At 49.4% G+C, this 110,982-nt stretch overlaps 1 protein-coding gene and 1 long non-coding RNA gene across 2 annotated transcripts; both read right to left on the bottom strand.

Moving 5' to 3' along the window:
* Window positions 1–17,554: 17,554 nt before the first annotated feature.
* Window positions 17,555–24,472, bottom strand: LOC309978887. Its single transcript, XR_014327151.1, has 4 exons — window positions 24,440–24,472; window positions 21,542–21,582; window positions 18,929–18,952; window positions 17,555–17,808 (listed from the first exon to the last, which is right to left on the bottom strand). It is a non-coding gene; the product is annotated as an uncharacterized lncRNA (long non-coding RNA).
* An 8,638-nt stretch (window positions 24,473–33,110) lies between these two features.
* LOC309978870 (CD99 antigen-like) lies at window positions 33,111–67,593 on the bottom strand. The gene is made up of 10 exons (XM_082865518.1): window positions 67,497–67,593; window positions 52,757–52,789; window positions 51,439–51,477; window positions 50,133–50,174; window positions 49,427–49,495; window positions 48,098–48,142; window positions 44,911–44,955; window positions 42,795–42,908; window positions 36,354–36,410; window positions 33,111–35,068 (listed from the first exon to the last, which is right to left on the bottom strand). Exons 1-10 carry the CDS (start codon window positions 67,561–67,563, stop codon window positions 35,043–35,045), a joined length of 537 nt encoding a protein of 178 aa, XP_082721644.1. The 5' UTR covers window positions 67,564–67,593; the 3' UTR covers window positions 33,111–35,042.
* Window positions 67,594–110,982: the final 43,389 nt, after the last annotated feature.

Raw genomic sequence — 110,982 nt, 5'->3', positions numbered from 1 at the left:
GCATGCCAGTGTGAGAAGGGGTGGCCACGATGCGGAGGGAGATAGCGGCAAGGCACAGATGTGCACTGCATTTATATTTGGAACTGCGGGGGACATGCCTCCATTAGGAAGATGGGACTCGGGCAGAGGCCAACCCACATCACCGAAGCCCTTTAGTGTCAGGAACCAGAATAGTACGTGGTGGGAAACCAGACGAGCTAATTCTAATCCCTTATGGGTCTGACCTGCAAATAAGGGTTCACAGGATGGGGCTGGCCCATGAACGCCTTGACCCTCTTTCTTTCTTTCCCAGGAAATCTCACGAGCCTTTCACCAACAGGCTCAGACAGAAGCTGTGTTAGAAGACGTTGGATTTCTAAAGAAAGCAGAATAGGCAGGGAATAACCCCACCAAGACTAACATTTACATTAAAAACACCATAGCAGATGGTGACCTTTTCCATGGGACATCCACTGGGAGTCTCTGATTCCCTAGTGTGCATGGGCTATAGCAATGTGCAAGGTATTGATGATTACCCATTTATTTTTAACCGTGATTTTTAAAAGTGTTAAACTAATTTTAAAGCCATTTCACAAATTTACAATGGCTCGACAAGTAATTGAGCACTCTGGGGGAGACTTCTTTTGTAAATCTCCTGAATTCTATAGTTACTACTTTGACCCTGGAGGGTGCACGGTGGGGACTACAATACACTATACCTGCCCCGTCAACCTTGGAACTAGTTATACCTTTACTAACAATTTACTGTCAACGACACCCATGTGTATGTGTACATGTGTAAAATATTTAATGTATCTTAAAAGTCTGGTTTTTTTTCATGTCTTCCTACTAAAATAGAACATATGTATATGTCATTGACGTTACTATTACTCAAACTGGTACTTGGTGTTTCTAATCAGAACATCAGTTATTTTGTTCACTTTCTAGATTGTTACTCTTTGATAGATTAAACATTGGCTTGATGATCTAATAAATCATTCTCTGTCTGCCAAATTGAAAATGTTTATTTCTTTCAATTGATTTATTTTTAAAAATGGTATATAATTAAGGTTTTTGTGTCATTTCTTCTTTTTTTAATATTCTTTTTCATACTTTTTTCCATGATGGTTTATCACAGGATATTGAATATAGTTCCCTGTGCTCTGCAGTAGGACCTTGCTGTTTATCCATTCTCTATATATAACAGTTTGCTTCTGCTCATCCCAAACTCCCAATCCTTCCCTCCCCCATCCCCCCTCCCCCTTGGCAACCACAAGTCTGTTCTCTATGTCTGTGAGTCTCTTTCTGTTTCATAGTTAAGTTCATTTGTGTCATAGAAAATGTTTATTTGTAAAAATAAACAAAATGGAACTCGGTTTAACTGAATTAATTAATATAAAATGACTATGGGCTTTCGCAGTGTCAGGAGACTCTAATTTTATAAGATTCTTGGGGATATATGAATTGGAGGACCGCCACTGTTTTGGGAAATTTTCATTAGTAAATTTAGTGAAAACTAATATCCAATACTTCCTCTTTTGTTTACTGAATTTTGAAATTGTTGTGCAGGTTGTTTTAAAAGATTTGTAAGACTATAGACCTAAGAATAATATATTGGAAAAAAAATGAAATTTCTGCAGCTCTAAGGCTTAACTCCCTTTAAGTAAAACATATTTCTAGTTTTAGAGAATACATATACACATCTTCTCCCTTTACAGAAAAGTCATTAGAATCACAAGACAACACATGGAATTCTGCATCTCATTAATTCTTTTCTCCTGGGGTCCAAGGTCCCGTCTGCATGGAAAAGTTATCACATGGAATAAAATCCATGCACCATACAGTATCCCTTCTGCACAGAACAAAGCCCTGAACACTTTCAGGGGGCCGCCCGGGCAAAATGTGAAACGTAATTCTCTCATGGGCCGGAAGACAGCAGCCTCTGATGGGCTCAAAAAGCAATCATCACCTAGACCCAAATCCTCGCAAAGCTGCAGAACCTCTCACTTTACCCGTCTGCAGGGTAACTACCCACCCTGTGTTTTGAACCAGGAGACCAAGAGATGGGAAAGGGGCCATTTCTGCATGAGCTCTGAGTAGATGCACTGTCGGTGTGTCGGGGTCACCTACACAACAGGCAGAGAACAGATCTCCGGACAACAACCGGACCTGGATTCGTGGATGGTCCCTCCACAGAATTCCTAACCACGGGAGTTTGGAAGACCCCAAGAAGCAACAAAACCATTTCCTGGGAATAAAACAGGCAAAGTGCTGAAAAAGTCATTTGCAGAGATAATAATACTTTTAAAGTACTGAGACAGGCTGGGACCCGGGACCCTTTGCTGCAGGGCTTGTGCCCGGACAGAGATCTCTTAGAGCAGCAACACACAGAGAACATGTACGGGACTAAAAATAACCGCGTGCATGCGCAGTTGGGGCAAATGATGAACAATAAGATACAAAGAGACCAAAAAGCCCACCTGCCACTTCTGAAGAGCCCGGAGCGAAAGCAGGGTCCTGCGCATGCCCCCTGCACTCAACACCACCTAAGGGGTGGGCAGCCCACCTAAGCCTCCCCTCCAGCCCGACCCCTGGACCCACCCGTACCCTCACCCCGTGTAAGGAGCCAGCTCACCGCCCTCGCGCTCGCCCTGCTGCAGCAGGGGCCCCAATAAAGCCTGGCATGAATTTCTTGTCTGGCCTCTGATCAATTTCTATTGCTTAAGGAGGCCAAGAACCCTAACTGCTAACAGTACCACCTGCTTTGGGGGCCAAGGTGAAAGCTGCCAGGGTTAGAGATGTGATGGACGCCAAGGGTGTGTCCCCAAAATGTGAAGATTCAAGAAATACATTGTTAACATAGAAGGCGGCTCTCCAAAGAAAAGTTTGCCCCATCAGAATGGTGGGTTTCAGGAACCACAAGGGCTTTCAGTCTGCCTGGTTTCAGCCTCATCGTCATCGTAAGAAACAGGATCAGAAGACAGCTTTGTGCTCTTTCTACCAAAGAGGCAGCTTTCCAGAACTAATGTCCCCTCGTGAGTTTACGAGTGAAAAGAGGAATCATTTTCTCGGAAACGGTGGCTGAACCGTCGGTTTTTTAAGGCTGGTGACTAGCTTCTGATGACTTGCTTTACTATGGTTCTCGCTATCTGAGTGGGCTTAATTGGAAAAAAAAAAAAATTCAAGCCCCCTGTGAACATGGATTAACGTGTCCTGAAAAGGTTGATGGGTTCAGAGCAGGAATTCGAGGAGAGAATTACATGGTTGGTTACTGCTATTAGAACTTGCGTTCTGAAAAGCTATTGAAAACCAGCAGAACTCATCTGCACCTGCCCCAGGCTCGCAGTTTTACAGATGGGGATCCGAAATCTGTCACCTGCGTCACGAGACATTTCAACGTGACACTTGTCAATGAATGAAAAGGAAGATCGGTGAGATATAAGAATGACCATCTCAGGTTAACACAGCCAGAAAAGTAACAGAGGGTTTGGATGAATGTGTCCACCTTTGGGGGAGCGTAAATCTGCTTTCGTAAGAAACCAGAGGGTGCAAAGAAAGAGTGAATTCAATAAACAAACAAAATGTTAGAAACCATTTGCTGAAGGTAGAAATGATTCTACTACAGATGATGCCTCCTTGCATTTGAAATGCGTGAGATGTTGGAGACCTTCTCGAACGCGAATCACAAGGAGTTTCGAAGAGACTGATGGATGAGCTCAGATAAAGGAGTCGTCCAAATGTCTGCAAGAAAAAGCCACCAAATCTACACTAAATTATCTGAAAGAAGATAAAAGAACAGATGCACACGCAGATCCTATGAAACGGTCTCAGAAATGAACAAGCTTCGCCGCCGTCGGGAGTAAACATCATTTGAAAGTCAGATTCTATGACGTCAGTAGAAACATATGGTCACTGAGTGAGCTGCACTCCCCCAGATACATATATGTGTGTAGAAAATGAACTATCACAGAATATCAAATTTATAGTGAATGTGCCATGGAAAGAAAGAAGAAAATCTTGCCAAGGCCACTGAAATGATCATCTGTGCATGTGGAGTGCTGGATGCCTACGGAATCCAAGCATAAAACGCTTCGGGAAGAAAATGTCAGAAAGAGCTTTTTTCCCCCCCAGCTTCATTGAGATAATAATTGACACGTAGCATTGCGGAAGTTTAAGGTGTACATTGTGATATATACAATATATATACAATAAAGTGTACATTGTGTATACACTGCAATAGGATTTCCATCCCAGCCTTAGCTAACACCTCCATCCTGTCACATAATTACCATTTCTTTTTGTGGTTAGAATACTTAAAGTCTACTCTCTTAAAAACTTTCACGTATAGAATACAGTATTGTTAGCTAGAGTCACCATGCTGGACATTCGATCCCCAGAACTTAAAGCCTTAAAGAGAGGCTTCCCGAGAGAGCCTTATTCACATACTTTAATTTAAACGACATTGAACACTAACCGTATCTTCCTCTTGTCGTCAGGGTGATGTTTATTCCGCTGTTCTCCAACTGTATGTTTCTTTATGTGTTCATAATCCATCTTCTTCCACAGGGTACTGAGGACACCATTTCTTCCTTTGGAAGGTGACAGATGCCCCTCTGGTTCTCAAACAACTGCTGGGTCCATCGGAGCTGGGGGCGGGGTGGGGGGGCGACCATCTCAGCCATAAGCCTCCAAGGCCATGCGCCCAAAGGATGCACAACGGAGTAGAAAGGGCTTTCCTGGATACATGCAAAGCTACGTAGCTTCATGACTTTTTGACCCTTTCACCGCTGTCTCATGGTTATACGTGCAAAATATAGAAAAGAGAACACAACCAACAAGGCCGATTTTTTTTTTCTCTTACATGTATTTTAAATGATGAAAAGTTGCCCATGACAGTTACAGAAAAGGGATGGAGTTACCTTTCAAAATGCTTGACTTCCATTTATGTACATCTGTGTGTAAATCTGTGTGTGTACATACACACACTTTTGAACAAGAGTTAAATTATGTTTAGCGGGCATGTTTAGCAGGCATCCTCACTTATGGGGAAGCTTAACAAGATTTGGGAAGAGTCCTAGGACCTGCATCGTAAAATAGGAAATACAGTCTTCAAATGGCTCAAATCTTTGTAAATCCAGGAAGGGAAGGCATGCAATTCTGAGCCGTCTCATCAGGACCTTTAGTTTTAAGTTCTTTTCCATTTTGGGGAAGCTCTTGCAAACGCCTTCTGCTTTCAACTTCTCTTTGCAGACCCAGCTCTCAATCCTGAAGGGTGAGCTCAAGGCATAAATATTTGGAATGTTAACGTGTCCTCTTTATGAGATCCAGACTCTAGCGGGCTGGCTTCCTCTTTGGTTCTAATATTTAAACTCTAAAATTCTATCAGCATTAATCTCAGTTGAATCAAACTCTACTAATCTGCCCAAACCATCCTTTTCCCTCTCCCCTAAAGCATTACTAAAATAGAACCAAACAGCTAGTATGCGTTTTAGATATTTGAGGATAGAAGATCATCTAGTCCAGTAAAAAGAAAAGTATAAACCAAGGAAGGCACTGCCGTCGCCTTAAGAACTGGTACCCACGGAGGATCAAAGACCAAAACTAATACGAAAAGCCACAACATCTGCAAATCTCTATTTCTACCCCACGTTCTCCAAAAAAATGTAGAAACTGGACTATTTCACAGGAAAAAAGCATCCCATGATCACTTCCCCGAGACGGTTTCCACATCAGCGATTTTGCACTTAAATTTCCCAAATCCAGCCTCATCCTCTGCAGGTGACAATACTCTTGGGAGCTGACATAACGTTCAAATTCTGCCGTTAGTGTCGGGAATCACTCATTCCCGATTCACAGGCGGTGGTGAACAGGTCTGGATTCCTGACATAACTAAGGAACTTACAGCATCAGTCAATCTTCTCACCCCAGCTTGCTGGAAACCCAAACAGCAGTCTGTCTGCATCTTTTAGAAGCCGATGGCATTCCCGCCCAAGACCCCGGTGCTATCCTGCTGCCCCTGTGCTCTGTGACCATGTCGATGGCCTGAGGTCACACCAGGAGGTAGTTTCGGAGTTCATTCCAGAGCTGGACTCTCTGTCTGGATTCACGATGGAACCAACAGATCAAGCAGTCATTTTACAACCCAAGGTCCAGCTGTCTACCTTATGATGATCGATGTGTCTGAGGAATTAGGAATTCTTGGTTAGGTAGCACGTCTATTGCAAACAGGAGGGAAAACCCTTCAGGGCAGCTGCTTAAGCCCAGAAGGAAAGGAACATGGCACGGGAGTGATGAGGGTGGTTCTTGTCTGGGTGGAGCCTTTATCTCAAAGCAAAGGGTGGATTTTGAAGGCCTCGGATGTTTTCTGGTTCTGTAAGGAAAGATTGGATGCAAGATGTCATAGCCAGGAAAAAAAGAAAAAAACCTCTACGGATTGATCTCAAAGCCCTGCTATCTTTTCTGCTGCTTTCTATCTGTTCAGGGTTTAGAACATTTTAAGTGAATCGAGTAACTCTATCTTTTGGGTGACCACTCCTAGTTGTAGAAATCCCCCTTTGGGGGATGTGGCCGAATTAGTCTTCATAACCTCTAAACGGGGAGTTACTATTACGTCCATCTGATGAAATAAAGGCAAAGTGTGAGGCTCACACGGTCCCCTTGAGCGCATGGACCTCTGTCGCCATGTGAGAGGCCCCCATCCCCATCACTGTCCCTGCAACACGCACAAGCTCCCGGACTGGGCTGCATACAGACGCACAGGTCGTGCGTTGCTCCTAACCCCTGCAGAGCTGGCCAACGTACGTGCCCGCCATCCTTCGGGAGAGAGTGGGCATTCCCTGGCCACATGGTGGGCATCAACACCGGACCATAGAGGGAAGGTCAAGCTGCCATATTTCTTAGACGGTTTACGGGTTTTGCACCCAGCAGGGATCGGTCCTGCACACTGTGGGAGGGGTCCCCGAATGATGTCACAGCATGTCTTGACTCTCTGAGCTCGCTAACTTTCACAGAACCGCAGCCAAATTCGGTCCTTTCGTGGACCTGGTGAAGTTATCATTAAACGATAATTGAGGAAGCAGACAGAATTTTCTTCTTTGGAGTGTAGTTGCTTTATAATGTGTTGTATTAGTCTCTACTGTACAGCAAAGTAAATCAGCTGGACGTGTATTTTATCTAGTCCCGAAAAAGGCAGGAGAGAGCTTCAAGACAGGACACTGCTTTAACCAGAAAGGGCCTCCGCCTCATATAGACGGGAAGGGTATGAACCAAAAAGAACAAAAGCTGCCCCTGCTGCAGAAATTCAAATAGGGGGAGGTGAGTGGCCGCGAAGTTCTAGCAGGTGCCAAAGAACCCAGGATACGTTGTAATACTTGAATGCAGTGTTTTTTTTAAAAAAAATCATAATGAAAGCCCAGAAAAGCCCACCGTGAGCATAGTATCAAAACGTGAAATAAACGTGGGCTCCAGTCTTGCCTCTCTTGCCTCTCGCTGCAGTAAAACTTTACTGACATAAACAGGCAGCAAGCCGGCAGGCTGTAGTTTGCCATTTTGTTATTTATTTTTTTAAAATATGGCACTAAAATAGTATTGATCTTGGTGACTTCGCTCGTTGGGGCTCCCTCCACCCCCTTACGTTTGCGCCTGAGACGATGCCTCACTTTCCTTGCCCATTTTCAGCCCTGAGCTCCCGGGGTCACAAGTGCTTACAGAGTTTGGCCGAAGATGCAAGCGAAATTAATGCACAGTGTCTCTGTAATGATAAGGCATGTTGCCCGGAAAGTAACGTTGTTCTTCATAATCTGTTTCCCCACCCGCCCCGCAAACTTTCAGTGTCCGGGGTTACGTACACCAAGGCTCGCCCCGGCCAGGGGGTTGCTCAGTACCACCGACCCACCAGCAGAGGGAGGCCAAGGGCAGGTTTTGGGATTTTGAATTCGCCCAAATCCTTAAAAAAATACTCCTGGAACAGGCTTTTGTTTCATAGCTTCCTTCCTGGAGGTGGAGGCCCCCTGGCAAAACACAGACAGATTCAGACATGGTTGGTCTCAGGACCAAACCTTGGGAGACCCCGAGTTAACATCTGAGCTGCTGTTTCTGCAATAAAGCATTCCCCTCTCCACCCACCCCCCGCCCATCTTCCCTTTAGCGATGTCTTTAGGGCTTTCCTGATTCAGCAGACAGGATCTCTGCTCCCAAGGACGGCTACCCACCCGTCCTTGGGCGTGTAATTCTTCAAACCCGGAAGCCTGGACCCAAAGGTGAAACAGAAAGTCCCAGCACGCCCCCAGCCCTGGCCCCAACCCATTTCCCTGGGGTCTGTGCACCTTTCCACAGAAAGGTTTGCAATTTAGTCCTTCTGTGGTTTTCTTTTGGGAGAAGGGTCCAAACACTGCAGACTCCACCCAAATATCTTTGCCGACTCCCTTGTGATTGAAAGTTCACTGAAAACAAAAGCAAGTTACTTATGTAAGGTCTGTGGCAGTGAAACCAAATCTTACAGATGAGAAAACCTTTTCAAAAGCATCTCTCAAGTCCCCCGTGGGTCCGTAATAAAGGCCCAGCTTTAACATCCCTTCATTATGCAAGGGGTTCTACACTGGACTGTATTAGAAATAACATTACCAGCGAAGGACCCCAGAAAGTATTTTTTAATTCAAAATATGTTATCACTTATTGAGTGTGACACTTGAACACAGCTCACACAGGTGCATCGCGGGTGACTGCTTTCAACTCTATTTGCAATATATATATATATATATATTTTTTTTTTGCGGTACGCGGGCCTCTCACCGCTGTGGCCTCTCCCGTTGCGGAGCACAGGCTCCGGACGCGCAGGCTCAGCGGCCATGGCTCACGGGCCCAGCCGCTCCGCGGCATGTGGGATCTTCCCGGACCGGGGCACGAACCCGCGTCCCCTGCATCGGCAGGCGGACTCCCAACCACTGCGCCACCAGGGTAGCCCCTATTTGCAATATTTTTAAACACATTGCCTTGTTAAACAAAAGCAGACACAAAACCTTTTACTCACGAAATCAAAGTATGCATTTTGCATGAACTTTTTTGATAGATTGTATTCAAAAGGATTTAGCCTTTCATTACCTAAGTTAAATTAAGTGACGCATATTTGTCAAAGAATTTTATAACATAATATAGCCAATATTCCGTAATACCTGTAAATGGAGTATAACTCTTAAAACTTGTGAAACACTATATTGTACACCTGTAACATATAATATTGTACAGCAAATATACTTCAATTAAAAAAATGTATAACAAGAAGAGATCTTAAAAGCCATTATTTAGGTGTGGTTTCAAATCAGCTCTAAAGGCCTATATTAAAAAAACAAAACAAAACGACTTCAAGGACTTTTTGAAAAGTAATAAATTCTAAATAAAATGAAACATTTTTCATCTTAAGAACAAATTTCCTAGATACAGATGATTCGTGGGAAGACGTGTCAGTGTGTCTATTGGACCTAAGTTGTTTTGGTTGTTATTTTATTAAAGTAATTTTTTAAGTGAAATATAGTCGATGTACAATATTCTATTAGTTTCATGCATGCAACAGAGCGACTCAACATTTTTATAGATTGTATTCCATTAAAGTTATTATAAAATATTGGCTCTATTCCCTATGCTGTACAACATATCCTTGTTGCTTATTTATTCTATACACAGCAGTTTGTATCTCTTAATCTCTTTGCCCCATCTTGCCCCTCCCCCCTTCCCTCTCCCCACTGGGACCCGCTAGTTTGCTCTCTGTATCTGTGAGTCTGCTTCTGTTTTGTTACATTTATTCATATACTTATCAGGCTTTACACTTAGGGAAGATAAAATTGGGAGGGAAACTTGCCATTCGTCCTGCAACAATTCCACCTCCTGTTGTACTGGAAATAGCGGGCCCGTTGCCCCCACCAGGGTCACCAGCACCCCGCACAGGATAGGAGACACGATTTTTGCTATCTTGTTGCCTGCAGGAACCCAGAAAAGTAAGATGGTCTGTGAAAAACACAGCCAGCCGGAACTCCGCTGGTTGTAAATAACTCTGCAATCACATCCCCGGCCCTCCCCACCCTCCTATTCACACAAGAAGCCCGAGGAAGTGATTCTGCTTTCAGGAGAGCTTACCAACCAGTCTTACCGGACTGGGGCATCCAACAGTTTTGCGCAGAAGATAGGCTTGATATGTTTTTTCATGTATTTGTGAATTTGGATGAATCTGTAGCTTTGGGGACATAGAATGTTCACTCATGCAAAAAATTTTTTTTAACCAAAAAGTGCCTGATAGCCCGATCCTCAAATCACGCTGGGGCTCTGAACACAACCATAGAGCAAACATCAATGCTTTAAGGGAAGCTTAGGTATTCCTGCACAAAATCCAAGGTATGGAAGCTTGATGGGACAAAAATCAACACTTCCCCAGAAGAACAAATCGTTGCTTCCATCTAAAATAACCACCCATGTCCTACACCAGATCCAGGCAAGTGCCCGGCGTGTCGTAGGGGACAGATGAGTGGCCATGCCGTGGATGTGGCTCCCGTGATGCTGGGAAGAGCGTTACCACGGCGCCCAGGGATCTATCCCTCCCTTGTGCTGCTGTCTCACCCTGTCCCCTGCTGGATCCCGCTCTCCAGGGCTCCCCACCCCCCATGCACACCCTCTACCATGTGACTTGGTGGCATGGGAGGTGGGGGGGGTCCAGGTCATCATCCTCAGAATTGGGTCTTCAGCCAGTAGAACCGGCAGACGTGAAGCTGTGATGCTCCTCTTTATTCTCTGGTACCGTGTCTGGCTGCCTTGTGGCCCAGCCTGGCCTGGCCTCTTGGATGGATGTGGGCTGGTTTTAGCCCAATTGCGACTCACATAATCATAATCAATGGTGGTTGTTTAAAATCACTGTTTGGGGCTCTTTTGTTACATAGCACCGCTAACTGATACACCTCTTTCCTCTCTGCCATCCCATACAAAACAACCACGTGATATCAATGGTGACTACCAAACGGTCCTCCAGGCTGACCTCTTATCCCCATGTCCACTGTCTTTACAACATCTTCTTTAGTCTGGGAACTAAGTGGGTCTTAACACTGATCTCCCTGACCATCACTGGCCCTCTGATCCATGCGTCACATAGGCTTAAATAGGGGCAGGCTTTTTCCCATGGAGCATGTAGAAAGTGCAGACGTGCCCATGGGGTCGCCTGGCCAGTCCCAAGTGTTGCCCCCTGCCCATCACACTCCACACCCTGGCCCCATACACCACAGTTGTTCCCGGGGTGTACCCAGCCCGACCTAGCACAGCACCTACCTCTCCTGTCCTGGCTGCCTCCCACCCATCCTTTAGACCCGGCCTTGGAGATGGGCCCCTCCATTCTGCCCCAGGCTAGGATGAGTCCCTCTGTCCTGCCGTGGACCCCGTCAAACCACGTGTCAGACCTGGATCCTTGCCCTGAGATGCACCCCTCCTGCCCACGAGGAGAGACGCATCCACGGACCTCCCCAGAATGTCCCTACACCCAGCAAAGAGCAGCACTGACTCCGCATGGGGATGGGGTCTGAAGGTTGGAGAGACACCTCAATACCTTTCTTCTTCCCAAAGCCTTGGGGTCAGCTGGGCAGATTCACTGTCACCCTCCACCCAAATGCCAGATGACCAAGAGACTGGACCCCATCCTCCCAGGGACACACAACAACAGCCCCCATTTCTGGACCTGTGATGGGGCTGGCAGTGCCCTCTGGGGGCTCTCCAAGGCTGAATGCCATGACTTCCCCTCTCCTCTCCATGTTGGCTACCGGTCAGTAGTGGTCAATGAAAGGGACGCCATTCGTGGCCCAGTGGCAAGTCCATGAGCCCCAGTCCTGCTCTCGGAGCTCCGAGGCATCTTGCAGCCTGAGGACTGTCCTCGCCCTCCTTCTCTGACCCCCACAGGATGGACCCCTCCTTGAAGGACAGACATGTGTGTTCAGGAGCTTCCAGACGAGCATGGGAACAGTAGGTGCTCCCTGAACACCCTCAGGTTGAAATCATTACACGTCTACCCCACTTCATCCCACAGCGATGTGGCGAGCTCGCTCCTGGAAAGGTGGGCTGCCCCGCCCCTGTGTGTTACCTTGTGGGTTGCCGTAGGAGGGGTAGCCGTCTCCACCTAGAAGGGGACAAGCACACGGTCATTCATTTATTCGGAAGAGCTGGTCGGGCTGCCTTCTGCTGCCAGCGCCATGAAATTGATAGGGACACGGCCACGAGCAGAGCAGACCAAACCTCTGCTCTCACGGAGCTGGCCTCCCGGCGGGCAGGTGGGGACAGACAGAGCTAGGAAGGGGAGATGCAGGCGTCACAGCTGGGGGCGAGCGGGACCAGTGGAGGTGGAGGGGGCGTGGCTCTCACCGGGCCGGGCCTGGATCCCAACCTGCTACTTCCACCCCTAGCCTCAAGCAAGATTTATATAGAGGATGCAGACAGGACACTGTGATTTTCATCAGAAATATACGTATTTGGTTTTCCTCCCTAATCCAAGCACAGAGCCCCTTGGAATTTCCTAAACGATAGGAATGATAAAGGGGTCTTTTGTGAAGTGACAAAAGAGATAAAGGTGTCTTTTGTTATTCAGAACCACACTGGAGTTTATGTGCATGAGGTGACTTTTGGAAACAGGGCAACCAGCCAGCGATGGGAGGGTGGGGGCTTTCAGCCTCACCCCTGTCCTGTGGCCAAGGAGTTCATCAGGCTCACGGGACAGAGCCTCTGCAAAAGCCCAGGAGACGGGGTTTGGAGAGCTTCCGAGTGAGTGAATTTATCTACACGGTGGAAGGCAGTGCACCCCAACTCCAGAAGCTCCTAACTTGGGACCCCCTCGCCCTGTGTCTCTTCATCTGCCCGTTCACCTGTGTCGTTTATCATATCCTTTATGTGAAATAAAATTCAGGTTTCATGGCAGGGCAAGAAACATTTAAACCTAAGAAATTTTCTCTTCCCTTTGGCCTCCTGTCTCCACCCCTCGCTGTGCCTCGTGTACCTGCCTTAGGCGTTGGTCGGACCTCCCCCATCGGCAGGAATATCTGCTCAACCGTAAACGGCCGCATTCTCCCAGCGCCAGCAAGACGGCTCCTAACAAGGTAACCTTCCTTCTCCATCTTGTAAGGGGCCACAGTGACGCTTAGATTGTGTAACCTGTCACTAGTACACGCTGCGAGGTCCAGCCCTCTGTCTCAAAAAACTTAACAGAAGTGGGCCTTGACTTCCAAACGGGGCGGAAGAGCTCTCAGACTTTTCTGAGATGCTCTACCTGGGTGATCACCTTCAAATCTGGCCCGGATACAATTTTCCATGAGATCCCACGTGACGCGTGGCCAATAATAATTAATAATAATAATGATAAAAGGGTGTCTCCTGAAACATCTTGGAACAGAGAACAGCTTTGAGAGAACCCCTTAGGAACATCCTGCTGGACGCTGTCCGTCAAAGAGCACAGCCTTTTGGAGGCGGGGCTGTTAGACCTTTCAAGTCAACAACAGTGGAGGGTATTTGTGTCCTGATGAAGGCGTTTAGGGGTGAGCCCTCCGTCGCCGAAGTTAGCTAAGGCATTGCTCATGCAACCGATCTTTACAGGACCTACTGTGTGCCACGTCTGGCTTCTGGCTCTGGGGATGCATCAGTGGAGGAAAGGCAAAAATCCCTGCGTGCGTGCGTGCGTGCGTGCGTGCGTGTGTGTGTACTTTTCATTCTGACTCAAGGAAATAAATTAACCACAATTGCATGGCATTGCACGTTACAAAGTATAACATGATCTCCTGCTGCAGCGCAAAGGGATGCAGAGAAAGGATCACAGCTTAGGATCTAGAGGTCAGGTCTTGGAGACAGACATGCCCCCCACCCCAAGCTGAAACCTGCAGGGGAGAAATGATGCCTGGATCTCTCTGAAGGCTGTCTGGCTGGGCGTAAGCAACGGTGTTTTGCACCCTAGGAATTCAACGTTCGAATAATATCTCAAGAGAATCGGAAACAGGGGAACTCCCCATCACCCAACCAGCTGGAAATGAGGATGCCCGTAGAGCTGAGCTTTGCCCAGCACCCACCCGTCGGCACACGTGTCTGGCCAAGCCGTGGAATTCTTGCGATTCTCCCACCGCCATGAGCCAGCATCCCTTCCCGAGCGGTCCTCCCCCAGGTGCATGGATTCCCAACACGTCACTCGATCTATGGTGGGAACTCAGGCCACGTGGCCCCAAACGGCTCTTGACAGGGGAAGCAAAACTCAACGGAACACCCAAAACAGGGCAACCAAGGACACAGAGAATCCCCTTCCTCCATAGTGACGTGAGATGTCTTTGGGGCGCGTTGCATTCTTTCAGCCCCAAACAAAACAAAACAAAACGCATCCTCCGTCAACAGAGAGATTGGTAACAGCAGGTGGACTCCTTGTTAAAGAACCTCTGCGTATTTCAAACGCGCCCGAGGACAGAATTCCAAGATGGTCCATTGCATCCCTCCCAACGCTTCCGGAAGGCGTCTCAGTACTCACCTGCACCGTTGTCAGAGCTGCCAGGCTGGGGACGTGGCAGTGGCTTTGGCCTTGGATAGATATCTGTTGGAAAACACCAAGGTGATGTTAGGAAAAGAATGACATCTTCCCACAACGAACCGTTCACACAATACAGAAGGCCGAAATACAACATGACATTCCGGCTTGTTTATATTTGCTGTTTCTCGCCTTCACAGAGCCTCTGGTACTCAACATCTCCAAAGCTTTAAACACCGTGTTGACCTTGGCGCCCAGAACCTCCTCCTTTGGTTCTGAAAGCAAGAAGTTCACAGATTCCTGAAAAGAATCTGGCAGACGCCGCCCTGTGAATGTTCCGATGTTTAGCGTTATCGCAGACGTCACGTTGTTTGCAAAAGCCCGTCATCAATACCAGGACAGAAGCATCTCACGTTTTTGATGACGTGTTACCCTTCCTGCTGTGCGTGTGTACGTTCCCTCACTGGAGTTAATCTTAACTTTTGTCACAAATGCCTTTAATCTGCCCTTCAAACTTAGCCCAAGCTTCCTGCCCCAGAGCCTTGGCACAAAACGCTGTCTCTGCCAGGATCTCCCATTCCACCTGCAGAGCCTTTCTTGCACAGCAGAATGTTCCAGAACACCCTGTATTCAAGGGACTGCTCACCACTGCCTTCAATGACTCACCTTTCTTCTCAAGAGACACACACAGGACCTGGGTGAGCCAGAGGGCAAGCGTGAAATTTAAGGAGAGCTTCTACTCCTGTGTCGCTGTTTCCACACTTAAGTTCTAATCAAGTTCTTTCCCCTCTTCGTTTGCTGTCTGTGTTGCGTTTGCTGCGTCCCTGTTTCTACACGTTTTATCATTTCATTATGAATCGTTCCAAACGGGTTAGGCAGAAAGTATACTCACTGAGTCTCATCAGTGTTCCAAAACCCCTTAATCAAGACGTGTTCCCCAATACACAATAAACCATCAGCAGAACTAGCTTCTAAGGGACAGTCAGGCTGATACCAAAAGCCATATAACTCGTATCAAATATAAATTCGTTATTTGGGGGTACCATTGTAAAGGCATCTCCCCACTGGGTTTTAGCAGAGCTTGAAAACAAAGGCCAGAAAGCAACCTTCCTCTCATTTGGAATGTGTCAGCTGCTGGAACCCTGAGTCACAGAGGGACCCCTCCCAAGCATGAGGCTTGCTACCCACGCCCTGGGGTGGGTGAGTCACCCTGGTCCGGGTGACTCATCTTACAGGATGGCCAGCATCCAACATTCTCTGGACCCCGTAGGAGGGAAGCCCATGGGAATACATTTAACCCGAGATCCCCAAATAGCCTGTAGCAAGAAACGCTCCCCAGGAGGGATTTCCATGGCACCTTGTAGAACAACAGCGCTCCACTGGACAACAGTTTGTTGAAAAGGCTGGGAGGGATTTTTACAAGAAAGGAATCGATGGAGCTGGGATGTTAAAATTGGAGGGGGAAAAAAAAAACGAAAGGGGATGAAACCGAGCAGGGCCCTGTGGAGCTCCTGGGCACAAAAGCCTTCCTGTGTCCCCCGTTTCTTGATTACAGGAAATAGGCCTCCTTCAGCCCCCATGACCTTCCCTGAGTTCCAACAGGGCAGATTCAAGTAGTTGCCAGTCAGGGAAGGGAGGGGATGCAGAGACCAGGGAGAAGCAGTGAAGACACAATAGTGCAGCCTGGGGGCAGGTCCTGGTTTCCCCTCAAGGGATACACGTGACAATACTGTTGGTCAGATACTGAAAACCCCAACAAATGGACGATGTTAACTACTCGATAAGGCGTTCTTCATTCCAAAGAGAAGGCCACAGTTTGACAACCTCTGAGAAGCACAGAAGCCCATCAGGAGACCCCCTGAGCCCAGGTGATGTCTAGACTGAAGGAGTACAGGCCCTGCAGGCACCCTGGTCCTTCTCAGCAGCCCCACCCTTTGAACCATTGCTATAAAACTCCTCACCGAATCCCACCCCAGGTAGGGACACTTTTTTTTTTTGCGGTACGCGGGCCTCTCACTGTTGTGGCCTCTCCCGTTGCGGAGCACAGGCTCCGGACGCGCAGGCTCAGCGGCCATGGCCCACGGGCCCAGCCTCTCCGCGGCATGTGGGATCCTCCCGGACCGGGGCACGAACCCGCGTCCCCTGCATCGGCAGGCGGACTCTCAACCAGTGCGCCACCAGGGAAGCCCAGGGACACAGTTATGAGGGCAGGAGCCCACTGTGTCCCCCTTTGCCGGGCAAAGCAACGAAGCTATTCTTTTCTACTTCACCTGAAACTCTGTCTCTGAGATTCAATTTGGCACCGCTGTACAGAGGCCAAGTTTCGGTATCAAGGATGACAAAGTAGTGACGTAAGCGTCCATTAACGAACGCAGTTAGTGGCCTGGGCTGCTTTGCAATTAGGTAACACCTTCGTAGAACCTTACGTCTTACTTTTCATGACATCTCCCTCACCATGGCCATCACCACCGCCGAGGAGATGAATTTCCACCCATCCCAAGGCCACACCAAGCTTCCAGGAAGCTTCCGCAAGCTCTCAACTTGGCCAGTGTCACTGGTCACCTCTGCCTGGTCAGCTTTTAGGTCTTTAGGGTTTTTGAATTGCTGAGGACTTTATGGGCTATTGGCTAATATTACCCCCCTCCCGCCCCCCCCCCTTTTTTTAAAAAGTGATCTATAGGCGCAGTGTCTGCCAAGCTTTTAAAACAAAGGAGAAACTGAAGATAAATGACCTAAAACACACACTGCAAGGGAACTTATTAGGAACCACGGAAACAGCCAGAAGAAGACTCGTCCTCCAGCCTGATTAAAATTGCAGCACAGGGCTTCCCTGGTGGCGCAGTGGTTGGGAGTCCGCCTGCCGATGCAGGGGACGCGGGTTCGTGCCCCGGTCCGGGAGGATCCCGCGTGCCGCGGAGCGGCTGGGCCCGTGAGCCATGGCCGCTGGGCCTGCGCGTCCGGAGCCTGTGCTCCGCGGCGGGAGAGGCCACGACAGTGAGAGGCCCACGTACCAAAAAAAAAAAAAAAAAAAAAAAAAATTGCAGCACAATAATGCACGACGTCCCCAAATGCTCAGCATTCTCCAAGTGTCTGAGCAACGAGGAAATAAAATGGTGCAAACTGCCCCCCCCCCATAAAAGCTGAGTTGGTTCCTACTTCAGAAGCAGTCAGATGAAAACTCACAGTTAAAAAGAAAAAAAAAAAGAGGCACCTTTCATCAAACTTGCTTTGAAATGAATGAACTTTCTTACTTCCACTGTTGTCGGGATTTCCGGGCTGTGGCTGGTGGGGAGGCGTGGGCTTTGGGTCGATATCTGGGGGGAAGACAACACTGCCTGTTCAGAAGAGAAGAATGTCCTTCCGTCGGTAGCAGCCTATAAAATAAGAACTAGATCTTGTATTTGAGTCACAGTTGCTGCTCACAGATCACCACCGAGCCGCTAAAAATCACTTAGCCACTAGATGGAAAACCTCGGAACGTAGAACTTAAAGAGAAAACTGCACACACACAGTTACAAAAGGAACTGTTTAGCCTTTACATTGTACGCAAAAAAAAAACCCAACAAAAAAACCCAAAAAACTGTTTACTCCTTGAAGATTATCTTGTGCGACATTTGCTACGTGATGCCACTTCCCTCCGGTATCTGCCTCCAACTCTTTACGCAAACATTTACTTTCACTTTGTTTAATAGCATATAACAGATTTAAAAGTGCTTTAAGCCCTGTCTTTTAACATAGTCATTAAATCATTTTACATCTACAGTAATTAATGTTACGTTATTCCTACTATTTTATTTTTTTTCCTTTCTTTTCTTTTTTCAAATTTCTGGACCTCTACTTAGTTAATCAAGTTTGCTTTATTCTTCATTCAATCAAGTTTATTTTATTCTTCATTTAATCAAGCTGATTCTTCATTTTTCTCTATTTAGTTAATCAAGTTTATTCTTCATTCAATCAACTTTATCCTTCTTTTCATCAACTTTATTCTTAATTTTTCTCTCCTGGACTAACGTAGGAATTATACACGATCAACCTAAGTGTGCGTGTTTCTGTTGAAATCCTTGTTTTCAGTTCATTTGGGTCTATACCCAGGAGTAGAACTGTTGCGTCATAGGGAAATTCTATACGTAGCTTTCTGAGCAGCTGCCAGACTGTTTTCCGCTGAGGCTGCACCGTTGTCTATCCCCACCAGCAACGCACGAAGGCTCCAATGTCTCCACACCCTCAGCGACACTTGGTATCGCCCATATTTTGATTCTAGCAGTCCTAGTAGGAATGATGTCTCACTGTGATTTTGATTTCCAGTTCCCCAAGGACTAGGCTTTGCTTTAAACACCTGCCCCTCTTTCACACACTCCACGTCCCTAGAAACACCTGCAAAAACCTCATCTCAGGGGCGCAGCCTCATTTCTGTGCAGCCAGGGAGTCCCTCACCTGAGCTCGGCTTCTTGGTGGGCTCTGTGGAGAGAGAGGACATACATTCAGTACGCTTCGAGGATTTACGTGCGGCTCCAAGAAAGAATCGTTAATGCCCTAATAAACAATGAGAATTTCAAGGCGCTAACACAGACATGATATGAACACAAATTCCACTCTGTATTCGGGGGTGGGGGGGGGGGAGAATAAAAGCATCTTTAAAACCCACGCCCACCAGTCTCCACGGGAGCTATGCAGGGGTCCCGCTGGGGGAGCAAAGCTTTCCTGGGGTGGTCGGCTAAGCTCCTTAGGAAGTAAGTTTCATCCGAGCCTTGCAGGAGGTGAGGTAGCGAGATTTGGGACGCCAGCAGGAGGACAGACTTAGCAAAGAGCATCCCGGGCAGGGGGCGCAGAGCTGGTGCCCCACAAACGTGCCTGCGGAGCAGAGGTAGGGCGGCTGAAGGCAGATCTGGAGAGAAGCTTCCCCCAGTTCCAGGACGATGCTTCTCTCACTTTCTTGCACGTGTTTCTTCACGTGACAGAAGTTTGCGGAGGGCCTGTTGTTGCCGGGGGTGTGTAAACGCGGTGGTCCACAGCTTCCCAGGTGGTTTCAGTTCCCTGAGGTCAGCACTCGTGGACGGGGCATCAGCTGCAGAGTACCTGTCGGCCAGGCTCAGTGAGTCTGGGGGGTGCAGTGTGGGTGGGCAGACAGGGGCAGGAGGAAGAGGTTGGGGGAAGGTGCTTGGAGGGGTGGCACCTGACAAGGGTGAGGGAGGTTGGAACTGCCGGGTGCACAGTGGACAGGGTCCTTCCTCTCTGCAGAAAGCCCTCTCTCACTGAGCATCGTGGGTTCAAGGTCCATCCACGTGGTAGCCTGGGTCAGAGCTTCACTCCTTTTCATCGCTGAGTCACATTCCACTGTGTGCCTGGACCCCAGGCTGTTTCTCCATCCATCCGTCCATGGACATTTGGGTAGCTTCTGCCTTTTGGCGATGATGAGTTACGCCGCTGTAAACACGTATGCGTCTGAGTCTCTCCTTTCAATCCTTCCCTTTCTTCCTAGGAAGGGAATTGCCAGTTCACAGGTTGATGACGTTTTTTAATTGATAAAACGCCTCCGATGATTCTGCACCACAGCCCTCAGCTGCGTGTGCCCTACCCTGGGCGTGCTCCTTCTTTATCCATCCCAGACCCTGTGCCAACCGCCCAGGCTGAATGTGGGGCAGTACCTCCCAATGCCCCGCAGTGTGGCTGCAACCCCTGGCCCTCCTATAACCCTGACCTTGCAGCCCATCCACTCTGGGAAGGACTGAGCCCTTCACCATTGCAGTCAGACGGGGGAAGCAGCGTGTCAGCTTTGATCTGCACTAAGCTTGTCTGGTGCTCTGACAATAATCTCATATCTGCTCTGTCACGGTTACCACTAGCAAAAGCCTCAGTCAGTGGGGAAAATTGGGGAGGGAGCAGGTCTTGCCTCCATTATTTTGTTCTTTCTATTTCTTACATGTCTGCAATTTTTTCTGATTACAAAATAATATGTAGTAAAAATTCCAACATATCAGAAATGTAAAAACTTAGATAATGAATATCTTTCAAAATGCCATTCTCTACAGAAGAAATATTGTTAAAATTCTATGATTCCTAAGGTGTGTTTTCATTTTAAAAAGCAGCCCCTTTGAGAGTACAGAAGTGCTGAGTGTCGCTCCCCGGCTCGTAAGTGGAGAAGTGATGACGGGCTGCTATTGGAGGCCACCCTGTCCCCTGGTTCTCAAGCTTCTTTTTTTTTTGCGGTACGCGGGCCTCTCACTGCTGTGGCCTCTCCCGTCGCAGAGCACAGGCTCCGGACGCGCGGGCTCAGCGGCCGTGGCTCACGGGCCCAGCCGCTCCGCGGCATGTGGGATCTTCCCGGACCGGGGCACGAACCCGCGTCCCCTGCATCGGCAGGTGGGCTCTCAACCACTGCGCCACCAGGGAAGCCCTGGTTGTCATCCTTTTAAGTTGAGTGGGTCTGGTGATCACGTCCCTTCTTTACTTCTCGGAAAATCCACCGTAATTGATGTGCGATGAGGGACCGGGGGTTCTCCTGATGACAGGAGAAGCTGATTTTTCTAAGTAGACAAGCACTGATGTTTCTTCCCACTGTGCCTACAGGTCACAACCTTTCCTTCCTCCCCAAGCTCCCAGGTCTGAAGGCTCCTGCCACCCAGCTTGACTGTGGGCCTTAATCCAGACCTTCCTCCCGGGCCCAGGAGATGTACAGTCAGCCTTTCTGCTGGCAAGAAGGTCCAGCTGACCTCAAGGGTAGTGGCCACACACAGGTGGGGTGTAGGGGGGGTCTTCCAAGTCGTAGATGCTCCGCGAATAGAGGTGAACCACATTTAAGAGAAGGAAAACCCTCCAGGGTATGCGCGGACCCCTGGCTTGGGGAGCCCAGACCTACCAAGACCTAAGACCGAGCCCCACAGCTAAGGCCGGATGTGAAGGTCCATTTCCCGGGGCTTGTGTCTTAGGTGAAAAACAGAGCTCTCACTGCCTGGAATTCGGAATCCCCGCCACCCCCAGCCCCGAGGCAGCACAGAGCTGACACAGACCGCGAAGCACAGCATCTCCTAGAGGAAGACGGGCACTTACCGGGGTCATCGAGAGCATCGGCAAATCAAAGTCACCTTGACCTGTGGGGGGACAGGGCGCTAGGCCACACCGCGACGGCACCGCCGGGGCCCCTGACACCTGTCTCCACCCCCTTGGCCCCACCTGCCCAGACATGCCCCCTGGTGCAAAGGTCAAGCCCAGCACCCACCGTGAGGTCAGCGGAAGACCAAAGTCCCCCCTCTCTCTCCACTTCCCCTGTGGTGTGTTTGTCAACCCAACATCTTGGCTCTCCTGGCAGGCTGCGCCCCTCACCAAAGACGCCTCCGAAGGAAGATGACGGCACCCCGTCTTTTTTATTTTACTATTATTGAAGTATAGTTAAGCTACAATATAGTGTTAGTTTCTGCTGTACGCGAAAGTGATTCGGTTATACATATATATATCTTTTCAGATTCTTTTCCCTTATAGGTTATTACAAGATATTGAATGCAGTTCCCTGTGCTGTACAGTAGGTCCTTGCTAATTATCTATTTTATATACAATAGTTGACATCTGCTAATTCCAAACTCCTAATTGATTCTCCCCCCCCCCCCACCGCTTTCCCCTTTGGTAACCATAGGTTTGTTTGCTATGTCTGTGAGTCTGTTTCTGTTGTGTAAATAAGTTCATCTGTATTATTTTTTACATTCCAAGTATAAGTGATACCGTATGGTATTTGTCTTTCTCTCTCTGACTTATTTCACTTAGTATGATCATTTCTAGATCCATCCATGTTGCTGCCAATGGCATCCCCATCTTTTTTTTTAATTAAAAATAATTTTTTTAGGGGCTTCCCTGGTGGCGCAGTGGTTGAGAGTCCACCTGCCGATGCAGGGGACACGGGTTCGTGCCCCGGTCCGGGAGGATCCCACATGCCACGGAGCGGCTGGACCCGTGAGCCATGGCCGCTGGGCCTGCGTGTCCAGAGCCTGTGCTCCGCAACGGGAGAGGCCACGACAGTGAGAAGCCCGCGTACCGCAAAAAAAAAAAAAGGAAAAAAAAGATTTTTTTTAAAATTATTTTTTGGGCTGTGCCGGGTCTTTGTTGTTGCGTGCGGACTTTTCTCTAGCTGCAGCGAGCGGGGGCTACTCTTTGCTGCGGTGCGTGGGCTTCTCATTGCAGTGGCTTCTCTTGTTGCGGAGCATGGGCTCTAGGCACGCGGGCTCAGTAGTTGTGGCTCGCGGGCTCTGGAGCGCAGGCTCAGTAGTTGTGGCGCATGGGCTTCATTGCTCCGCGGCATGTGGGATCTTCCCGGACCAGGGCTCGAACCCGTGTCCCCGGCATTGGCAGGAGGATTCTTAACCACTGCGCCACCAGGGAAGTTCCTGGTATCCCCGTCTTAAACAGGAGGGAGATGCTCCTGGGATCTCAGCTGCCTCGAGCAAAACACACAGACGTCTTGGAAAGCCAAAGCACCCGTGCATTCTGCAAACATTTACGAACTGCGACTCTGATCGAGGCACACTGTCACCCAATGGGGACGGGACCTTCCATGACACTAGCCCTGCTTCCTGGTTCTTTAGGGGAGAGAGACCCGTGAATATCCCTAAAGGTGGGGACAGGGTGTAGCGGGGACCACAAGGCAGCGGGGGCAATTGCACGTCTTGTGTGAGCCGACCTGGAGGTCTGCCTGGAGGAGGTGACACGTGAGCCGTGTGAAAGATAGTGGTTTACGCACCGGGAGACACTCTGGCCCCAGTTTACACCTCAGGGGATGCCTTCGGGAAATGCAGTACGGTGGCGGCTCTGTGGCTGGAACTATGGATATCTTCCTTTATGGCTAAGACACAATGCATCTTGGACTGAGGCCCAGAATCGCGCTGCCCTGGCCTCTCCGTGACACCCCCGCAAGCATTTCCCAAACATTTCAACCCCGGCTCCCTCCCAGTGTTCAGGGGCCCAGATATTTTGTTGGCATGCCAGTTTCAGACTTGCTAAAAATACTATGAGGAAGTCTAGGGTCTGGAGAGAAGCGGAGGCTGGATTTCAGTTTTCTTACAAGCTCAACTCGGAGAAACTTGGGTGGATAACAAGTGAGTCGGGGGGACTGGCACCGACTGCTCACGGGTACGGGGTTCCTTATGGGGGTGATAAGAACATTCTGGCATTCCATGGTGGTGATGGTCGCACAACATTGTGAACATGCTGAACAAAAACGTCTGCACTATTCACTTTCAAAGCGTTCACAGGGTGACTCTGATGCCTGTGAATTTTATCTCAAAAACACACACAAAACCTTTCTAACGAGCTGAGTGTTCCTTTCCTGCCAGCTTAAGGGCTTCTTCCCACACACATCCCACCCATCACTTTCACTGCCTCTAAAACTAGGGAAGCCCAATCAGAAAACCTCTGAGCTCCTGACCAACTTGTATCTCATCTTTGGCTGATAAAAAAGAGCTTTTGAAAAGAGCTCTGTTGAGACAGAATCCATAGATTATACAATTCAATATAATTGAAACTGGACGGCAGAGGAGCTGAGGTCAGAGGGCATCCGCCGGCAGCCTCACGGTCCGGACTGGAGGCCGGGGCTCAGTGCGTTTAGACACCAAACCCCGGAGAGCCGCCTCTAACACAGGGAGGTCCCGCGTCTGTCCTCAGCGCCCCTCTCTTTGGCCAGGGTCTGTGTCCCTCCAGCTTCTGCCAGGTCCTCTTTTGGGGACAAGCTGGCCACTCTCTGCTTTGGGTCATTGTGCAGGGGCCGGGTGACAGGAATCAGCGTCAGCCTTGGGGACTCTGAAGACACATGCCTTCCAGGGCTGCCAGTGGGGCTGTGGCTGACCCTCCCTGCAGTTTGAAAGGACAGATACCGGTGCAGGGCCCCCAGTGCCCCTCAGCTACAAGGGCAGCTCCGGAATTTGCATTCTAATCGCCAGTTGGCAGTTTACAGGTAACTCTCACCAGGCTCTTCCCAGGAGTTCCAGGCGTCCCGTGAAGAAGCACCTACACAGTGTCCTCCAACCTGAGATGATCAAAGCCTCTGTGATCTGTCTCCTCCCGGCCTCTCCCGAATCCATCGCACAACCAACGGGGCTGGGCGGGAGCTGTTTTCCAAAAGGGCCTTGGGTCGTCTCTGGGGATGTGGTAGCCTTGCCGGCTGGCCTTCTCACGGCCGGAAGCCAGGGAGCGCCGTCTGGGGCTCTGAGAACAGCCAAGTCCCTCCGCCCTGCCCTAACCCCATTCTGTGTCCCCTTCTCTTTCCAGCAGCCTCCTTCCGTGTGGAGATGCTTCTGACGAGGAGAGGTCGTGGAGGAAGCCGTCCCTAGCTGTGGCGCTGCTGGGAGGCCCGTGGGCATGACTCATGCACAGAGCTGGCGGGCTGCACCCAGTATGAGGCGCTCCCCTACCCTGGGCTTGGCGACGATCCAGTCCCGCAGGCCAGTGGTTTAGCCCCAGAGGGGCTGCAGCCCAGACCCTCCCCACGTGCTTCAAATCGTAGCCCCACCGGGTGCAGCCCTGCCAGGGACATCACTCAGGTGGACGCTGCTGATTCAGAGGTTCAACCTCGGTGGAGCTGGGGGGCAGGGGGGATGCAGCTCCCCAGGGCAACTACTTCCACTATCTTTTTTTTTTTTTTTCCACTCGGAGCCTAAGACGGGGCTGGGAACATAAGACGTGTTTCTGATCTGCTTAGTTTAGCTGGCTCGGCCGTTGCTAATCGATCCCACATGTTCTGGGCTCTGTAAACACCGAGGGGAAAGGAGCCGCGTGGGGTCTGCGATCATAAGGCTGGTCACCCATTGCTGACGTCCTGGAGATGGGCGTTGAAAAGGACTCGTGCTGCGGGGTGGGAGGTCTTAGCGCCATACCCAAGAACCCCTACCCTCCAAAAGCAAAGCTATTTAGGAGGGATTTTGAGATGAAACCACCTGAGTGGCACTTGGAGGCATTCTCTCGTTATCTCTAGTAACCCATCCCCTCCCTCCCCAGTCAAATTCTACCCCAGCAAGATTCTAAGATGCTTTGTATCAGAGTTTGCTTCCCTGAACTTCTCAGACCCACAAGCCTACAGGACAAGGGGAATTTTTGCAAAGGGCAGAGCTGTTGGAATAATCATGACACAGTGCTGAGGAGGACACCATGCACTAGAAAAAACCCACCCCGCCTCCACGGCGGAGGCGACCACGATAGAGGTACATGTCCCAGTTCCCACTAACTAACCCCTGAATTATTCCCTCCGAAGGAGAAAAACAGCCCCAGGCTAGCTCTGAGAAGAGGGGGGAAAGCTGATTACTATCTAAAACCCTTATTACAGCCGTTAGCAACAGCATTTATAGGTGCTGAATTTAATTACCTTTGAGTGGGTCCATCAGGGGATAAGAATCCCACCCCCCACAGGCAGGCAGGATCTTAGATTTTATTATTCCGGCCAGTGTCGGAACCGCTGCCTTTCAAGACAATCGCTTTCCATTCCTTACATAGGAATTTACAGGCTTCATCTGAAGCGTGGGTTAATTGAAGCCAGTCCTTCCGGAACCAGCGGCCACAGGTTAAGCCACTTTGCACGCCATACATGGGTAGGACGTTCTTGTCCTTGAGGGATTTCACCCAGCTGAAGCAGGACTCCCAGGGAACAAAGCCCGACTTCCTTCAGGCAAATTTAAGGTGCCCCTTTTGACTCTGGCTCAATTGTCTTTAAAAATACTCTATTTCAGGGGACTTCCCTGGTGGTCCAGTGGTAAAGCATCCGCCTTCCAATGCAGGGGACGTGGGTTCGATCCCTGGCCTGGCATCTAAGATCCCGGTGCCGCGAGGCAGCTAAGCCCACGCGCTGCAACTAGCGAGCCCGCACGCCTCAACTAGAGCCTGCGTGCCGCAAACTACGGAGCCTGTGCTCTAGGGCCCTCGACCCACAACTACTGAAGGCTGCGCACCTAGAGCCCGTGCTCTGCAGGAAGAGAAGCCACTGCAATGAGAAGCCCGTGCACCGCAATGAAGAGCAGCCCCTGCTCGCCGCAACTAGAGAAAGCCCGCGCGCAGCAATGAAGACCCAACGCAGCCAAAACTAAATAAATTTATAAAAATTAAAAATAATAAAGTCTACGGGAGGAAGTGCGTGGGTTATATGCAAATATGACATTATTTTATATAAGGGACTTGAGCTTCCATTGATTTTGGTGTCCCGGGGGTCCTGGAACTAATCCCCCTCAAATACCAAGGGATGCCGGTACGTTTTTAGTCTGTAGGTAGAAAAGGAGCTCTGTTTAAGCACACACAGATGTTTAGTCTTGTCTGATAAGAGAAGAAGATACAATACATGTAGAAGGGGATTTCAGAGCCACTGTATAATATAGATACAGGAAAATGGTAATGTATACCCAGGATACAATAGATATACAGGAAAAAGGGGAATATAAGGAAATATATATATATATGTATATGTATATACAAAATCTAGAGTTATACCTGTATTATAGCTAGCTAGCTAGATGACAGATAGATAGTTGATAGATGTTAGCGAGCTAGTTGATAGATAGATGATAGGTAGATAGATAGTTGATAGATGTTAGATAGTTGATAGGTAGATGATAGGTAGGTAGGTAGGTTGATAGATATTAGATAGTTGATAGATAGATACATAGACAGAAGATAGATAGGTAGGTAGATAGATAGGTGGGTAGATAGAAAGGTAGATAGATAGATTTTTTCCTCAACAAACCAAACACGACAAGCAGCCCCTGGCGTTTCCATTTCTGCTTCTATCAGCTTTTCGAAGACCTGTCTTGGTCTCATGGTCCTTCAAGTGCACCCAGGTTTGATAGCGAAAGGTAATTCAATACACTGGAAATCTGACACCGCCGCATTGTAAACCCCTATGCCTCAGGACTGTAATCAAATTCTTCTTTTATTTTATACACACAGTTTAGTCGTTATAAGAACGGTTAAGTGACGTTCACCATAGCGATAGTCTGCTTTTCCGGAGCCTAGGTAACAAGCAGCTTGACAGCCTTGCAGGAAGTGTTTGGGGACCTCGTGAACTCGCTCACGCCGACAGCTGCTGGTGGTTTGGGGTGTGAGGGGGTGGTCCATGCATTTAACAAACTATCCAGGACTCGGGCCAGCTGCACAACATCTTCACACCGACGCACCCTGATCCAGACCTCACTACCTTTCCCGTCCCTCCTCGCACCTCTCCTGCCTGTGCATGTTCCCAGCAATGGGACCTCAGACAAATGATGGAACACCTCTGTGCCTCCGTGTACCCATCTATAAGAGGGCATCAAAAAAAAAGGGCATCAAGGGACTCCCCTGGCAGTCCAGTGGTTAAGACTGCGCTTCCAATGCAGGGATGCAGGGGACAGGGGTTCGATCCCTGGTCAGGGAACTAAGATCCCACATGCTGTGCGGCATGGCCAAAAATAAAATAAAATAATATCATCTTCAGAAAGAAAAAAAAAAGTTCCGTGTTCGATCAAAACAGGAAACATATTTAAAAAGAAAGAAAGAAAAAGTGCACCACGCCTGGCAGCCCCAGCCCAAGGCTGTGTGAGAATGAACTCGATTAACACCCGCGGAGCCTGTCGCAAGTCACGCCCTCATCAAAAGAACGTAACGGAGCACTCAGCTAACGTCAGCCAGGGCCGGCTCCTGCATTGTTTTCTCTTCTGAAGAACAGCGGTTAAATCCACAACACGTTTCCCCAGCACATACGTGATGCGCTGAAGGAATCTGGCATCCCATTATCCCCAAAGGAGCAACCCGACCGTGCCTGGGAGGAGGCAGAGCTGCCTGAGCCCGCAGGTGAACCCACAGTTCCTACCGTGTGCACAGCAGCAGGAATAAACGCTCAGACAGGTTTTGCTGGCTCGGCTTCTGGGCGGGTCTGTGTAGAATCAGAGCTCTGCTCTCTTGCTCTTCTCAGCCCTGGTGTCAGTTCAGGGACTAACGTCTCCCTGCAAACAGAAGCGCCTGGACTGCGTTTCTGCGTGACCCACGTGCCGGGGGGGCACGATGTGCAGACAGCAAGGATTCCTGCAAGGGTCTCGGGGAAGATCCTGGGCTCTGGGTGCCAGGATGTCTCACAAAACCACATCTGCCCCTCAACAACCATCCTCAAACAGGATAAACAGGAAATGTCACAAGACTGCCATCCAAATGAAATCCTTTCAATTCCTAACCTACAACACTTCTCACTCTTAAATCCTGCCTGGGCCTCCACCTCTTAAAATTCAAATGAGGACCAAAGGAGCTTATCCAATTGCGGTTAAATCCTCCATGTCATGGGTAAATTATAGTTCCCAAACTAGGTCCCTCCCCACCTCTGCTCCCCGACAAACCAAAATCCTGGCATCACCAGAAGAACCTGTATTGAAGTTTGGGGCGTCAACAATTCAGATGCTTTTAATTTGCCAACAGGAGGGGTGACATTGGTGAGAAATGTGTCACTAAAAACCTGAACGGAGGCTGCCCTTCCAGCAAACCCAATCTTGGGTGATCAGTCCCACAGAACCAAGCTGGGTCTCAGTTCCATTGTCCCCATCCAGAAACGCAGCACTGATTATTTTAAATCGAAAACAAGGAACTGAAAAATCCCAACACGCCCCAGGAACACGGGTCACTTTTTTCCCGTGTGTGACACACAGAGATCAAAAGCAGACCACAAAAACAGTTCGCTTCTAAGTACTGAGTCCGCATCCTACACTTCTGGATCCAATTCCCAGACCCCGAATTGGTACCCGGCCCCTTCTTCTCCCCTCAAAGCCATCATACTTGGTCTGTTTTTTTGTTTTTCTACTATCTGGCACCTTAGAGCCATTTCCTGAGTGGAAGTGGTTTGGGGCGGAGGTTTTTTTTTTTTTTTTAAGCAGCCAGATAGAAATGCACACCCACGCGGCTCTCCCCAGAGCAAACCCTCCCTTACCTCGGACGTGCATCAGAGAACACAGGAACGTGAGGTAGAAGAGCCCCCACCAGGGCTCCATCCTCGGTTTCCGTTCAGGTGAACCTTCAGGGCGCGCGCTGGGCGATCCGGCCACCCCACCCTCGCTGGGCGGATGTGCTGACTTCTGCTTCCCAGTTGGCAAGGGAAACGGGCAATGTCTCCAAGCAGAAAGGATGAACCAAACTTGAGTGCCTCTGCCGGAATCCGAAGGGCTGGGCGTTCCGTCCCAAACGGCACGGCCCGGAGCCCGCGAGGCGTGTGCCTGTATATGCTGAAGGGCGTCCTGGGGAGCCCGCCTCCCTGCGCTACGCTGCCAACCAGCCTCAAGATGCTGGGGAAACAGGTGGCTGCCCCGCACCAATGGGTGTCCTGGGTCTGCTTCCCGCGGGCATGGGAGATGCACCAGCATCAAAGGCGCCAACCCTGGGTGCAGGCAGGACACTCCCTGCCCGGGGTCCTTCCCCAGAAGCCTCCTGCAGGGCGACGCCAACGCCAGACCCAGCAGAACGCCAAGGCAACGATCAGAGTATAGACTCATGTTTAATCTCTGCTTCTACGACTTGAAGACCCTGTACCTTTAGAGTCGCGCTGCATCCGTGGACCTCAGTTTCTTTGTAGGTGGCCGGGACAGTCAGTCTGGCTGGGGATGCTGGGGCCAGAGAAGCGAATTTCACCTGGCCCTCTCTCCGCGTTTTCCACCTGAGCTGTGTAAGAAGTGGTTGGATAGAGGCTTCTAGAAAATAACCCCTCTGTGTGGAGGGAAGCATTTTGTTTCCAATTGCATACACCTGAGTTACACCTTTCAGATAGAAATTATATCATATGCGATATATATATTATTTATATATAAATGTATAAATTTTACATACATCTCGGTATATATATTACAATACAATCTGATGCAAACTATTATATATAGAATGGTTCAACAACAAGGTCCTACTGTACAGCACACAGAACTATAGTCAATACCCTGTGATACACTGTCACAGAAAAGAATATGAAAAAGAATGTATACATGTATAACCGAGTCACTTTCCTGTACAGCAGAAATTAAACACAACATTGTAAATCAATGATACTTCAGTAAAATTTTAAAAAAGAAAAAAAAAGAACTGGTTGGAAGCACCAGAGTTATTTTATTTTTTAAACTTTTATTGGAGTATAGTAGACTTACAATGTTGTGTTAGTTTCAGGTGTACAGCAAAGTTTACCTGTTATACATATACATATATCCACTCTTTTTTTTTTTAAGATTCCTTTCCCATATAGACCATTACAGAGTATTGAGTAGAGTTCCCTGTGCTATACAGTAGGTTCTTTTATTTTTTAATTTTTTTACATCTTTATTGGAGTATAATTGCTTTACAATGGTGTGTTAGTTTCTGCTGTATAACAGAGTGAATCAGCTATACGTATACATATATCCCCATATCCCCTCCCTCTTGCGTCTCCCTCCCACCCTCCCTATCCCACCCCTCTAGGTGGTCACAAAGCCCCAAGCTGATGTCCCTGTGCTATGCAGCAGTGGAAGCACCAGATTTATAAATTCCAGAGTTTCCAGCTCCACAGTGTGGGACATCAGATGAGCTTGTGCATTCATTCAACAAACATTTGACGCACAGCTGTTTTGAGCCAGAGAGGCAGGCTAGATGCCGGCTGTGTGGAGACAGAGAAAGAAGAGTTGTTTACAAAGAGGAGGAGAGAGTTGCAGTGTAATGTTCGGTAATATGGGGGAGCACACCAAGGCTGGGGGGCTCCTGGGAGGTTCTGCACCCAGCTTGTGTCCTAGAGGCTTCTGGGGAGGGTTGTAGCCTCACACTGATTTGATTTGATTTTCTCTTCTCTTATTTTATTTTATTTTATACCAGCATACAGGATCTTATGATCCCAGATCCCAGATCCCAGACCAGGGATTGAACCTGCGCCTCCTGCCCTAACCACTGGACAGCCAGGGAAGTCCTACCTCACACTGAATTTAAAGGCTGGGTAGGAAGGGGAGGGGAGGGATGGAGAGTGGAGGCTGAGGAAGGGGTGGGGCAAAGGCACATGGTAGAAAGGGGGGACCCAGGGCTTCTGTGGGACCACCTCTAGGGGGTGCTGAGCACATCGCCCAGTGGTGTGGGCCAAATGCTTGTGTCCCTCCAACACGTCATCTGTGGAAGCCATAAACCCCAATGCGATGCTGTTAGAGGGTGGTGTCTTTGGGGAGTGATTTGGGTTAGATAAGGCCACGAGGGTGGGGCCCCCATGATGGGATTAGCGTCCTTGTAAGAAGAGACACCAGACAACTCTCCACCAAGTGAGGACCCAGGGAGGAGACGGCCGTCTACATGCCCAGGGGAGAGGCCTCAGGAGGGACCAGCCCTGCCCATACCTGGATCTCAGATTCCAGCCTCCAGGACTCGGAGAGAATATGTGTCTCTTCTTTAAACCACCCAGTTTGTGGTATTTTGTTATGGCAGCAAAATAATTAAAACTCTCCTGTTTTTATTATAGCTGCTCTTTCATATTATAACTGGCCACTGCCTGCTCCACCACTCCTGACCCCTGCAAGACGCAGTTTGAAGTACAGGTATTTTATGTATTCAAGCAGGTGTTACCAACCTTTTTCTGTAAAGGATCCCATAGGACAGAAAAAAATAAAGAAATACTTCCTGCCCTGGGAGGTCCAGAAATTTAGTGGATGATGTAAACTGCATTTCAAATCAGTGGGAAAACATGGATTATTCAATAAATGGTTTGGGAATAATGGGATTATCCCATGGCGGGTTTTTTAAAAACTAAATACCAAGGAGTCTCTTCCTCATTCCCTTTACAGAAACGCATTCCTAGGGGATCAAATATTTTAATGTAAAAAAACCCACAGAAGTGTTAGAAGTATGACAGCAAGCCCAGAAACCATTAACTAACTTCACTGTGCACAAATAATAAAAACGAATGGGGGAAAATATCACTTCAGAGTTAAAAGGTGAAGGATAAAGTGAAAAAGAGTATTTGCTACTTACTTCACAGTCATACCTTTAATATGTAAAGAGTTCCTACAAATCAATAAGGATAGGACCGATAACACATATAAACATAGGCAAAATGCATTCATTTCCCCCAGAAATGGAATGCAAATGGGTCCCCCCTACACAGATTCTCAATCTCACCTGTGTTAAGAGAAATGCAATGTAAACGCAGTTGATTTGATATCATTTTCAACTTACAGATTGGCACCAATCAGAAAGTTTGCACGGCAGTGAGGAAACAGATCTGACATCACTGGGGGGTATCATGAATTTGCACCTCTATGGGGGATGACTGGGCAGTGTCCATAAAAATTAAATATACACATGCTTTTTTTCCTCACAAAGCCAACTTCAGGCACTAATGCAACACACACACTTGCACAGAGCCACAAAAATGTGCTTACAGAGATATCCATTGCAGCATCTTGACAGCAAAAACTTGGTCACAGCTTAAGTGGGTTAATCAAATCTATTATGACCCAGACTTATAACAAATCCTCCACTGGTATTGTCTCCCTTTGGCCCTTAAATAAAATCTTTCTGTTGATTTCAAAATCTGTTGGACTGTGATTTCTTCATATGGGAGCTCCAAAATGATTTTAAAAAGCAATCGTTATGCCAAGTATTTAATGATCCAAGCCACATAATTTAAATTAAATTTTTCAAAAGACAGACCTTTGATAAAATCATGTTTATTTTTATGTGAACATGAAATTAAACCGAGTCTACAACAACGTACATCCACCATCCATAAGAAAAGCCTAGTTGACATATTTCTTAAATGTACACTTATTTATGAATCAGTCATAATTTCATATCCTTAAAGAAATACCCATCCTTTTACTCTTCTCTTCTTTAATGAGGCATTTATGCTTATAGTATGATTGCAATGCTTATAAAAATGCCAATGTTATTCAGAGTTACAAAAAGACTGTATGCGTTTTTTCTTATTATGAAGCAAGTCAGTGTGCACAATCTTGACCTCAAAGGCAACCCGTGATGACTCACTGGGCAGAACATGGACGCTCTCTACCTTTGTACCCAGGTGCTCCGAGCCAGTTAGCGAGGGAACCCAAGCATATTGACCAACCTGGCCCTCAGCTCTTGACAACTGGCCGACCCCATCCATGGATGGATGTCATTTATTTGTGTTCCATCCTGGAGAATCCTGAATGTCATGTTCACCACTGTGCACACCAGGTCATAGGGATTTGTTGAATGCAGCAATGAATGGATAGGATAAATACCCAATCCTTTTTTTTTTTTTTACACCATTTCATATACTCTAAAGTTATCATAGTGTCAGAGACAGAACAAGTTAAAGAGCCAGACGACGGTCTCCAGCAATACCTCGAGAAAGAAACTCCAAACGCTTTTAGATAACGCAGGGAGGAGAGGTCACAGAAAGGATACGGGCGTGGAGAGGGGTTGGGTCCTCAACAGCAGGGGGTGGCGCAGATGCCTACCCCTCAAACTACTGGCAGAGTTTCCGAGCTTCAGAAGGGAGAAAGACCCAGCCTTCATGACTGATATGTCATAGCAGCCCTCTCCCAAGTTAGGTGATTTGTGGAGGCAGCGCACGCAGGTGTGCTTAACGTCATACCTTTGAACCTGGAGAGGCTGATGTGAAACACACAACAGTTCTTTACACCGTCATCCGTGACAAGAGAAAGTCTTCCCAGGAAACCGCCACTGCTCTGGGTTACTATCCTAAGAGCTTTAGACGAGGCAAGCCTGTGCCACTGGAAACTAATATTTCCGCGGAGGGTAGTCTATGGGTGGGGTCCAGCCCGTCTGCAACACCAGGGCTTCTGCACTTCCCGAGATGAACACAAAAGTCCACGCAAAGCCCTTCTGTATAAAAGCAAGCATTCTGGGCGCTGTGCAGTGCGTGCGCGGTCCTAAACGGGGGAAATGCTTCTAAAGGTGGAGAAGTCATCGTTTGTTACCGGGAGAAGAGTAGGCATTCCGTTCATTGCAAGATGTTATAAAGAGCGAGCACTTACCGCGATCGTCTGTCTTACAGCCCCAGAGAAGGGAACAGGGGACCATCCCACTAGTTTCACAACCTTTTTAAAAGTCACCCCATGGCAAAACATTAAGTAAAAAGTACTTGGTTTCTAATTTCTCTTTATTAGTTTGGTGTGGGCAAAAAAAAAAAATCCTAGTAAATGGAAGAACTTTTGAGGAAACTAGCTGAAGGCTTACCTCACTCTATAAAAAGGTCAATGTCGGCAGAGGTTCAGACGCATTCAATTTACAGGCAATTGGTAAACAGCGCGGCGTTTCTGTTTGGGGAACTTCAGTGGGGTTGAATGACGGGGACTTGGTCGGTCAGCCTTTCACAGCACACGGGAAACCCCTCAGGGCCGTGGAGAAGGTGAGTGTAATTGCCCTCTGGAGGCAAAACTCATCCCAAGTCAATCTCACCCACCCAGCACGGTGGTGACGCACCTCAAGATTCAAACCAGGAATCCCAAGTTGAGCAAAGGCAAGGACAAGCCGGGGCTTGTTTCCGGCGGGGCCGCTCTGTCCCTGCAGGCGATCTTTGGAGAGGCTCAGCAGGCCAGCTCGAGACCCTGCTATGAATCACTTGGCGGCCGACCTCCTATTTCTCCAGAAGGGTCTGTTGAACTGCAGAGGACCGAGACACAAGAACAGATTTTAAAAGGCACCCCCAGCGGCCCCGACAAGCACGTGAGTACCTGCAGGTGGAAAATTCCAGAAGCGGGTGACTCTATTTCTACAGAAGATAGAAGTGTGCTCAAAGCTCACTGCTGACAGAAAGCAAAAACTAAATCTAACGGGTTAGAAAAAACAATTCAGTACATTTCATACTACGATGCGACGGTCACTCGTAAAAAACGGACACGTCGGGAAAAGCAGAAAGAAACTAAGAAGAGGCATTTCTCTACTCGCGACTTCCCTGAGACGGTAAGAAATGTCTGTAAACTACAAATTTCAGAATAGATAATTCTGTAAATGAGGGGCCACGGCGTTGGTTCATTTACAGCAATGCAGGGCTAAGATTTTCGGATCAGTTCATTTCTGTTTTGGAGGTCTCTTTCGCATTTTCTTGTCCTTAAAAAAGGGCAGCTCGTGTTGCGCATCCTTCCCTTATTTGAAAGAGCAGCGAGCTAGACACTTTCTAGAAGTCCGTATTTTTAGAATTAAAACTATGTTAACTTTTCACTAAAAACTGACCTCGGGACTTCCCCGGTGGCCCAGTGGTTAAGACTCTGCCTTATAACGCAGAAGGCAGGGGTTCAAATCCCTGTTTGGGGAACTAAGATCCCGCATGCCGTGGGGTGTGGCCAAAAACTTTAAAAAAAAAAACCCCAAACTTATGTCAATTCCACAGGCATCCGATGCAATAAATGTTGCCTTTCTTGGGCAAAGGAGTGGGTCTCCACATATATACACAAATGAAAGAAAGAAACACACACGGGTGTATAGACACATAATTTGTGTTTTCCTGCCGTTTGCAGAAGTGGTTCTAATCACTGAACGTCCCACCTCTGGCCCTGAGAAGTTTCCATAATTTGCACCACCTCCTGTTCTCGGTCCAATTCTCCACCAGGTTGGGAGGATTCTGTAAAAGTGACCGCAGCACGTGAAAATGCTGCAAAGGGTGCATCTCAGAAGATGCAATCTGGCCAGCTGCTGACTCTGGCCATGCGGCAGTGGGGCGACACTTGGAAAACTCTCCTAGCCGACATTTAAAGAGAACTTGAAGCAGACTTAGGTCTCACCGGAAGCCTCAAGCCCCGGAAAGTCTATGTAGCATCTCCCCAGAGAACCCCCTTGAAAACTTCGAGACACAAAGGATCCCATCCAAGAATCTGAGCAGGACAGTGGTGAGAGGAGGTAACACAGACCCGCGGGGGGGCGGGAGGGGGCCACTCGGGACGCTTCTTACCGGGTGGCTCGGCGTTGGTGCCCTGATGGTTCTCCATGTTCATCTCGCCTTGGTCAGCTGCAAGAAGAACAGAACGCCCCAGGAGGGTGAATACCAAGACAACGCGCCCTGATGGTCACTCTCAAGCTGAACTGGCCTCCCACCTCCTGTCTCCATCCGCCGCCCCCAAGCAGAGGACCGCCCTGGTCATCAAGGCACGAAGGGCACCTCGCGGGGTCTGGTTTCTTCGCTCCCATGCTTTTTCAGTCTATCATTTTATTTCCCAATTTCTACTCCAAAAGTTTTCGAACACACATACGTCAACGCAAAGGGGACCCTGCCGCGCCCCGCCGGCCCCCAGAAACGATCTCCCAGCGTACAGTGTGAGGCGACAGAATTCAAAATGCACGGGCGAGCGGGGCGGGGGACAGGACGGGACGACAGGGTGGAGGGCGGGATGGAGTGGGAGATTGGGATGAGCAGATGCAAACGGCTAATGCTGAGGATGGATCCACAAAAAGGCCCTTCTGTAGAGCACAGGGAACTCGATTCGATATCCTGGGAGACGCCATCACGGAAAAGAATATGAAAGCGAACATATATGTGTATAACTGAATCACTGCTGTGCAGCAGAAATTAACACAACATTGTAAACCAACTACACTTCAGTTAGAAACAAACAAAAACGCAGGAGAGATTCCCAGTCAGAACATGTTTATTTCTTTACTGCATGCTTGGGAAGGGACACGGAAGCATGTATGACGTGAAAAGGACTGAAGTAGCTCACGGGACCCAGGACGACCGTTCTCCTATATTCCCGAAGCTTTGATTTTTGCAAAACTGCAGCATCTGGGGTTAGCATCATGCGTGAACACCCAACACCACTTTTAATCCCGGTCCCAGAAACACGCATCCCCCCGTCTGTATGAAATGGATTCCGTGAGCCACCAGCCTTTCCCCCAACCACGAAAGGAGACCCCAGTCAGAGATCAAAATTCTAAGATGACAAAAAAAAGAAAGAGAAACACCCAAAGAGGAGAGAGTTTGAAGAGATCTGTGAAAACACTGCAGGGCGGTCACTGCCAATGTCACGTCTTCTGCTGGCCGGGCAGGAGGCTGGCTCTGAACACACTCACATTGTAGTCAACTATTATGACGATAAATCCTAAATGTGCTTTAATTTCACATGACAAAGAATCTCCCTACCAAAAGAAAAGCAAAGGAAGAAAAAACCCAGTCAAAATATTCTAATGGGTCCGCAGAAACCCTACATCTAGGTATGTTCAAGGAAAAGGAAAAAAGAAATGCCCCTGGGAAATAATAAAGTACAGCCAAACCCAAATCCATGTGGGGCCAAACGTTATTTCCAACAAGTAAAAGACATGTTCAATCCATTAACTGAAGAGACATTTGGGGGGAGGGGGAGGGGATGCCAGCACACCCAGTTTTGATGTTGGTGTCACCAACGCCCAGCATTTGGGGAGAGCCTGAGAGTGGGTGGGTGCTTCGTGGGCGGGGAAAAGGGTCGGCCCGCTGGGATCCGTTTAGCCGGCGCCGTGTGGTCAGGGATGCAGGGCCGGATTCCCCGATGCCAAGCGCCCAACCCAACCCCATGGACCCCTAAGAGGAGACCCGGGCTCCACCAGGTGCATCTTCCCGCTGCAACCTCAACACTTAGAAGGCCAAACACACCCCATCTCAAACTCAAAACCAAAGTAACTCACATGCCTTTCTTTTAAGCCAGGAGCCGCTTGAGCTATGAAGGCAATTGCAGCAATGGCAGCGTTAGGGGTCTCTCTGTGTGCGGGCTGTTTATGTAAACACAGCAGGCACTGGGGGCCAAAAGCAGACCCCAGAGACCACTGACCGGCAGGGTCTCATCTGTAGTTCACACCCAGGACTTCCTTCTTGGGGCACAGAGATTCGATTTAAATGCACCCCTGTGCTAACCGGGACACGGGCTTTATATTTCATCAGAACCAAGAAATCTGCAGACGCTTTCTTCAAAGACCCAGACGGCCGGCAAGGTGACCACTGTCAAGGCCATCAAGGTGACCGGTGGAAGATGACCAGGCCCACGGGAGGGGCACGGAGAGCCTCCGTTGCAGGGTTCTTTTTTTTTTTTTTTTTTTGCGGTACGCGGGCCTCTCACTGTTGTGGAGCACAGGCTCCGGACGCGCAGGCTCAGCGGCCATGGCTCACGGGCCCAGCTGCTCCGCGGCGTGTGGGATTCTCCCGGACCGGGGCACGAACCCGTGTCCCCTGCATCGGCAGGCGGACTCTCAACCACTGCGCCACCAGGGAAGCCCGAGAAGCCAGCACAAGAAGGAGATGGTCTGATGTTAAAAAGAAAAAAAAAAAAATGCAGCGATGACTTCCATGCTTACGGGGATATTCAAGGATGCAAGAATTCTAGGGTGTCAAGATCCCAACACTCACTTCTCCGCTGACCTCAGAAATTTAAAATCGTGAGATTTTTAGGTTTTGCCTAAATATGTGAATTTTTTTTTTCACCCGCTGCGAACTGGGAAATTCACATAATTGGCAAAAACTGATCTGAGAAAGAGTTAGGAAATACTTCATGGAAATGGACCATAAAAATCCAGGGGCTATGGAATCAGAAGGGTAAAAATTCCATCATGAGCGTGAAAGATGAAACCCTATGACCCAGGGCCGGCTTTGCCCCAGGACTCTGAAAACAGGACGGCTCACCCCCTGCAGGAACCACTGGCAAGGATGGGGGATGCTGAGAAACCTGGTTCGTGCATGGAAGCCCCCGCCGGTACCATTTCTTTCTGTTGGATTTTACTTAAAAGGAAATGTCTGCATTTCTCTTCCTTATTCTGAAGCTACCTGGGCCTTAAAATATAGTATCATACGCTTCTGTGCACCGTGAAGGGAGAAAACATACAGGATTCAAGGTATGGCATCTGGTCTGGGAGAAACACATCACGGTGGCAGTTTTACTAATAAGGAAAAGGACAAATGACAAGGTCTGCTTTCGACTCTGCGTCCTGGTAGATAAACACGGATCGGAAAGGATGATCTTGAGGCCCCACCTGGGGTTTTCTGCGCATCCCTAGGTCTCTGACTCATCTGAAACGGAAAGTCAGGAAAGGAAAATGAAAGAGAAACCAACAAACAACGAGAAGTAAACGTCCGAAAGGTTTGCTTCAGGTGCGTGCCCACAGCCCAGGCAGCAGTGAGAGTGGTTAGGAAGATGCCCTCTGGGCTCAGAAGTTGAGGAGACAGGCTGACAGAGCAGAGCATCACAGAGTGGACACCAGAATTAAGTGGGGGAGGGAAGGGGGGCGGGGAGGAAAGGAGGGAAGGCAGGAAGGGAAGGAGGAAGGAAGGAAGGAAAGAAGGGAGGGAGAGGACATGGCAGTAGCTCATTTCACCAAAGCCGCAACAATCTGCTACCATCATGGACAAGGGAAGCAGCTGGCGGATGTGCAGTGAGCAGCGAGAACCAGCTATCGACCGCATCCAGCGACAACAACCAAACACTGTGCCCTGTCCCAGCGGGTCAGTCTCAGCATCACCCATCATTTAAACTGGTGACTTGAGCCCAACCCACGAAAACGCAAAGACACACATCAACCAGGAGCCTGCGTCCCAAAACGGCTTTAAGAGGCCAGCTTGCATCACTTGGAAGAAAACCAGATTAAACTCCTAGAGTCACAACTTCAAACCTTTAGGAATAAAAGACAGAGCTACCGAACTCTGCTGGCCGTGGAGGTTTTCTCACAAAATGTAACACGGAGAAGCTCTTAACTAAGTATATATCAAGACTGACAGTACTAGATGGATGTGTCTCCACGTTGGGAAAACACATCTGCTTCCCCCATAAGTGCTCGAGAGGAAGCTTGGCGCAAATTCAACAGACACTACAAAATTCAATACAACAACGAGGTCCCGGAAAGTCACTCTGCAAACCGCCACGCTCAGAGAATAATGGTTCACCCCAAACCACGCTTCCTCCAAGGACGCGAGCTCACTGTACATGCTGTGGCCACATCCTCCTTACGAAATCTCCAAGCTCACAGCTGCACACCTTAAAATAACCACCCCAGAAATAAAACCTATAAACTAGTCCTGCACGGACCTGAAAAGGTCTAGCATCGTCATGGACCCGATACCTGGCCATCTCTGTTCATAAAAACACATAACTGACAACAAACACTGACTTCATTCTATAAGGCAGGTCTATAAACCGCGATATCTACGCACGTAGTCAGAAAGATGCTCACTGTTTGCGTTAGACTCGGTGCTTATATGAGAAAAGGGACCTAAGTTTCTTTGTGTCACTGCTGGACACTTTACAGCTGGAGACAAAAGTGCTTAATTACTGAAATCAGAAACACCCGCTCCCTTCCCTCATGAAGGTTCACCCCCCCCTTTTTTTTCCTTTTTCTTTGTGCATCTGCATCAGCTCAAGACCACGGACCTGTGAAAACCACAAAGCAAATCAAAAATGTAAAGTCGCACCTAATGTTAATTCAGCCTACGAAGACAGACTGGAGGACATATTCTAGGGGAATGAATGGAGCCAGCCTCTCCGGAAGCAAAAGTTGAATCCTCGCCTGCTCTGAGCCAGTTCTTCGGAAAGTTCGCTTTGGTTTTGAAAATCGTACGTTCAACTCTTTCTACCCGGGAAGCTTTCCGTTTCCATGCCCACCCCTTCCCCCTGCAATGGGGGAACAGTGCTTGAACCCAAGACCAAGACCCCGGGGTGGGGTAGGGTGGGATGCAGAACACTTGGTTTTCCCAATTTCTGAATCCCTTTTCCAAACATGAGATGATGTCAAGTCTATTAAGACTCTTGGGTGTTTCCTCAAATCCCTGTGCCTTGACATACGAACATCCAGAGAGTCATATATCCCATTCACACGGTAACAGAAATGCTTTGTAATTCCAGAGTCCAACTGGGGTTCACCTGAAGATTTTCAGAAAATCTCGGGGCCAGGACTTCCTGTGCCTCTTGCCTAGTGAGTGCCTTCCTCTCCTGGCTGAGCGTCAAGCTCTGAGTTTGAGCATCTTCAGAGAAAGCGGAAAGTGTGATTGAAAAGGAAACAGAAATTCACTTCTATCGAATCCCTAGTCTTTTAAGTCTTTGCTCGTTCTAGGAGAAGCAAAAGAAAAAGGTGTTTTCTTTTGTTCTGTTTCCCCCCACTCGGTTCTAACTGTAGATCTTTTATAAGTATCTCCTGGAACTTGGTCATCTATCCATTTGGGCATTGCTGGACGCCCACCATTCCGCCAGCCAACCACACTTTCCTGAGCGCGGCCAGATGGAAGGCGACCCACTCACACGAGGGAAATAAGATGCACTCAGGCACCCTTACCCTCCACTGCTAGCAGAGGGATATAAAAATGGCCTCTTATTTTAGGTCTCTGAATCCAAACGCTGTGTCAGACTTTTAATTTCAGGCTATAAATAGTGTCTGTGAACCTAGAAATCTGGAATGATGGAAGATGAAGGATAAACTCCATCCCTAGAGGGTAACTTGGCCTCCATCAAGTCTTCTGGGAATTTCCCAAGAACCCTCAGGAGAGGGTCCTTTAGGCAGATGACACCTATGGCCAACGGCAAAGTATGGATAAGGACTTAGGGTCATACACAGAAGGGAAGTTCAGATACCACAAGCCTCCTCCATGGAGGACGGGCAGCCACAGCCACGAACATCGCAACCCAGCCCTCGCTGGTTCTCAAAGCAAGACCTGGACAGAGCCTTCCAGAGATGCACAAACATAAACTGTGCTCAGAACAGCAGAACCCACTGACGTCAGGACGAATCCTAAGTAACTTAGCATTTGAGTACAAAGTCCCAAAATGCCCAGTGATGGAAGTCCGATCTCTGTGCTGGTAACGGTGGTATTCGGCGGTCCGTGTAAATAACAATGAATGAATCGTAAGAACTAACATTTCTTCAACACTCACTCTCTCCCAGGCAACCTGTCAAGACTTTCACACATGACCTTATTGACCTTCACCCACGACCTTACTGACCTTCACCCACGACCTTACTGCCCTTCACCCACGACCTTACTGCCCTTCACCCACGACCTTACTGCCCTTCACGCATGACCTTACTGCCCTTCACGCATGACCTTACTGCCCTTCACACATGACCTTACTGACCTTCACAATGACCTTACTGACCTTCACAAAAACTCTAAAGCGCAGACTCTCATCTCTCCCCGTTACGGGGACGCCCGCCCCCCAAAATGGAATGGTTAGTAAATTGCACCAGCTCACACGGCTAAACGCAGGAGACGCTGGGATTAAAGCCACAAAGTCAGATCCCAGTTTTCTAGCCACTTCAGGACCCCCTCGGCCGCCTTCCACGTGTTTGTGCCAACCTGAGCTCTGCTTTTTAGTTCTTTTTTTATTAAAAGAAAGCACGCTTTTCAAAGCAGCAAGGCCCCACGGAAAGGACGCGGCGGTGAGCGCCTTACCGTTCTCTCTGAAGCACAGCTTCTTCTTCTGGTAGGCGATGAAGCTGGAGATGGCCCCGGCCACGGCCACTGCGACAGCACCGATGATCCCAGGGACCACCCCCGGGGAGTCGGCTGTGGAAGGAAGCACAGGACACCGTGACAGGCAAGCACGTAACCCTCGCGGACAGACCACGGGGCCGGGGGCTGGCGGCCCTGCCCGGAGGAAGAGGGTGGGGCTGAGGCCTGAGAGGCGGGGCCCCCGGTAACCTCGGAGGGCCCGTCACTCCGGAGCCACGTCGGAATGCATTTTACTACGCGAGCTGTTTCCAATCCAAGAACTGGCTCCCAGTGGGGGGCCAAACCCCACCTCTTCCCCACCCCTAGGACCAGCTCAGCTGTCCTCCCAGCTCAGTGAGGAAGGTCTCAGGTGGGTGATAAATCCAGTGGAAGGGGGCCCAGCGGGGACCATTCAGAGGCCGTGTGACCTCAAGCAGCCAGATGGCCGTCTCTTCATGTACCTTCTGAAAAATCAAAGTCGCCCACCTCTTCGTTAGTCTCATGTGCTCTACAGTGACGGGGTTTCCACCCCCCACCAAGAATTCTAAAACTACCTGCATCCATCCCACATCTACAGCTGTTTCTTGACACGGCAGGTGCACAAGACATCCTCCCCCGTGAATAAAAAGGAGGACGGTGTGATGGACGGTTCACCCTATGTGTCAGCTGGACTGGCCAGAGCCTGCTAGGCAGCTGGGAACACTTTATTTCTGGATGTGTCCATGTGGCCGTCTCCAGAAAAAAATAACGTTCGAACCCATTAGCCTGGGTAAATGCCCTCACCAACGTGGACGGGCATCGTTCAATCCACTGAGGGTCTCATTAGATCACAAAGGGACAATTTGCTCTCTGCCTGCACTGGCACGTCTGTCTTCTCCCGCCCTTGGACATCGGTGATCCTGCTTCTTGGGATTTTGGACTCAGACTGGGACCTACGCCATTCGCTGTCCTGGTTGTCGGTGTTTCGCGTGGGGACTGGCTGGCCACTTCCCTGAGTGTCCGGCGTGCAGACAGCAGATCGAGGCCCTTCTCAGCCTCCGTAACTACGTGGGCCAACTCCTTACAGTAAGTGTCTTTCTACTCATGTCTATACATCCTAGCGGTCCCGTTTCTCTGGAGGACTCTGGGTAATATGGGTGGCATTCCTTCTTAGGGCACCTTGGGAGGGCGACTGAACTTAAAATGCAGATCCCGTCGGCAGCAGGTAGACCTCAAGCTAGTGCGCTTCACGGACACTGTGGGTTTTTTTTGTTTGTTTGTTTTTTGGGTTTTTTTTTTGCGGTACATGGGCCTCTCACTGCTGTGGCCTCTCCCGTTGCGGAGCACAGGCTCCGGACGCGCAGGCTCAGCGGCCACGGCTCACGGGCCCAACCGCTCCGCGGCATGTGGGATCTTCCCGGACCGGGGCACGAACCTGTGTCCCCTGCATCGGCAGGCGGACTCTCAACCACTGCGCCACCAGGGAAGCCCTGTTTTTTTTTTTTTTTAACAAATTGAAGGTTTGTGGCCACCCTACGCCAGGCAGGTCTATCAGCGCCATTTTTCCAACAGCATTTGCCCACCTCACGTCTTTGCGTCACATTTTGGTAATTCTTCTAATATTTCAAGTTTTTCATTATGATTCTGTTTGTGACGGTATCCGTAATCTCTGACGTTACTCCTATGACTCGCTGAAGGCTCAGAGGGTGGTGAGCATTCATTAGCAATAAAAAGTTTTATAAATTTAGGCCTGCACGTGGTGTTTGTTCTTGGCCATAATGCCCCTGCACACTGAACAGACTACAGTGTAGTGTGAACATCCCTTTTAGATGCACCGGGGAACCATACAGTTCGTGTGACTTGCTGTATCGCGATATTCGCTTGACTGCGGTGGTCTGGACCTGAATCCCCAGCATCTCCGGGGGTGCCTGTGTTTCCGCTGAGCCCCCTTGGAACGCGTGTCCAGAGAACCATTCTTCATGCCAGTATCTTTCAGATGACGCTGCAAATACTAAAAGTGAGGCTGTGACCACTGGCTCCTGCTTTCCTCGATAGTACACGTGAGGAACCCAGGACATCAGGAACCAGGGGTACGTACCCTGCTCCGCCCCTCCAGGCCTCTGGCTGCCGCCATCACCGCCTCCTGTAAGAGAGGAACGAGGCTTGGTGACAAATGACGCTGGGAAGACGTTCGGTAACCGAAAACTCATACCAAGGACCAGCTCCTCTGACCCTGGGTTGTGAAGGTTCCTTAAGAGAAATGACCGTGGGATTGATGAGGCCGTTAATATCAGGGTGTCCCTTTCCACTGCTGGGAGGGGCTGTCCTCGTTCTGCGGGCGGTATCACCTGTGTTGCTCCCGTGTCCCTGAAATCCAGGCTTGGCACCTGACTCAACCCCCTGGCCCCATGGTGGGCCCCAGGAGACCCACTGAGTCTTCAAAGTCCCCCAGGGATTCGGGGAGAAACCCAGCAAGGGCCTCAGAGCCCACCTGAGAAGTGGGCACAGCTCTACTCCACCCTTGAAGAAAAAAAAAGAGAAAAAAAAAGAGAGGAAAAAAAAGTGGAGAAAAAAAGAAACTGGTATAACCTAAATGCTCGCATGGCTGTGGGGTCATCCCAGGCACATTCCTGTTACCTCTCAGGCCCCCCGTCTCACTAGGGGTGGTTGTCAGCCATGTGCTATCCACGGACCCACCACCTCTGGGTATGGTCTTCCTTCGTGCTTTCCCCGGGGCTAAGGGACACCACCTCACCACCCCCTCTACTTTTTCCACGTTTAATGCCAATGGATACTCGATGCTTTTGTTGCTGTTTGTCTCATTTTGTTTTTTCTTTTTGCCCACACTACTCAGCTGGCGGGTCTTAGCTCCCCGACCAGGGACTGAACCTGCACCCTTGGCAGTGAAAGCGAAGAGTCCTAACCACTGGACCGTCAGGCAATTCCTGATACTTGATGTTAAGCTGATGCTTGTACAATTATTAGTGCACAAACCAGGAATCCACCCAGTGGACTGTACACTTGTGAGGGTGCCTTTGGCTTTGTTTAATGTCAGCCAGTCACTCCCAGTGTGACTTTACAGTATAGTCACACAGGCACTGCATGTTACATGGCTATGGAGCAACGCTGCCTGCTACAAAGGAGGGGCTGCATGTTACGCAGCTACAGAGCCAGCGTACGGCCTGTTACATTCAGTGGGTAAGAGCACATTACACGGGTATCAAACTAGAATCCTGTCTGTTACACTCCTCAAAGTGGGGCGATCTTGTACAGCACCTAGAGATGTAAATTTAAACGGAAAACCAATTAGAAGGTAGACAGCTAGCCACTGTAGACATGACTTTGGGGACCAGGGTAGAAGGGGTTTACTCTGAAAGGTATGTGAGCTCAAGAGGGGAGGTAGGGGCATTCCCGGTAGAAGGCAAACGAGATGATAAAAAAGCATGTCACCGTAAGGGCGTGACTGATAGAAACAGACTTATAACCCTTTGGGGGCTGGTTCATCCATTGATGTCAATCAATGGCACTCCAACAAGCAAGGATTCAAAGCAAAAATGTTTCCAGTAACATTTAAGGCAGACCAGAGAGGAATGAACCCAGCAATCTCTTACATGGTCCTCTTACCAGTGGGACTATCAACGATCCCAGCCATTCTGGAAAGCAATTTAGCAATCCATGAAGGGATGTAAAAGTGGGAACTCCTTTCAGAAACCCTACTTCTTAGAAACCACCTTAAGGGAACCACATGGAGGACATCCAATATCAAAGCGTAAAGATATGTACAAGAAACCGGTTCAGAATCTAAAAATCACAACAAACTAGTGAAAATAACAAAAAAGAAGCAGCCTCACAGATATACAGAACAAACGAGCGGTTCCCAGTGGTTCCCAGTAGGGAGGAGCGGTTCCCAGTCTGTGCCCAGGGGGACGGGCAAAATAGGGGGAGGGGATTAAGAGGTACAAACTACTATATATAAAGTCAATAAGCTACAAGGATAGATTGCACAACACAGGGAATAGAGCCAATATCTGATAATAACTTTAAATGGAGTACAACCTAGAAAAATACTGAATCACTACGTCATACACCTGAAACTTATACAATACTGTACAGCAACGATAAACTCAAAAAAAAGTATTAAGGAGTATCAGGCAGTTAACAAAAAATGTTATTTTTTTATTAAAAAAAAAAAGAAACTGGTATAACCTAAATGCTTAAAAAGAGAAGGGACAATAAACAGATTTTACACGCAGGGGGAAGAACACGGGTCAGGGCGGGAGTGTGGGGAGACATCAGAGCACAAAAGTCCCTCCCCAAGGAGGTCAGAGTCATGGGTCACCTCCTGGGAAATCTTCACGTCATCTTATTATTATTATTCACCGTTTACGCTCCATTCTCCAAGAAACAAACAAGAACCAGAGCTCGATGGCAGAGTTGGAAATAAAAGATTTCCCAAACTGGGGGCTGAAGCCAGGGTTTTCTACCTGGGGGGGAAGCTGGAGTTAAATGCCATGGCAGGAGCTTCCCTCCAGGGGGAGGTCCAGAGACTCTGAGTCTGCAGCCCTCCTAGGAGGCTGTGGGCCAAGAGTGACGCCCAAATTCAAGGCTGACGCACAGTCTTCCCCACCTCCTGAGGGTGGCCCAAAGGAATCCTGGGGGAGAAGATCTTTACCTTGTGTCTGGCTACGCCTTATATATTGCATACACATATACTACACATATACCTGTTTTAGATTACATATGCATAACAGATGAATATAGTACAAATATATTTATATGTAACATACGTATACACGATCACTTATACATACATAAGTACATAAAAATGACTATATATTTCTTCAAGTTATAACTATTCGAAGCATATATGAATTTTATACTTATTTATTTATTATATTTAAATACTGCTTTGCCTCCACATGGACCTAAGATTTTAAAGACAGAAGTGGAAAAAGGACCTACGGTAGAGCACAGGGAACTCTGCTCAATATTCTGTAATAACCTACACAGGAAAAGAATTTGAAAAGGAATAGACACGTGTCCATGTAGAACTGACTCACTTTGCTCTACACCTGAAGCTAACACAACATTCTTCATCACCTCTACTCCAATATAAAATAAAAAACTGAGGGACTTCCCTGGCGGTCCAGTGGTTAACACTCTGCCCTTCCTGGTGTGGGTTCAATCCCTGGTCGGGGAACTAAGATCCCACATGCCGCGCGGCGCAGACAAAAGATTAAAAAAAAAAAAGAGAGAGAAAGACAAAAAAAGAAGGGGAACCCTACCTCCATCTGAAGTACCATCAGTAAGGTCCGAATCCGAAAAGCCATCTAGAAGGAAAAAGACAGCATCATGTCTCACATCAGAACCGTCAGGAGTGTCTTGATGTCTTGGGGTGAAGGGAAACAGAATCAAAAGCAGACATGGGGTGGCAGGGAACCCCATAAACGTACTACTCTATGGAAGGAATCTTTCAAAGATACAATTACTGGACTTTCCCCAGTGGCGCAGCGGTTAAGAATCCACCTGCCAATGTAGGCGACACGGGTTCGAGCCCTGGTCCGGGAAGATCCCACATGCCGCGGAGCAACTAAGCCTGTGCGCCACGACTACCGAGCCCGCGCACCTAGAGCCCGTGAGCCACAACTACGGAGCCCGCGTGCCGCAACTACTAAAGCCCGCGCGCCTAGAGCCCGTGCTCCGCAACAAGCGAAGCCACCGCAATGAGAAGCGCATGCACCGCAACGAAGACCCGACGCAGCCAAAAATAAGTAAATAAATAAAATAATTTATTTATTAAAAAAAAAGAAATAAAACCATAAGAAAGCATATGAAGGTGGCTTCAATTTGCTTTGCAACTCATACTTCTAAAATAGCAGAGAAACATAACATTTTCAAAATTAGGGATTAGTTATGACAGTATATAACTGCCAAGAAAAGTCATATGATAAAAATTATTAAATGACATAAGAAAATGCTTATGGAATACTAATAAGCAAAACATAATGTTATGACACAGTGTGAATAAAAGATTGACAGTTTTACTTAACAGTTGTTTCATTTAAATTGATATGAAATACTAGGGAGAAAAACCATCTTCACTGTGGTAGAGGACGGACAGTATTTCTACTTTTCTGCATTAAAAATTAAACAAATGTATAAACAATCAAAAAAGCCAACTCAAAATCTGAAGTTTCAACAGCCATTCAACTCAGAACACTGATGTTGGTCAAATACTCAGAGAATACTATGGTGTGTCCGAAAAAAGGCGGCAAAAACCTTTAAAAAAAAAAACAAAAACCAAGAGCTTCTCTAAAGGGAAAGAACAAGCTGATACGTTTCTCCATATTGATTCTCTATATTTAAAATCTTACATTTAATGTTTTAAAGTTTCCATTAAAACCTTGGAAGTTAAATCAGCAAACTAAAAATCAACCCCGAACCAAAAATATCTTTTTGAAAACTGTTTTCCACGACTGGAAGATGGGCATTACCTTGAACAGAGAGTTCACAGTAAGATCGTGCTAAATCTGAAATTACCTCCTTTCAGCTGACATGGAAATCGCTGTACTCTGAAAAACACACAAGGACCCACAGGGGCGAGAAGGTCTTACCAGAAGAGCCGGGCTGCTTGGGGTTTGGATTAGGTTTTGGTTTGGATGCTTCGGGTGTCACTGGGTCATCTGTAAAAGAGGAGAAGTGCAATTATGAGCACTTTGCAGTCAAAACAACAAAACGTGCATTTGCACACAGATGGTTCACTAAACAGTTAGAAGCGGAAGCATGTCCTTTGTCACGGCGGGGCAAGTACTTTGTCATGATGGGGATACCCGTACACACAGGCACCTGTGGACTTCCTTCCATCATCATCCAGCTGCAATACTTAAATTCATGTATTTCCAATAGAAAATAAAGCAGACGGCTGGACCAGCTACAGAGTTTGCGGAGCCCGGGGCAAAATGAGAACGCAGGGTCCCTTGCTTAAACTGTACTAAGAAATTCAATATGGCGGCCACAGAGCAGTCCACCAAGGAGGGAAGCCCTTCTGAGTGTGGAGCCCTGTGTGACCCTACGCACCCACGAGGCCAGCCCTGGCAAGGATATTCAGTTTGTCTTATATCACCCCAAAGACTGTAAGAGCTTTAAAATAAAAGCGGGCCTACGGATCAAAGCCAAAAAAACTCAACCACAACAAACAATACATCTATTCCTTAGGTTTTCGTGGTAAAAACGAATTCGACTTATTTAAAAGAGATAAGCCTCTTTGCAATGATAAATAAGCAAGTCAGACACATAGGAGATTTAAGAGGTACCACTTACTGTTCCCTCCACCAAGGGCATCTTCTAAATTGAAGTTATCATCTAAAGGAGAAAAACAGATAGTTAATACTGAAGTTCTGGGTGAAACGAGGAAAAGAAATGACTTCCTTAATAGATGGAGGAAACACTGCATCTCCACATCTCAAAACACTTTCCTGAATATCAGTCTGACCAACGTCTCAACAGAAAAACCAAATTCCTGACCGTATCCACATCATCCTTCTCTCCAAGGAAAGGAATAAAAGGCAAAAACCAAACCAAAACAATGAAAGTAATTTATAAATCAAGTACGCCCCATGGACCGAGTTGAAATTCCAAGTTCCGCCTGCAGACAGTTCTTCCCCGGGGACTGTTCATCCTAGCATCTTCCCCTACCAAGTTGCCAACAACTTCCACAAGGTAGATAGTACGAGATAAGGGGGGAAAGTCTGAGGCCAGATCTGGGCTTGTGCCCACCAAGAAAATGATTCAACTGACCCAGGTGTGCTTGACAAAATGATGTGACAACTCCTGATGGCTTCTGAGGTTGCCTTCTTAGTTTTAAGGACTCTTTGCAAGTCCCAGCAACATCTAGGTGAGCTTGTGTATCCACCCAACACGATGTACTGACCCATCACGAGTCACGACTGGGAAACACCGTTGCTGCCCCAGGGAGCAAAGTTCATTGTTCAATAATGACTGGTCCAGCATCCTCCGCGTGCCTGCACAGGTCGAGGACCTGGCTCTGAACAAGGCTATCTTTTTCCTCATAAGATGCCCTTCTAGATGAGAAGCCCAACATTTGAAGAGAGCTATCACATTTTTAAAAAAATCAGTGATAGGAGCTCTGTAACTCTGGGCATCGATTTTACTGTGGGTGACTAACCACCAGTGAATCTGACCCTTGGTCAGTTCCATGATCGGTCTGATTCCTGACTTTTATTGGAAAGGGTTAGTGACAGCTAGTAGGCTCCTCCTAGAGGCTGAGATCGAAGTTGGCTCATGGGTTATAGGAGGGTCCCAGGGTCCTAAAACTGTTCCTGCCAAGAAATGAGTATCCAAAACCAGGGACAGACACTCAGGAGAAAGGCATCCCGAGATGCCTTCCAGGGGACCCAAACGCATCTCGCCGAAGTGTCAGCGCCCGTTCTCTTACAGCCGCTGTGGACTTGAAAGCACCCGCATCACAGCATAATTCAAATATTAACCAGGCTGGACCCAGAGCCGGTGAATCGCTGACCACGTCTCACCCAGCTCTTGGGAAAACTGGGGCGCACGACAACGATTTCTCGGCTGCATTTGCATGTTGGGCACCTTTGCTTCTTACCGGTGGCTTTTTTTGGTGGGACCGGAGTGGGTTTCTTGTCTAAAGAGAAAAGACATTTCTGTCAGTAAAACTTGCAGCTGGGACACAGAAAGCAACTCCCGACACTGTTCTGTTTTCCTTAAAAAGACTCAGAAAACGTTTGAAGCATCGTTTTTTCCTGGCAGTGGCCAAGCACTGGAGGACCCACGGCAACAGGAACATAGGATGATGTCGACCATGGCTGCCACGGAGACCAAGGACCCCTCCCACCTCATGACGCCAAGTGGGGGGACTGTGAGTGAAAGGGGAACCCAGGAGAACACAGGACACGAGGGAGAGCCCGGGACCTGTGTGGGAGAAGGAGGGACACGGGACCCTCAAAGGCTGTGCACATTCACTGCGTGCAGCACCCCTTTTGCTCCTTGGGACCCCCAGGCAACCCAGGCAGTGTGGGCTGAGGCCACTAGGACCACAGACACCTCCCCGGCATCTCTCCCCACCAGCCAGTGAGGGTTCCATCATCAAGAATAAGACTTAACCCCCGCTGGCTTTTGGGAATGTTACTGCCCTCACGGTTTTGACTCACACCTCTGCATCGGACCCCAGGAGTGAAAAAGATATCTTGGGGCCCTGACATACATACTGTACTATGTATAAGCTAGGTAACTAACGAGGACCTACTGTAGAGCACAGGGAACTCTACTCAGTGCTCTGTGGTGACCTAAGTGGGAAGGACATCCAAAAAAGAGGGGATATATGTATATATGTATGACCGATTCACTTTGCTGTACCGCAGAAACTAACACAACGGTGTAAAGCAACTGTACTCCAATTAAAAAAAAAAAAAAAAAGATGTTTTCGGTTGAATACTGGGCTCCCAAATTCACATCCACTGGGAACCTCAGAACGTGACCTTATTTGGAAACACTGGTTAAGATGTGGTCACAGTGGATTAGCACAGACCCTTATAGACGAGTGCCTTTATCAGAAGGAAATGGGAAAACATAGAGGCACGTGAGGCAGAGGCAGAGACTGGGGTCACGCAGCCACCAGCCAAGGGATGGAATCAGTAAGCACACGGGGGACCAGCCCACAGGGGACCAGCCCACGGGGGACCAGCCCCTTCCCCAAGCGCATGGCAACCCCACGTGGCATTCATTCACCACCACAGAACGTGGAAATTATTCCACCAAAAAAGATTCATTTACCCTGACAAGGGCATCTTGATTTTCCTCGTCCTATGTGAGTCTAGTTATCACAGTAAGACATATTTCAAAAGATTTACTATAGTCCAATAAAATATTCCCTGTAGTTTACAAAATGTTTTAGTGTTACTCACCATCAAGGGCATGCGATAAATCAAAATCTTGGCCTAAAAGAAAGAGTCCATTTAGAAATAAGTCAAATAAAAGTAAATTGGGAAGTTAAGAAGACAATTAAAAAAGGGCATGATTTTGAGATGTCTGGCGGCTTTGAAAATGCATCAGATGCTGTGATTTCTCCTTTGAAATATTCACTCTCATGCGTAAACGTAAGAACATGTCAGCTTAGGTTTTACATTCTGGACAACCTTAGAGTTTAGCAGCAATTAAATTAGTGGGAAACCACGATAATTCTGCACGTGTGTTAGTCTGAAAAAGCAGGGGTTTTGAAATAGGTGAGTAACAATTTCCAATACATGATGGAGAAAAAACATGGAGAGAAAAACATCTCTGTAATTACGTGACCAAAATGTACTTCTCGTAGAAACACCAGACAACCCAGAAAAAGGTACATTTTCTTTTAAATTTCCTGTGATCCCAGAGAAGGGGGGAAACTGCCTTTAATTCCACGGTGCTTCTATCCTGTTGCTACCGCTTTACTGAAGCAATTTCAAAACGATTTCTGTTTCTATCCAATTAATGATGGATTGAAGGAAAGCACAGTTAGGGAATCGGGGAACAGTCCACTTGGACCATCCGGTCAGCGGAAAGGAGGGTGACAGCGGGTCGGAGGATCGTCCTGTAGGGGCAGAAGCAAAGAGCACACGTGTCCCATGTCAGGAAGTGCTGGGCGTGTAACAAGCCACCTTCATCCCCGGGGGCCTCCAGAAGGTTGCAATGTGTTCAGTCCCCCTGAATGTCTCACAGACAGGTGTCAGCCTGTAACTCACTCTCTCTCTCTGTGTCTCTCTCTCTCTCTCGTGTGTGTGTGTGTGTGTGTGTGTGTGTGTGCGCGCGCAGCTATGTGTGTGAGCAACTGGGGGGGTGTGTGTGTGTGTCCGTTTACGGAGTTGTTTGGGATCCACGGGGTTTTGTGTGTAGGTGTGTGGGTGGTTTGTTATGTGTGCACATGTGTGTGTCTAAGTGCAGTTGGCATGTGTGTATTTGTGGTGTGTGTAATGTATGTGTATATGTGGGGTTTTGTATGTGCACGTGTGTAGTTTGGGCGTGTGCCCATGTGTAAGTGTGTCTACGTGCAGTTTGGGAAGTGTATTTGTGTGTGTGTGATTTTCCATGTGTGTATTAAGAACAGGCAGGCAGGTGAAAAAGAATGAAATCAGGCCATTTGCAGCACCGTGGATGGACCTAGAGATTGTCATACTAAGGGAAGAAAGTCAGACAGGGAAAGACAAACACCCTATGATATCACTTATATGTGGAATCTAAACTACGACACAAATGAATCTATCTACAAAGCAGAAACAGACTCACACAGAAAACAAACTTACGGTTACCAAAGGGGAAAGGGAGGGGGGAACAGATAAATTAGGAGTATGGGATTAACAGATACACATGACTATATATACAATAGATAAACAACAAGGACCTACTGTAGAGCACACAGAACTCTATTCAATATCTTGTAATAACTTATATGGGAAAAGAATCTGCTATATATATATATATATATATATATATATAACTGAATCACTTTGCTGTACACCTGAAACTAATATTGTAAATCAACTCTACTTCCAATGAGATGTGCCCCCGAATTAAAAACAAACAAAACAACAGGCAGCAGAAGCAGCAGCATCTGGGAAGGCCCTGCGTCGGACGGACCCCAGCCCTCGCGGGGGGAGGGGCGCTGGTTTCTGGATCTCAGAGCCCGGAAGGGACAGGTGTGGTTTCAGCTGTTCCTGCAGCATGCGGCAGATGTCCACGTGGTAGCCAGGGCGGCTGGGGAGGGTGGGGTTTGTTCAGGCCCGAAGAGCCCCCCGGGCAGGTGCAAAGCCTACACATAACATGCGCGTCTCTGGTCCCGTACGTCTGCCTAGAGACCCACAACCGTTATCACTCCCTCTACGCTCCCTCTGCCGAAGCGACGGCGCTGGGACCTTCCTGAGATATTCAGCGCCCCTGCCATCGGGACGCCTCCACACCTGACGGTGGCGGGGGGAGGCAAGCAACCCCAAACAGAGCGATTCAAGGAGCGGACGATGCTGCGTTTCGGACGGGGATTTGGAAAGAACAAGCAGACAAGGCTCTTTGGAATGTTGAAACCAACAGCAACACACTTGAACGTAAGATGTTGCTACACGTGATGCGTGCGCGTGCATGCTCCTGTGTGGGTGTGTCTGTGTACGGATGTGCACGTGAGTATACTCGTGTGAGCGTGTCTGTGAGCACGTGCACCCGCGGGCGTGCACACTGCATGTGGGTGCACTGCACGCGTGCCCACGTGTACCTGTGCACATGCATGTCCACGTGCACTGGTGCGTGTGCGGTGCAGGTATGTGCTCATGGGCGTGCGCGCGCGCAAATATGCGTCGAGCATGAGTGTTGTGTATGTATGCGTGTCTGTGCCCTGCGTGTGAGCATGCGTGCACGTGTGTGTGCACATGTCTGTCTGTCTGCCTGGTAGCTCCGTGTCCAGGGCCTGGAGCCTCCCCAGCCCACCTGGGCCCCGTGCCCCGCCCCGCTCCCCGTGCATCTGGGCTCCTGAGTACCGTTGACGTGGCCTCGCTTAGAGGAGAGCTCACGGCTCAACTCAGAGCCCTCTGCTGAGCCCCCGGGGTCCCGCACGAAAACCCAGGAACAGCAGACCCAGTGGGGCTGGGGGAGGGGCCGGGCATCCGACGGGGACACCCAGGCATTTCTCTTCCGGCTGCCGTTGCCCAGCCCATCGGAGGCAGCCTGCACTGCCTCTGCAGCTTCCAGGCGGCCCCTCCAACCTCCAGATGCGGAAGGGGACACCTCCAGATGTGAGGCGGCCCCGCCAGACGCAGGGCCTGAGTCATCCCCACAGCACACACACCCCCTGCCGTGCGCCCTCCCCCACCGCCGTGCACCCCCCACCCCCCAGCCATCTGTTTGGTTCCCTCCTCCCGGAGACCGAGGACAAGCCCCAGGACGTCCCCAAGGCCACCCTGGGCGCCGGCTCCTCCGGGGGAGCTGTGCAGCTGCACGTGCCTCACAAACCCGCTGAACCGCGAATCTGAGGTTCCACAAGCATGAGCTGTGCAAGTGACGAGCGCACAGCACGAGGCCCGAATCCGGTTTCCCTTAAATTCCATCAGGGTGGCGCACTGACGTAGACATCACAATGAGGATATAAATCCTGCTGATAATAATTTATAGAGATGATCAGTTACAAAATTTATACACGGAGCTTATAAATTATACAAATGTAAATAGAAGTGAAATAAATACTGGAAGCAAAACTAGAACAGAAACAAAATATAGATCGGGGCTTCCCTGGTGGTGCAGTGGTTAAGAATCCGCCTGCCAATGCAGGCGACATGGGTTTGAGGCCTGGTCCTGGAAGATCCCACATGCCACGCAGCAGCTAAGCCCGAGCACCACAACTACTGAGCCTGCGCTCTAGAGCCCACAAAGCACAACTACTGAGCCCGTGAGCCAAACTACTGAAGCCTGCGAGCCTAGAGCCCGTGCTCCGCAACAAGAGAAGCCACCGCAATGAGAAGCCCGCGCACCACAAAGAAGAGTAGCCGCCGCTCGCCGCAACTACAGAAAGCCCACACGCAGCAACGAAGACCCAACGCAGCCAAAAATAATAAATAAGTAAAAAATTAAGAAAAAAGAAAACCAGAACAGAAAGAAAATATAGTTGCAATAATAATTACAGAAATTACAAATTATAGAATTTATCATTTATATACAGAACTTACAAATTATATAAATATATAAAAATAAGTAGAAATAAGCTTTAGAAACAAAATTAGAAGAGAAATTAAATATAATTATAGAAGTTACAAATTATGTCATTTATACTTTAGACAGAATTTATAAGCTATATAAATAAATATATACAAATAAAATAGAAATAAATTATACAAGCAAAATTAGAAAAGAAATAAGATAAAGTTGCATAATAATAAATTACAAATTATATAAATTATAATTTATACACAGAACCTATCATTATGTAAATGAATATATGTTTAAATATAATAGAGATAAATTCTAGAAATAAAATTAGAAAATATAAATTTTATAATAATGAACTATAAATTATATAATTTATAATTTATACACAGAACCTATGAATTATATCAATGGATATATGTATACATGAAACAAACTCTAGAAAGAAAAAAGGGTAGAGATAAAATTTAAATTTTTATAATAATAAATTATAGAAATTATGAATTATACATAAATCTTATCATTTATACACAGAACCTAATAATATAAATACAGGCACAAACAAAATAGAAATAAATTCTAGAAATAAAGTTAGAATCAAAATAAAAATTAGGCAGTTAAAAGATTCCTTGGGCTTTCAGATCTTCCTACTAATGAGGTAAGAATCACGTAAAACTAACAGTAGCCATGGATGAATTTTCTGGACGGCCTGCATGCTCCTGGAGCTGTCTAGATAATACCATTGATCTGCAAGACCCTCTTTTAGGGAGGAAGAAACGGAGACCCCAGAACTCGCCCCCAATCCCCTGCAATGTCAACGGCAACACCAGGGTCCCCCCGGCCCTGGCCCCGTGCAGGCTGGTCACTGCTGTTCAGGGCTGGTCCAGGGCCAGAGGTGATGGTGAATGCTGTTTGATCTTATTTTATTTCTAAATATTAGAGATGCCCTTACTTTTCTGTAGCTAGGAAGGAATTGCTCCAGACATAGTTTTGCCGTTTCTCAAGCCATGTCATTGAACATTCTGCCTTACAGATTTTGTGACAAGGAGGGGAAAGGTTCTTCTCTTGTACCATAACCCTGGGGGTGCCACTCTGGGCTGGGTCAAGCTTTGGAAGAACCCAGAGCATCCGGGGACGCTGTGGGCTGGGCTCCGGGTGCCGTGGACCAGTGAGTTTTAGAATTTGGGGAGCCCAGATTCCTGGGCCCCGATCCCAAAGACACTGACTCAGAATTTCTAACAACCTCCAGGTGGTGCTGATCCTGGTGGGTGGGCTGGGATGGCAAGAGCGGCCCAGGACCCTCATCCCGGCTGTAGGGAGGTAGTTCTAGGACCCCGGTAAATTCAGTCTCCCTGAGCTAGGAAACCAAGTCATTGTCACCCTCAAAGATAATCTCCAGGATCTGATTCAAAGCCCCAAATCCATTTCCAATTTTATCACCCTTCACCCTGGGTCACCGCCCTGCCCCTTCGCACTGGCCCTAAATGACCCGTCAGAAGGCCCCAAACTTGATCAGTTCACAGAGGCTTTGCATCTCCAGAAACTGGCCCAAGGCCCCTAACCTAGACCTGACAGTTCTGTTTATTAATCACAGTCAAGGCACGTCATCCGTAGTGGTTCTGTTCCTACAGTCGCCGGAAATGCTGAATGAGCTAATAATATTCAACCATGGCTCCTGGGGAACTCCAGGGTTGAGTCCCTGCGCCCTCAGGTCACACCACCATCAGTTAATCGCACATAACCTTGTTTCATGCATGTTTCTGTGGAATTTGACCTTATTTAATCTAGACTGTTGATGCCCACAGCACTCTTTCTCCCGCCTAAAGGAAGCTCATCTCACACACGTTTCAGGCACGTGGCAACCTTCTCGTGCTTAGAAGCAAAATCGCAAGCATAAAGCACAAAAATGCGGCACGACACAGATACTTGTTTACAATCTAAGACCGGAGAGGTGACTCCGTGTTTTTGCAGCTGGGCACAAATCCCCGAACTCAGTATCAATTTGGGAGTTACCAATAAATTGTAGCAAGTAGGCAGATTTGCAAATATGGAGTCTGAATGCTGAGGATGGATGGTACAATCACTACTATGACTGGCCAAGAAGTTCACTCGGGTTTTTCGGTAAGATGTTATGGAAATGCAATAGATGTCACTCTATGTCCCTTGCAGATTTACAATCCCCCCAGCATCCTGTGAATGATTTGAGGGGTCATACAGTTTGGGCACCTTGCCCGTCCTTGGGGCTTCCCTCGAATCCTCTACTTGGCCGTAAATGCCAATCTCTTCTGTCCATACCAGGAAAACTCCTATTCAGGCCTCAAAGCCCCGATAAGATGCTGCCCTCCTACAGGAAGCCCTCAGCATCCCTCCCAGCCAGACTAAAGCATTTCCATGGGTGATTCCTATGCATATTACAGTTTCTGAAGCTCAAACACAGATCTTGGTTCTCATGTCTGGCTGCACATCCAAGGAGACCTCGTAAGTCCCGAGCCCAGGCTGTGCCCCAGGCCAATTAAAGAAAAAACTCTGGGAGCCGGTTCGCAAGCCGCTAGTATAGATTTTTATTTCCTTACTACTCCTTACCACAGCTGGTCCCTTCTCTCTCATTTCTGCTGTCCTGGTCCAGGCTCTACCAACACCCTCGGCTAAGGCCAGCATCTCCTTCCCCTGCACACTGGGTAGCTGGTTTAATATAATCGGTTTCCCTGGCAGTCCTATGTATTTTATTTTATGCATTAAAAAGAAATGTTATTCTGAGGGGGAGTCCCTAGGCCTTCTCAAAGTACCTGAGCATCCAGGGAAGAAACTGGTTAAGGGCTTCTTATATTCTTCCTGGAAGAATTTCGGGGAGCGGGGGGGTAAGGGGGGAGCCTTAAAAATGAGAGCAGAAATGGAGACAGGAGCATAGGTGGAGAAAGATTTAGAAAATGAAATCAACAGGATTCGCTAACATCGGATATGGGAGAAGGAGCTGGCAGGAATGAAAGCTGACTTTTCATTTTGAGAATCTGGGCAAATGGTCCTATCACAAGAAGCAGGAGTGAAGGAGGACATGCCGGCCTGGGAGAACATCATGAGAAGCCCGGGATATGGAGCAATGTAGACACCGTGGGCGCATCCAGACGGACCAGATCTATCAGCATTTATGGAAGTTAGCCTAGGGTGGAGAGAGATCTGGGGGCGGGACTGCAGAGGAACCAGCATCTGCCTTCCAAGAGGTGACCAGGAAAGCTTTCTCTGTGGTAGCAGGATGCAGTCCACACCCCAGAGGAGACTCATCTTCTGCTCTGTCCTTCGCATGCCCTGATTCCTTCCCCAACTCTGAGTCAGCTCCTTATCTTGTAGGAATGCAGAGATTATAACCCACTGCCTGGTGATGTGCTTACGGTGAGTCTAGGTGCTGGTGGTTTCAGAGCAGTGAGATAATGGCCCCCTCCAAATGGCAACCACTTGAGATAGGTACTGCAGCTATCTATCTATCTCTCTATCATCTATCTATCTATCTTCTATCTAATCTGTCATATCTATCATCTTTTATCCATCCATTCATCCATCCATCATCTATCTTTTGACATCTCTCCATCTATCGTGTGTCTATCTATCATCTATCCATTATCTATCTTCCACCATCTGTCTGTCTATCCATCCATCCTCTATAAACCTATGATCTATCTATCTATCATCCATGCACCAATCAATCATCAATCACACCTGTCCAGCGCTACCTCACTCCAGCCAGGTCTCTAGTCTTTAATTAATTCCTCAGCATGGAGTCGAGTCAGGGCGGGGGGAGGGGGAGGGGGGAGGGGAGGGGAGGGTGGAACGCCCTGCGGATGCACAAACAGAAACAGCCGGAATTCGCTGGCTGCATTGTCTGCGGATGACGAATGCCTTCCAAGTCCCGGAATACAACAGGTCTGGCTCTTCGCCTTCTCACGAAGGGCGGTGAACAGGCAGCAATGAAAATGAATTCTCTCTCTCTCTTTTTTTTTTTCCTTCTCAAAAGCACCCTTGGGAGTCATTACTTGGCTCTTTGAAAAGTTGCTGATGCCCTGCGGCTTTATGGCCCTTTTTGAAAACAGAGGGCTTCTATCAAAAACGTCCAAGTGCAGAAAGCAAGAGCGATGGAAAAGGGGCTCAGATCTGCAACGGGTTTCAAACGCCCCCGCCTGCCTTCTGCGGAAATAAAGACATTTTACGACACGGCCCAGTCCACCCAGACAGCTGAACTGGCACCGAAGCCACACCGATGCTTACTTAGCAAAGCGTGGGTAAAGTATGCTGGTGTTTTCTACTCTAATCTATTTGATATTCTTTGTTTCAACGCTGCTGGACGTGCACTACATTCCCAGCCTGTCCAAGGGTCCCTGATCGCCACTGGAAAAACACCGCTTAGAGGGCTTGTATCTAACTCTAGGGGGAGGAAAAAAAAAAAAAGCAAGTTTCTGGTTTTCTGTTTACGGGATTTTTAAAAAATAATACGAGTAGCGAGACGGTGGCCATACCGAGTCATTCAAGACAAAGCTGAAACTAACACAGCCGTGTACCAACTCCCAAAAGTGCCATAAAAATTAGGCAAAGAGGGGCTTCCCTGGTGGCGCAGTGGTTAAGAATCCGCCTGCCAATGCAGGGGACACGGGTTCGAGCCCTGGTCCGGCAAGATCCCACATGCCGCGGAGCAGCTAAGCCCGTGAGCCATGGCCGCTGAGCCTGCACTCTAGAGCCCGCAAGCCACAACTACTGAGCCTGCGTGCCACAACTACTGAAGCCCACGTGCCTAGAGTCCGCGCTCGGCAACAAGAGAAGCCACCGCAATGAGAAGCCCGTGCACCGCAATGAAGAGTAGCCCCCGCTCGCTGCATCTAGAGAAAGCCCACATGCAGCTACAAAGACCCAACACAACCATAAATTAATTAATTAATTAATTTTTTAAAAAAGAATTAGGCGAAGAATACAAACAGGAGATTCCAAAAAGCAAAAAAAAAAAAGGAACTCCCGTGTCCCTATGTGGACAGATACAGATGCAGATGTGAAAGACACAGGCAGAACTCATTTTATTGCATTTAGCTTTACTGTGTTTTTTACAAACTGAGGGTTTGGGGCAACCCTGTTTCGACCAAATTTATTGGTGCCACTTTTCCAACAACTTTTGTTCACTTCGTGTCTCTGTGTCACATTTTGGTAATTCTCGCAATCGTTCAAACTTTTTCATTATGATATGTGTGTGACGGTGACCTTTGATCAGTGATCTTTGATGTTACTACTACAACTCTCCGAAGGCTCAGAGGATGGTTAGCATTTTTTAGAAATAAAGTATTTTTCAATTAAGCCATGTTCATTGTTTTGTTTTGTTTTTCTTTTGTGGTACACGGGCCTCTCACTGTTGTGGCCTCTCCCGTTGTGGAGCACAGGCTCCGGACACGCAGGCTCGGCGGCCATGGCTCACGGGCCCAGCCGCTCCGCGGCATGTAGGATCTTCCCGGACCGGGGCACGAACCCGTGTCCCCTGCATCGGCAGGCGGACTCTCAACCACTGCGCCACCAGGGAAGCCCCATTGTTTTTTTTTAAAGACATAATGTCACTGCACATCTGACAGACTACAGTCTAATGTAAGCATGACTTTTACATACACTGGGAAACCAAAAAATTTATGTGACTTGCTTTTACTGGGGTGGTCTGGAACCGAACCCGCAATCTCTCTGAGGTGTGCCTGTCCTATTAATTAGGTAAATACACGTAGGAATTATGGTTAGTTAACCTCTCCCACCCAAGAGATTAGGCACGACCAAAAAAGGAACACGTAGTGTTGGGTGGGCAACCAGAACTCCCTGGGAGGATAGGGCCAAAATCAGAAGCAGTACGGCAGCATCTCCTAAGACCAACCATTTGTGTATCCTACACAACCTGGCCATTCTTCCAGAAGGACACAAATATAACAGAATATTCACGGCTGCTGACTGTGATCGAAGTGCGTGTGTGTGTGTCTGTGTGTGTGTGTGTATGTGTGTCTCTCTGTGTGTCTCTGTGTGTGTATGTGTGTGCATGTGTGTATATGTGTGTGTTGTGTATGTGTGCATGTGTATGTGTGCATGTGTGTGTGTGTGTGTGATGTGGGTCTTTGTCCTGTAAGGTTGGAAGGGTGACTGTAAATTAAAAATAAAAGCCCTGGTGGAAACGAAGAGACTTTTCTTCCCTCACCCTTTGCTTCCAGAAGATCTTTCTCTGTCCTTTTCCAGGGTGGGTAAATATTTTCAGTGGCTAAAGGAGCCTGTTTTGACAACCTGTATAGAACGGGTAACATTTACTTAGTTACTTTTAAAAGTGCGTCTTTGCGGCCTTAGTGGGTCACCTGTGATGCATGTCACATCCTGGCGTCACACTCACTCAATCATAAAATGGGTTTCTTTCCCTTCTACCGTGGCAGAGAGGCTTTCTGGGTTGATGTTGGGTTGAATTCTAATCCCCCAACAACACCTTCCCTGTTCCACCAGAGACGCTCTGGTAAACACTACCGCCACGAAGGGGCTGCCGTGACTTGTATCATGAAACCCATGCTGATAACAGTGCTTGCGGGTAGTTCATTTTCAAGTATGTGTCATCCTCTGAGGGTTAGAACACACGCCTCTGTCTGCAGAAAACACTTCCAAAACCACTGTATCCCCCCGAAAGGACTTTCGGAGATCTGTAAACACACTCCATCGTTAACCCTAAGAACTGGCAAAGGAGATCAAAGGGCAATCTCCACTGATGTACATGGGACGGACACCCGGGTGTCAGAACAAACCACATGGGGACTCAGTGAGATGTCTTGTGCCAGATGTGTCTCCCCAGCTGCCACCAGGGCTGGGCGTCCTCCAACAGCTGGGTGTCTGAAGGATTCTGTGGAAAGCCAGGACGCTGAATGAGTTGACACCTCACCCCAAGACAACCTCCGTCTTCTTTCTAACCCCGTCTGTAAGTCATACACAGCATGGGATTCTTTTCTCCCTAAAAGAAGCCATCGTGATTGGAAAATCTCAGTAGGAACAAACACATGGACTCCATGTGTGTGGTAGTCAGTCTCCTTTGGGAGGAAAACCTCAGCTGGAAAAAATTCCACATTTCATCCGTGAAAACCCTGCCTCCTACACGTCGGATGGATATAACTACTCGACCACCTGCATTCTTTTTCCGAACAATTAGCATATCACCCAGATGAAGCAAAGTGCATCTCCCCCCATGAAGAAACCGCCCCCCAAAATCAAGTATTTTAATATCTCCAGATGGAAAAAAAAAGGGGGGGGGGTTGAACCATCATAAACGGAGAATGAAGAAAAAGCCAAAGCCCTAAAGGAAATAACACGCAATTAACTTTTTATCAGAGCCGAACACGCAGGCAGGACAATGAAACTCACTTTCTCTGCGTGGCAGGCAGAAACAGGAATAGCCGGACGGGAAGCCGGAGAAGCCACACCTGCTCGGGCGGGGATGAGGAGGGAATCCCGGAAACCCAGCAGTTGCCCAGGAAGTGTCGCTTTCCCTATAGGCGTTTCTGGATTTTCGAACGGCACTGGCTACTGTGCAGAGGCTGGCATGGAGCGTGGGGTCCTGGAGTCAGCACCTTCCTGGACCCATTTCCCACCCGGTCCGCACTTAGGTCGCCCAGGTGCCAGGAGTTCTAAAGCCCGGGATGTGAGTGTCCTACCTGGAGGAAGACTACGGACACCAAACCCCCAGCCACCAGCAACCTGGAACGTGTGACACAAATCCCTGGGTGTCTCAGCCTCAGCACGACTGACATTGGGGCTGGAGGACCCTCTGATGCGGGGCGTCCTGGGCACTGCGGGGTGTGCGGCAGCTTCCCTGGTCTCCACCCACCGGATGCCAGGAGCACCCCCTCCCCGCAGTGTGACAACCAAAAACGTCCCCAGACATTGTCATATGTCCCCCTGGGGGACCAAGTCATCCCAGGTTGCAAACCACAGCCACAGGTAGGCAAATGGACGGATGGATGGATACATAGATAAATGGTTTATATTGTCTCCATGCTCGGTCTGGGTGTCTCAGCCTCAGCACGACTGACATTGGGGCTGGAGGACCCTCTGATGTCGGGCGTCCCGGGCACTGCGGGGTGTGCAGCAGCTTCCCTGGTCTCCACCCACCGGATGCCAGGAGCACCCCCTCCCCGCAGTGTGACAACCAAAAACGGCCCCAGACACTGTCCTATGTCCCCCTGGGGAACCAAGTCATCCCAGGTTGCAAACCACAGCCACAGGTAGGCAAATGGATGGACGGACGGATAGATGGATACATAGATAAATGGTTTATATTAAGTCTCCACGCTCGGTCAGGGTTTCTCAGCCTCAGCACGACTGACACTGGGGCTGGGTGACTAATACGCGGCGTCCTGGGCACTGCGGGCTGTGGACCAGCAGCCCTGGTCTCCACCCGCCACATGCCAGGAGCACGCCCCCTACCGTTGAGACAATCACAAACGTTTCCAGACATGGCCAAGGGTCCCTGGTGGCGGGAGGAAGCAGGGCTCCATTGAAAGTCGAAGCTGCCTCTTGCCTTCTAGGGCCCCCGCGTCTCTCCACCCCACGCTGTCCCACGGGGGTTTCCAGAAAAACCTGGGAACACAAGAGCCCTGGGTCCCAAGGCCTCAGAAACCAGGCCAGTGATACCTGCATCCCGATGAAGATCTACCCCCGACTCAATGGACTTCTGTAGCCAGAATGGAAACGAAGCCAAACCCCGATTTCTAGAGGGAAGTGTGTTCTGAACTTCAGCAACTCGAAAGCAAACTTTCCTGATAAAACCCCATTTGTATCTTAGGAACAGTCCGTTCCCTGCCTCGGACCCCAGAAGGATCAGCCAGGGGCGGGGAGGCGCCCTCCAAGAGATCAGCACGTATCAAGGCTCTGTTCTCCCTCTGCTCTTTCGGGGCGAGGCTGGCTCTCCACCCCCGCACTGCTCTGTGCCCCCCTCCCATCCCCCTGCCATTCAATCCCCAACATCTGCTGGCTGAAAGCATCAACCAACCCCGAGTAGCTGCATAGAAATCAGGCAATTCCAGGCTAACGGTGCTCTGGGTTTCTTCTGAAAATTACACATTTTATATACAGGGTAGAATATAACCTGTACGTGAAACCTGTTAAAAAACAAACACACGAAAAACAACTGTCACCAGAGACAGCTTCCAACTCAGCCACACCCTCGCACTGGCCAAGGCTGTGTTCCCCACCCCTGAGTCCTTGAACTGTGGGACTGTCACCATTCTTTGGCCCTGTGTCCTATCTGCCTGATGAGATGTTTCCCTTCCCCCAGCAGATGGGACCTTCCTGGGCGACCAGAACCCCTTGTGATCCATCTCCCTGGGGCGAGGCACACAGTTAAGGGCTCAGAGGGCAATTAACTCACGAAACATGAATGAAGGTGTAGCCAGGGGGGTGCACGAAAAATTCTCGTGAGCAGGTGGGACTCAACCACACGGCAGGAAAAAAAAAAAACAAAACCACTAATGAAGAACTCTGTGGTGAGGCAGCTAGGTGGGATTTAGGGCAGGAAACAGAGAAACAGGAAACCCATCCCAGGTCCTCCCCACCAAGCTGTAAACTATTCCAAGAGTTTCCCGTGGATCAGGCTGAATTGGTTCTAAAGCCTGCAACGAACACACAACTTCTAGAATACGTGGCACACATTTTAAAAATGCAGACATCGATTAGCAAATCCTCCCCAAAATAAAACTCAGGCGGGGGACCAGGGCTCAACATTCAACCTCTAGCGCTGAGCTGGAAATTTCCAGGTAAACACCGGGCCTTCTCTGTCCTGTGTCTGGCTCCTAAAACGTGTCCTCCACCGACCAGACCACTCCTGAAAAGACACTGCCCTAGTGGCTGTGCACTTGAAAATAACCACGTAAGGACAGAAAACAACCGTTAGTCGGAGAAACCCGTTTTTTATGCCACGCCCAGCAGGATCCCAACTTTCCTTTTCACAGAAGAGAGAGACAGGAAAACTGGATCTCAACTTCCATTTTAAAAGGAGAAAGAAAAACGCGGGCAAGAACCAGAAACAGGCCAGGGTGGCTGGGGAGTGTGGGCGTCCCGGGCGTCCTGTCCTGCTCCTGACACTTTTGGGTGCGGTTTTCCGAATTATCTACTCGGACACACGGACGATCGGCTGAGAACACGTGTCCCTTGGCGGTGGCGCTCTGCACCCGACCGCGCGCTCGCCAAAAGTCCCCGCGGCCCGGACACCGCAAGAGCTGCTGAGCGTTTCTAGAGCCCCGAGTTTTTCCTGGCTTCCTCCCCCTTTCCCGGGTTTCAGGCTCCCAGGCCGAGTCCAAATTTAGTCCCGGGCCGCAGGGCGTGGCGCCCGGAGGCGGCCACAGAGCGCCTGAAACAAAGACGCGGTCCCCGGGCCCTGCCAGCGCTCTGGCCGGGGCGCGGGGCGGCCGCAGAGGCGCACACCCGCGCCCGGGAACTGAAGGGAACCCCGGGGGGAGGGGGAGGGGAGGGGACTCGGGGGCCACCGCCCCACCCAGGGCCTTCCAACTTTTAAGAGTCTGTGAATGTGAAAACAAACGCTGACATTCCGCCTGCGGAGTGAGTCCAAAGGCGCCCGGGAAGAAAGCGGGAAGGAAAGGGTAAGGCCGCCTCCTTGGGCCGTTGGCCACCCGTTGGCACAGCGGGTCCCTCTAGGCGGGAAGGACGGCTCGGGGCTCCCCGGCGCGTCGCCCTCCACGCGCCACCCCCCCACACACAGTGCGCCCCCAAAATACGTCCCTCGCCATGCGTCCCCCAAAGTGTGTAGGCCCCGCACAGCGCGCCCCCGAGGTGCATGCTTCCCCAGTGCGCCCCCCAAACTGCGTGTCCTACGCACTATGCCCCCCGAAGTATGTCCACCCCACACGGAGCGTCCGTCCCCCAAGGTTCGACCCCCTCCCGCGGCCCTTCCCTGGGGCCCCGACGCGGGTCCCCAAGCCCCACCGGCCGCCGCTCACTCACCCCGGGTGGGCACCTGGGTGCCAAGCAGGCCGAACAGCAGCAGCGCGAGGGCTGCCCGGCGCGCCATGGTGCGCCCCGCGACGCACAGTGTCTGTCCCGGGAGTGGCGCGCGGACGGCGGCGGCGGGAGGGACACCCCCGGGGCGGGGCCGGGTCAGGGTGCAGCGCGGTCGCCCCGCCCCGGCCTCAGCTCTCCCCGCTGGCGGCCGCCCCACCCCTAGGCCACAGGGAGCCGCAGGGGCAGGGCACGCGCTCGGGAGGCGGGGCGAGGCCAGTCTCTCCTGCTCCCAAAGTGGAGGGCCGCGTCTCCACCCTCCCACCCCTCTTTAACGGGGACCCCCCCGGGCGGCCTCTCTAGACAACGGAGTGAAGCCCCCGCTCCGGGGTCTGCTAAGAGTGGACCCCCTGCCTCGGGTGCAACAGCCCGCGGTCCCCAAAGTCCAGTCTGGAGTAGCAGAGCGCAGAGCACGGGTAGGGGTTTCGGGGCGCAGGGCCGCCCTTACTTCCCAGCCTGACCAAGGACCTCCTTTGCAGGAGCCTCCGGGCTCCGGAAGCGTCTCCCCGCCGAGCCGGAGGTGGGGAGGGGTGGGACATGTCTCCCCTCCCCCATCCGAGGCAGCTGGCGCCCAGGTTGGGGGGGAGGAGAGGCATCTCTGGCGACAGTCACAAGCCACAGCTGCAATGTGGGTGCCCTTCCCTGTCCCGGGCTTACAATATTTTTTAAATTAAGGTATTAGCTTAAAATTCTATCCGTGTTCCTTCAGGACACTGGAACGAAGGTGTCGGACAGAAATAGCCCTGAGTCACATTCCGGGATTGTACCCTCCCGACCCTGCCCATCCAGGGCCAGGTCTTACCCATCACACCCCTGCGGCTCCCGCGATGACTCAGGGCCCCTCCTCCCTGCCCTCCTGACACCTGTCCTTCCGCCGCCATCTGCCGCCATGCACAACGGACACGTGTACGCACTGGGTCAGACACACATCTGGCCAGAGGTGCCTGGACCCACACCCCAGGGCCCCCAGACTGCTTATCTTACAAGACCAGCAGTCTGAACAAACACACCTGGACGCAAGGAGAAGGTGGTTCTTTTTCTCGGCCAACTGAAACCCCAACACATGATTGTACTCTACAGGCAGGAAGGTAATGTAATCATTTTCGCGCGAAAACAAAAACCAAAAAACCCGTCTTTGAAGTGTCCCTTCTTGTAGCTAACGTGGGTTGACCACTCAGCCAGAGAGCCCCATACCTCCAGGGAAATTTCTCTCTATATGTTTTTCTACCCCTCGCTTTTCAGCCTTGACTCTGCCAATTACCACTTTCGCTTTCCCAGACCACAGTCTTGGGGCCAATAGAGGACATATGGACCCTGGTCAGTTGTAAACAAGAGGACGTCCAGGGCACTTCTGAGGGAGGAAGGGGATGTTGGAGCTGCTGCAGCCATTTTGGCACCTTGAGGTAAGCCAGCCTCTGAAAGAAGCATAGATAAAGAAACCATGTGCTTCCTGCCAAGGTCAAATTCCAAAGACCCTTCCCTGGGAACTTTTCAGCTCACCCCAATTACCTTCAAAAGAAAGGTCCTACCTGGCAAATCTCCAGCCTCCGACAATTGAGCTGAACCACGGCTGACACTTTTCTCTTTTTAGAAGCTTCTGGAGGCTGTGTGCATTTGGTCACTGAGGGGCTGAGTCCCCATCATCAGCCATAACCTCAGGCACCATTGCTCTCTGAATGCCAGGGTTGGAGGTTTTAGATTTATGTCCCTACAGGGAGGCATTCTGAAGGCTTCTGTAATTTATTAAGATGACTTTTGGCTACTTCTCTTCTTTTTTTTTTAAGCGCTGCCTTCCTTAGTTCAAAATAAAAATTTCCATAACATCATGCAGATGCTTTGGCTTCAGAAAGCTCTAACTTCCAGAATGAAAATTAAATTACTTGAAAAAGCTTCCTCCCTTGTATCCAAACACCACAGAACCCATGTGAAGTCCATAAGCTGGACTGGGAGCTGGATGGAACGCATTTGGGAACAGGCTTCTTGTTCCGAGTGGGGAACCCAGGGGAGTCATCAGTTAGATGCGTTAAACTGTAACGTGCTTAATACATAATGAACTTGGAACCTGCCTTCACTGATCACTTTAATTGTTGCTACCAAAAAAAAAAAACCCAGAAAACAAAAAGCCTCACACGCTCCCCAAGCATCACAGAGCCTAAACTGTTAGATGTTTGCCAGAGTTATTTTTCAGGAACTTGGGTTCAGCTGTGTCCATTTTGAGCTCAGGCCAGGTAAGACTGGTCAACACCACAGACCCTCCAACTGGGCATTTCTGAGAGTCCACTTGATGACATTTTCACATCCCAGGGCCAAAAACTCAACCTTCAGAACAAGCTAATGCCAACATTTTCTGAACAATGGTCCCATGAAGAAGCCTGGACCTTAGTTGCACCTTCTCAGAGTGACGATCAACTCACTTTTTAAAAAAAATTTTTTTTTAATTGAAGTATAGTTGATTTACAGTGTTGTGCCAGTCTCTGCTGTACAGCAAAGTGACTCAGTTATACATAAATAGATACACACACACACATTCTTTTTTTTATATTCTTTTCCATGATGGTTTATCACAGGACAGTGAATACAGTTCCCTGTGCTCTGCAGTAGGACCTTGTTGTTTATCCATCCTATATATATTAGTTTGCATCTGCTGACCCCAAACTCCCAATCCATCCCTCCCCCACCCACCCCCCCCTTGGCAACCACAAGTCTGTTCTCTATGCCTGTGAGTCTGTTTCTGTTTTGTAGATAAGTTCTTTTGTGTTTTAGAACACAAAATTTTAGATTCCACGTATAAGTGACATCATATGGTACGTGTCTTTCTCTGACTTACTTCACTTGGTATGATCATCTCTAGGTCCATCTGTGTTGCTGTAAATGGCATTATTGCATTCTTTTTCATGGCTGAGTAATATTCCATTGTGTATATGTACCACATCTTCTTTATCCATCCATCTGTTGATGGACATTTACGTTGCTTCCACGTCTTGGCTATTGTAAATAGCGCTGCTATGAACACTGGGGTGCATGTATCTTTTTGAATTAAGAGTTTTAGCTGGATATACACCTAGGAATGGGATTGCTGGTAGCTCTATTTTTAGTTTAAGGAACCTCCATCCTGTTCTCCATAGTGGCTGTATCAATTTACATTCCCACCAACAGTGTAGGAGGGGCCCCTCTTCTCCACACCCTCTCCAGAATTTATTATTTGTAGACTTTTGACTGTTGTCCATTCTGACCAATGTGATCACACTTTTTTTTCTTATCTTCAGTCACCTTTCCACACACTCCCCACACCTCAGCTCTGCCCCATACATACCCAAAGCCCTTCACCTTCAGGGAGGCCAAGGTGCGATTTCTTCTCCTGTCTCCCCACCTGGCTGCCTCGTGAATAAGCCCTTTCTCTCTGCTGCAGACCTCAGCATCACAGCGTTTGGTTTGCTCGGTGTCAGGCAAACACACCTGGTTCAGTAACACATGCATTATGCTGGTTGAACCACAGGACGTGACCAAGGTTGGACCATTTTTGATGGATGCAAAGGGCAATTCTGTGTTTCAGCGTTACCCTTGGTGACTCCCCGTCTTAAGCTGGGACCTCATCTATCTCTTCAGTTTTTAACTGTTAATGCATCTGACTTTGGTCCCTTCATAACCTGCTCTCCAAGCCAGATATTCATGCATACGTATGTATTTCTTCTAAAACACACGCTCACACGTGGCTTAAACAACAGACATTATTTCTCACAGTCCTGGAGGCTGGGAGTCTGAGATCATGGCATGGGCAGATTAGTTCCTGGCCAGGCTTTCTTCCTGGCTTACAGATGCCACTTTCTTGCTGTGTCCTCACGTGACGGAGAGACAGCTCTGGTGTCTCTTCCTCTTCTTATAAGGACACTAATCCCATCACAGGGGCCCCATCCTCATGACCTCATCTAACCATCATCACCTCCTAAAATCCTAACACCATCACCTCAGGAATCAGGGCTTCTGCATATGAATTTTTGGGAACACACACACATTCAGTCCATAACCACCTCCATCCATCAAGAATATTCTTTACAACAGCAAAATAGTAAAAACAAACACAACAAAAAACAACTATAGGCACTACAGGAAATCAGTGTGTACTGGGAAACTCCGCAGCCATTTGAAAGCATCGTAGACGAACGTTTAATGATTTGCAGATACTCGTAAATCTTAAAGGCACAGCCTAAGCCAATGCATGTTCTATAGAAACTCTCTATAAACAAGTGAAAGTGAATAGCAGGACACACACTAAACCTTTAGTAAGGATTAGTTCTTAGATTATGAGGGATGTTTTGGCGTCTGTGTTTTCTAAATTTTCTGCACTGCATTATTTTTGAATAGGAGGTAAATGTATTTTAAAATTGTAAGAGTGGAAATTTGGAGAACGCCCTAGAGTGTGACCTAGTTCAGGAAGGAGGGCCTGGAAATATGATGGTAATTTAATAGGATGGAGTCTGACCTCCCCTCTCACCCGTGGACGTGGAAGCAGTGAGAACAGACAGAAGGACCATGGGAAGCCTGAAGTCCAGAAAATATATGAGCAGAGTGCCCTCCTGGAGTTGGCAGAAAATATCAAGTACTGCTGCTGAGAAAGAGGAGGCTCGAGTTGCATTCCCAGAAGCAGAACCTGAGATGGGCATTCTTGTGCCAGTGGGTTATGGAGGGAGAGCTCGCGGGAGGAGAAAGTTAGGGAGGCTGGCCAGGACAGGGCCAAGAGCTGAGCAAGGAGGTAGTGTCAGCTGGGGATGGGGCTTACCCTGACCCTGCCGGGCACTCTGGAGCGTGGAATGTATCTCCTAGAGGCCAGAGGGGCTTCTGTCCACCCCAGTCGTCAGTCGTTGGCCAGGCACTGCCTTCAACCCTAGGAAGGGAGTATACGGGCATAACCTTTAGGGTAAGGTGGCTCACCTTCAGGCCAGGACCGTTCTGTGAAGAAGGGGCAGTTAATAGCTAACACTCATAGCTGTTGGCAGTCAGGTGTCCAGGCTTGGGGAACATCAACAATGTCCACTACATCACCACCCGCAATAAAATCAAAGCTCCATACTGTGGAAGAAGGGCTAAAGGATATGGGATGGTCAACTTGAAGTCTCACATGTACACAAAATGGATGGCAGGAAGAAAGGAAAATAGCAAGGAGGGAAGGATATATGGATAGATGGTTGGATGGATGGATGTGTGAGTGGGGAGTAGGTGGATGGATGGATGAATGGATGTGTGGGGAGTAGGTGGAATGACGGATGGATGGGTGAGTGGGGAGTAGGTGGATGGACGAATTGATGGGTGAGTGGGGAGTAGGTGGATGGACGGATGGATGGGTGAGTGGGGAGTAGGTGGATGGACGGAAGGATGGGTGAGTGGGGAGTAGGTGGATGGATGGATGAATGGATGTGTGGGTAGTAGGTGGATGGACGAATGGATGGATGGATGGATGGGTGAGTGGGGAGTAGGTGGATGGACGGAAGGATGGGTGAGTGGGGAGTAGGTGGATGGACGGATGGATGGGTGAGTGGGGAGTAGGTGGGTGGACAGATGCATGGGTGAGTGTGGAGTAGGTGGATGGATGGATGGATGGGTGAGTGGGGAGTCGGTGGATGGATGGATGGATGGATGGATGAGTGGGGAGTAGGTGGATGGATGGATGGATGGATGGGTGTGTAGTAGGTGGATGGATGGATGGATGGGTGAATGGGGAGTCGGTGGATGGATGGATGGATGGATGGGTGGGTAGTAGGTGGATGGATGGATGGATGGGTGAATGGGGAGTAGGTGGATGGACGGATGGATCAATGAGTGGATGGATGGAAGGATGGGAGGATGGAGGGAAGGAAGGTCAGATGGATGGAGGGATGGACGGATGAATGTTATTAGCACCTGGCCACACCGAATCATGTTCACCAGACTTTCTCCCGATGTTTAAATTATTCTTGGGTAGTCAGCCAAACTTGACAGATCTGCAACCTGGTGTATATTCAGCCAGCCCGCTACCCTGAATCAGGTCAGCTCTAGTGCCCTTTCAAGCTTAAGGCTTTAATCTTCAAGCCTGGGCAGCACCTGACCCGTTGGCCTTTGGCAGTCACCAGGGCCAAGCCCACAAGCATTTCCCTCCTCCAAGCCCCCACCTACACAGCTACCTGCCCACTAGAACTTTATTTCTTATCATCAGCATTTCTCATTGGTAGGAATCATTTTTTCCCTCATCTATCTGTCATCAAACCGATATTAGAAAATTGAGACTAAAAAATATATATATAGGAGTGTTTGAAATAGTCTTTAATTATATCTGAAATATTGGTGCTTCTTAATGTAAAGAGAGTGTATCAAGAAAAGGAAAAAAAAAGAAAAAAAAAAGCACAAGTAGAACACTAGTGTAGCCAAAAGTCACAGGAAATGTTTCACAGTCAAAACCGTAATTTTTTCCTGTTTAAATGCCACTGACTGGAAATGATCATGAATAAGAAATACTTCATTTTTGGTGGTACACACAAAAAAGCAGATGCCGGCAAGCAAGTCCATATGGCTTTAATTTTACATCCGAGGCCATGTCAGGAGTGTAAAGCTGTTGGCTAAGACTCTTCCAGAAAGCTGGAAACCAAAAGAATGAGGTCACACCCCATGTGGACGGGACTCATCCAACCCACTGAGTGCTAGAATGGAGAAGCAAGATGGTGGAAGGAGGAATTTGCTCCCTCTCTGCTTAAGCAAAGACATCCATCTTCTCAGCGTTCTCAGGCCTTTGGACTTGGACTGACACCACCACCAGCTCTCCCGGGTGTCCAGCTTGCAGACAGCAGACTGTGGGACTTCTCAGCCTCCATAACCATGAACCCATTTCTTTCTTTCTTTTTTTTTCATGATTTTATTTTATTTATTTATTTATTTATTTATTATTTAGCTCCTTCGGGTCTTAGTTGTGGCACGCGGGATCTTCATTGAGGCATGCGGAATCTTTCTTTGTGATACAAAGTCTCTTCATTGGGGCACGTGGGCTTCCCTCTAGTTGTGACGTGCGGGTTTTCTCTTCTCTAGTTGTGGCACGTGGGCTCCAAAGCGTGTGGGCTCTGCAGTTGTGGTGCACGGGTTCCAGAGCATGTGGGCTCTGTAGTTTGCAGCACGCGGGCTCTCTAGTTGAGGTGCTCGAGCTCAGTAGTTGTGGTGTGCGGGATTAGTTGCCCTGTGGCCTGTGGGATCTTAGTTCCTCAACCAGGCATAGAACCTGCGTCCCCTGCATTGGAAGGTGGATTCTTTACCACTGGACCACCACTGATTTCTATAATAAATCTTCTCTTATACGTATGTCCACATATCCTATTTTTTCTGTCTCTCTGGAGAACCCTGACAAATACAGAGGGTGATGGGCAGAGAGGGTGATGAGGATGGAGGATGATAGGCAGGAGGTGGTCCAAGAAGACCTCTTTGAAGACACAGGTGGCCTCTGAGGCCACATGAATGCAGTGGAGGTTGCAGCGTGGAACAGATTCTCCCCCCAGCACCTCCAGAAGGAATTAGCCTCACTGACCTGTTGATTCCAGATTTCTGGTCTCCAGAACTGTGAGCAAATAAATTCCTGTTGTTTTTCAGACACCTAGTTTGAGGTAATTTGTTTTGGCAGCCCCTGGAAATACATACAAAGATCAGACCCGTGCTGACAGTCTTTCCCATAAAACAATGATGAGTCCATGCTCTTAACGATATCCTCTCTGCACTCACGTGCCTTTCTTCACATCATCATTTTTGTGTGTGTGTGTGAGGGAGGGTGGAGAGACATATGACAGTCAGAGGCAGAAATAATTAAGGGACACAAGTGTTGTTTGGGGTCATTCTGCTGCACCGTTGATCTGTCCTCTATTCAGTTTCTTAGGTGCAAGCAAAGAATAGACTTCTGAATGATGTTGCAAAAAAAAAAAAAGGAATTTGGATATTTGCAGAATTGCTAAAAGAGCCGGTGGGTGCCCAGATATGAAATGTTTATATGTTTATAATATTGTATAATCCCCTTGCCTTCGGTGTGGGTGAGATCTGAGATGTGCTTCTAACCCAGAGAATATGGCAAAAAGGATGGGATGTCCCTGCCATGATTACACACGATGTAGCTTTCTTAGCAAGAAAAGCTCTATTCTCATTCCCTCTCTCTCTCTCTCTCTCTCTCTCTCTCTCTCTCTCTCTCTCTCTCTCCTCTAGTCACTGGCTTTGGCAAACCAAGCTGCCATGAGGTAAATGACCAAGATAGAGGAGCTCACATGATACAGAAGGATCGGTGACCTGAGAGCTGCTTCCAGCAAGATACTGAAGCATCAGCCCTGCCTGCAGCTGCTGGGAGATGAATTCCACCAACAGCCTCAAACACCACAGGAAGTGGACCTGACCCCAGCTGAGCATCTGATGAGAATACAGCCCAGCTTATCCCAGGATGGCTGCCTGCTCAGACCCTGAAGCAGGAACCCAGCTAAGCCAGGCTTGGACTCCTGGCCCAACAGAAACCATGAGATAACAAACGTGTGTTGATTTAAGATGCTAAATTTGCACTAGTTGGTTATGCACTATCAGAAAACGACTTCAACTGGAGAAGCAGCCTTGGGACCCTGCAGACAGGAAAATGCCCCCAAACCAACCCCCAAAACTGGCCTGTGAGGATACTTCTCTGGGCACCACAGCCCCGGGAACTCAGCCTTGCTGTCCCATCTCTGCCTCTGGAGAGACTGACTTCCAGCTGTGTCTCGAGGCCCCCATGAAAAGCCTGGGAACAGATGCATCTGGTCACAGACCCCAGGATTCAGGTCCCCTCCTCCAACTGCAAGGGAAACTGGGAAATGTCTTCTGAGGTTGCTCCTGCGCTGGAGTTCGCGGGGAGGGGAGTGGCCCAGACGTGGGAAAGTTGTCACCATTCTGTTCAGCCTGCCATGAGCAATGGGCTTCACGAACCACTTCTTAATGGCCCTACATTCGCTAGGATGTGTCAAGGCGCCACGGAGCCAAACTCCACTCAGCGAAGTCCTTCCCTGTCACCGCTGTGAGTGCGCCGTATAGTCTGTGTTCAATGTCTCGTTTAAAATGGGAGGTTCCTTTCTTCAAAGGCGAGAAGAATAGCGTGCGCTTGCAAACTCAGCCAGCCTCGTTTCATCTATTGCTCATCTCACCCTGCATTATTTACAAACAAATCCCAGACATCATAAAACTTCATCTGCAAGTATTTGAGTAACTATCTCTGAAGGTGAAATTTCATATTTAAAAACTATTACACCCTAAAAATGATCGATAAATATTCGAGTATCTCTGAAGGTGAAATTTCATATTTAAAAACTACTACAGGGCTTCCCTGGTGGCGCAGTGGTTGAGGGTCCGCCTGCCGATGCAGGGGACGCGGGTTCGTGCCCCGGTCCGGGAAGATCCCACAGGCCGCGGAGCGGCTGGGCCCGTGAGCCATGGCCGCTGGGCCTGCGCTTCCGGAGCCTGTGCTGTGCAACGGGGGAGGCCACAACAGTGAGAGGCCTGTGTACCAAAAAAAAAAAATAATAATAAGATCAATAATTCACAATTTCATCAAATATCAAGGCAGGGAATATCTTTACACTTTGTCTTAAAATACTTGGATTACAGTTGAATTGCTTAAATTGGAATACAAAGAAATCCCATAAATTGTGAAAAACTAAAACTAAACTAAACTAAAACAAAATAAATAAGAACAGTAGAATAGAATAGAATAAATAGAATAAAATAAGTGCGACTAAGAATAAAACAAGCATAAATAAAGTTAAATAAATAGAATAAAGTAGGAATAAAGTAGAATAGAAGAGAATAAGATAAAACAAATAAAAATAGAGGTACTTCCCCGGTGGCGCAGTGGTTGAGAATCCTCCTGCGAATGCAGGGGACGCGGATTTGAGCCCTGGTCCAGGAAGATCGCACACGCCGTGGAGCAGCTAAGCCCGTGCGCCACAACTACTGAGCCCGTGTGCCGCAACTACTGAAGCTCATGCGTCTAGAGCCCGTGCTCCGCAGCAAGAGAAGCCACTGCAATGCGAAGCCCGCGCACCGCAGCAAAGAGTAACCCCTGCTCGCCGCAACTAGAGAAAGCCCGTGTGCAGCAACAAAGACCCAACACAGCCAAGAAAAATAAAAAAATAGAAGAGAAAAAAATAAAATAAATAAAATGATAAGGTTCCTCATCTCCCGGGACGCGTGAATCTGCTCTGTTAATGTTTTCAACACACAGCCCGTCAGGAACCGTTCATTAATAATCACACGTGGAGAGCGCTCCAGCTGCCGTGCTTATTTGCCTCGAAACTCCGTTTCCCATCTCAACACTCCCTCAGCTTAGCCTATTTCGGGGTCTCCCACGTGTCTTTGAAGGGTCCCCAAGTTTCAACCCACTAATGGCCCTAAAAATCAGTGTGAGCAAAGGCGACTTTCACTCCATGAAAATGAAAAGGACACCCATATACTTTTTCATTTTCTAATGACGAATTCGACTTTTTCAAAAATGGGTCATCCAGCATCTGGAAGACATTTGGTATCACCGGCCACGTAAAAATCATTCTGGCAGCCAGTGTGCTCCGGTCAGGGTGACACCGGGCCTAAAAGGGAATGAATATACGTATATGTACAACAGAATCACTTTGCTGCACACCTGAAACTAACACAATATTGCAAATCAACTCTACTCCAATATAAAATGAGTTAAATTAAAAATTAAAAACAAATTTTTTTTAATCATAAATTAAGTAAAATGTGTCTCAGGGAAAACTCCAGGTCCGTTTTTTCCCTCCGACCGTGGTGTTAAAATAAGATATTCATTGGTCTAGAAGGAGCACCCTTCGCTTGGGGTCAGGACAAATGAAGGTGCTTCTGCACGGCCGTGTTGCTTTGCTTCGCTACCAAGTGGAACGCAAGCAAAAGCTATACCGAAGCAGCAGAGGCCCCCTGCACCCAGATGCCTGCCCGCTGCCCCGCCCCGGCCGCCGCCGGGTCTCCGCATGGCTCAGCTCGGGCTTCCCGCCGACTCTTCTGGCTTCTGCTGTTTTGTTTTCACCTTCTCCATGGAGATCTTGTGCAGCTCTAAACCGGGCTTTTTTTAAACCACAAAGAATGAAGGGCTGAAGATTAGTAAGATTTCCTGCCCCGGTGCAGGTTTTGTTTGCAGGAACTGAAAAATGTTAGATGCGGGAGCAGATTGAGGTTTTAAAAGCTTCTTACTATTGCCATGGATTTTTTTTTTTGAGTTTTTTTCTTTAAGCAACTTTATAGTAAGCATTGATATTTCAAATCTTATTCCTTCTTAGGAATCTTTTGTCCAAAGGACAAAAAAAAAATTATTCTTTTTTTGATCAGAATAAAATTCACTCCATCGTGCAGTTTCTATATGTATCTATTTGAATCCTTTCCAAATTGAAGATACATTATGGTGATCTCTATAAACTGAAGATATTTTATGGTATCTTAGGGATCTTATTTTTCCTATATTTTGAGTATTTTGTTATTTTATCAGCCACAGATAGTTTTAAAAACACAGCACAGACCCAGAGGCAAAAAATTGCGTGTGTCTCACCGGAGACTGCCCCAGTGCTGGGCAATTCTGTCTCTCTTCATCACCCCCATCTTTACCCCTCCGCCCAGCGCATAAGAATAAGTCATCCTATTCCTAAGTGCACACTCCCCAAATAGATGAGACGTGCTTCAGACCTGAAGACCTGAACCTTCACGCACTCATCTCAAACCTGAAGAAAGTTGGACACAGTCTAGGACCGTCTGCACTGGAGCGTTGACAACCACGTCACTGGTGAGTGGAGTGTGTCTTCTCCTTTGCATGGAAGAGATGGTGCCCGTGATGCTTTCTTTCAAGATGCAGGAAGAGAATATTGCTTTATTCTTCCCCTTCCTGGCCCTCCATAGGACCCCAGGTACAAGGAGACCAGAATACCTTTGTCTCGTGGAGACTGGCATTGCCACCATCACACATGTGGTACTCAGTGGGCATCTCCATCCAAGCCAGATCCCACATGACACTCCAAGTCTTGTAAATCACACGGAGGCAATAGATGTAGGCAACCGCTTCCTTCCTCCAAAGAGGAAATCTTCTTTTCTTTTTTTTTTTTTTGTCGCACCACAAGGCATGTGGGATCTTAGTTCCCCGACCAGGGATCGAACCTGTGCCCCCTGCAGTGGAAGCTCGGAGTCCTAAACACTGGACCGCCAGGGAAGTCCCAAGGAGGAACTCTTTCCTTCTTCTCACACCTCAGCAAATGCGCCCTGCCATCTCTCTCTCCTCCCCGCTACATCACCCTAAATCTCTCTCTCTTTCTCTCTCTCACACACACACACGCTCGGTGGGGCACGGTGAGGCTCAGTGCTTTCCGCCAGAAGAATGTATGAATGAGTCGACAAAGATGACCCTTGGTTATCTTGCATAGCCTTCCATGAACTCGTCACCATTGGGTTCCTCGTCACCTTCACACTCGCGTCTGCCCATCATCCAACCCCCCTGGCCTTCAGGACACATCGTTGCAATTCTGTTCTGGTCCTCCTTAAATCCATCCTTTGCTCCCAGAGCAAACGTTCTGAAATGAAAATTCACCCCTTTCTTGCTGACCACATCCCTCAAAGTGACGCTCACGGACGTCACTCACGAGGATTTGTCTCCTATGCCCTCCCCGGGTGCCCCAGCCATCCCTTGCTCCTGTGTCTCCACCTCTGGGCTGCTTCTCTGAGACAGGTTAGCTCGGTGGCTATCTGTGCAACGTTTGATTGGATGAATGAGTCGCCGAAGCTAGTCCTCCAAAGAGGAAACAGAAATGAGCTGCCTGAGGCTTTTTGGAATCCTCCCGGGTGGGGTGGACCCAGGCCCTGAGCCTCACTCTCTCCTCAATGCTTGTTTGTTCCAGGGTATTCTTCCCTCTGGGGCTATGCACCGTGACCAGTGTCGATAGGTGGGAGAGATTCATCATAAACGTTTATAGTAGACGCCCTTGATTGCCTTCCCATCACTCCACACTCTGATTCTGTGCACGTGTCCATGCCTCTTCCCCTGACACAGGAGGTAAGACCCCTGCTTCTCACCTTGGCTGAGAAATGGGTATCACCCACAGAGCTTTCCACCCCCAGGATGTCAGCTAAAATTCAGGCACGATTAAAATGACAACAACAGGCTTCCCTGGTGGCGCAGTGGTCAAGAGTCTGCCTGCCAGTGCAAGGGTTCCAGCCCTGGTCTGGGAAGATCCCACATGCCGCGGAGCAACTAAGCCCGTGCGCCACAACTACTGAGCCTGCGCTCTAGAGCCCACACGTCACAACTACTGAAGCCCGCGCACCTAGAGTCTGTGCTCCTCATCAAGAGAAGCCACCGCAATGAGTTGCCCACGCACCGCAACGAAGAGTAGCCCTCTCTCGCTGCAACTAGAGAAAGCCCGCGCGCAGCAACAAAGACCCAATGCAGCCAAAAATAAATAAATTAATTAAATAAATTTAAAAAATATGACAACAACCATCACCTTCCTCTTGGGGAGATCACAACTGTTAATGGTGCCCTTGCTAAACAGGTGATGACCAGCCTCTGTCTGTGGGCAAAACTGAGCTTGAACATCTACCTTTGAAGCCACAGTGCTTGACTGTGGTCTGGAGGAAAATGGACCATCCTCAGAATATGGAACATTTTCACCTCCATCACACATTCACCACACTAAAGAGAAAACTTTGGAGAGAATCACAGATGCCCACATTCACAACACGGAAGCTTTCCGGTCACACAGAAGTGAACTCAGTCATGCATTCATGACCTCCTCGTCATCGCTGCATTTGTACAGAAGGTGGAAATGCAACTCTGAACAGAAAGACGACTGAAAGTGTTTAGAGGAAGGGTTCATGCAGTTCCTGTTTTCTGGTTAGAACTGTATTTCCAAATCCCAAGGAATCGACATTTCTTAATAATTGTGGGTCTCTTATGTAAAGCAGAGCTTGGGTTGCTCTGATAGATGTCTAATTTCCACATGAGAACATCTCCACATTTGTTCTAGGGTAAGGTAGCTCTTCAAAAAGCAATTGAGGTTTTAATGTATTTTAAACAGCACTAAAATTCAGGCTGGCATGTCCCCGGTTGGGTCCAGTGGGGATGGTTCTAGGTCAGCTCAAATTTTGGGTCAGGGAAGAGTATTGTTCTGAGAGGCAAAACAGCCCACTAGCTCCTCTTAGAAATTGATATACGAATAAAGCAGAGGTATGGGAATTGCAAAAGAAGCACACTCTATTTCCAGTTCTCTTCCACTTTAGATGAATATAGAAAAGAATTGCAAATTTTCACACGTGCCCACACAAGCGTACACTAGATACTACCAAGGCTATACAGTTTTGCCCCAACATGAGATCCATCTGCTGTTAGAAACCAACGTGGCATTTCAAAACCTATTCTACAGTCAAGGTCTTCAAACATGTGTGTCATCTTAAAATCGGGCAGCAAATCCTACGAGATTGACTCCCAAGTCTAAAATCCAGCTACATAGGGGACTTCTAAAAATCCTGAATGATTTTTCCCAGCTGTCAAACATGCTTCAATTCACCTGGGCAACTGGTAAATCATGGTTTCATTTGCTGTCAGGTAAACCCTGTCATGCACTTAGAGATCCGTTAAATTAAAGCATCTATAGGCACGATAACCGTGATAATTTTGCTGTGGTGATGAGCATGAAGGATACTTTAAGATATTTGAAAGTCCACTGCAGTGATATGAAAATACCTGTGATTACGATTGGTCACAAATCCACAGGCAGCTCGAATACTGTTGCGGTCTGTTGCCTGTGTCCATAAGTTAGTGCGCACCATGGGGGAAAAGAATACACACACTGACTGAAAAAGCTGGGTCTCCTGGTCCATGTTCTGTCTTTCTTAGTGCACGGTGGGGTGATACCCCAGGGACAGGCTAGAGGCAAAGACATCCCATTGCCCACTTGGGATGGAAAAAGAGCTGGAAGACTCCAGAACTAGGACAAAAAAATGCAATTTACTGGGGCAGGGAAATGGCATCCCAGCCCCCCAGCTCTCCCAGGGCCTCGTTTCATTGGTTGGTCGCTCAGCTGCCCCGCCAGCCACTCGCAAACTCAGCTGGTGTGGCCCTGAGTGCCACATGCCTGGCTTCTAGGAGAAACCAGACACTCTGACCCCACTTTCAAACACTCAGAGACTCTGTCTCCGGCCATCCCGTGGGCAGTATAGACAACCCTCCCTACCCCGCCTTGGTTTGGCGGTGAAAGGGCAAGGAGTCATGTGCCCAGTGGGGAGGAAAGCATGTTCAGATGTGTTTGCAGACAGGATGTAAACGACCAGGAATTTGAGTGACTTTTGCAAAAATGTCCTGCAGTGGGCTGTGCCCCGCGGGGTTCCCACTCAGGCGGCGGCGCCTTGTCAGCGAGCTCTGAACAAGGGTCCCTGTGTCAGCAAGTGGCTGATGCCAGCAGGGGCGGCTCACTGGCAGGAAGGAGAGGATGGAATGGGTGAGGGAAGGCATCTGTGCATTTGTGGGGCGGGGACTCCCACAAACAGCCCCGGAAGAGAAACCCGAGCAGCCCATCCTAGAGTTTCAAGTGTGGTCCAAAGAGATAGGAGGTGGTGGGCAGGAAGGGGTTCCCAGAGAGGCTCAGGCTGCCCCCCCTTCCTCCGGATACTGAAGAGCCACATGTCACAGAGGAGGAGAACCCCAGAGACTTCCACTTGACAAAGGAGGTGAGGGAGACCGAGGACAGTTCAAGGATCTGGGGAAGATCGCCCCACAGAGGAGACAGCTGGGCTCACCGCCCAGGGTTACTCTACATCTGCACTGGGTTTTCTCTGGACACCGGGAGGCTGGGAAGAGGGCCCCACGCTGACAAAATGACACAGGCCTGGAGGTGTAATTCCCGCTTTCTGACCCAAAGGGGGAAATTCTGGCTGTCATTGTTATAAAGCTACCTTTGTCTCTCTATCTGTTGATCCGCCCGTCCAGCCATTCAAACTCCACCCATCCATCCACTCATCCACCCACCATCCACTCAAACACCCATCTGTCCATCCATCCATCCATCCATCCATCCACCCATCCATCTACTCAAACACCATCCACCATCCACTCAAACACCCATCTGTCCATCCATCCATCCACCGATCCATCCACCCATCCATCTACTCAAACACCCATACATACATCCACTCAAATATTCATCCATCCATTCACCCATCCATCCATCCATCCATCCACCCATCCATCTACTCAAACACCCATATATACATCCACTCAAATACTCATCCATCCATTCACCCATCCATCCATCCATCCACCTATCCATCCATCCCTCCCTCTCTCCATCCCTCCTGCCCAGCACATGGATCCCTAGGCAACTCCTGTTGACATCCCCCTAGCCACAGCCCTACCTGCTGCTATGCCCACATCCTAATCCCTGGAACCTCTGGATATGTTATATCATGTGGCAATGGGGAATTGAATTAACATTCCAGATGGAATGAAGGTCGCTGGGACAGGGAGATGTACCTGGATGACTCAGGTGGCCCAGTGGAATCACAGGCATCCTTATAAGTGAACGAGGGAAGCAGGGGGGCCAGAGTCAGAGAGATTTCAAGATGATGCATTGCTGGCTTTGAAGATGGAGGAAGAGGCCCCGCAGCCAAGGAATCAGGTGCCTCTTCAAGCCGGAAAAGGCCAGGAAATGGATTCTCCCCTGGAGCCTCCAGAAGGCACCAGCCCTACTGACACCTGGAGTTTAGCCCAGTGAGACCCGGGCAGTCTTCTGACCTCCAGAAGTATACAAGAACGAACCTGCTTGGTTTTCAGCCACAGAGTTTGCGGCTACTTGTCACAGGAAAAGATAGGAAACTCCCATAACACCTTTATGTTACTGTGGGGAGGACATTAAGTCAACAGTTCAAGACTTGAGGAAGATGCCCCTGTTACCCAGAGGGACGTCTTTCCTCTGCTATTGGTTTTGCCGAAGACCTAGGATCTGATGATGGCCTTTGCAAAGATCGTCAGGGGTGCCCATGGGATTAGGAGGGACAAGACGGTGGGCTGAGGTGGGCGGTGGTGGGCACAGAGCTGAGGAGATGCTGGGAAGGCTGGATGCCCGTGTTAAGCTGGAGAGCTATTAGAGGTTGGTTTGAAAGTGTGGCGCGTTCACGGTGTCTGGAGCTGTTCCCTGTGACTGCTGGCAGGAAGGTGCGTTGTCATTATATCCTTAGATATGTCTAAAAAGGCGAAATCTCAACAAAGTCCCAGAGTAGCAGCTGCTGCAGAATTTGTGCACTTATGGGAGGGAGGGGGCACGTCGATGCACTCCTGCCATCAGGGAGAGCTTCCGGGAAGCCTGGGAGCTGCATGAGCTGTGAAGGTCGGGGGGCAGGGGCAGGGGGCAAAGTAAGGTGAGGCGGTCCAGTGACAGGAAAGAAGCAAGCAAAAGGAGGACTGGCCCCCGCCCAGGGCACAGGTGCACCTGTTGACTAAAGAATATTTTCACAACCTAAAAGTTGAGAGTTCTGTTTTATTCGGCGGGAATTTTTAAGACTTCAAGCCTGGGGGGCAGCGTCTCAAGTGACCCTGAGAGAACTGCTCCTAGGAGGCGAGGGGGGGTCTAGGATATCTAGGAGTTTTGTAACAAAGGGCAGGTAGTCGGAACGTCAGACGATTACTGTTAATGAAAGAAAACCAAATATGTCAAGTTAAGGACTTCAGCGCTTTTCTATGTATGGGAAGGTGCAAGAGTGTGGGGTCACTGAAAGCATTCCTTTGATAGGCACCTCAGCTCTCTGGGGCCAGGATCCCGTGTTTTCACATCCTGAGTTTCCTCAGGGCTCACCGCGGGGAGTGGCTGCCGTCTGATGGCTGCTAGATGGCAGGCATTCTTCCCTTCCTGAGTTCCTTCAGGGCTCACCCTCTCACCTGGCTGCAATCACTGATGACTGTGACATCCTTTGTTTACTGATATGGCCGACAATATTCCATTTCCCGCACCCATGGGGATGGTCCAGCTTAGAAAACCACCAGATGCCCAGGGTCTGCCCAGATCAGCCAGACGTCCACCTTCCTTGTGCTTAGAATCCAATAGAGAAGGAGGCTGGGAACCAAATCTTCAACAGAGTATGAAGCACCTCTGTGCGAACAACAATGATGAGGGGTCTGGGGCTCTGCATGCTTCCAAAGGGGACCCCAGGGGGTCTGGCAGGAGCCCAGATGGGGATCAGAGGGGTTCGCGAGAGGGGAAGCAATATCTGCGCTGACTTTGAAGAAGAAGCAGGATTTGTGACTCCAAGGGGACCGGAAGGGAGTGTTGGGTGGCGGCATCCCACGTGACAGGCGGCGCAGAGGATGCCGGGGGTGCTAAGTGGGGAAAAGAAAAGAGGAAGTGTGGGCTAGGGTGGGGCAAAGTGAGCAGGGTGAGGTGGGGGCGGGGGGGGCAGCCCAATCCTGAAAACGTCCCTTTGACTCTTCCCCAGCGCCATCCTTGCTTCCCACGCTCATGGGGTCCCCCATCCCAGCATGCTCCCCGAGAGCCCCTCCTGCCCACAGCTGCCCTTGGCTCGGGCTCTTAAGCTGCTTCTACTGGTGTCTCATCGCTAACGTCCTTCCCTCGAGCATCAAAGTGCCGCGTTTACTTTCCCATCTTGAAAGCAGTCTGCTCATTACAGACAACCAGGAAAACCAAAAGAATACGGTAAATGGAGGAAAACACACACACACACAACACTCACATTTGCCCTTGAAGGAAACCACTGATATCGCTTGCACTCACCTTCTTGAGGTTGAACTTCTCCATTCATGTAAGTTGCTTAGATACAATCCTATTGTCACACAGGGATCTACATATAAAGGGTTCCCTTTGTACGTAGGTGGCTCCCTCTCTCAGCTGGAGACTCCCAGTGTCTCTCCATCCATGGACCCCTTCATTCTGCTAAGCCGGTGCCCTCAGGAGTCACCACCCTCCTGGATCACCTGCTCCAACAACTTGGTTCTCAAGGACCCAGCCCCACAGCGACCCAGCGCTCCCTCCTTTCCAGGCTCCTGGATCCCATGAATTGCACAGACACCACGTGGTGGGCTGGAGAGTGGTCCCCAAAGACGCTCATATCCTAATCCTTGGAGGCTGTGAAGGTGTTAGCGTCCCTGAAAAAGGGTGATTCTGCAGATGGGATTAAGTGAAGGATATTGAGATGGGGAGATGGTCCTGGATTTTCCACACAATCCCAACGGAATCACAAAGGTCCTCATAAGAGGGAGATTTAACCACAGAAAAAAATGTGCTGATGAAAGCAGAGGTCCGAGAGATGGTCTTTGAAGATGGAGAAAGGGGCCACCAGCCAAGGATGCAGGTGCCCTCTGGAAACGGGACAAGGAAAGGAATGGATTCATTGGAAGCGATTCCAGAGCGTTTGTGACCTTGCCAACACCTCCGTCGTAACCCAGCGACGCCCATCCCGGACTTCAGACTTCCAGAAGCGTCCGATAATACGTTTGCATTATTTTAAGTGTTGGTAATTGTGACAACAGTGGCGGGAAGTGAAGGCACCCCACTGCCCCCTTTCATCCTTCTGCATCTGCCCTCTTGTGCCATGGTGTCATCCACTCCCAAAGGCATGAGCCCCACGGACCAGGCACCTAGAGGCAGGGGCTGAATCATAAGAGCTGTTTGGACCCTGTTCTTAGCCAATATTCATTTGTTTATCTCTAAATTTTTATTGGAATATAGTTGATTTACAATATTGTGTTCGTTTCAAGTGTACAGCAAAGTGATTTGGCAATACATACGCATATATATCCATTCTTTTTCAAATTCTTTTCCATTATAGGTTATTACAGAATATTGAGTTCCCTGTGCTCTACAGTAGATCCTTGTTGCTTATCTATTTTATATACAGTAGTGTGTATCTGTTAATCCCAGTCTCTTAATTTATCACTTCCCCCCCACGTTTCCCCTTTGGTAACCATAAGTTTGTTTTCTATGTCTGTCATTCTATTTCTGTTTTGTAAACAAGTTCATTTGTATTGCTTTTTTTAGATTCCACATACAAGTGCTATCATATGATATTTGTCTTTCTCTGTCTGACTTACTTCACTCAGTATGATCGTCTCTAGGTCCATCCATGTTGCTGCAAACGGCATTATTTCGTTCTTTTTTATGGCTGAGCAGTATTCCACTGTGTATATGTACCACCTCTTCTTTATCCACTCATCTGTTGATGGACGCTTACGTTCCTTCCACGTCTTGGCTATTGTAAATAGTGCTGCAATGAATATTGGGGTGCATGTGTCTTTTCAAATTATGGTTTTCTCCAGATACATGCCCAGGAGTGGGATTGTTGGATGTTTAATCCTTACTTTACTGCATGGCCGTTCAGCCCAAATGCCTGTCAGCTTAGGACAGTGAATAAAGAGTTTCATTCCCAAGTTTCACACCTCCCAGCCCTGGGTATTTGATGCCCCCAAGACCCCAAAGACATCAGAATCTCAGGGCAGAGGAGTGGCTCCCGGCTTCGGTGTTCTTTAAGGTCCCTGGATCACACAGACAGGGCTGGGAGCCACCACAGCCAAGGTGATGTAAGTCTGCAAAGTCAGTCTCAGGTTTGAAAGATTAATGGAAGCAACAGAGCCAGGGGGTGCCTTGCAAGCACCCCTGTTGCTTCCCAGTTGCGTGTGTCATTTGCTTCTTAGGGAAGCAGAAGGTTCCCTGGGTGCAGCCCCTGGGGTGGGGTTTCCCTGGGAACCAGCTGTCCCTTCTGGTGGGCATCATTCTGGCCTCAGGAAACTCAAAGCAGCTGCAGAAGCAGCTGGGAGGAAGCGTGATTCATGTTAAATCGGCCGTTCAGTGCGGTTTTATGTCACAACGAAGGGGTCCACATCAGAGTTCTCGTAGCCTTGCCCATTCCAAAAAGAAGTGGGTGTCCTTTACAAAGTGCAAGAAATGCTTAAACAGGTAAACAGAGCAAATCTATATTTTGTGTCCAAAAATGGACACTTTGTGAGCTGTATGTTCAAATCCAGACCTGGGTTATCCCATTTCCATTACTCTCAAGTTGTGTGTGTGTGTGTGTGTGTGTGTGTGCGTGTGTGTGTTAAACCCTATTCCAAGGATATGAAACATCTGGCAGTAGAACTTTGTGCATAAACATGGGCTAACACACTTGTGCTTTCTGTTGGCACAGGATGGGGGGAAGGAAAGAACAATTTATAAAAGTCTTTTGTTTTAATTCTGTCAAGATGGAAAGGAGTATGCATGAAGGATAAACAATTTTATACATGTTTCAGAAAGTTGTCTCCACCCCGAAAAAAAACCAAAACAAAACAGGAACTAGGCCAGCATTTAGAGCTTGAAGTCACCCAAGAATATATCTGACTCATCTCTTAGGCGTTGGCCAAAGAAGGAAAAGCTTAATAATGTATAAGCTATTCCATGCATTTCTAATAGTAAAGGTTTTGATGTTATTGGAGGTCAATTTTCTTGCAGTCAAAGCTGCCATAAAGATGGTTTTAGGTGTACCATTTTTAGTAACCCATCATGTCTTTCGCAAACAAGCCAATGAAATCTTGAACAATAAGGAGTTTATAAGGAACGCAGACATAGATAAAGAAGCACACAGAGGTCAGAGTCCCCGTCTGACCAGACTCGTGGGTAGATGCGTCCTCCCTCCTCCTCAGTCTCTCTCTGTGGTCAGATTCGTCCGCCCAGCATCTTCCGGTACACGGATGACCCGACCTCCGCCTGCCCCTCCCAGGGGGCCATGTAGACTGATCCCATGACTCTTTTTTTTTTTTTTTTTTTTGCGGTACGCGGGCCTCTCACTGCTGCGGCCTCTCCCGTTGCGGAGCACAGGCTCCGGACGCGCAGGCTCAGCGGCCATGGCTCACGGGCCCAGCTGCTCCGCGGCATGTGGGATCTTCCCGGACCGGGGCACGAACCCGCGTCCCCTGCCTCGGCAGGCGGACTCCCAACCGCTGCGCCGCCAGGGAAGCCCGATCCCATGATTCTGAACGGCTCCTCAGCTCCTGGACTGTTGACGTATGTGACACGGACATGGTTGCGGCCCCTTCCCTGGGTCTAGGGAGGATTCAGTAAAACCTGTGTCCAAAGCCTGGTACTCAGGGGGTTCATGATGAGTGTCATGGGCCATTCTTCTCCTCTGGGCGCAACGCACCAGCCCACGTAGTTCTGGAGGGTGCTGGGAGCCTTCACCACCTGAGGACAGGGCCCGGCTCTTGGTTCTGCGGCAGCTGGCCTTTGGGTCAGGAGTCTTCAGGGGTGACTACTGCTTCAGCTCTCGGCCCGCCTGTCCCTCCTTCCATGTATCTATCTATCTATAAATCTATCAATCATCTATTTACCCATCCATCCATCCACCTCTCTATCCATCCATTCTTCCACCCATCCATGCATCTATCTCTACCTACCCACCATCTATCTATATCCATCTGTCTGTCATCTGTTTATAATCCATCCATCATCTATCCCTCCCTCCCTCCCTCCCTCCCCCATCCATGTATTTATCTCTATCTACCATATTTATTAATTTACTCACCACAAATAACATGGATGAGATTAATTCACAAATTTTCTGGGAGCAGATCTCAAGTTGTTCCCAGCAGACGGCTATCAGAAAAAGAAGGAGGATCTAAAACCCAAATGCGGAAGGACTTCCCTCCCTTCCGCAGAGCCTGCCTTGCAAGGCAAAGTGTCCCAGACAATCAGAACCAGAGGGAAGAAAAGAGTTCCTAGGGCCAACAGGGGCTGCTTAGAAGGAGATTTTAAAACCACTTCACTGAGTGTGCGGTCTTTCACCCAATGTTCTCCATACCTTGAAGGGTCAGCGTCAAAACTGAATTCTAGACTCATGGAAAAAGGAAGCTCTGTGAGGTCTCCTTCCGTTTCCAGCTACCCCTGGGAGAGAGGTGCCCCGTGTAACTGCATTCCTCACCGGGAGAGAAAACCATCTGAAACACTCAAGTACCCTGAAGCCAATGCTGAATGTGAATTTTAACATTTAATTAATGTATGATTTGAATAATTAAAAAATAAAATTCAATCACTCAATCACCAGCCATCCTGGCCAGAGGCCACCTAAGCCACTGCTCTCTCTCTGCTCCTCGACAAACAATATCTCTTAAAAGTTTGCATTTTGTTTGAATAAATTTATTTATTTACTTTTGGCTGGGTCGGTTCTTCGTTGCTGTGTGAAGGCTTTCTCTAGTTGCGGCGAGCGGGGGTACTCTTCATTGCGGTCAGCGGGCTTCTCACGGCGGTGGCTTCTCTTGTTGCGGAACATGGGCTCTAGGCACGTGGGCTTCAGTAGTTGTGGCATGTGGGCTCAGTAGTTGTGGCGCACGGGCTTAGTTGCTCCATGGCATGTGGGATCTTCCCGGACCAGGGCTAGAACCCGTGTCCCCTGCCTTGGCAGGCGGATTCTTAACCACTGCACCACCAGGGAAGTCCCTACATTTTTAATACCATGGACATCACCGCAATATTTTTAAGAGGCTAATGAGAAGTCAAGAGGTTTTTATATTTTTAATATGAAACAGAACATCTTCTGTCCCTGGGAACATATTTATGAGAAACATAACCAAGTAAAGAATCACCTTTCCTTTGCATGTTAAACCTATCATTATAGTGTTATTTCCCACACGAACAGGCATGTCTTAAAAGTAATGAGAGTTAATATTTATGGACTGGTTTTTAAGCACCAGGTACTAAGTCCTTTACATGATCTGATTTTATTTGCACTACAACCCTGCAGAGTTGGTTCCTCACCCCCATGATATAGAGTGAAAGTCTATGTCCCCCCACAAAATTCATATATGGAAGCCCTAACCCCCAACGTGATGGTGTCAGGAGGTGGGGCCTTTGGGGGTGATGAGGTCATGACGGTGGAGCCCCCCTAAATGGGATTAGTGTCCTTAGAAAAGAAACCCCAGAGAGCTCCCTCGACCCTTCCACCAGGTGAAGACACAGCGAGAAGACACCATCGATGAACCAGGAAGAGGGTCCTCACCAGACGCTAAATCTGCCCTCGCGCGGATCTCAGACCTCCAGCCTCCAGGACTGTGAGGAATACGCTTCTATTATTTATAAACCACCCAGTCTGTGATAGTTTTGCTATAGCAGCCCGAATGGACTAAAGACACCCCATTTTAAGGGCTGAGATACAAGGCTGGGACCTGCCGAGGGTCATCCAGCCTGAAGATGGCCTTTGGGTTCTGCCCACAAAGCACGTGAACTTAACCGTTCTGGGATTCCTCTGCCCTTCCTCCCATGACTCAGACGTTGATTTACGTTGCTCTTGGAATACCCACCTCTTGGAGTTATCTTAATATTCATCAAGATACCGCTTTTATGATCATAACGTCCCTTATCAATTAACTTCAGCTGTCACCACCATGGCCACACTCTAAACATCACTTTACCATCATAATTGGAAGTCTCACACAATGTATGATCTTTCCAACACCACCAATTAGTTTATGTTCCCCCCGTGAAAACACTTCTTGAAAAATAAATGAGCAGGACCACCCTGGTGGTGCAGTGGTTAAGAATCCGCCTGCCAATGCAGGGGTCATGGGTTTGAGCCCTGGTCCGGGAAGATCCCACATGCCGCGGAGCAGCTAAGCCCATGCGCCACGACTACTGAGCCCGCGCTCTAGAGGCCGCGAGCCACAACGACTGAGCCTGTGTGCCACAGCTACTGAAGCCCGCACGCTCTAGGGCCGTGCTCCGCAACAAGAAAGAGAAGCCACTACAGTGAGAAGCCAGCGCACCGCAACGAAGAGCAGCCCCCACTCGCCGCAACTAGAGAAAGCCCGCGCGCAGCAACGAAGACCCAACGCAGCCAAAACACACAAAAAAACAAACAAAAGAAACACCTGGGCCCGCAGCAGTGAAAGGCCATAATCCTAACCACTGGACCGCCAGGGAATTCCTAGAAATAAACATTTAACATTTACTGTGTTAAGCCACTGAAATTCCAGGGCTTCTGTGTTCCCGTAGTGATTTCACTGGAAACTCGCAGCCCCTGAGCGCCGCGCTCCCCGGGGTTCCTGGATGTGACTGAGCTTTCTCCCGGGAGGAGAGGGTGCCCTGTGGACGGCGCGCCCTCGCGCATGCGGCCCGCGGCCGCACGGAGCCCGTGTGTTCCCACAGTGATTTCACTGGATACGGTGGATGGCTTAAAACACCCCAGTGACGCTGCTCTTCTCATCTGGGGGGAGAAGAGTGCATCACACGTGATCGAGCACCTCCTCTCCTGGGCATATGTCCAGAGACAAACGAAAACTCTAATTCGAGAAGATACGTGCACCTCGGTATTCATAGCAGCACTATTCACAATAGCCAAGGAATGGATAAAGAAGATGTGGTCCATATATACAATGGAATATTACTCGGCCATAAAAAAGAATGAAATAATGCCATTGGCAGCAACATGGATAGACTTAGAGAATATTATGCTTAATGAGATGTCAGACACAAGTACTGCATGATATCACTTATGTGTGGAATCTAAAAAAATAAACCAAATGAACGTCTGTGCAAAACAGAAGCGGACTCCCATAGATAGAGAACAAACTAATGGTTCCCAGTGGGGAGAGGGAAGGGGGGAGGGGCATGATGGCGTAGGGGATTAAGAAGCACAAACTATTATGTATTAAATAAGCTACAAGGATATATTGTACGAGACGAGGAATGTAGCCAACATTTTATAATAAAGGGAAGCGGAGTATATTAACCTGTACATTGAACCACTAGGTTGTACACCTGAAACTTACATAACACTGTAAATCAGTCATGGCTCAGGAAATGGCCAATCGGCCTCAGCCTCTCTCTCCCTCCCCCTTTCCCCAACCCCTCCGTTTCCTCTCTAGAACCCAGCACCACATCACCAAAAAGTTTCCATTATTAAAGAAGCTTAGATGGGGTGAGCAACCTCAGAAATCCCTAACAAAATGGGCACTCTCTGTGCCCTGCTCTGAGCTCTTCCCAAACCCGACGGACGGCAGGTGACACCGTGCACAGCACCCCAGGGGCGGCCGGACAGGTGGACCCAGGGTGGCACCAGGCTTCCGACAGGCGCACGGGCAACAGCAGCTGCGCCTGGAAAAGACCAGGCGGGCAGCGCGCGCCCTGCAGGGCCGGTAGGTGGCGCCATCAGCTCGCGGTAAAGGGAATCCGAGCTGCGCCGGTGCCTGCGTCCCGGGAGGCAGCCCCCGAATCACAGCTGGAGTCTGCGGGGCAGCCTCACCCCGCAGGCTGTGCTAGGTCCTCACACACGTGATGACCGCACAGTCATCCCGCCAGGACCCTCCCCATGCTCGAAGGAAACCCAGCCAGGGTGTCACAGCCCCGCCCCGCCCAAACCCTGGGAGGCGCGAGATGCACAAGGTCAGAGGGCGATTAAAGAATAAATACCGTAAGCACACTCCCAGACATGGAACACTAACGCAGGGTTACCAGAGGGGAAAGGGGAGGGGGAGGGATAAATTAGGAGCGTGGGATGAACAGATACGTATCACTGGACCTAAAATCAACAACAAGGTCCTCCTGTAGAGCACAGGGGACTCTATTCAGTATCCTGGGACCACCTATAATGGAAAAGAATCTGAGAAAGAATAGATATTTATAGAAGTATAACTGACGCACTTTGTGGTACACTTGAAACTAACGCAGCATTGTAAACCAGCCATACTCCGATTTAAAAGAGAGTAAATATTAGACAACGCAGAGCGTAGGAGACACTTTGCCATCATGAGTTTTCTGATGCCTCACGTGGGCACCCAAGTCTGGCTTTATACTTGGAAATTTGGAATTTGTGTTAAAGGCCGGGGAGATTTAAAAACCGCACTTCTTACACCTTATTAGAAACAAACCATAATTATCTATTGACACTGAATGACCCCTACCGTTGTCCCCGCAAGGAAGGGTGGGGTTCAAACCCCATAGATGAGTTGGTCTGGCTCCCCCAGCTATCTCCTTTGAAAGGGGCACAGTCCTTCCTCCCTAAAGGGATGGGCTTTATGTAAAATATTTCCACACACAGGAAACACCATGAAAGGGGAATCGATGAACGCATATTGTCTGTTTGTTCCCCTCTAGTCCCCCAGTCCCGTATTTTTCCCTACTAGGGCATTCCTATAGGTTATTACCAGATACTGAATATAGTGCCCTGTGCTATACGGCAGGTCCTTGCTAGTCATCTTACATCCAGCCTGACAGTTAAGGATGAAGAGCACGTGGGCATTCCTGCCTTAAAGGATATGACGTTTTTCACAGAACACGAAACTGCTTGTTAAATATCCCATTGACAGAACGAGGAGGTCCTCTGGACACCTGAGTTTCCCCCGTCCCTTTGGGAGGGTGGGTGGTGTTGAGCTTGTCACAAGTGGACATTTTCCTACAAGCCATCAGTGCTCTATCTTGGCGGGATTTCCCCTGATTTTCACGGACCTTCAATCTTTATCGAGCACCCACTCCGTGGGAAGCAAGGACCCCCCCACTCCCCATAAAAGGGCATAAATACGGATTGAAGTCAGCTCTCGTGATCTCCTAATTGAGGAGCGTTTCAAATGTTAATTGGAGGCCACAGACTTGCATGCAAGTTATAAAAGATTCCACACTCTGTCGACAGGACCCTGATGCATGAAATACAGATGGTTACACCATCCACCTCATAAACATTTTTTAAAAGGAGACTACAAACACAACCATTCAAAAGTAAAACCCTTTCCTACGGTTCCTATAGTTGGTCACCGACCCAGAGCTGCTGCAATAAAGTTTTTTTCAAAGTGCTAAAGTCTGAACTTGCCATGAGCGCTGCCTTGGTTACTCTGTTACTTGATGACTACCTTTCCAATGCACTGAGTTTAATGCATCTGTCTTCTGGGACAAAGCAGTTATCCCAAGAATGCGAGGAATGTTTCCTTGTAAAGCGACCCCATTCTAAGAGGCAGATGGGCTGCAGCTGCTTCCCTTTACGGGGAAGTCTTTCTCCTATAGGCGTTTCAGTTCACAGACGGAAATGCGGTACATCTCAATTTTTAATTTCAGTGTATTGAGTGCATCTACGTAAAGCCTTAGCTATTATCCACTGGGCTGACCCGTGTGAGCTTTGAAAGGATTTGGACAAATTATAAAAAGGCATATCCCACAGATAAGAAAGCTCAGAGAGTAAAGGCAAGCAGAAACCACACGCTAAGAAGATGAAATGCCATCCCAGCCTTAGGGTGACATCTTGCTACTATGGAAACATCCCGTTTTAGTTCATTGGCTCCCGTGGGTTTTTACCATTTGCTTTGTTTTTTGGCCTCAATTAGCAAGTCTGTTTTCGCCTAAGCCAACATGTAGGCGAAAACCTATCATCACAGAAACCTAGCAAGATGGAAAAGGATGCTAATTTCAACACCGCCGCTCTCATCCCAAGACACATGCACCAGCCACAGAGCCAGAGAGAAAACTGACAGTTACACAAATCGAGTTGTATGAGCGGGAATCCTGGGATCCAGGAACAGGACCCCTGACCAGGCTTCGTGGGTGCTGAATACTGGCGACTCGACGTGGAAACCCGGGAGACGGGGTCCCCGGATCCGTAATCCTCCACGGGAGATGGACACGGGGGGCCGTTCGGGCAAGCTTCCTATGATAAAAACACACATGTGGGCGTTCCAAGTGATGCTGAGGGAGAAGCAATTAGTATTGGATTAATTCAGGCAGTTGAGTCAAGCCAGAAAAAGACACTGTCCAAAAACTCTCAGGAAAGGTGTTCAGTCTTCTATATAAAATGCTGGGCCGCCCCCAGCTGGCTCTAGGGTTACCCCAAAGACCTGTAGTCCGTTCAGGGAAATACACACATCTCTTGCACAAGCCTACCTAGAGAGAGTGGCTCGCCAGGGGCCCACAGCTTCTCTGGGTGGACCACGGCCAATGCTTGGTCAGACAGACATCAAGCCAGACCATCAGACAGAAGGGGACTGGATTCCTGATTCTCCTAGTCATGCGGGAGCCCTGGGTCATTGGGGGACCTTCCCTGCTCTTCTCTGCCTGCCCCAAACCCATGGGGTGCCCTTGCCCCTGAGTTCCCAAATGCTACCGCCAGCTCAAATGAAAACCAATCCAGGGGACTCACCTGTGGCTTACAGATGTCCGCTCATGGCTTTGCTTACCAAGACCATCTGGAGGGAAAGATTGGGAGTCTGGGGTTAGCAGATGCAAACCAGTAGATATAGGATGGATCAACAACAAGGCCCTACTGTAGAGCACAGGGAACTCTTCAACATCCTGGGATAAACCATCATGGAAAAGAATACGAAAAAGAATGTATGTATATGTGTAACTGAATCCCTTTGCTGTACAGCAGAAATTAACACACGATTGCAAATCAACTCTACGTCAATAACATTAAAAAAAAAATTTGTTCCTAACCTTCCATCCAAACTCCCCCGTCGTAGTTTCTGCATCTTTCAAGTCTCCGCCCACAGGGTGGCTACCCTCTAGCACCTTTGACAGACAGTATCCATTAACAACCAGCACATGTGTGTGTGCGCATGGGCATGCAGACACGCACACACCCACACACACACCCACACACACACCCAGAGCTTCCTGACACAGCACCGATGCTTCCTGCAGGTGGCGCCGTCTGCTGTTACAATCCACCGGGTTTTTAACAATTCCCATCGCATCCACCCAAATCCATCTCAGACCCTTCTCACCGGTCGTGACCTGCAGTCTGAAAAACAGTGCACCAAAGCCAGGATGAAGGTGTGTCGATTCATCCAGGATTTCTTTCTAAAGTTCAAGTTCCCCTGTAGGGACAGTCTGGCCTGGATTTTCAGGTTGCTTTATACACTCAGTAGCAAGGAAAGGTTTTAGACAAACGTACACACGTCGGGGAAAAAAAGGAAGCCCTGATGGCTAAGAGTGGACCAATCATTGTCCGGAGGCCTGCGGTTCAGCCACTGTACCTAGGAAGAGGTTTTAGCAGCTCCTGAAATTTGATCTCAGAACCAACCATGTATCTGATTCCAAAACAATTCACTCCAGGAAGATCACAGGCGCTGAAAGTTGTGTTCCTGCAGGACTTGGAAGAGGAAAACCCATGGCAGGAGTAAATAGAAATAAAAGGCAACAAGGACAATTCTGCGAGTGGAAGGAGAACGGACAGGAGCCTCCGTGTGAGAGCAGCTTTCAGATAAAGCCACGAGTGCGGGGAACAGGGGCTGAGAGCAGAAGTCAAGCAACCCACGGGCTTCCCTGGCGGCGCAGCGGTCGAGAGTCCGCCTGCCGAGGCGGGGGACGCGGGTTCGTGCCCCGGTCCGGGAAGATCCCACATGCCGCGGAGCGGCTGCGCCCGTGAGCCATGGCCGCTGAGCCTGCGCGTCCGGAGCCTGTGCTCCGCAACGGGAGGGGCCACAACAGTGAGAGGCCCGCGTACCGCAAAAAAAAAAAAAAAAAAGTTAAGTAACCCAGGCGAGGGTGCGAAGGGCAGGCTGGCTCTGAGGGTGCACAGAGCCTGGACACGGTCTGAGTTTTACGGTGCTGGGCGAGGGCATGCTTCTCGACAGAGTGACTCTTCTCTCGCCATCCACAGGACTAGCTTCCATGTCAAGGCTCCTCCGGGAATCCGATTAAGTTAAACACACACACACACAAGATGTTAACAGATGGCGACCAACCAGAAGGCACCAAACCTCACGAGAGCCATGTGGAAAACGCTCCCTGAACTGAGTTCATTTTCTCACGGTCAACATCCAAGTCCATTTGGTGAGCAAAGAATGGTGACATGTGTCCTCAGACACCTCCTATGCCTTCACACCAGGGCGGCTCTGGCTCTGGGCGTCGGAGAGGTTCTGCCGACCAAGTTAAGTTTAACGAAGAATGTCAGAGATAGGCTCCCCTCCCTAGCGGACCCCCAAGAAACAGGAACTCTGCGTGTGCGAGTGAGGTGGGAGTACCGGAAGCGGGGACAGACAGTTCGTTGCCCTTCTTGTTTTGGCCCGGGGACAGCTTGAGGCTGGGAAGGCAGATGCCTTCAGAATTAGAAGCTGCAGCCCTGCAAAAAGATGCACAGTATTGCTGCTCATCAGATACTTCCTGGGGGATCCCAACTGTTTGCTGTGTGTGTGTGCAGGTACTAGGCATCCCCCCCACCCCCCCACGTGACCTTGAGAAGCCCCCTGACTGCAAATCCTGCTGGGCTGGGTCACCTCACCTGCAAGGACATTCCTTCAGCCCCTACTCCTTTCACAGACTGCAGACCCGTCCTGGCTGCCCGGAGCCGGGGATGTGGCCTCCTTCTTTGGCCCCAGCGTGGGTGGGTACCCTCCGTTCTTCCTATGCTGCACCGCGGGGAGAGCACAGTCCCCGGGTGGGCTGCAGGAAGGGGTCCAGGGCCACTCTGGAATCCACTCCTGATTCTTTCCTGCCCTGTGTCCACGCTGGACCAGACCATCCCCCCCTCACGATCACCGTGCACGTCCTGCCCGCATCCTCACTCAGCTGCCGTCAGAGGGGATGCTGTTTCCGGTGGGGTCAGGCCCTGTGTCCTGTGTGCAGGCTCTGAAAGTCACCTGGAGTGAGTACAGGAAAAGAGCCCCTGGCCGCCCCCCGCCCCCGAGGCACCCGGGACTCAGGGATGGGGGGCTCCCCTGCAGATGCGTTCCTCCCGTTCACAGCCCCTCACCCTGCACACATGAGGCCTTCTGACCACCCAGCCCCTGGCGTTGGGGGCCTCACGTGGTGGAGACTGGAATCGGAGCTCCTGGGTCCTGAACGCCCTATCCTCTGGGACACCGGTGGCTCTGTTTTTCGCAAATCCCGAAGTTCTAGTCTAGGCCCTGGTACCCCTGTCTTGCACCGCGTCCCTGAAGTGCTGGGCTGGGGGGATTCTACCTCCTTTCCCTGTCCCTGCCGGAAGGGCCAGCGGGCATCAGCCCTAAGCGCAGCCCAGCCCGCAGGAAAGGTGTGTGTGTGTGTGTGTGTGTGTGTGTGTGTGTGTGTGTGTGTGTGTGTGAGTGTGTAGGCGGTGGGGGACAAGGTCTGGTTTGTCATCCACAAGGCCCAGCCCAGGAGGTTGGGAGACGCACGTATGGGAAGGTGGCGTGGGCGTGCGAGGCTTCTCGTCCGTCAGGGCACAAGCCCACCTCCCCATTCCGGGAGGTCTAGCCCCGGGCTCTTCATCCATTTCCCCCAGAACGGGGCGCCCCCTTACGTAAGGGCACTCCGGTCTGAACCTGCCCCCTGCCTCTGCCCCATCGCGTCTGCACCCCGTCCTGCCCGGGTCAGCAGTGAGTTGGATGCAACCCGCAGCCCCTCCCGAGTCCAGCCAGCCAGCCGCGCTCCGGGAGAGAGGGGGCAGGAAGGGGCTGCCCGTCTCCGCCGTTGCCTCTTGCCCGCCTTCCCGGTCCTCCGTAATTACAGCTCAGCGCCCCGGCCGCGGGCTGAGGGGCGGGCGCCCGGGAAACGGGGAGCGAGGGGGGCGCGCGGACGGGGAGCGGGCGGACCGCCGAGGCTGAGACGGAACGAGAGGGCCGGGGCGCCGGGGCGGGAGGGGCGCGCGCGGGCCGCGGGTGGGGACGCGGCTCCCCCCCCACCCCCGCCGCGCCGCAGCCCCTCCCCGCGCGCGGCCCCGCGCCTCCCCGCCGCGCCCCCGCCGCCCGGCAGCCCCGCGCCCCACGCCGCCCGCGGACGGCCGCGCGCCGCGCCCCGCGGGGCCGGGCTTCCACCTGTCCCCGCGCGCCCGCCTTCTCGCCGCCGCCCAAGTTTGCGGGGACCTGCCGGGCGCGCCGCCTCGCCGCCTCCGTCCGCGTCCGCGTCCTCGCCCATGGCCGCCGCGCCCCCCGCGCCGCCCGCCCAGCCCCGCGGCCGCCGGGCCCGGTGAGCGCAGGAGCGCGGGCCCCGGAGCGGCGCCGGGCGGTCGGACCCCGCGCGCAGCCGCCCCGAGCAGCCGCGGCCGAGCGGCGGGCGCCCGTCCCCGGCACGGAGCACTGCGGATGAGGCGCGGGGCCGGCGCGGGGCTCCGGGCGCGCTCGGGGGTCGTGAGCGCCGCGCCCCGCGCCCCGCGCGCCCCGCCGGGGCCATGCAGTCGCTCATCTCGCCGGTGACCAAGGCGATCCTGGTGGCCCTCTTCATCTTCGCCATCCTGCTCATCCTGTACGTGATCCTCTGGTACATCTGCCGCGATGTGGACTGCGACCACGGCATCTGAGCGCCGCGGCCCCCGGGGCCCGCCGCGCTGAGGGCGCCCCCGCGGCGCCGGGCATGGGGGCGGGGCGGCCCGCCGGCGCCCCCCGCCCCGGGCCCCGCCGCGCGCCCGCCGCAGCCACCTGGCCTTGACCTTCAGGGACGGAGCGGGCAGAGCGGGTGAGTGCACTCCGGCGGCCGCCCTGCGGGGCGAGGCGGGGGCGAGCCGCAACTTCGCGGCGGGCGCGGGGTGCCGGCGCGGGACCGGCCCCGGGTGGGCGCCGCGCCCCGGCCTCGCCACCCGGGGGGAGGCGGCGGCGGGAGGGCGTGCGGAGGGCCGGGCGCCCCCCGATCCAGCCCGGCGCCTTGGGTCCGAGGAGCCGGGCGCTCCCGCCTTGGGTCGCCACCTGCGCAGCGGCCCGGGGAGGAGCGGGACCGAGCTGCCGGGCGCCCGGTTGCTGCCGCGCGCTGCCGGCTCCCCAGCCGTCGGCCCGCGGGCGCGGGGACCCCGCGCGGAGGACCCCGGGCAGCCCCGCCGGGCCGTGCGGAGAGAGCGCGGCGCGGGGGGGCCGAGCGCCATCCACCGCAAAGGGACACCTCCCGCCAGCAGTGGAAAACGGGTCGAAAGCCCGGGGCGCCCTCCTCACGCCCCAGGCACCCCCGAGGGGCGCAGACCCGCGGGGATGGGAATTCCTCCCCGGTGCCCTAGCCCCCTACCCCAGAGGAGAGGGAAAGTGGGAAAGCTTTGCCCTCCGCCAGGTGTGCCGAGCAAGTTTGCGACTTAAATAAATATCTTGTTATCCGGAAAAAAATGCCTCTCTCTGAACGTCTCTGTGCAGAAGGAACGCGTGAGGAAAAACACCCGTCTTAGACACCTGCCAGTTTATGCACCTGCAGATGGCTAGGCCGTCTTCCTGGGGTAATCAGGGCAGAGGGGGATGTCTGGGTCCCGGCGGTCATGAGGGAGCCGCCCCAGCTCTCAGCAGCCCAGCTTTGTGCAATTCATGTTAGTGCATTCCTCTCCCACTAACCGTTTCCAGCCCCTGGAGGGTTAAGGAAACTGAAAGCGCAGGCACTCCTCGTCCCCCGGAATCTTTGGAAAACCCAAGGGGAGCGAGCCTGTCTGATGTGGGGCGATCAGGGTTTGTGCGCGTTGCGTGGGTTTTCTCCTGCGGTTAAAATTGGTGCGGAGTCGGAGAGTGGTCCTGCAGCCTCCAGCGCACGTCTCCAGGATCCAGTGTCTGAGGACCTGGAGGGCGGGGAGGGGAGACCCATTTTCAAGATGACAAACGCTGTTTGAGGGAAGAGAGATCCGAGGACACCCCCCAGACAATGCCCCGAATGCAAATGCATTCTGAAGGCGTTCTGTGGAGCTGGCTGGGGAAACGCTCTCCTGTCACATGCATCTCGGGAGGGCCTGCCCCAGCTCCGGAGACGGGTCCGCTTCCCCTGTCCACCGCCCCCACCGCCCCCAACCCCCATCTCAAGAGCTAGAGCCTAAGATTTGCTCAGCTGGGTTCGAAACAGACCAGGCAAATACTTCTGATAAATTTCTGAAGCGCCGCGCCTTAGGAATCAGGTGAATTAGCTGCGCGAAAGGAGGTTAAAAGATTCGTGATCACATCCCCCAATATGATGCCTTGAAAACTGTCCCCCCTCCACCAGAGAAAGTACCTCACAAGTCTGCATCCCACGCACCGCACGCGAATTAGGATCCAGAATTACAACAAACACACACACTGCGGGAGAGTGGATTAGGAAAGGGGAAGCCACCCATAGGAGGTGCCTGAGTCTCCGGTGAGCCTGGGGGAGGACATTGTGTTTGGGGGCTGGTCACTCGTGGGGCCCATCTGGCAGGGGTAGGAAAACACCTTTACAAGGAAAAGTGCCCAGCATTACATAACTGAGACCATCCAGGGTGTCTTCCTGTGGCCGGAGGGTCGGTCGCCCACGGCTGATGGTGCTGGCCACACACACACACACACACACACACACACACACACACACACACACACACACGGGAGCGGGACCCCATTCCCATCCGGTGACGTGTCAGGTCGGTCCATGCTGGGCCTCCCTTGGGTTATTTTCCCCACACGCCATTTCAATCCCGACAGATCAGCATTGATTCCATCTCCCAGAGAATATGCCTTCCCATCAATTAGAAACCAGCCATCTGCATATTATTTCTGTGACCCATGAAATGCGTCTCCTTCGTAATCATCGCCGTCTCTGCCGAGAGGGTCATCGCAAATTCAGGACAAAAACACAGGGTCCCCGAATTCAAATTGCCAGGCGTGTGTGGAGTCGGCGGCTCTTAATGAATCCGTGAGTTAATGCTCTTGCTGTGACACGGTAATGCCCACAGTGTAGACACTCGCCCCCTCCCACCCTGACATAGACCAGGACAGAACCACGACCCTTTTAGACAAAATGAGATCACGGTCCCTCACGTTCACAGTAGCCTCTGTGATCTACAGAAGACCTTCCCAAATGGCCTTCTGGATCGACGCCAGTATTCCCATTTCAGGTACAAACCGAGGTAGTTTCTTGCCCAAGGTCATGGAGCCAGCAGTGCCGAGGCGTCACTGGTGAAGGACAGAGTCATGCTCGGGGAGCTTCCGGCCGGAGAGGGGCCGCTCGGGAGACCTTCCTCTGCTTCCGTGAAAGGAGCGCCCTGTTCCCTCTTATGTCCATGACTGCATGTTTCCACCCATCACCTCTCCAAGGGAGCCCCGAGATCCTGGGGACCCTGTGGGTGTTTACGGTCTAAAAAGAGACCGCTCAACTGCCTGAAGACAGCAACCTCTACCAAGAATCATTCTCGGGGGCCCAGAAAGAACACTCCTGAATCCGGGGGTGGGGGGTGGTGAGGCTGATCTCCAAAGGCTGGAAAGAGTGTGACAAGGTAGAAATATCTGTCCTGTCACCTTCTGAATTTTCTACGGACAAGCAACAGACCCAGAGTGCCTGCCGAAAGGAAACAACAAAACGTGGCTTCCTATAAATAACAATTACATCTCATACTTACGGAGTGTGTTACAAAGTACCAGACAGAGTTAAAGGGATACTATTTACATCGCATTTTATCCTTCTGACAGCAACGCGAGTCTAATGATGATTCCAGTTATACAGAACAGAAAAAAAGAGGCTAAAAGAAAAGGATTATGTAATTTTCCTAAGATCGCAAGGAAAAAAAACCAGTCACCAAGAGTCTCCAAGCTCTTACTGCGGACCTGCACGCACGCTCACGTGTGTTTGTAAATAAAAGCTCACCTCCGTGGCTGTCCCATTCCAAACATTTTTAATGGTGCTTCTCTCTTCACCTCTCCCTTAGGGCTTAGGAATCATCTTCTTCTTCTAAGTTGTTTTTGATAGATTACAAAATAACTGCTTAATATATATTTACAGGCATTGAGCACATAGGTTTCCATTTTTAAAAAGCTTTTGACTTATTTCTTTATAAGTCAATTTGAAAAAGTGAATTCAAGAGTGTGCCTAGCATATAAAATAGATAACCAGCAAGGACCTGCTGTATAGCCCAGAGAACTATACTCAATATTTTGTCATAACCTATATGGGAAAATAATCTGGAAAAGAATATATATATATATAGACACACACAGACACACACACACATATATAACTGAATCACTGTGCTGTACACCTGAAACTAACACAGCATTCTAAATCAACTATAGTTCAATTAAAATTTTAAAAAGAGTGTGTCTCTATTTTTATATTTTGGAAGTTGTCAGTTAATGTTCCTAGGGCTGCACCGCGTGGCTTGTGGGATCTTAGTTCCCCGACCAGGGATTGAACGTTTGAACCCAGGCCTTCGGCAGTGAAAGCGCTGAGTCCTAACCACTGGACAGCCAGGGAAGTCCCGGACAGCACTTTTTTAATAACAGTGTCCTAATATGTTTTGAGAACACTTTTGTGTCCTACAAGGATTGCGCTTTGCATCCTATGTTGTGTAAAGATGCCCCAAAGCTCCCTCCTGTGCCCCCCGCCCCTTTCTTCCCCAAACTGAAGGCTTCTCCAAAGAGGCAAAGAGTGGCCGCTGGAAACCTCGGCTTCTTTCAAAGAATAGTTCGTTGATGGAAGTGAGCACCTTGGGTCTGCACAGAAGCATCAGGGGAAACGGGGAAACAGAGCATCGAGGACCCAGCACGAGGGAAAAGTGATGACACTTGGAAGGAGGTTGTTTGTCAATCACATAAGAAAGAACTTTGTAACAGTGAAACTTTTTGTGGGCTGCCCCAGGAGTGGCCGGGGCTGTGTGCTTGCTGGGCAGTTGGCTTTTGCTCTGGATGTGTGAGCTGGCGGCCGGGGTTGGAGAAGTAGAGTCCTGGGGTTTCGTACTGTGTGAGCGGATGTACCTATCCCCCAGCTCCCGCATCCCTGAAAAGCAAGATTCTTTGGCAGAAGCAAACGTGTTACAATTCAAGACAAGTGACTTTGGGGGAAAAGAATTGGGTACGGAATCTGATTGTTGCTTCTGAAGCTATTTTCAGCTTCAGAAAGAAAAAAAAAAAAAAAAAGGAGGCAGAGAATGTTTGTCAAGCCATCACAATGCCTCATACAATAGCCTGTGTTCCTACTTTGTTCAAGCTCCACTCCACAGATGTTCATCAAAGTGGTCTGCATTGCAGATGTTTCTAGAACACGTGGGTGGGCACGCAGGTCACAGAGATCGAAGGTGTTGGCAGGTAAGGAAGACCGAGCGTCTCACCTCTTCGTTTCAAGATGCGGTATTCTCCGCGTGTCAGGCTAAATCGCAGTTGCAGAGTGAAATGGGAAAGAAGTGGATTTGAAGCTGGAGGGGGCCGGGATGGAGCCCTGACTTGGAGCCGGGGCTGCCGGGCCTGTGGCTGGCGGGGATGCAGGAGGCTGCATCTGAAAACCGTACGCCGGGCTGGGATGCTGGGCTGTGCGTACAGGAATAAGGCAGCTCAGGCAGAGAGGAAAACAGTCCCCGTGGAACGTCCGGAACCCCTTGTGTGCCTCTGAGTGACTCCATCTCTAACAGACCATGTTTCCATAAGTCACTCCCCACCCTCCGACACAGATGGAGTCTGTGCGACATGTAAATAAAAAGGAAACACAAACGGAATATAAAGCATGACCTTCCGGCCACGTGCGGTCCACGCCGAGCTCCCAGTTTCTTCCAGGGAGGGGCGTCTGTCCCCTACGGGGCATCCGGCACGCGCATCCCCACCGTGACGTGACAGACGTGGACCTGCCACCGTCTTTCAAGTAGCACTCCCCCCCAGTTGGATTTCTGGGGCCTGGGAGCAGGGACCATGCATTTATTAAGCACCTCCTGTGGGTTTAAGATGGTTTCACGTGACCCTTACAAAACCCTGGGATGTGCTGTTGGGTTTTCCTCTGCGTGGATGAAAACTGAGTCCAGCTACGTGGTCAACAGGGATCTGAAGGGCAGGCTGCCGGGGTCAGCAGTGGCTGATGTGAGCCCGCTTTTGCTCTCACTCTCCATTGGGCCAGACCAAGCCTTCCGTTCACCTGCATTCGCCTCGCTGTGGCTCCTTAGACGTCTAAGCACAGCAGGCAGTGCTGGTGTCTGTGTGCATCTGGTGGTTGAAGCTGTAGGTCGACCAGTCGCCCGGGGTGATCATGGGAGGATCACCGGGGAAATGGGCTCACCACACTCGTGAAACGTCAAACGCATGCTTGCGTCTCCCAAGGCACAACAGTCCGACCACCATGCAGTGTCACATTACTCTTTATTAAAATGTTTATTGAAATATAGTTGATTTACAATGTTGTGGTAGTTTCAGGTGTACAGCAAAGTGATTCAGTTATACATAGATATGTATAAACATATGTATTCTTTTTTACATTCTCTTCCATGATAGATTATTACAAGATATCGAGTATAGTTCACTGTGCTATACAGTAGGTCCTTGTACTCTTTTGAATTTTTTTTTTTTTTTTTTTTTTTTTTGCGGTACACGGGCCTCTCACTGTTGTGGTCTCTCCCGTTGCGGAGCACAGGCTCTGGACGCGCAGGCTTAGTGGCCACGGCTCACGGGCCCAGCCGCTCCGCGGCATGTGGGATCTTCCCGGACTGGGGCACGAACCCGTGTCCCCTGCATCGGCAGGCGGACGCTCAACCACTGCGCCACCAGGGAAGCCCTCTTTTGAAGTTTTTAAAATGTAACAGGAATGTCCTTGACAGTCTTCAGGTATGGCTTGATCCAGGGCCTCAACTGATGTCAGCAGGACTCAGTGTCTCTCTGTCTCTCATTGCTCTTTCTTCTTTGGTACATGACTCTTCGTTGCTACGTTATCACCATGTTTGTGAAGCATGAATACAATTAGGATGAAGACTAAATTATTCCCCACCCCACCACCATTTCATCTTTTACTGTTTGGATACCAAGGGAGCAAATCTCATGGAGATGATGACAGCATAGGTGTTGGATGTTATCAACTATGCAAAATTCCAAGACAACCAAAGGCAAAAAAAGAACTGAATAAGATAGTAGAGGGGGATAGAAAGAGACATGGGAAGGAATGCATCACAAAACAGGGGCTTAAAACAGTGTGTATTGCATCAACTTCTAGAGGAAAAAAAATGTAAACAAGTAAACAGAGGAGCTTGCAAGGAACAGTCATGAGAGAAGCAGAAGTGTCAGTTTGTTGAACCGGGGGCCCCCGGACGGTCCATTCTCCTCTTTTCTCGCTTCTTTTGAAAGCACGAGTTTCTTCCGACACCACTGTTGCAGAGAATTATTTGAGCATCTTTTGACATTTGTCTTTGCTTGTGTGTGGTTTCATCTTCGAGAAATACTACACGCGCCCAGAAAATTACACCCTGCTGAAAGGAGCCCTGTACCACACACACACACACGCACGCACACACACGCACACACACACACACACACACACCCCTGAGGCCTCCGCCAGCCCCCTCGGGCGCACGTGTGGTATCTGAGTCATATGCACCCACGTCTGTTATTAGAACGTTCCGAGTGAATTTCCCCTTCACCATTACTCACATGCTGAGACCCTTCCAGGGTCGAATGCCACAAACAATTAGAGAACATACCAACAACGAATAACACCTATGCATTGTAGTGCGTATGCTGACCATAGCCATGCACAAGTTGTACAGCTGTGCTAACGTTTTATTCGATTCCTATCTCTTTTCGTGGTCATTGATTTTGGTGTGTCTGTGACAGAGTTCTCAAGTGTTAGGACCCTAATCCCATGTTTCTCTGAAACCCTTTGATTTTTATCTTGGATTTGCCCAGCACCGTGATTTTGAGAAACACGGAATACCACCTCATTGCAGAACTGGCTGTGATTTAACGCCTCCTCTGTTTTTATTAAGTTACTTTTAAATTTCCTGCAATTTCTGCAGGTAGGTTAGAGACGGCCCAGGATATTCATGCTCTGTGGAAACTAAAATCTCATTGTAAAAAAAAAGGAATGAGGATCTCGAGATTTCACTCTGCCTGGGGTTCACTTTCTTGTTTGCCATCTTTTGCTCCCTTTTTCCCCTTGAAGTGTTTCTAGGGTGCAGAGCTGTTTTCTTTTTTGTTTTGTTTTGTTTTTTTTTTACCAAAGGAATTCTACTTAGGAAATAATTATTCTTCTCCTGGAATAAAAAACTCTCCTCGGTCTCTTCTTCAGCACTCAGGGCTTTATTTAGTCCACTGAGCTATAAAGAGAGGCTGCTTCCTGCCAGAGCTGGGTGACCTGTTTCGGGGCCTATATTTCCCCGTCCTCCTTGGCATCCCAGCCCTTTTCCAGCCCACCTCCTCCTTGGGTGAATCAGGCAAAAGCAGGGGAGGCCCGGCCTCGGCCTGGAAATCAGGATGTCACCTTCCGTCACAAGCGAAAGTCCCAGAATGATGACCTCCTGTTTGTCCCACTGAACCATTCCTAGAGTAATTTTTTTAAATTTTGGTTGGAGTATAGTTGCTTTACAATGTTGTGTTAGTTTCTGCTGTACAGCAAAGTGAATCAGCTGTACGTATACCTATATCCCCTCTTTTTTGGATTTCCTTCCCATGTAGGTCACCACAGAGCACTGAGTAGAGTTCCCTGTGCTCTACAGTAGGTTCTCATTAGTTAGCTATTTTATACATAGTATCAATAGTGTATATATGTCCATCCCAATCTCCCAGTTCTTCCCACCACCACCCCCGCCCTCCCTTGGTAACTGTAAGTTTGTGCTCTACATCTGTGTCTCTGTTTCTGCTTTGCCAATAAGTTCATCTGTATCATGTTTCTAGATTGCACATAGAAGCGATATTACACAATATTTGTCTTTCTCTTTCTGACTGACTTCACTCTGTATAACAGTCTTTAGGTCCATCCACGTCTCCGCAAATGACACTATTTCGTTCCTTTTTATGGCTGAGTAATATTCCGTTGTATATATGCACCACATCTTCTTTATCCATTCCTCCGTTGATAGACATTAAGTTGCTTCCATGTCCTGACTATTGTAAATAGTGCTGCAATGAACATCGGGGTGCATGCATCCTTTCGAATTATGGTTTTCTCTGGATATATGCCCAGGAGTGGGATGGCTGGGTCGTATGGTAGTTCTATTTTTAGTTTTTTAAGGATCCTCCATACTGTTCTCCATAGCGGCTGCACCAATTTACATTCCCACCAGCCGTGCAGGAGGGTTCCCTTTCCTTCACACCCTTTCCTGCACTTATCGCTTGTAGATTTTTTGATGATGGCCATTCTGAACCTAGGGTATATTTTTTGACTAGTGGTTTACTGCACTCAAGGAGTTAAGACGGGACGCCCATCTTCCACGAAGGGAGAATATGAATCATTTCCACCCGGCGGCCCCCTGTGCTAGCAGATATAGAGAGGTATTCATTCAAAATGGAAAACAAACACCAAAGGGAAACGGGGGGGGGGACATAAATTAGGAGTTTGGGATTGACATGTACACACTACTGTATATAAGATAGATAACCAACAAGGACCTACCGTAGAGCACAGGGAACTCAATATTCTGTAATAACCCAAATGGGAAAAGAATTTGAAAAAGAACAGATACACGTCTATGTACAACTGAATCACTTTGCTGTGCACCTGAAACTAATACAACATTGTTGATCAATGATACCCCACTATAAAATAACAATCTTTAAAAAGTGGAAAATAAAGCAAAACAAAAATCACATGTAGGCGAAGGTGTGATTGTACACGTTCCCATACAGTGTTTGTTGGATCATTTTTCAAACATTCACTGAGCAGTAGAGGTTTATTTACGTGTTACTTTGGGATGTTAGGTATTTGTGGAATTAAAAAGAATCAGGCACTCCTGTACTTTAGCTTTAAAATCTGTGATGTTCTTTAAATTCATAATAAGTTGATGCAGTTTGATACTTAGGAACATATAAAAAGGTGATGTGAACTTTTCTGCTTCTGTTTGTATTCAAAGTTTTGGTGTTATAAAACCAGACGGATTGAAGACTTACATAAGCATTTGAACACTCAAATAAGTGTGATGATTTTCTCTTACTTTTTGAATATCTTCATTCCTCTTAAATTCACGAAAATTCCATGTATCTGAATAAGCATATAAAAATATTTTGGTCTTCCCCCCCTTTTTACACAGATTACTCTTTTTCTCCCAAGTAAATAACACTTTTTGTTTTACATTATCAAGGACATTTACTGAACTACGAAAATGTATAACAAATTAAAATCTGATGTGAATATTAAAAAAAGAAAAAGAAAAAGGAAATAACTGCAAAAATGCCTTGAGTCATTGTATCGAAAGGATAAAAATACATTTAGGAGGAAACGGCAGGCCTGGGATTGGGGAAGGAGCGCTGCACGTGCTGGTGTCTGGGGCAGTGGGACGTCATCTCACCCCTGTGGTCTGGGGGTTCAGGGCTGGATCAGCACGGCCACAGGGGGGCACCCTTTCCCGTACACGTCACCGCCCCCATTTGAAAGGCTGCTCCAATTCTGAGCCAGTGCGGTTGAGGCCAAGCCGTCCTAGAGATGGTGCAGCTCCGAACCCCTCACTCAGCTGTCAGAAGGAGGCATGAAGCAACACTTAGTCCTTCCCCTTGCCCACCGGGACGCTGTGTTTCAGAGGGTCCTGGTGATGCCAGGCCCCGGGCCGGGTCCTGATGTTACATCCTCTGCTGGGCGCATGCTCAGTCTGGGGTTGAAAGCCAGCCCACGGCCCTGGCTCCTGTTGCTTGTGGTGCTTCCTCCTG

This window comes from Leucopleurus acutus, assembly GCF_964270905.1.
Source record: "Leucopleurus acutus genome assembly, chromosome: Y".
Classification (NCBI taxonomy): Eukaryota; Metazoa; Chordata; class Mammalia; order Artiodactyla; family Delphinidae; genus Leucopleurus; species Leucopleurus acutus.
The sequence above is the reverse complement of the archived record's forward strand: the minus strand, read 5'-3'. Positions and strand labels throughout refer to the sequence as shown.

Excerpts from the sequence above, each read along its gene's own strand:
- LOC309978870 (XM_082865518.1), bottom strand. The coding sequence starts at position 67,563 with ATGGCGCGCCGGGCAGCCCTCGCGCTGCTGCTGTTCGGCCTGCTTGGC. Across the intron at positions 52,790-67,496 it reads CACCCAGGTGCCCACCCGGG|GCCAAGATTTTGATTTATCG; the intron begins GTGAGTGAGCGG and ends TCTTTCTTTTAG. Across the intron at positions 42,909-44,910 it reads GCCTGGAGGGGCGGAGCAGG|CCGACTCCCCGGGGGTGGTC; the intron begins GTACGTACCCCT and ends TTCCTTCCACAG.